A 106,297-nucleotide genomic window follows, 5' to 3' on the forward strand; every position below is an offset into this window, starting at 1 on the left:
GGGGTCTTGGCACCTTGTCTGTTGACTCTCTGAGTGGGAGGGGAGTGGCATGGACAGGCAGCAGCTGCATTCATGGTTGGAGATTGGTTCTGCCTTTAGCTGCTACACATGGAGCTATCAATGGCAGCTTTTTTGTGATTGGTAGATACTGCCGGAGTTCCTGAAAGCTCTTAGGGAGCAGACTAATCTATATGCCCCCACCTCTTAGGATGGCTCTGCCCCAAACTCAAAAAAAGTCTCCAGTGGCATAAGGTGAGAAATGGCCACTGTGTGGACAGGGGAAGGAAAAATGGCTGCTATGTTGGCAGGACTGGGAAAATCCATACATTCTCATCCACATGGCAGCCATCCTAACTGTGCTGCAATCTTTCCCAAAACATCACAACAAATTTTGTTTGAAAAAGATTGGAGAAAATGTGGTGGAAACCTGGAAGGTGCAGGAATACACCATGATGTTGTGGGGAAGTGGGGGGAAAACTACTTCCCAACAGCATCAATCCCAGGAAAAATAGCCCATGTGGAAAGCTTCTATAAAGCCTTAACACTTGGACCCAGGGAATCCTGGACCCTATCCTCCCATCCATTTAGATAATCAACTACTCTATTCCAGGTTCCCTCACCTTTGCAGTTGATGTGGGTGGTTACTAGAAATAGGGCCTTCTATGAAATGGTGCCACTTCTGTAGAATATCCACTCCAGAGAGATTGCTCAGAGCCCATTCTGCTTAAAAGAGTAGCTATATTTTTATATTATTTTGTTTGATCTTGTTTTCATAATATTTTGAAAGGTTTCCATTATTGATAAAAAGTAGCAAAGAAATAAAATATATAAATGAAATAAATTAGAAGAGCTGACAAAAACTGGAACCAACTCTAGCCTTTGCCATTATACTAAATGTTGGGGATTAAATTATATTGGATAAAAATTCCAAGAAAATGGAGAGCCCACGGGCACCCAAGAATGTAAAACACTGCTTCTGCACAACCACCCCGCTTCTTTCTAGAGTTATTCGTTGCACATTTTTGTTAATTCTAACTCAACAGAAACAGGCATGAATGGAGTTTCCACTCCATACTTACCTGGATTGCTGTCTGTAATTAACTCAAATTTCCTTCACAGAAAAACTGTCACACAATTTACACTCTGACAATTAAGTGTTACATTCACATCCATTATACAAAATAAAATTCTTATCCATTTTGTTGCCCTACTTCAGCTGAATTGCATTTTATAGTCAAAAACAAGAAAAGAACATCAGTTACTACTTATTTAAATAAATATACTCACTTTATCAGATGGCAGCTATAAATAGCCCACTCCACAGAAACAATTTCTCTCCAGCTGAGTACCACCTACAATTAAGCTTTAACTTGAGACGCAGCAGAATTGCTAAGATAAACAGGAAAATTTTCAGTCTTTAGCAGTGCCATCCTCAGCAGAGTTACATCCTTCGATACCCATTGAAATCACTGTGAATTTCCCCCCAGCCATTGGCTTCCCTGCATTTCTGTTTTTCCTTTGTGAAATGGTATTTGGGACCAGTAGGTTCTCCAGGTATAAATGCTTGAAGGACACCATTTAAAATATATATGGTTTCCAGTTGTCTGGGGAAAAGGTAGGCTTATAAATGGTTTAAATAAATATATAAATTTTTAAAATGCACTATGTACATCACAATCTTTACTTTGTTCTTTCTCACAACATTGACTTGAAGATAGATCACCACCATCATTCCCATTTTACCAGGCAGATTGATCTCTGCAAGACTTCTCAGCGAGACTGTGCATATAAGGTATTTCAACACAGCCCAACACTGAACTATGCTTTCTCAGCGCACTACAGTTCTTGTGTAAGTGGACATTCAAGAACAAGACCTCTGTAACTGCTCGGACTGAGTAAATTTATTGTAACCCACTTACATTTCCACTTGTGCAAGATCTTGAACAACTGATTTCCAGGCAGTATGATATATAGGAAAGAAAATATTAGGTGTTGCACTTCATACAAGTCTTTGCAGTTGACTGCAGTTCATTGGCTTTTCACTCTGGGAAAGGCAAAACAATCAATCTCCTTCATGCTGTTCACAGTGACTGGATATTTTCCAGTGTTTGCATAATCCTAATGATAAATTCCAGGTGGCTATCCATGTTAGTTTTTATAATAAAATTACAAAGAGTCTTGTGGAACCTTAAATGCTACCAAATTTATTGAGGCACAGGTTTTTGTTAATCACAGTCCACTTCTTCAGATAACATCTGACAAAGTGGCTGGCCACCCTGGATTTAAAATGCTTCAACAGATTTGTAAGTAAATTGCCACTTCTGTTGTGTCCCTAATAAATCCTATGAGACAGAACCTTTGTGGATTCTTAACTTACTACAGTAGTGTGTGAACATGGACTCTTATTAGGGAAGAATGTTTACCAATGTAAATAGCTTATAATACCTTTGGAAAAAACTGTGTAGAGGGGTTCATTTGTTTTCTTTTAATATACATTAAAAAGTCTACATGATGGTATCATCGTATTAAGTTGCTTTGCTGGTAAATAAAGTCGATTAAAGTTATGGTAAGATGACAATCCTGGAGGGAACTGAGCTAAGCTCCACCTTCAAAATGGTGAGGCTAAACTCTGCATTTCCCCCTTCAACCCATCAACACACTCCTCTACTACTCAATTGAGCGAGGGGGGATCACTCAGCTGTGAAGGCGCACAGGGGGTTGTCAGATGTGAGCACTCAGTTTTGGTCACCTTCACACACCTGCATCAGTTTGATGGATTCCAAAGAGAGGACTAGAGAAAGCTATCAAATGGCAGGGGACAGGACTGTGATGGGGCTGTCTTTGCCTGCCTCCACCCCTCTCACTGCTGCATCCATAGAGGGGATGCCTCTTCCCACCTCCATATGGAAGACTGAAGATGATAAAAAAGGGAAGGAGAAACACCTGCTTGGTGAGTCTGAATGGATGCACATAAACTTGGTGGGTGCATGCAGCTATTGACATGACTAAAGCTGGATAATTACTTATTTAGATCACTTTAGGAAACTCCCCCTCTCCCACAGCTATGAGCATGTCTGTTACTGTATGTAATTCTCCCATTAGCCAACTTAATAATGACTACACTCTACACAACTCTACAGATATGAGTAGATTAATATATTAATCTATTGATATTAATATTTCTTTCATTTGTCTTTCTTTTTGCAATTAGCTGCATGTTATGGAACCAGAGCTTCTGGTGTCTGTTTATGAAATATGCATTTAACAGACAATCTAAATAAATGAATTCAGTTTTTGTTCAAACAGTGGGCTGGGATCTTGTGCAGCATGACTTTCTCCCGTCCCCCTTCTTCTGTAGCCCCAAATGCCCCTGCAATCCTCCTGGAGTTGCATTTCAGTGGGCATTTGGGGCTACCATGGGAGAAGGGAGAGGAGAAAGGCACACTGCAGACAGACATCTTTCTATGCATGGAAAGCCTTTAGGAGAAATCATTTATAGCTATAGTATTGAATGTCATCAATATGCGGATGACACACAGCTCTATAGTACTCTATCCAAATCCCTGGGTGATGCAGTAAAGGTCTTGAGTTGTTGCCTTACAGCTGTGGTGAAATGGCTGAAAGTGAACAAATTGAAACTGAACCCAGACAAGATGGAAATGATGCTGCTTGGGAAGGTGAAGAACCCGAAGGACATTGTGCGCCCCTCATTGAATGACCCTGGCAGACTCAGTTAAGGGCCTAGGGTTAAAGTGGATCCAGCATTGCTGCTAGAGAAGCAAGTAAATGCAGTTGCAAAATAGGCCTTCTTCCAGACTAGCCTGGAAGATGGCCCCCCTACTTTGACATGGCCAATCTAGCCATCTGGATCCATCCCACAGTAACATCAAGGCTAGACGACTGTTATGCATTCTACATAGGTCCCCCCTCAGTCACCTGCAATTGGTACAGAATGCTGCAATTCAGTCATTCTCAGGAGCTAGGCAGAGCATGCATATTACTTGCATTCTGCAATCGCTCTATTGGCTTCTCATCATTTATTGGTCTCAATTCAAGGTTTTGCTATAACCTACAAAGCCCTCATATCTATGGGGCTGCCTCTCTCCCTATACTCCACCATAGCTTCCCTCATCTGAAGGGGGCCTTCTGCAGGTACTACTCTGTCAATGGGTAGAATCAACAACTGCCCATACACGTGCATGTGGCCCCCACTTTATGGAATGGCCTGCCTGATGAGGTTAGGAGGGCTCCTGCTCCCCTGTTCTCCAGAAACAACGCAAAGCTAAATTATTCAGGAGAGCTTATTTGCACAAGTTGAAAGGTTTTGCTTTAAAAAAATGGTTCAAAGAGATGGTTTGATAAAGTAATAGGGACTATGGACTATACTACTGTGTAGCTTCTGTCTTGTTTAATATGCCAAGCTTAATTGCTTATGCTTTGTTTCTGCCGTGCTTCAGCTCTGTATTGGATTTCTGCTGTATTCAAATTTCTGTAATCCATACCTTATTGCATGGTTCATTGAATGTCATATTAACTTACTCTATATAATTCATCATGAGAGAAAGGCAGACTATAATATCACAAACAAACAAAAATGGTCACAAACTGTACATTACATGAAAACATAGAAAGGACAGCAATGGTGAAGTATTGTGTATGTGATAACTAGCTACACATTTCTCTGGCTGTACGTTAAGCAATAGCATGAAACATCTCTGTTCTGGAAGTTATACACCAAACCCTAATGTGCGTGCATTCTCTAGAAATAAAATATTATGGGCTGTAGGGAATATTTCTGAATTACATTATTTGCATTGTGAAAAATACTAGTTTAATTAGAATAGCACATAAAATTGGTTTGTCTGTCAGTGGTGCTGCAAAACCTTTGTAAGTAGATAACAATTATTTCCCTCAACTTCTATGAGAAATCATGACTTTTTGTTTGCTGTTTAAAGCTTTCAAAGCTACAGAAGGTAGATTTTGTATCATAAAGCTATCATACTATTTGACACAAACTGTCACATCTGCCAGAGAAGCAGTTTCTGAAATAACTCATATTTAACTGAAAGAATGGATATTAAGCACATCCTAGAAATATAGCATGCAGTGGTTTTAGGCAGAGACTGGTACTTTTCATGTGGAACGAGGAGTCTGTACTGCATTCAGTGCTAAATAATAAATGAAACAGCTGCTGCTTGTCCTCTGAAAATACAGAGCAAGTGACAATAGGAAAATGTTTATTCTGGAACTGATTGTTTCTCTTAATTATTCTATTTGCTTTATAATTACATAAACACAGACAATTCTGCCAGAGCAACCCTTCAGCTCACCCTGCTGATATCTAGCAAATTCATTGTTGAATTAATCATAGGACTAAAGTACTAGCAGTAGCAAAAGGTCATATCTTCTGACCCTCTGATATTAGACACAGCCAAAAACCTACCACTATCTTCCTCAGATCAATCTACATAATACAAATGAGGGCGAAGCTACAAGTGACGAATGACACTTGAATGGCAAGTGTATTTCTCCCTGTTCACTTGCGCTCCACAAAATCCACTTGCCGTTCAAGTGTCATTTGTCACTTGTAGCTTGGCCCTTAGATCTCAGATTCAAGCCACATAATACCAGAGAATCCATACAACTATCTTCCCAGAATACCCAACCCTACCCAAGACTGACTCAAGGAGAAAGCTATTTCCATACCAAAATCTGACAGGTTTACACAATGCAACGCTTATACAATCATCTCAGAATAGCCTTCTGGCTTACAGTGGGCTAAACTCATATGGAAGTATCATTTGCATGAGATACGGCCTCTACATGAGTGATGGATATGTAACCAACTCAAGTTCCTGCACTGGTAGCAGTAAACATGCTTCACCAAGTTCATGTCTACTTGGAGTCACATGAAAGTTACATTTCAACCAAATAGCACATCCATGTGGACATTGTGATGGCTCTACATGATCCTCAACTATTTCCATAGGAATCGGATTCTTATGTGAACTCTGAACACAGTGAAATGCACAAAGTTAAAGTCCATTTCCGTACCATTCACATACCATTTGGAAAAGAACACGTTCATTGTAGAAAGGTATGGTTTTGATGGTCCCAGCAAATAAGAAACGTGAAATTATATTTTTGCTGGATAAGATCATAGCCTCCTATGCCTGGGAGAGTTACAGTAGAGTCTTAAACACAGTTACACCTTTCAAGTCAAGGTAAGTGGGTGAGGGAAGTGAGGCAGGGCATGGCTGAGATTAGTTAGGAGCTTCCTGGGAGCTTCATTGTCCAAAGTTATGCATCTCTCCGGGGCAGGCAGGGGGTGTTTAGTCAGCCAGCTGCTCTGACTCTCCTTTTAAAATATTTTCGATACTCTTGCTCTGCTGGCATCCATTTTGTTTTATTTCAGGCATGGCAGTACCTTGCACTTATGTTATATGAGGAAGGGCGCTTATGAGTTCATATCTATAAACTGCCTCTCAGTGGGAGGAGGGGTCCGACTGCTAACAACACACTGTGCAAGATACAGTCTTGATCTGGGCAGGAAGAAGGTGATCTGAAGGTGGTGGATTGAAGGTGGTCCCATTATCATGGATTGTGCTATGAAGTTCCTATAGCAAGTCCCACTACAATCTCAAGGCAAAAAAATGCAGTGATACAGAGAAGAAACTTCTCAGTATCATTTGCATTATACCCTGAAGCTACATTGAGACTTGCTGCAAAGGGAGTTTCTGACATCCTGTGTGGTCTTATGGTTGGACTTGGATTGATAATACTGGGCTTGGCTTGATAATACTAGACTTTGAATTCCTGCTTGGATTATGAAACTCATTGGGCAACTTTGGTCCAGTCACTCTCTCTCAATCTAAACTATCTTACAGGATTATGAGAGAAGGAATAAAGAGCCCCTTATATCCATAGCTCTGTGCAGCTAGACTGCAATTAGCCCCAGATAAAGGTAACACTTCATGTGCATGTTTCACTCATAGCATACCTCCCATTTTTATTGCTGTTTCTTTTCTCCTAGTGCAGGTCTCCAATATTTTGTTTTAAGGATCCTGCATGAAAGATGAATCCAGCCTGAATAAAATGAATTAAAGTGCATTTTGAAATGTATTTTTTTGTCTTTATGAACACTCTATGAGAACTTGGTGGGAGTCTTCGTTTGCCATCATTTCCCCTGAGTAACAGCTGCCTCCTTTAATTAATAGTCTTTGGCTCTTGTAGCTGCTGGCTCTCGATATGCTCTCAGCAGAAGACCTGAAATGATGAACGCATGATTGATTTTATTATTGATTACCATCTCCCCTCCCCCACTGCTATTATTGCAAATGCAAATAGACATTAATGCCTCAACATTATGACTGCTTTATTTGAATGACATGGTGTAATTGTGACTTACTAGTGTCTGGTCTCCCCCAGCCACCCAAGTACCACAGACTACGGTGATAATAAATGCAGTACTGCCTCCCAGAAGACTATTAGAAAGATCACTTCCTCAGAGGATGGGGGATAACATTTTAATGTATTTGTGCAAATCGAAAAACAAACAATCCCCCACACACAAACAAAAACCAATTCTGGCAAATCTATACATAAGCTTCTATAAAAGGTCTCCAAATACCTAAAAATAAGTCCATATGCACTTGTCATCTCTATGTGATACGTTTAAAGGTTGTTAAGTGACTGGAAGGGCATAGAGGGCCCATTTCCAGTGACTATTGGTACGGTTCCATGAGACAGGCAAACTGTTTAGAAGTACATAAACATCCTCAATAATAAATGAGTATTCTAATGTAAAATTAATATGTGTAATGACTTCCTCTCAAAAGGACCAAATAATTGGGTATGTCCAAAGCAATATGCTTAAGGTACAATGGCAACCATTGGACATTATACTTAATTCTTTACTATTCAATTCATTTCAATTTCAATTTATTACAGTCAAAATTAGTATTCTTTACTAAAAATGCATTGTGGTGTCCAATATACCCTAAACATAATTTTTTCTGCATAAGTTGCAGCTTAAGAGCCATAGAAGCAACAGGTATAAGGCCTAAAGTCATGTTCCATTGCTTTGGCAGTACTGGACAATCTAGTTCACTTTTCCATTCATTTCTGAGACTCTGCATATCATAATTATTAACCAACATCAGATATTTTAAAACAAATATTGTTGGGTTTATTTTCTGTGTTTATTCAGTAAGAGTTTCCAAAAGTGAGGGAGATTTTGAAACACTCAAGTCTGCAGGGTCATATTTGAACTCTAAAAACTGCTGCAATTGTAAATGTCGCCATTCAGCAAAAGGTGGCAAATTGTATCTGGACCTCATTTAAGAAAATGACAAAAACTCATCATCCCAGCCAATCAATTGATCTGAAGCAAAAATCCCCCTATCTGTCCAAGGCTTCCACAAAAAAGATTTCCTCATAGTTTTTAAATCTGGATTGGCCAATAACATTAGTTTAGCATGTGAGAATGGGTCAAATTGATATTGTTGTAATATTATGTGCCATACTTCTCTAACTGCAGAAACTGCAGGAGAAACAAGATCCGTAAGTAGACCCTAATGCATTCCATTTAAAGAGTGGCTCCAAGCAAGGACATGGGGATAATGATAACTCCAATGTTAGCTATTATAACAAGCTGCCTAAGGGCATGTCTGCTTGGCAGTTTCCTATAGTATCAGTTTAGCACATTCCTTCTAAAACAGAAGACCCTTGGGAAAGAAGGTACATTTTCCCCACTTTGAAATCAGAAAGCATGTTTTGCATGTTCCTTATGTGATGTGGTATGCCAGGCACAGAACAAGGGATAAAGGAATACAAGTAAGCCTCCAAGGAGCAAGTTTGCTCATCTGTATTAACCAAATCAATAGAGTCCTCTTACACCTTCAAGACTAACAAGTGTGTTGCGGTACAAGCCCAATGTATAAAATAGTTTGGAAGATAGCAAGTGACAGGCATGGAAGGGAAATTATTGTTTATAGTACACACAGAACATGTAAACAATTACAGTACATAACACTATCGAGCCAAAGAGTGCAGTGAAAGGATAGTTTAATGCTAAAGGCTAATGAATTTTGTCAGTATCCTACTCTGACAGTCTCCAGAGGGCATAGATGCCCACGTCACATCAGTGGTGGTCCACCTGCACTGTTGAAAAAGTGGAACAAACTGGAGCTTGTTTATGACAAAAACAACCTGATTAATTTTGGGGCTCACACTTTCCCTCTGTTCTCTTGACACGAAGGGATTTTGCCTAGAGCCATCGGTCTCAGGTGGCATGTTGACACGCACAGCCCTCCCAGAGGTAAACCACATTTAAGTTGTAGGTTACTCATTGGAAACTCATTCTCAAGCTCCTTTGTTGATAAGCTTTAGAGCCTCCAAACCCCAGGCTTTACCCTTCTAGTGGCACAATGTCATGAGCAAGATTAGATCATGCTCCCAAGAGCACCCAGCATTTTGACAGCTTGGTTTTAGTTCCTCAATCCCATTGTTTCCAATCCTAATGTGTGGACATGAGACTCCAACGAAATCCAAGAGTCACAAGAACCTATATTAATGCTGCTATGTGAAAATAGGACATGTATATAAATTGGTAATGTTAAGATTGAAATTATTAAAATAGGGTGCTGTTATACGGTAGTTTTGTTGCCATTCACACCAGCAAATTCCTTGCAAAGATAGAAAAGTGAACACATACCAGAGAAGAAAAACAGCTTAAAACAACGGGTTAAGAAGGGGCCAATATACATGCCTTCATCTATTTCTTGATTACAGTAAATGATTCACAAATGTAAAATACATTGCCACAGGGCAACAGGGCAGGCCATCTCAAGATTGTGTACTACAGATAACAGAATCTGAGATCTAAAATCACAGTTTATAAAATTGCTATTAATGTATCTAATTCTCAACATGGTCAAATCTTTGGACACTTAAATCCAGAGACTGGAGACATGCATGAACAAGACAGATCTTTATACAAACCTCAAAAAAGCCCTGTTTGAAGAAAAACCTGAAATCTAAAAAAAAAAAAAACCCTTGGGTTAACCCCCCACATCCATAAAAGAAGCAGTGCCTGTAGCTTTAAGAAACAAATGCCTTCTATGTTGGCTGCTGTTGGGGCTGCTAGTCAACGACAATAGTATTGCCAGCCTTCAAGCCTTAGGTTCCTTTGGCCTTTGAGGGAGGACTCACCAAGTATAGGCCCAGCAATAACCACTGGGTAACTTGCTACCAACCAACTTGCATGACTCACCCAGGCCCGGCTGCTTGCTACTTTCAATAGCAGCAACTCCACAGAAAACAGTGTTCTGTAGTGGTTAAGTGTCTGACTAGGATCTGGGAGACCTAGGTTTGAATCACCACTCTGCTTTGGAAGTTCACTGGTTAACCTTAGGCCAGTTGCATAGTCTCAGCCTAACTTACCTCACAAGGTTGTTGTGAGGATAAGATGGAGGAGATGAGAATGATGTAGAGTACCTTGGGACCTCATTGTGGAGAAAGATGGGATATAAATGAAGTCAATAAATAATAAATATAGCTGAAAATGGGAGGAAGATAAAAGATGGGTGGGTGGTTGTGAAAGAGAGAAGCTGTGAAATGTTGCCAGGAGGGAAAGAAGAAATAGTGTGGCAGGAGGTTCTCTACCACGCAACTGGGCACCACACAACTGGGCCATAGCTTTCCTAGGTAGTGGCTACCAGAGAGAGAGAAGGGGGGGAAGCTGAAGAGAGGGGACAGGTAACGGAGGTTGGCAGGAAAAGGAAGAAGGAAAAGGGGAAAGGTTATGAAGGCTTACTGGGAAAGAGAAAATAGTGAGGGAAGGGGAAATGAGATGATCCTCACAAGTCCTTGTGTGCCCCTTATCTTTGTATAAAACACAAATGTTATATCATTGTAATGACCATCACAGGTGTTTGGGCCACATGGCACAAGCTGAGGTGCTGCTGGAATCCTCATGTAAGTAAGAAAATGAGTCTGGCAATAAGTCTCCTTTTATCTTATCTCCTATAAGAAACACTCTTGTATACAGGAACAGCTGGTCCCTTTCACAGGCTCTGTTCAAAATACTGGACTAGACACAAAGATTTGCCATAAGAAAAAAAGAACAGGTGCTTTCATGGCATGACTTTGTATACACTCCAAAGCATCCTAACTTCTTCTAGGCAATAATACCATTCCTGACTGTAGAGGAGGAGATGAAAAGGATTATACATTTATGAAAACGCATTATGCATTTATATATTTATGAAAATGCATGAAAAACTGCAGGAACTCTACATGAAAGAGATTTGGGAGGGGGAATCAATTTCTAATGCCTGTTATCTTCTAGGAGAACTTCACACTTGAATTCATCAAAGGTATAATATTTTTATTGCCCCATCTCACCTAGTGCACAATTATTATGGTGCACTAATTATTATAATCCATTTTCATAAAACCAGATAAGCTGTCCAGCTCCCCATTCTTTAGACACCCAATGCACTGCTGATGCTGGCATGGTGCTGCCATGGCTGGGCAGTAGCCTATATCTGTTCTGCAGAGGAAGTACAAATAAAAACAGGGTTGCACTTGCCTGTAGCTGTTGTTCATTAAGAGTCTTCTGTGCAGGCACACATGGGACACCAACCATGGATGTTCAATCTGATGAAATTTTCTAGAGCTTTCCTAAGCATGAGGAGTGCTTCCCCCTCCCCTCAATGCAAGCTGGTCCTTCCCACCCAAACTGACATGTGTCTGAGGGAGTGTGTGCTCCTCCTTCAGTCTCTCCTTTGCCACTGTGGAGAAGACAGGCTGACGCAACAGCACACAGTGGGGAAGGGGGGAGGGATGTGTGCCTGCACAGAAGAAACTCGATGAACAAGAGTTACAGGTAACTGCAACCCTGTTTTCATCTTTGTGGCAGGAAGCAAACAATCTACTATTGGATACCCCCATAACTGGAACACAGGGAGTAAATAATGGTCCCATAGGGTCCATTCATGTTTGGAGATATGTGCTCTACTGAGAACATCCACAGCTGTGTTGGATTTGCCTGTTATCAGGGAGATATTGTGATCTATTGCCCATTGCCATAATCAAACTGATCTGTTGTTGAGAGGCAAGTGATCGAGTTTGTTGATATAAAATTTCATCGTGCTATTGTCTGTAGCCACCAGCACTGTCTTTCCTTCCAAGAGTACTGCAAAAGAAATCAATGCAAATCTCACTACCCTTAGTTCTAAGAGACTTATGTGAAATTTCTTTCTGCATAAGACCACAAACCACTAGTCCTTGACAGTGGGCTCCCTATCCATACAAGGAAGCATCTGTAAAAAGCTCAATGTTGTGGGATAAAGGTCGCAGAAGAATTCCTGTAAATAGGTTTGAATCTTGCAACCACCAGGATAACGAGGTAAGTATAGGTATAGGAATAGAGAGCTGTTTCCAGGGAGAATCAGATTGGAATTTGAGTTTATGTATAAACTAGTTTTGAAAGGACCTAAAATACAGCCTTGCAAAGGGTGCTGCTGCTTTAGTAAACACTATTAAACCAAGGAGTTTTTGGATACTATGGGCTGTCTGTGATCTGCGCAGAGTACGTTGTGATGTTAAAGACTGTATAGCTCGAGTTCTTTGGACAGGCAAGAAAGCCCTGCCCCATGTGGAATCTAAAATAGCACCAATAAACTGAATTGATTGGACTGGTACCAACTGAGACTTTTTCCAATTAGCCAACAGACCCAATTCGGAAAGGGTAGCTAATACAATATCTCTTTGGGAACACAATGACTATTTGGAAGGGGCTGTGAGCAGCCAGTCATCTAAATAAGGAAAAATGTTACAGCTGTTTAGAGAGAGATGTTCACCATTACTGAAATGCACTTAGAAAAATGCCCTGGGTGCTATGGCAAGCCCGAAGAGTGGAAATGAGTGTCTACAAACTGGAACTGGAGGAATTTCCTACAATCAGCATGAATGGAGATGTGGCAGTTAGCTTCTCTCAAATCTAGAACAATGAACCATACATTTATTTTAACAAAACATCAACAATAAGGAGCTGAATGAACAGCAGAAAACAAACAGTCCCAAAGGGGAGGATAGAAACTCTAAGTAGTATCCTGTTTTCTATAACAGAAAAGACTCAAGAGTCCTGTGTAATTTTACACCATGCTGGAAGATAACTGGCCAGCCTGTTACAAAAAGAAGGGGTCTCTGCTAGTCATCGTAGACCCTTCCCCTTTTGCAGTGGGTCATTTGGTTGCTGTGCTGCCTGCTTGTTTCTCTTTCTTCCACTTGACTGTGCAGAATGCGGGTGAGTGGAGAAAAGAGGCCTGGAATTCAGAGGCCGAGAATGATGCATATAAGACCTCTGGTGTTGTGGTTGATAAGACTGTCTTGGAAAATACTTGCGCTTGAAAGGAACAGGTGGAGGGGCAGTGAGACTGACCAATTTTGCTCTTATTTTGTCTCATCCTACCCAAGGACTCATTGGTTTTGGAGCTAAACAATTCCTTTCCTTCAAAGGAAGGTCTTCCAGCTTGGCTCACGACAGGTGGATGGGCTGAGGAGCGTAATCAAGAGTGCCTTCTAAGCATGACAGTGGATGCCATAGAATGACTGATACAGTCCACAGTGGGTCTTCCTGCACTGAGTTGCTGTTTTGCTGATTTGACTCTTTCAGAATGAATAATCTTCATCAAAGTTTTTTTAATCTCTGTCAATGAGTCCACATGTTGCTGTATACGTTCTCAGAGGAACGTCTGGTAACAACTCGTTATAGCCATATAATTAGCTATTTTAAAGGCAATCAAACGTGAAGGATATCTTCTCCTCCCAAATTTGACTAGTTTTCGACCATCCTTATCCAGCAACGTAGTATGATTTCCAGCTCTGAATCTAGAGGGCAATACCTCTGCTACTAGGGAGTTTGCAGGAGGGTAGGTAAAAAGATAATCACACCCACCTTCCCTGACACGGGACATGTTTTCTATTTTATGTGCAGATGGTGCTGCAGATGCTGGTTTCAGCCAGATGTCAGATGCTATGTCTAATAGTCCTGCAGGCCAAGGTAAGTGTGGGGCTGGGGCTGGGGGCTGAGCAGTTTAAAGGGCCCTGCAGCTTGCAAGTGGCAGATCCCTTTAAACTATCAGCTGGCAGGCAGCCAGGGGGGATCCCCCCTGCCATCTGCCAGTTGATAGTTTAAAGGGATCTACCGCTTGCAAGCCGCAGGAAAAGTTTATATGGCCATTTCCCTGGTGAAATGGCCATTTAAACTGCCCCTTTATGACCCCAAAGAACCAGTAGACCAGTTCATGGAAGTTTGTGGAAACGAGCTTCCACAAACCACTGGTTCACGAACTAGCCTGGTTCATGCATTTTTTTGGGTCGTAATTCAATTTGTGCCCATCTCTAGTGTAGTCTACAGTCCCTAGCCCTTTACCAATGCATCTCTTTGAACATGCATCTCTTTGTGTAAAAAGGCCCTCTTGAATAATTCAGTTTTGTATAGTTTTCAGAAAGCCGGGGGAGTGGGAGCTTTCCTGACCTCTTCAGATAGGCCATTCCATAAAGTGGGGCCTGCACATGTATGGGCAGCTGCTGATTTTGCCCATTTGCAGGGTGTCAGCTACAGAAAGCCTTTTCAGATGAGCAGAACTGTCATGGTGCAATATAGGAAGAGAGACGTTCCCATAGATATGAGGGACCAAGGCCATGAAGGGCTTTTGTATGTGATAATCAAAACTTGAACTGAGCTGGTAACTGATGAGTAGCCAATGGTAGAATGGGAGTAATAGGCATGTTCCACCTAGATCCTGATAGCAACTGAGCTGCAGCATTCAGAGACTAGAGTCTCTGAGTTGAGTTTGAGGGGAAACCTATGTAGACTGCATTACAGTAGTCTAAATTTGATGTGGTCAGATCAGATGTATCAATGTAGGGGGCCATCTTCTGGACTAGAATGAGTTGGAAGAAGGCATCTTTTGCAGCTGCATTAACCAGCTTCTCTAGCAGTGATGCTGGGTTCAGTATAACACACCGAATGCATCTTAATGGTAATCTTTTTAAAATGAGGAAGTTGAATGATACTGTGGATTAATAATTAGTCAGTACATATTTACTATAGCCTTTTTGCCATGGATACATTGTTTTGCCAGATCCTTATAGATTCAGAATGACAAAAACAAGGCCATAGAACTCTGTATTGAGGATTCTGTTTGCAACATTAGCTATGCCTACTATGGACTTAGTTATCGGCTAATTCCTTTCTCATACTGTTTCTCCTTCCCATAGTTGTTTGATCAACAACCAATGCATATTGAAAACATCAATGTTAGGTTATTTTTTGGGAGGCTGGGGTATTTTGTATACCTGTAGCTTATGTTATTTTTGCCACAGTTGTATACAGTGTTCAGTCCTTCCCTGAGTATGTATACAATAGGGACTTTTCTTTTTTAAAAAAAATGCTAGTTCTCAGGATGTTCTCCCCTCTCAGCCCAAGGCCAGATTGCCTAAGAGGTGCCAGTACCCTGTACTGGTGCATACCCCTGAGTATACCTGAGTATACATACTCAGGCAAGCATTGAACAAAGCACAGTGTTTTAGTAGAGATCTTTCTGAATCTGATTTCATTAGAAGAACAAAAGATGAATGCAAATCAGACAATTTTATAGGAATTAACATTATGCTATGACACAAATAACTAACCGATAAATCCAAGCAAGTAAAGGAAGGCTGAGAATAGGTCACCAAACATACCCACATGGTGTAATTTCTTATGATGTAATTTCTTACGATGTAATTTTATAGCAAGATCAAAATGTATGACATTTGGCCATTGTTGCACTGAGTTATATATAATTTTTATATATACTTTTTCATGCATTAATGTGAATCGTGTATAACATTACAATCAGCCCTAGACAGTAAATCCAACCAATAAATATTTAGGGTGGCTTCTTTATAACTTCTAAACTTGTAAGCTATAGATTTTCTAGTTTTCAACATATTTTGAATATGGATACAATTAGGATGGTTTTCTGTCTCCTAGCATATGTAGACAGCGCGGCCTATTTTTAGGGACGGCTCAAGAGACCAAAAGCAGCAATATGCCCACTTTTCCTTCACATTCAGAGATGGAACTGGATCATGACAATGAACTGTTGTCTGGAGAGAGAGTGACAGTCTCTCACAACAGCTGTGAGGAGTCTGGCACCAGAGCCATTTCCGATGGATCTGCAGAGGCAAAATAATGAGCAATAACATTCATGTGCAGCCTGCTTACAGTGAAGAATGAGCATTGCCAACATGTGCACCTTATTGGAGAGAACAAACGCCAACAGACCTTGAGAAATAAGGCAAAGGAGGCTGATTATTTACTAAGAAAAGGTCAGGAGTAGGAAATTTATTTACTAAGTCCTGATAGTTCCCTCTTTGACCTTTAATGGGAGTAGAAGTCTACCTGAGAAGTAGCTCCTTGACACAAATGAGGATGTTAGGTTCAGTTTTGTTGGTCTACTAATAATGCAAAAGAAAAATCTATTTTCTAAGAAAGTTGGTTTTGAAAAGTATATACAATGGGTGAAATTTAACATTTAATATTATTATATATTCAAGATTATTGCTTTTTTAAGCCATCAACTGGACTCTTTCCTCTCTATTACTTATATAGTCTTTGAAAGAAAATCTCACTGTTAGGACCAGTCTGCACCATTGTGCTGCACATGTTCTTGATTTTAGGTAAAGTGAATGCCTTTGCACCTTGGTGTGTGGAGAAGGCACAGCTGGGAATTCATGTGACCCTTGAGTCAGAGCATTTCTTACAATTTAGGATTGAATATTAGTGCTTTAATTGCAGCAATATGCCGTACATTAAAAAATTATACTCTTACTCAGTAATAGTCAATGGCATGGGAGCCACATGTGGCTCTTTGACATACTATTTGCAACTCTTCTGAGCACTGCTCCCCAATGTGGCACCTGCCCCCATGTTTCCGGAAAGTGGGCAAGGCCCTTGTCCAGTGGAGTTTGTGGCTGGCAGATGGTTTCTACCTTGAGACAGCTGCCACCCAAAGAATGGCTAAGCTACAAGCTTCCCTTTAGTGCAGGCCTCATGCCAGGGATAGACATAAATTTGGCTCTTTTGGTTGATGGAAATTGCAAATGTGGGTTTCTGTGAGCTGCAGAGTGAGCACCACTTCTCCAACTCTAAAGTAGGTGACAGTTAACTATAAAGCACAGATGATTATGTCTTTGTCCCTCCGTTGCCTTGTCTGTAACGTTAAAATTTATTTTCTTAGATGATTTTTCAGCCAGTTGGTGCTCAGGTGACAAACAACTAGGGTTGCCAGGTCCTTATACTTGGCATGCTACATCTTTGTGCAAACTCCAGTGCTTATGCAATGAAGTCACTTCTGGAACAGACATCATTGTGCCTGCTGCAGGAGCACTCCCGTGCTCTGTGCAGTGCCAAAATCAGCTCCAAATAAGGCATGGAAGCACCCCTGCAGCTGGTGCAATGACATCACTTCTAGAAGTGGTCATCATGCCCACCCCCAGGAGCGCTCACACTTCACATGTTCCCAGGGTGCCTACCAGTAGCAGGTGACCTCTGGAGGGCTTGCTGGCTCCCACCAACCACTGGTGGATCAACGGGCAATGAGGAAAACTCCTGGGAGATTGTCCATCATTGGCGGGCACCTGGGAACCCTACAAACAATCTTTCTAAAACTATCATAGAAGTTAACACCACAAAGCTAACACAGAGAATTTAAAAATCAGTTTAATACACACAGCAGAATCCTACAAAAGCCTTCCCAAATGAAAATGATCATGACAGTCAAGGGCTTTTCACACTCTAGGCTAGTCTAGACAAACCCCCAGCCAGGCCCATAGATTTGTTAGCTCTGGATTGGGAAATGTCTGGAGATTTTGGGAGTCTGGAGAGAGCAGGGTGGGGAGGGGCCTTGGTGGAGCATAATGCCAGAGTCTAAAGCAGCCATTTTCTCCAAGGGAACTGATCTCTTTGGCCTGGTTATCAGTTGTAATCCCAGGAGATCTCCAGCTCATTTGCCTATAGATGCCAATCAATACAGCAGGAGAAAGTGGGGGCAGGGGTGGGGACTGCATCCAAACTTGGAAGCAATGTCATTTCCAGGCAATGCTGTAGGAACCCCCTAAATCTCTATGGTAAAAGCCATAGAGATTTGGAGGTTCCAAGAGTGTTGCCCATCATTGCCACGTTGAGATGCAATTCCTCCATTTCCTCCCCCAAGTTACTCAGCATCAGCAGCTAAGTGAACCCCAAGTTGCCTACCCAGCTGACCAGCCAGCCAGGGCATGCCCAAGCTGCTGGATGGCCTGACTATTCTGGTATGCCATGACCCAGGTGTGCCCTGAGCCATCAGCTGGCCTAGAGACCTTTGTGTGCCCTGACTTGATGACCTGGGGAATAGCACTGGGCTGGGGGATGCCCACTTTTGGGGCTCCTGGAACCCTAGGTCACCTAGGGTGCCCTGTGGGCAGACCACCCCTGATAACAGCAGAGCAGATTAGCTGATCTGAAAAATTCAAGACAAAGGAAAGGGGTTTGGAAGACAGAACAAGAGAGTGCTGCAATGGTCAGTCTGAAAAAAGACAAAAGCGTGAATAAGAACTGAAAGTGCATCAAGAGAGATGAAAGGGTGAATTTTATAGATGTTGCCAAGGATAAAGCAACAAGACAAAGGAAAGGGGTTTCTCCAGGCCAGTTTGGCTAGGTATCCTGATGGTGTTTTGCCATCTTTTAGGCATGGAGCAGGAGTCACTGGGTGTGTGCGTGTGGGGAGGGGGAGTAGTTGTGAATTTCCTGCATTGTGCAGGGCGTTGGACTAGATGACCCTGGAGGTCCCATTCAACCCTACGATTCTCTGATTCTAAGATTTACCAAACTTAGTAAATATGTGAGCATAAATAAAAATCACAGGTTTAAACACTTGCATTCATGAGCTGCAATGGAAGAGTAGAATTACAAATAGCCAAAACATGTAATAAGACACTTTTTCCAATTTATGACAAAAAGTAAGTTCATATTTTCAATAAGGATTGTACTTAAAATCATTAACTAGGTATATGCCATCAGAATAGTGGTAAATATGTGTATAATTTTATTTTTCTACCTAGCCTACATTTTTGTGCAGGTACAGCAATGACAGGCAGAAAACTTCACAATCTTCTTTTTGTCTTTATACTCCCAACACTATTTTTAGAATATTCCTTTGACTGAAGGATCTTACTAAAAAATAAACATCAATATGAAGAGACACTGCCAAGGGGAGGGAAGATCGGAAAGATGAGCTTTCTGTACCTTAAAGCAAAACTACATGTGACATGGGCTGTATGGGAGTCTTCTGCTTTTTTAACTAAAAAGCAAGCATATGTACATGCGTAGGCATGCGCGCTCAGCACTTGATTGGACCAGTGGAATTGGGAACAGGAGATTTAACCCTTGCTCATACACCTTTTTTCTGATTTAAAATCAGGACACAGCTGCATTTTATCTTTAGATCAGGAAAATAATGGCGATGGTTTCCTCCCTCCCTCAGTGCATCTGATCTAATTAAATTCGGATTAAAATGGTGTGAAGCCCCATTTACGCCACAATTGTGATTCTTATTTTGGCTATCTACAGTAAGTTTAATGGCTCATAGTAGAAGTACAGCAGAATGTGAAGCTGCAGGTTAAAATGAGGAAACCTTGAGTTAGAGAAAAAATTTAAAGAGAGAGTTCTGATCACAGATCTTCCACAACAGTATGTTGTTCTTTTCCTTAATGTGAAGAGAAAGCACAGAGCACTCTCTGCTTGAAGTAACCAGCTTACGTTTTTCTAACATCTACATATTGTAAAATATTATAAAAAACAGATCCATGTCCAAATGTATGATTTGGACAGGGACCTATCTAAAAGGATGCACATGAGGAAGGAGAGGGAGGATGAATCAGCCAACCAGACTCCCCCTCCCCCCAAAGAAAGAGTGCAACCTGACCCAACAGGAAAAACAAAGAGAACCGGTCCTTGTTTTCCCAGTCTGAAAAGCTGATCCTAGAAGCCAGGGCTGTACAAATGGAGTTCTAGTGACAGTTTCTATGGTCCATCTGTTCAGGAGGCAGAGAAGGGCAGGGCAGAGATCTGGATTCAGTCTCTTTCTGCCAGACACACCAATGTTGCTATTTCAGATAGGGGCTTGGGGCATGCAACTCTGGTTCTTGGACTGGGTTTTGTTTCAGTTTGGGTAAACATTAGGTGCACATTTTTTGCTGGATTGGCACAATGGTTGTCAAGGACCATTTGAATAATATAATTAAGGATAAGGAAGATTGGGAGATATGATGCTCATCCTATTGGAAGATAAGATGCTCAACAGATATGGAGGAACAAAAAGTACATCTCCACTTTATAGCAATTTGGCAAATCTGAGCTAGCACTGCACTACAGTTAGCAGCAGCAGCAGCAGCTGCTAGGATTTTTCCTGATAGATTTGATGGACTCTTGCAGATGAACTTTTCAGACTTGATAGAGGTCCCACAAAGAAATATTTCATTTTAACTGATACCTGTGTGCCTTATGTTATGATGTGAGGCCCCATTTACCCCGCAATTGTGATTCTTATTTTGGTTATCTACTACAGTAATGTCTCATAGTAGAAGTGTAGCAGAATGTGAAGCTACAGGTTTAAATTTGGTACCAAAAGCACAGATCTCTCAGTGATTCATATTCTTGGCTGGTATTCTCATAACTGTTGAAGGGAAAAAAACCTGTTGTAGATACTTATATCTATATGAAGTTCAACTGGTTGCTAGTTCTGAAGTTGGAGCTGTTAATTCTTGTTCTATTCTGAATTACCATTCAGTACTGGGGAGAGTGGTATAAAATGAGCAATTATTTCTCAAGGACCCCATCAGTTCTATGACATCCACACCAGGATGGATGGACTGATATAGTCGAATAGCACACAAAGTGTGTACATGTATACACACAGACCCACAAAATCAACCTTTGTTTGCTATTCTTTGACAGAATATCCATCCATCCAAACTTTGTATGCTATTCTTTGACAGGAAGACCTGATTGGTTAAATAGGTAAGAGAAAAACAGGGTTTCTCACCTGTAACTGTTGATCGTCGAGTCTCTTCTGTGCAGACACACATTGGGACTGCGCAGGCGCAGGCCAGCCGCGGAGAAGATTCTTTTAGCTTCTAGAAATGTGACGGGGACGTTCGGGCCCACCGCGCATGCGCGCCGGTGTTCCCGCCAATTTTGAAGTACAAGTACCCGAACGTCCCCGGCATTCCCTCAGTTCACCTGAGCCGCCTGAGAAACAATGGAGAAACCAAGCACTCACAGCGGGGCAGGTGGGAGGGAATGTGTGTCTGCACAGAAGAGACTCGACGATCAACAGTTACAGGTGAGAAACCCTGTTTATCGTCGTCGTCCTTCTGTGCAGCCCCACATTGGGAGAATAGCTAGCATCTCACCAATGGGGGCGGGCGTGAGTGTCTATGTGAACAGAGAGTGCAGAACAGCCGTGCCAACAGCGGATTCACGGCGTGCATTCACGTCTATGGAATAATGTTTAATGAAAGTGTCAGCGGTAGACCACGTTGCAGCTTGGCAGACGTCTTGGAGTGGCACTCCTCGCAGGAAGGCAGCAGAGGCAGCTTGTGCTCGAGTAGAATGAGCAGTAATCGACAACGGGCACCGAACTCCAGCTTGCTGATAACAAAGTTTAATTGCAGACACAATCCAGCGAGAAATGGACTGGGCAGAAGCTGGCGAGCCCTTGCGAGGGCCAGAGTAACATAAAAACAAGGCAGGAGACTTCCTGAAACACTTGGTGCGATGTAAATAAAACAATAAAGCACGTTTCACATCCAATGTGTGTAGAGTACGTTCCTCTGGGGAAGAGGGTGTAGGAAAAAAGGAAGGAAGGACCACCTTTTGACGCAGGTGAAATTTTGAAACCACCTTGGGCAGGAACTGCATACTAGTGTGGAGCATGACCGTACCGGGGAAAAATTGCAGGAAGGGGGGGTCACACCTCAGAGCAGACAACTCCCCAACCCGCCTGGAGGAAGTGACTGCAACCAAAAAGGCCACCTTCTGTGTGAGCAGAGGCAAGGGACAGGTAGACAGGGGCTCAAAAGGGGAGAGCATCAGACGGGAGAGCACCAGGGTCAGGCTCCACTGAGGAATAGGATGGGCCCTAGGAGGAAAGGACTTTAGTAGGCCCTTCAGGAACTGTTTGGACAGCCAATGTGCAAACACAGTCCTCCCATCAATCTGCTCATGGAAGGCAGAGATAGCAGCCATGTGCACCTTAACACTGGAGAACGCCAGGCCCTGGGAGCACAGGTCCAGGAGGTACTCCAGAATGACAGGCAGCGGACAAGTGAAAGGGGAAACCCCTTTGGGGGCTAACCACCTAGAGAAACGTGACCACTTCCTCTGGTAGGACAACCTGGTAGACGGTTTTCGGGCATTCAGAATCACATTAAGCACCCTAGCAGAGAGGCCTAGTCCGGGGCGCAGAGGAGCCAGGCAGTCAGATTTAGCACTGCCACATCGTGATGCCACACTCCGTCCCTGAGTAGCAGGTCCGGAGCGTGTGGCAGCGGGAGATACCGCCCCTGTGACAGGGAAAGCAAAAGGGGGAACCAATCCTGGCGAGGCCACCGAGGGGCAATCAGGATACAATGGGTTCGGAAGGCCCTGACCCTGGAGAGGACCTTGTGAAGGAGCGGGAAGGGCGGGAAGGCGTAAAAGAGCCCTGGAGACCAGGGTATCTGGAAGGCATCCCCCAGTGAACGATGGCCAATCCCGGCCCGGGAGCAAAACAGCGGGGCTTGTCTGTTGTGGGCTGTGGCAAAGAGGTCGACCAACGGCGTGCCCCATGTGCGGAAAACCTTGTGGAGATAAACCGTGTTGAGGGACCACTCGTGCTGGGGCAAAAACACCCTGCTCAGCGTGTCTGCTGCCGTGTTGTTCTCCCCCGCAATATGAATGGCCCTGGGCAGGACGTTGTTGGCAATGGCCCAAGTCCAGAGTGTAGTCGCCTCCTTGCAGAGCTTGAGCGAGACCGTTCCTCCCTGCTTGTTGAGATAGTAACAGGCCGTGGTATTGTCCGACAGGACCTGAACCCTCCTGTTCCGAAGGACATCTGCAAAAGAAGCAAGGGAGTAACGGATCGCTCTAAGCTCTAACAGGTTAATGTGCATGCCCATTTCAAGGGAGGACCAAACACCTTGAGCAGACAGGTGTCCACAACGCCCTCCCCAGCCTAGATTGGAAGCGTCCGTGAAGACGGTGACCTCCGGCAGGAAGGGACCAAAAGGACAACCCTTGGACAAATTCTCAGGGTCAGTCCACCACACCAATGTCCGCTGTATCACCCTCGGGACGGAAAACCCACGGTGTTGACTCATAGTGAGGGGGTTGAAAACCCGAACAAACCAATTTTGTAGAGGCCTCATGCGCAGGCGTGCAAAACACACCACCCCTGTGGAGGAGGCCATAAGGCCTAACAACGTTTGAATCAGGAGGGCAGTTTGGAACCGGTTATGCACGAAGTGGCGGGCTAGGGAGGACAGCCTGCTCAAGCGGTCCGGGGGCAGATAAGCCCGGCCCAGCAGAGAGTCAAAGTGGACCCCAATGAATCTAATGCTCGTACCAGGGGACAGGACCGACTTCCCTAAATTGACCACTAGCCCCAGACCTTCTAGGACGGACAAGGTGAGGGCGATAGAGGCCTGGAGGGAGTCAGAGGAGGGACCCACCAGGAGCCAATCATCCAAATAGGGATAAACAAAACAGCCACTAGACCGTAGATGTGCCACCACGGTGGCCATACATTTAGTGAACACCCTGGGCGCCGAGGCCAGGCCAAAGGGCAAGGCCGTGTACTCATAGACAGCGCCTCCACAGGTAAAACGGAGATATTTCCTGTGGCCCTCAAAGATGGAAATGTGGAAGTAGGCGTCTTTGAGATCCAAAATGGCCATCCAGACGCCTGACTCTAAGAGTTCCAACACCCGGGACAGGGTAAGCATCCTAAACTTCTCCACCTTCAAGTAGGTATTAAGGGCCCGAAGGTCCAAAATGGGACGAGACCCCCCATCTTTCTTATCCACAAGAAAGTATCTTGAGTAAAACCCCCAAGGGGAAGTAGAGACATTGACCACCCGGACAGCACCTTTGGCAACCAACTCCAAAACATTATTTTGTAACACAACATTACAACAAGAAGCACAACGGGGTGGGTGCGAAAGAGGGGGTGCAGTGGTAAACGACAACTTATAACCACGGGCCACAACAGAGAGGACCCAGGTATCTGTAGTAATGAGTCGCCAACGGGGCAAGAAAGGCCGTAGCCTGTCTAAGAACAGGACATTAACAGCGTCCTTGGAGACCAACTGGGAAGCGTCCTGGTCTAGTCAGAAGACCGTGGGCTTCTGCGCGGAAGTCGAGGGCTTGGGCGAAGGAGGCTGCTGTCGTCCCTTGGACCGGCCGGAGCGTCTCGAAGAGTGGCGCTGCTGGCCAGAGTAGGAACGGTGGCCATAGGATTGACCGGAGGGGAACCGTCCTTGGCGCTGGTGGAACTGCTGGTAGGGGGACTGATAGGACCGGAACCTGCCGTACCGATATCTCGGACCCGTCTGCGGAACCGAAGGCGCAACCCCGAGCGACTTGGCCGTCTGCTGGTTCTTCTTCATAAGAGAAAGGGACTCATCCGTTTTCTCTGAGAAGAGCTGAGGACCTTCAAACGGAAAATCCTCGACCTTGGCCTTCTTCTCGGGGGGCAGGGCAGTAGATCGAAGCCAGGCGTGCCGACGCAGGAGCACCGAGGATGCCATCGCACGCGCCGCGGAGTCGGCAGCGTCCTTGCCAGCCGTCATCTGTTGCTTCGACAAACGGAAAGCCTCAGCCTGGAGAGCCTTGACCAAGTGACGGCGATCGTCGGGGAGGTCAGAGAGGTAGGACGACAGACGTTTCCACAAGAAAAGATTGTAAGAGCCCATTATTACTTGGAAATGGGCGATCCGGAACCCTAGGGAAGCCGAAGAATACACCTTCCGACCAATTCCATCCAGCTTTCTCCCCTCCCGATCCGATGGAGCCGAAGAGGAGCCCCGTCGGAACCGAGCCTGACCCTCCTCGGCCACGATGGAAGAGGGCTTCGGATGGGCAAAGAGGTAAGGGCAATCTTCCTGTTTGAGGCGATAATATTTCTCAACCTTCTTGGCCGTAGGCGGTACAGAAGCAGGGGTCTGCCAGAGTGCCAGGGCATTGTCGACGAGATCCTCGACAGGAGGAAACGCCACCGAGGCAGGAGAGCCCGAATACAACGGCTCCAACAGCTTACTCTTGGGTTTGGAGGTCGTGGAGGCGACGTCGAGCTCCAGTGCTGCGGCCATTCGGACCATCTGCTCTGCAAACACCCTGTAATCGTCATTAGGGGACGATGAGCGGAGCTCCCCCACAGCATCATCAGGGGAAGGGTCAGAGGCCGCGTCCGACGAGTACTCAGATGGAGACGCCAAGCCCTCATCATCCTCGGAGTCGGAGAAAGCCGCTGGGGTCTGCGTCGGAACCGACGGGCGGTCAGCCGGAACCGAGGTAGAAGGCTGGGGTGCCGAAAGATGGCGACGCGGCTGAGTGGCAGGCGGAGCTGGAGGCAGAGTGGAGGGCGCCGGAACCGTGGCCAGGGGCACCGAAGGACCAGGCAGAAAGGGAGCGGACTGCTGAATCCAAGCCACAAAATCCTGCCAGGAGGCCACGTTCCCTAGGCCCGGGACAGGCTGCCAAGGAGGCAGAGCAGCAGGCAACGGAACGGACCGGTGAAACGGAGCTGGAACCGAGAAGACTGGCTGCGATGGAATGGAGACCTCCGCCGGAACCGGAGCACACGGCAGAGAGCGCTCAAACTCCTGGAACGCGTCCGAAAATCCACGGATCGACTCACAGTCGTCGGGAATCACCGGAGGAGGTGTGTGAGGAGGCGACGGGGTATGGAGGAGACTCCGGACGTCCTCAGGAGGAGGGGCCGGTCCAGGAGAGGAACCAGCCAACGAGGCCGGGGCCGGCGACAGAGCACGGCGCTTGGCCTTTGACTTGGCCTTTGCCTTCTTCGGCGGGGGCTCCGAAGAAGCCTCGGTGGCCACAGGTTTCGAAGAAGGCTTCGAAGAAGCGCGTTTCTTCGCCTTTCGACTGGACGGAGCACTCACGGAACCGGAGGCGATCGAACCGTCCGGAGCGGACGCCTCCGTCGGAGCCGAGACGAGCGGTTCCGACGGGTGATGAGGAGCCGGCGAGGGGGCGACAGAGCTGGGCTTGCTCCCGGACGACCCCGAGGCTTTGGGCGGTAGAAGGTTGGCGTCCCAAAGAAAGGCCCGGAGCCTGGCCTTGCGGTCGTTCCGCGCTTTCGGAGTGAAGGCCATGCAAAACTTACAGCGCTCCACGACGTGCCCCTCGCCCAAACAGATGAGGCAGAGGTCATGACCGTCAGAGTGGGTCATTTTAGTGCCACACTGTTGGCATTTTTTAAATAAAGCCGAATGGGACATAGTGGAGGCGTTTCCCAGTCAGAAGGAAACGGCAACTCACAGGTTGAAGAAAGTCCGAAGACACAAGTGACAGCTGAAGAACCTTTTCGAACGGCGGCGAAAAAGGAACTGAGGGAATGCCGGGGACGTTCGGGTACTTGTACTTCAAAATTGGCGGGAACACCGGCGCGCATGCGCGGTGGGCCCGAACGTCCCCGTCACATTTCTAGAAGCTAAAAGAATCTTCTCCGCGGCTGGCCTGCGCCTGCGCAGTCCCAATGTGGGGCTGCACAGAAGGACGACGACGATTGAATGTTGTCATGTAAAAGGCAAAAATATTAAGCTCTTAACTATGGAAGGGAATTAGAGTGCCAACATCCAGGAGAAAAAATGTCATGTCCTTTTAATAGAGGTTTAATGGGGTGTTATTTACCATGTAATATTATTATTTTTTAGAAATTTTATATGATGCTTCTCCAGATTACTTGAGTTGGCTTACTGCTAAGATAATAAAGAACCATTATAACAGGCTAGACAACTGGCAGGCTAGACAATATGGATAGAAGTTATTTAGACATTTTAGGCAAGAACAAGCACTCTGAATTATCTTTCAGCACATGGGTAATACAATCTCTTTATTCAGCACCTGACAATATCCTGGATGCTACATTTTGGACTACTGGAAGTTTGTATACAGTTTTCAAAGGTACCCCCCCCCCCAAGTAAAGCACATTACATTCAAGGAAGGGCTGTAACCGGCACACAAGTCAAATCTTGTAAAAGGCTATGTTCTGCAGAAGAAACCCGATTCTCCATCTGTAGGCTGTGGAACCTGCTTCTGCAGGGGGAGTCTTTGAACAGCTTTGTCATTGACAAACAATTCTTCAGTCTTGATTGATCTTTAATTTAAATGGCCCTCATCCATTCATTAACCTTATTTGGGCATCTGTTAGGACTTCCACAGACCCACCTGACTCAACTGATAAGAAGCAGAGCTGGCACCACAGTCCAGATTCCAGGACTCTCCCACTGGTTTCATGTAGAAATTAAACAGCATGGGGGACAAGATGAAACCTTGAGGGACCCCATAGCAAATGTCAGAGGGGCAAGTACCATTCCCCCATACTACATTCTGGAATAATTGTCAATTCAGAGCAAAATGCAGTCTCCCCCCACCCTCCACTCTACCAGCTTCTCTAGGATATTATAGTTAATGGTATCAAACACTACAGAGGTCTAGGAAAATCAAGAGAGATGCCCTTCTCCATCCCACTCACAAGAAAGGTAACCAAGGCAGTTTCTGTCTCAGATCCAGGCTTGAAACAGATTAATGATCTGTCTCTTCCAAGACTGTTTGAAACTGGGTAGTCACCACCTGCTCAAGCACCTTGCCCAAGAATGGAATGTAGGCCGGGTGATAGTTGTTTAGGTCTGTAGGGTGCAGGGACACCTTTTCAGGAAGACCCTCTATTAAGGAGTCAGGACATTTTTCCCTACCTCTCTTGGTACTAGCTCAGCCAAAGGCAATATCCATGATCAGTCTTTCAAAATATTACTATGCAATTTCTAGTAATAGAAAATTACTAGGAAAAAAGTTTTTTTAAAAAAAAAAATTGCTCGTCTTAAGGAAATAAAATACAAAAGTGACATCTAGTGACCACATTTAGTAATGCAATGAAGAAAGGCCTTTTGACTTCAAGGGATCAAAGTGATCTGATGGTTTAAATAGCATATTTATGTTATATAATTTGGGTTTTTATTTAAAAACAGAAAGATCTCATTTTAGGCTTTTTCCGCTGTGCTACCTTTCCATTGCCCTTTCAGTTGAATTTGTAGATTTCATGTTCTATAGAACTGAAAGGGATGAATTGTAACTTGTTGTGGTACCTCATTCTGAAATTTAAATTCTACATTTTAAGACACAGATCCAATTGCTTGCAGCAAAAACTTCAGTTCCTGATGCCATCTGATTATAGGTGTTACTATACAGATAGATAATCTGCTTTAGCGCCAATCACTTTAGTGGTGCAGGGATATACTTAATCCAGCTTCAAAACCTTAGAGAAACAGTTTGGTTGCTGATGATCTGACTGTGTCAACATGATAACTATGAGCTGTTGCTGGATGGTGTCAGGAACTGTGCCTACTCATTTCCACTTATCAGTTACAGATATGTGCACAGCAATCTGCATAAAAGTTTGAGCCTGCTTGGATCAGGGTGATCGTTTCCAGTACATTCAAAATGGGAACAAAAATATCTTGCAAAAAGCTAATGTTTACTTAATTTTTTAAAAATGATTATATGCAGCCATTTCAGAAAAAAAAGGATTTAAAAAACAGGAATACCAGCAGTAAGGAAGTGGTCTCAACAGAGCCATTAGAAAAGGGATAGGAAACCAATCAGTAAAGGGATAAGGAAGGAACCAAAGACGTCACTACTATTGCTGTAAGTATGGCCCTGTTGGGTAGTTCCTGTTATTTAATATGTCAGGCATAGAATCGCTTATGGTCGGTTTCAACATTACTTCAGCTCTGTATTTAGTTCTGCTGGTTTTTAATCTTTGCAAATTTATGTGTGTGTGTGTGTGTGTATAATTTCCATTACATGTTTATTGAAATAATTTTGATATTGACTGTACTGACTCACTGTGTAACCCACCTTGAGTCTCAGTGAGAAAGGAAGAAAACAAATAATGTAAATTTTAAAAAATGGTAATAAAGTAACCTTAATCACAATTTAAAAAAAATATTTAGTTTTGCTAACTTGCAAACAGAAATAAAAAATTAATCAAAACCACGAGTCATTTATATTAAATGAGCCATTTATATTAAAATTATTAAAAACAAACAAAAATTTAAAGAACACACAATTATATGCAGAAAAACACTATTTAAAACAAGTTTTTACTAGAAGAACATTCAGCAGGCAGGTCAGTTCTTTGTATCTACCCATCCTCATCCATTCTTTCCACTTGAGTTATCTAGATCATGTCTTGGCTTTCTCTTCTTCCTGACCTAGTCTATACCATTTAAACAAAAACTATAGCAACTAAAAGAGTAAATGGTCTCAGGATCTCCATGTTGACCGAGTTCTGTGCTAACATGCATATACTTGCATAGATGAGCAGGGTTTACACCTAGCATAGCCTGCCAAGAACCAGCAGGTGAAATCGTTATTGTTACAGGGCTTTCCTGTTGGCTAGGCCTCTTGACAATATGATTTTTCCACAAGCTTCTGTCATTCCAGTATGGGCAAGCCAAAATTGTTCCACCTATCCAAGTGGATATTTGGTAAATCCTTATGTATGTAATGCAACTCCTGGTTATATGTGTGTGCATAAATTTGTAATTTGGTTAGCTGAATTGCTTCCCAGTCCATTTATTCCTCTATTTTTACCTCATGATAAAGGACATACCCAGTCCTTGGCATTCAGTCTGCCCGTTGGTGTGTTGGTATGTATTCCGTCCTTGTTCCTGCTACTTGTATTGGCAGAAAGATTACACATTAACTTCTTAGTCCTACTGATATAATTCCAAGTAAAATTCTCTAGGATCAAGTTATTTGTCTAGCATCCTCTATTGCTTCCATCCTATTGATATGCTTTAATGCATGATTTACAAGGTTCTCTTACAGATTAAGAGCCTTAAGTATTAAGAAAGCCTTTGGGATTGCTTGTTTTAAGATATTTCCTCTCTCTTCTAGAGTCGATGGAAATATAACTCCTTTAAAACTTCCATTCCAGCCTGAATTTGATTGGGATGCCAGAATACTGAAGCCACATTTATGCCCAAGTGGCAAGTTTTTCTGGAACTATCAGTGAATAGATTTGTTTTTTCAAATGCTGTTTTTGCCAAGGTTTCTGAAAAAGAATGTATCTAGAAGTTCTACCTTGAACAAGAACAAACCATTCCCATACATAGAAGCAACACCTGGTGATCTTTGTAGTTAAGCCTTCATACTTAGCTGATTTACTGTAAAGACAGAATTTAATTTCCTTCTCATTTAAGACATCTGTCAAATTAGTTATGAAACATGAATATAAAGCAATGCCACTAATGAACAAATGTTCCTCAGAATATTAGGCATTTTTGCTTGGTTTGTAAAACTGAGTCTGAAATTGTATCTATGTAATCAGAGGCATTTGCTTCTTATGTCCCATCTTTTGAGTCTTTGAATAGATGTCATCATGTTGAGAGACTCTAACAGTACTTAATACTATTGGAAATTTCCACTTTTCCAGGCAGTTTTGTGACAGAAGTAGAGCAGAAAATGTGTAAAGTTCCCTGCCCCTCCACGGAATACCTTCTACATAAATATAACTTTCACGTGGTATTTAGGCAATGCCTCCCCCCGTTGTTCTCCCTCTCCCCCCTGCACATTCCTGAAGCACAGTGATGAAGATGGAAAAGGTCCTTACACCGATCCTGTTTGAGGAAGACAATAGAAGAGGTTTTAATTACAGTATATACTTTAGGAAATCTTCCCTTGCATTATACACCCAGCTGTCACACTTTGCAATGTGGTTGCCACTCCCTGCCCTTATCACAAATAGAAGTAAGGTTTTTGAACATTTTGTGTACATTTTTGAACAAGTATTTTGAAAGAAGCCTAGATTCTAACATGGTATCTCTTCCAGTAAGTATTTCCAGTACTATGGAATTTCAGTATTTGGGAAGAGCTTCAAAAGTACAAGACTGCAAATTAGCACTTTGCTGGTTCAAATCCCGCTACTGCCAGGAGCTCAGTAGGTAGTGTTGGGTAAGCCATTCCTCTGTCTCAGCTCCCCAGATGTATTGTGGGGATAATATTAATACTGTCTTTATCCACTGCTCTGAGTGGGGTGCTAATTTGTCTAGAAGAGTGATATATTATTCTCTGTAAAGTTAACAGACCAAGTAGCAGGGATGTTCAAACAAATCAACTCATATACTGTTCCAAAAGTTACAAAGGTAACTAACTATAATGTTAAAAAAAATTAATGAAAATTGAAATATTTCATTTTCAGAAACACATTTGCAAAAGAAGCAAATGTGTGGCTATTTAAAAGGATAAACCATTATTCTGAAAGTTAAATAGTTAAAACCACCAATCAGGCAAAAACTTACTGATAGTACTTCTAGTTTAGTTTGGGAGAGTCTTTTCTGTAAGGTTTTTAATATTACAGTTATCACAAAACCAGATCAGAAAGGATGGTTTTTGGATCCCCAGAACCTTAGAGGATATATGTCTCATCCTCATTGCATATCAGAATTATTACCTTGATTAGAAATAGAAACGAGTCGTTGCTGGCCTCCAGTTAATATCATTAGCAAAATTTATGGAAAAGTCTTACTTTACAAGTTTGATGACAGGGCCAAGGTAATATTTTTGGTAAGAAACAAGAGAGGCTCAGGGAAGATGGTTTAGCCAGTGGTGCGGAGGGCAATCTAAACTCCCCTCTGTCTGGAGATAAATTAATCCTCCTTTAATTCTTTGGTACAAAATATATGTATGTTACAAAGGAAAGGAGCCAATATGAATCTCTTTCACCAGTCCAGAAGGTAAGATTTCTAGTAGTTTGACTCTTTTGTGAGTTATGATTTATAAAGCTAATTAAGGCTCAGTACAGATAAGATGCTATAGATGGGATGTATTCCTCTAACAGTCAGTAATTGGGGGGCGGGTGCTTTTAGATTCAACTTTGCACATGCTTGGTTGCAGGGGTTTTTTCCTGGGAAAAGAGATGGTAGAACTCCATGGTGGAACTCAGGACCGCACAATGACGTCATTTTGGGTCAGCTGGAACAAGGGAATTTTTTAAAGTTTAAATTGCCCTTGGTGAAAATAGTCACATGGCCGGTGGCCCCGCCCCCTGTTCCTCCATATACAGTTGGTGTTAGAAAATAGTCACTATTCCTTTATATGAGCAGTATGCTCTGTTAACCACTGGGCAAGTACACAGGGGACATTTACTGGCTTCCTTGAAAAATTACTGTGTAAAGAACCACCAGTTTGCATATTACAACAAGTCTAAGATTATTGTTTTAGGAGAAAACTGAATAAATATTCTATCAGCTTAATAGAGATGGCCTAAACACTGAAGCCAAAAAACCCCCTTCAAAATACTTCTCACGGGCTGATTCCGCACATGTTGGATAATGCACTTGCAATGCACTTTATCAATCGTTTGAGGTGAATTTTTTGTTCTGCACACAAAAAAAACCATTCCAAATGATCTATAAAGAGGATTGGAAGTGCATTATCCAGTGTGTGTGGAATCACTCATGGTTAAGTTTGCAGAATGAAGGCTGTATATGCCATTTTGTTTAAGTTCAGCTAAGACTTAAAATTAAAATATTTCTAAAAAATGAGAATGGACACTTTTGTGGTTCCAGTGGATGTCTGTCTTGAATGGCAGTTTAAGTTACTTTCAATCTGAGATGTTAAGTTCGAAGAATTAGCAGTGGAGCATTTAATCATTCTTTAATCCAATGTTCTATTTAAAAGGAAATAACTATATGGAATCACCCTTTCGTGGAAAGTACCATTGACTTAATCAGCAAACAAAACAAAACAAACCATTTTTGGTAGTAATAAGAGTAATAATAAAAGTCAAATCCTTTGCTGTAGAAAGTGCTTTTCAAATTTTTAAATCTGTACAAGTTGATTTTTTTTATTTTATTGTTTCTAGTTTCTTGTTATAACTAAAATTCAGAAACTTAAATCATGATATGAGAATAATAAAAACCAGAATCATATCACTGGAATGACTGCTCAACAGGCACTGTTAGAACTCACATTATGAACTATGCAGTAGCTGTTTTTAATTCATGCAGCTTCTGAAACTAGTCATGTTACAGTGAACCCATAGAATTTACATCTTCCACTGTCTGTACAAAAGACACAGGCGACCTTGTACTTCATGGTCCAAGTTTTACTTCCTCTGTCTGCTGCCCCTTGACAGTAGGAGTAGCTCTACAGAAACTTTAACAGAAGTGTTCCACCCACCCATGTCAGTCAAATGGCAAAAAGGATGGCAATAAAAGGGCAGTCTCTCTGATGGAACGAGCCTTTACAGCACCAGGGCGTGTGAAGCACAGCAACTCAAGGCGTTTCCCACTGCATATCAAAAACAGACTCTAGGACTGAAACAAGATCCAGGCTCCAGTAAAATGGACTACATCCAAGCATTTGAGACGCTTCAGACAGCTGCGGCTAGAATGAGAAGTCTCATAGTATAGGGCTAAACCAAAAAATTGTGTCTAAAATCTAAGCCAGCTCTCACCTAGAACTAAGCTGAATGAGCCTCCAGGACATGAACAACATTACCGAGATCTCTCAGAAGATCTGCCCAGATGACCCAATGCTTGAAGAAAATCCAGTTTCAAGGCTTTGTATCAGGCCTAACTGCACAGAAAAGTTTGAAGAAACTAAGAAGGCCACCTCAAATATTGTGGGGGTTCATATCAGTTTGGAGCAAAGCCAGATGAGTACCTGCAGTGAAGCTCCTCTCTCCAGCAACAATTCAACAAACCAAAGTTCCCTGCAGTGCCACTTTGTTAGTCTAAAGCAGCAGATGGCTGGGCAGAAGGCGGAGTATGAAGCTAAGATTACAAGGTAAAAGTTCAGTCTATGAAAGTGCTCTCTCTTTCTTGTTTGGATTTCTCTGATGCTACTGTAATGAAAACAAAAGTAAGACATATTGCCTCATAAATACCAAGTACAACTACAGTTTGGTTTTTAAAACTCTAGTAAAAATTAAAAAGATTTTCTCTTTTGTACTTTGAATATGAGCTACATATTAAATTGCCTAAGACTTTTTAGAAGTACCAATTTGCATGATTGAATTTTGCCACCTGAAGCCAAGTATATGTACAATTAAGCTACTACAATATAGACTCCATATGTACTAGGTGATAATATTTACATTCAAATGAAACAAACCATCTGAGTAAATGCTTCTTGGAGTTGGATGGGGGTATAAGAGGTGGAACATAGTGTTTTGTATTTCACAATGTATGTCCTTATTTACCACAATCTCTTAATTTCTACTGCTTAACTTGGCCTAGTGGCAATAGAGCCCTGTAGCCCACATGACTATAGAGAATGTGCAATAATGGAAATTTATTCATTTTATAGACAATTTGCCATTATAAATGATCACTCAAATGTCTTTGGAACATATGAAAGCATGGCACCCATTCTTCTTTGAAGATGAGTTGCCTCTCTTCTTTATATTACTTAAAGCTCAAAAAAGCATTTGAAAAGCACTATGCTCTAAAAATTTTATTTTCAAGATACAGCGAGGAAAAGAAGCTTGCAAAGCTACCATATCTGTTTTTTACCAACAGCCTGGAGCTGCGTAACAAAGAACTGCAGTTAGAGATTAAAGATTTGCATTCAAAATTGGGGCAGCAACGGAAGTGGTATCATTTGGTAGAAATTAAAATGCGCAATGCAGAAAGGGCACGGGAAGATGCAGAGAGAAGAAATGCAACTCTTCAGAAAGAAATGGAACAGTTTTTTGATACTTTTGGAGAATTAACAAATGAACTAAAGGCACCAGAGCAAAATGCTCAGAGCTTTTAGAAACAAACTGGCCTCCGTCTCAAGTAAAGAAAATCTGTTTTATGATTATTTCAATCTATATACAAAGGTGAACATTCTTTTCCCCCCAGAGCAATGAAATCACAGCATTAGAGAATTCTCTCTCTTGTTTATATTTATAAATACATTAAATACTTAAATAGTATACTGAAGAGTACAATATGCAATTACTTAATATGCATTCTTATTTTAGAATTCAGGCTGTATAGAAGTAGATTTTTAACACTGAGATTAACATGGAAAAAGGAAAAGTAAGGTTTGGGTATTAAGGAGGAATTGGAATGATGAGGTGTATTTTAGGAAAGCATAAGAATATGGTATATACTTCGAAGGAATACTTGGAAGGATAGAGAGAGAATGCTAAGGAAGAAATGAAGTAACTCCTGAGATTTCCACAATCATTTAGCAGAGCTCCCTACAGGATCTCTCTTGTTTGAAAGACCAACTCTTCCTTTGCTACAAATGGGATATATTAATGAATGCTTTTTGTGCAGCAAAATGTCAGAGACTTGTGTAACAACAACACATACAACCTCTGCAGCCTTCTCAGGATACCATACCATCACTTCACACTGCAGATTTCAAAGCTACAAACCAGAATGACTTACGATCATGTTGCATAAAGATGGAGATCTGTTTTCTGTGTCTGTACTGAAGTTATGGAAATTGTGCTGCGTGACACACAATACAGCTATTATAACAGAAAGCACTGTTTGCTGCACTTTGAGAGATGGGGAGGGGAAGAGGTCCAGATGTACTGACTTATTTGTTGTGGATTTTACTAATTGTAAGCTGTTTTGAACAATTAAAACAGAAAGGAAGTAAGATTTGTTATCTAAATGAACTCACATTTCCCAATTAGACAAATCAATGGAAACACAGATAAGACATAGAGACCTAAACAACAAATTGAAGAAGGGAGCTGCCTCTCGAAAGCTTATACCCTGAAAATCTTGTTTGTCTCTAAGGTGCCGCTTCACTCAAATCCTGCTAAACGACCCAGGGGCCTAAAGGAAGCATTACAAGGACACAGTGCAAGAAAGGACACCCAATCTCACTTACTAAATTGATTTGGAAACGCAGTTGTCCACTATCTCAATAAGGCTATCTTACATGGGGAACTCTAGAACTAAGAACTCTGATCTTCCATAATCAAGCTCACCTTCATAATATGAAATCTGAAAAATAGAAGAGAATAAATTACCAAAGAATTTGTGTGTACAGTGCAAGTATAAAATTTAACTGGGTAATCAAATGTCCAGCCTGAAAATATACTAATATTAAAACTCTAGATGAAAAGGCTCATCATTGGATCTCTGCGAAGTTTTGTAATGCCTATTAAGTTGGAAGTGAAAATTTTATTGTTTTATTTTCTCAAATGTATGTTTTCTGTTTATAATCAAATTTGCCAGATTTCCATTTTGCATGCTGTAGACCTGCCACAGCTACATAAACTGGAGAAATAAAAACATTAACCTGCCTCCTACTCTCCTGTTTTGTACTTCTTTATTTTTGGGACAGTCGAGAAAAAGGCCTTTGAAAATATTTTTGAAATATACACAAAATATCAATGTGCTTAATCTATTCCAAATACCAAATGTTACCATTTTGCTTAGATAAGAGCCCGTGAAAATAGTATGTCTATAGATCATGCAACCTGTGCCCACTCAGTGACACTACTGTGGCATTTGTACTCTTGTTTTGCATGATTTGGAAGCTCACACCATGTCTGAGTGAGTGTTCTGATATTTTCTGATCACAAGCCATTAACATAAAAGTTTATGAGAATGTCTACCAACAACCTCTCTAATGCACTTATGAAAGCATGAGAAGTTATGACTACAAGACACAGAGACCAACAAACAAGAATTCTTACATACACTTTCAAGTCCACATTTATTTGATTTTTACAGTGGTTTTATTATTGATGTAAGACAAGACTACTGGGAAAAATGACAAACCAAATTAAGTAAGGCTAGAAATGTTCACTTAAGAGTTTACTAACATCAAACTTCTTTTCAAAAGCTGAGTTCTGTTGGAAGAGGCCTCTAAACTTTTTGAAGTTACCATGATACATGTCCATTTTCCACAGAGCATTTCCTTATTGCACAAGCATCAAGAATGAAATGTCAGAGCCTCATTTAGCAGGCAGAACAGACCATTTTATGTATCTAAACATTGAGACTTCAAATGATTTGTTTGAAAACACATATCAAACTGACCAAAATAAACAGCCAAAGACTCAAAACAGGATATAGATATTAGGGCTTGATGCTATTTTTCTGTGATAATTTGTATATTTAATTATCTGTATACAGGCACATTCATTGCAATACACATTTACAGGAAATAAACAATATTGTAAAGATGAAAGCTTATGAAAAAAATCAGAAAAAGATTATAAAACATAGATTTGAGGAAAAACTAAGGCCATTTTGGAAAAAAAAACATTTTTATACAGAGCACTGAACATGTCACCCACTTCAGGTGATAGGCATTATGTACTGGGACCTTCTATGTCAGTTCCCCTGTAATGAATGAGAGTTACTCAAGTTAATTTGTTTTAACAGAACTTACACAGCACAAGTTGTACTGATTATTTCCCAACACAGTAAGTCAAATTATTTCTGGCACATTTAGTGTCATTTGGAAGCTACGGGGGTGGGGGTGGGGAATACCCAGGAAATGCAAGAAGGCTGAGGCTTCTATCTTTAACTCATATGGCTGTCTTTATTTCTATAATAACAATCTTTGGGCTGATTCATATAATCACTTTTGGTGTTCCTTTCAAATCCAGTCAAGTTTGGGGGCTTACAGACTGAAATTACCCAGTGAAGCAATTGCCTGGGTGTGCAGCCCACTAGGGACATAGCCCCTAGACTTCACATACCATAGCAGAAGCTCTACAAAGCCATGCCAGTACCAACTATTAAGACTATGTGCTGAAAGCCCGAGAGACATTTCAGAACAGTCAAACAAACCACAAGCATTTGCTACTATCAAATATTTTAGTTTCTGAGAAGAAAAATATTTGACCAAATGTTCAAAAGATCCTCTAAAAAAATTCAGAATAGTTCTGCTGCACTGAATGGCATTGCATATTGCCTTTAAGTATTTACTGATTTTTTTAAAAAAAGAGTATACCACTTAAGTTGACTTGTAATGTCTGGCCCTTGAAAATATGCTTCATACATTACTCAGCAAAATTCTCCAAAGAGGCTACAGTCTTCTTTAGAAAGCTACACATTCTGTAATAGTCTTTTTTTTTTTGAAAAGCAACCCCCCCCCCCACACACACAAATGCTGGAAAAGCTCAATAGCCAAATGCAAATGACCAGCCATTTAAAAATACATGTATATAAAATGTCAACCATATTGCTATGCCAACTGTTGTTGAAAAATTCATCTAGGCATCAAAAATTCATTAAAAATTGTGCACATTTGTTTTTCTTTTAGTCACCACTTGTTTCCCCTAGAAGATGATAGCACCTCATTGTAATATCTGCTATAAGAAAGCTGAAAGTAAACAGCTCCAACAATCAATTAAATATGGTCATCATTAACACACAATTCACCTTCATTATGAATGATGGATGATTCATCTGTTCTCTGTATTTCAACCTAAGGCACACAGTACAGCACTGAAGTCCTAATTTTGCAAACGTGTACGTGCACTTGTAACAGTAATACCACTGGCAGGACCACGGCTTCTCAGGGAGATGAGATCCTCTCTTTAGACAGCAAATGTAAAGTCTATCTATAGTGCATATACAATAAGGGGCTTGAATCTCTACAAAGTTATCTGGATATTTCTATACTATAATACCAAAACCTAACTTGTTGATGAATTGTAAGAGACTATTATTGTTTTGTTTGTTTTTAAACTACGAAGAACCTGTACTGCTACCAGTGAGTTGGAGTAAATCTCTGCAGATAGAAAGGATTTTCATAAGTAGAATGGAACTTCCTTGCCTCTTCCCTCCTGTTGCAAGACAAAATAGTTCCCAAAATGCTGCTCCTGGGGAACAGGGGACATCCAGACATAATATAAAGGGGGGGGGGGTCAGTGGTTTGCATTGGAAGAAAGTAATTAGCAAAAATCAACCCCAGCTTGTTCCCCAAAATATACCACGATTCAAACTAATGATATCCCCAACTATCTTGAAATGCACTTAAGTCCCACTGAATTCAACAGAATAACTTCACAGCTAAGTGCTTAAACTAGGTATGCATTGATTTTAGTAAGATTTATAAGCACTCAACTCTATGGATTTTGAAATGTAACTTTGTATTGGAGAAGGCAAATACAATACAACTAATTTTTAACCCATTAAAATGTATGTCTTAAAACTTTTGAGAATAGTTTTCATTTTTAAAAGTGATATGCTGGGTGGCTCTGTCTCAAAGCCTCAGTCCCACCCCTCCCTCAAACCCTACAAAGGTTCACTCTGTGTTTAATGTCCGCAGGCACAGGCCTCCTTCTCCACAAGGCATAAGACAGTCTACTTCCCCCCTCCTTCACTCCATGGCATGTATGCACATTCAGCACATCAGGTTTTCACAGGTAATGGGAAGTTTGAGAATACCTTCCACATCCCCATTCAGTTCAATTCCTCTGTTTGGGGAAGGAATGAGAGCTCCTTGATAAAGCAGAAGGAACTAGATAATGCATAAAAGGATCACAAGTCTCCTGCTTCCATAATAACTTAGTGAGGTGCTTATGTGCATATCCATGCACAAATATTAAGGGTGGCTGGAAAAATATGGATCTCATCCCCTATGTGGATTTCGCCATTCAGAGGCATTGCATCTGTAATCTGGATCAAGTATATACACTTTTAATATGAAAAAATAGTGTAATTATAGAAAGGAGGCATGATTGTGTTTTAGAAGAATCCTAAAGTGCTTGGAAAATAAGTAATGAAACTAATCATAGTGCAAAAATGCAGGCACTCTCAGAAAAATTAAGCAGCAGCATGACAAAGTAAAAAGTTTTATCTTAAATTCATAAAATGTAAAATCTTAAATACATTTTCAGTATTTCTTTTTAAAACTCAGTTTTGATTATGGAAACAAATATACTTTGAGAATCAGTTAGTTTACTACTTTCAATCAGCATTTCTTATTTTATTTTTAAAATATCATATATGTATTGAAATGGATGACACAGGCTTATCTATAAAACCCACAATCAGAATTGAAATTATAAAAATAAAATGTAATTGCTTTATAGCTCACAATGAGAATGTGGGATCCCCTCTCGTAATGTAAAGATATTAAGAGAAGATGGCTTATAATTCTTTAGCATAAGAGATTCTCAACATGCACAGAAGCAAAAATACAGCATTTATTACATAAATGTTCTTTATAAAGAGAACTTAACAAATTATCTTAAATTGTGGTTCACTGTTTGTCAGACCCAACATATAAAAAATGATGTCAGTAACATTCATGGTGAAGTAATGAATTTAAAGATCAGGAAAGTGAGCTATGGGAATTTAACCTGAGTCTAAGTTCTGTACCTGGAAACAGATGTGAACATCACATTAATTTCAAGTAAGATATTTAAGTGTGCACATCACCAGAAAAGAACTCGGCTCTAACAGTATCATTAAGTGTAGCATCAAGCCCTGATCAATTCCTTAATACATACACTGACTTCATCTATTACAGACACCATCAATATTGGATTTACAAAGTTTCTGCCCCTCTATGTTTTATGATCCAATTACTCTATATATTGCTGCAATACCGAACCAATATTCCATGTTGTAGGGTCAAGAAAGGCTGAAACTGTACTTGAAAGAAAATTTTTAGACATTTATAAGAAGTGCTATGTGGTATCATTAATTCTGTTTTGGAAAAAAAGAGTCTCAGGCTAGAGAAGCTATGAGTTTGGTCAGCTTAACACAACCCAGCACAAGTTTACAAAATGCATACATATTTTTTTTCAACTCAGAGTGCTGAATTGTGGTCCATATTAAATACATCTTCTATACCAGGGAACTAGATCCAAAGAAGTACCCGGCTAGTTCTACATGCCCAAGGAAATGTCAGAATTGAATGTCGGAAACAACGGCAACACCCACCCTGCACAAAACAAAGCAGGTATTTTTCAAAATTGAAGGAAGTTTTAAATAGTTGATGATATGGCAAAGGAGAACTAAATCCTTTTTTTAAAGGGAAAGCACAAGAAAGTTATCTGGGCACACCTGATGCCTAAGTTAGTCCTTTGGATCATGCTCCTTCCCTCCAAATTCATATAAAACCACCACAACTCAAACTTGGTTTAACATTAAACAGCCTATGCTGCAGTGAGGGACTTGAAAGGATGGGGGCAGGGACAGTATTAGGATTTTTTTTAAAAATCCAGTGCCAAAATACACATGGGTACTTTGTCAAGCTAAAATCAAATAAACAGGTTCATATACAAATCCTTTTATTAAGAAGATTTAACCAGCCTGTGCTCTTTATGAAATCTATCTTTCTCCAAAGTAAGACAGCACTATTCCAAAGGCTGTGTGTAAAACCTAAAGACTTGGGGATTTCCCACACATTACAGGAGGCGGCAACAATAAGCACAAGTGACTTGCACATTCTTTTCACATTTCTGCTGTAACATAAACCTTGCATCTCCCTACAGAAAGTCCGCCTATGTGTGCCCTTTTCCGCAGCTTCCTGCAACTTACAAGGAAAAGCTCTATTACCTATTTGATATGAACTGTGCAGACACATGCCTCTTTTATTATAAATATATGCATGTTCACACTGAATCATTTCCTCATTCTGCAAATGGTTCACACCAAGAATGGATTGTTCCTAATTTCTGTAATGTTTCTGAGGAAATGACAAAGGCACATGCAAAACAAAAGAGCTTTTAAGTTTACTCCATTTCTGCAATGCCATTCAGCTATGAATATCTTTATATATTATTTTAGAGTACACAATCTGAATATTTAATAGCTAATTATTTTTAGTCCCTTTTCAGGTGAGCAGTTAAGCATAGGAAGTGTAACTATTGACAAATTATGACTATTCAAACATTTCACAGTAATGGCAGAGCATGCTATAGTAGTTAGGCTTCGTGATGGCATTTTAGTACTAGAAGGCCATACACAAATCAATTATCTTTAGAAATGTGAATATTCAAATCTCACATGTACTAAAAAGACATAAGAGGGAAAATACTTGTAATTAATATACTTGAGCTAAAAATTAAGAAATGATCTATCTGAAAGGTATTACAGGCCTCATAGCTAGACTTAAAAATAACATGGCTAAGTAAAAATCCATTTTATACTAGTGCTTGCTTACATTCTTCTGTGGCAACAAGATCAGTTGTGCAAATGTATGCTTCAGGCTTAGATCTTAGTCTTAATTCTTACTCATCAGTAGTCCATTCAATTATTAATCCAAAATCCAAACTATTGGATAAATTAGTTCTAGAATTGAACCATTATCGATTAGACATGGGCATGAATCGAAACATAAATAAAATTTTGTGATGAATCAGGCTGATTCAGATATCATGAAAATGCTTTTCGTGGGGCAACGTTTTTCATGACTTTGGGGGATAATTTGTTCAATTCGTGAACGCTTCATGATGCCAGACAGGCTGGTGCCGATCCATTGATTTCCAAAGCAACATAGGCCTGGGATGTCTGTAGACCTTTTGTTGCCATGGAAACTCCAATCTTAACCCACATAACCTTGATAGGCAGCTCTCCCTGCCAACCTGAGAGCTCCCATTCTGTTCTATGAGAGCAATGAGCAGGGGGGAGAGACGCCTTCTGTAGCCATGGGAATACCAATCCCATCCCTCCAAACCCTGTTAGGCAGGTCTGTCTGCCAACCAGAGAGCTCCTGTTCTGCTCTATGTGAGCGTTTCTTATATAAGGCACAGCTCTGTGCCTCCTGCTTTCAGTTCCAGTAGACAGAGGGAGAGGGAGGAGCTGTTGCTCGGATTTGGGAGTGAGAGAGAGTAGATTTGGGAGCTTTGGGTTGGATTTGCTGCTGCTTCAAGAGAATGAAAACCCTTTTTTTTCTGCTCTTGTCCTTGCTAGGAAGGTTGTTGGGTGAGGGTGCCTTTTTTCCTCCACCCCACCCTACCCCAGTCTCAGGGAATTGCCTGGCTCTGGGGCCTAGCTTGACTGAGGCCTCCCCCTTTTTTCCTTTAATTTTCTTTGTTTATATTCTTATTTAGAGCATTTGTACTTGCAGGCTTGTTGGGTGAGGGTGTCTCCCTGCAAGTTTGGCATCTCTGAGTATGAAGGGGGCCATTGTAGGGCCCCGGGATCTGACGAATCACAAACTTAACAAATCATTTCATGAAACAGGGCAATTTTGTGAAAGTTCATGGTTCATGGAACGCGACAAACCACGAAACTCAGGGTTCTTTTTTCCTGTTTCATGCCCATCTCTATTATCTATTCTTAGGGACAGTGCAGATGCAATGCTACTCAAACTATATTGAAAAAACGAAGAGTGGACCATGGTATCAAACATTCTCACATCCCTGCCAACCCTGTTTTAACTTTGATTCTCTCCCTTCCTCATCCTTCTTAACCACTGTTCAGCCTTCAGATATATATAAAAAAAGAACAATCATTTGCTTTATGTGTTGTAGAACATTACCTAAACTGGGAGATAATAGCTGGCAAATTTGAACTGCATGTTCATTGACTGACTTGTGTCCTGACCAAGATGCTGTTCTTTAAAATTGAGAGAACAAGATTACAATTAACTTTTAAATAAGATTATGTAACCAGAGCAGGGAAGGATACAGGGGACTAGGTAACTCTGAGCTTCAGCTGAGACTTCTACAAAGCAAAAGTGAAAGAAAAAAAATTACCAGCAGAATCCCTGAAATCAAAAGCATGCTATGAGAACATCTATTAGCACATGATAAGGATTTTTCCTCTATCAGAACGAACTTTTGGACAATTACCAAGAAGGGTCCTTCTCCTCTGCGGACAGGAGGACATCTTAGGTGATTCCCTTTACCCAACCAGGGAGACAGGAAGTTGATTTTTCTTCCTCTTCCTGATGGAGCCTGGAACACCCCCTTCCTCAGTTCGGATGACTCCAAACAGCAGTATTCTCATTGGTGACTGTATTAAGACTATTCTGGTTACTTTCTGTAATTGACTAATCTGCAACAGGAAAAAATCTAGGCTCAAGGTAGAAGGAGAGTTATTATTAGAAGAAAAAACGTGATAAAAACAGAACAGGAAGGTAAAGGGACAAGGAACTCGGGAGGGCAAGATGTCCTCCTGTCCTCAGAGGAGAAGGACCCTTCTCGGTAAGTGTCCAAAGGTCCGTTCTCCCTCTGAGGCGGAGGACATCTTGGGTGCTCCCAAAGCAGTTACTCTTCACCGGGTGGGTGATGTTCTTCGTCCTGCATCACATGCTGAAGTACTCTCCTTCAAAAGGCCACATACGCTGAGTCATACAAGTTCAATCTGTAATGCGTCTCAAAGGTAAGAGATTGAGGACCATGTGGTGGCCTTGCAGATATCTTCCGCTGACGCATTGTTATGAAGCGCCACATTGGTTGCCGTGCTTCTGATTGAGTGAGACGTGATCCCTTCTGGAACTTCTTTGGCAGGCTCTGTAAACCTCGATGCAGGATCTGATATTCTTACCTATCGTTGATGCCGCCATCTTCTTGCACACGTTAAGGGGGGGGGCGTGTTTATTAAAATAGAATCTGACTTCCTTATTGATTCCGTCCTAGTGAGGTATGTTTTGAGGGCCCTCCTCACATCAAGCATGTGCCATTCCTTCTCTTTAGAGTGAGCTGGATTAGGACAGAAATAAGGTAGGTAGATCTCCTGCATCCTGTGAAGCACTGAGCTGGTCTTAGTTAAAAAGGTAGGTTCCGTGCAAAGACTTTGTCCTTGTGAAAAATCGTAAGTTGGGTTTTATGACTAATGCCCCAAGTTCGGAGATTCTCCTGGCCGAGGTGATTGCCATGAGAAAAATTATTTTTAATTTCAGCCATTTTAATGGGACTTCCCTCAGTGGCTCGAAAGGTGGTTTAGTTAGTGCAGACAACACAATGTGAAGTCTCCAGATAGGAAAGCAGTGGACTGTCGGTGGGCTTAACAAGGCGTGCTCCTCAGGAATTGGTGTACATGTGGATGTTTAGAAAGGCTGATGCCTTCCAGCCGAGGCAGTACCGAAGACAAAGCTGCCACCTGTTTGCGAAGAGTGGCTGGCTTGAGGTCCAAATTTAGACCATCTTGCAGGAAGGCTAGGATTGAACTCAGTGGGGGATGGAGACAGTCCACTTTCTTCCTTTCTGTCCATCTGATGAAGGCCTTCCAGGCCATGTTGTAAATCCTGATTGTCAACTTTTTTCTTGAGGCTAGGAGCGTGTGTACTACTGGAGAGGGGTATCCTAGGAGAGATAGGGAGTTCCTCTCAATCTCCATGCGGTCAAGCACATCCAGTCTGGGTTATCGTGGTGTATTGGACCCTGATGGAGTAGGTCTGGGATGGAAGGAAGACGTAGAGGCGGGAAAGAGGACATCGCCTGCAGAGTCGAGAACCAAGGTCTCCTTGGCCACCAAGGGACTATAAGGATCATTTCCACGCCCAGGTCGGCTATTCTTCTCAGTTGTTTCAGCAGGACCAGGATGAGAGGGAAAGCATAAAGCAGTCCCTCCAACCAAGGTGAGGATAGCGTGTTGATCCCCTCTGCCTGTGGATGGAAGTACCTGGTGAAGAACCGTGGGACTTGGTGGTTCAGGTGAGTCACAAACTGGTCCAGGATCGGTACTTCCTGCTTGAGGGTCCATTCTCCTGGTTGAATGGATTGTCTGCTCAACCAGTTGGCCTGCTGTTTGGCAGTTACTTTGATGTGTTTGGCCTGAATGGAGGGCAGATGAGTTTCTGCCCATGTAAGGACTTGGGACGTCTCTTTGTGGAGTCTGGATGACTTGGACCCCCTGTGCTTGTTGATGTATGCCTTGGCAGAGGTGTTATCCATGCATACTAGAATGTGTTTGTCTGAGATCAGGTTGGAGAAGTGGGAGAGAGCCAGTCATATCGCCCTCATCTCTAGAAGGTTGATGGGCAGCCATGATTCCTCCTCTATCCAGAGATCCTGGATTGGGCACCCCTCCAAAGTCGCTCCCCAATGAGTTAGACTAGCGTCAGTGAAGATCTGTATCCTCTGGGGATTCAGGAAGGATTTGCTTTGTTTTAGGTTGATGTCTTGAGACCACCATCAGAGACTTTCTTTGACTTTCCGAGGTAAGCTGATCTGACTATTAGACTTGGCCATAATCTGGAACTGAAAAGGCTGAAGGAAGTTGAGGAGTTCTCTGGTGTGGTATTGTCCCCAATAGATGGCTTCCCAATTCGCCACCAAGGTTTCCAGTAGCTTGGGTAAGGTCTTAAGAGATGTGGTATGGTTCTGAATCACTGACTTGACCAATTTTTTGGTTTTCTGAATCTTCTCCTGGGGAAGGAAAAGATTGCCTTCCTTGGTGTCCACTACCATCCCCATATGCAAGAGTCTCTGTGAGGGGATAATGGAGCATTTGGTCATGTTCACTAGAAATCCATGTGCCTGGAGAAAGTGGATTGCCGTCCAAGTGTTCTGAAGAGCTTTTCCTTTGGACTCCGCCCTGATAAGGATGTCATCCAAATATAGATGAATATGTATCCCTTTCTCCCTGAGGTGGACAATGGGACTGACCAGTACTTTGGAGAACACCCTGGGTGCTGTAGCCAGGCCGAATGGTAGCGCCTTGAACAGGAAATGTTGGTTGTTTACACAAAATCTCAGAAAATGTCAGTGAGATGGATGAATAGGAATGTGAAGATATGTCTCTGTAAGATCTATCGAGGTAAGGAATTCCCTGGAGAGTAGGGCTTCTGAGATGGAGCGTAACGTTTCCATGCAGAAATGCTTCAACTTGATAAATTGATTTACAAATTTCAAGTCCAGTATTGCTCTCCAGTCCCTGTTTTCCTTTGGGACAGTAAAGAAAATGGAGTAAATCCCCCGTCTCACCTCATGTCAGGGAACCGGCTGTATGGCCTTTATGTCTAAAAGATGCTGTACTGCTTTTCGGGTGATAAGTTTCTGTTGAAGAGTCTTGCGTGGGGGGGGGGACTTCAGGAAATGATCCAGTGGGTATAAGCTGAACTCAATGGAATAACCTTTGGAGACCACTTCAAAGGTACAAGCATCCGCCTTTGATCCTTCCCAAACTTGCTGAAACAGTTGCAGTCTCCCTCCCACTGGGGCCTGAAGCGAGTCAGGACTTTGGGGCCTTGGCCTCGAAATCCAGTCTGTCTCCTCTGGGGTGAAAAAACTTGTTGGACCTGGATCCAAAGGAACATCTCTTGGTGTTTTGTCTCAAGAGATTCTAGGATGAGCGCTTGGATTCCTGATAGTATCTCAGCAGGGTGTGGGGGAGTCGAAAGGACTGAGATGTAAAGGTACATCTGTCTGCCCTTTTGAGTGTTTTAGGCCTTTTTCTTGTCCTGAGTCTCAACCAGGACCTTCTCTAATGCTTCCTCAAAGAGTTTTTCTCCTTGAAGAGGGTAGGCCACAAGAATAAATTTGGAGTGCAGGTCAGCTGGCCAAGCCCTAAGCCAGAGGAGCCTCCTAGCTGTTGCTGCTGCTGCTGAAGCTATGGCTCTGGAAGAAAAGGTCAAGGCATCAAGGGCGGCATCTGCTAAGAAGGTGTTGGCGTTTCAAATCCTATTAGCTCCCTCCAGAAGACGTCTGTGGTTCCCTGGAAGCAGTTGAATGAGCTTTCGGACCCAGACCACTGAAGCTCTTGAAACGATAGATGCGGTGGAAGCAGCTCTTATTGCCATGGCCGACACTTCATGGGCCCGTCTGAGAGTGGTTTCTGCTTTCCTGTCTAAGTTATCCTTTACGGATACCTGTCCATCCTTCGACAGCAGAGCTGTGGTCTGAAGAACTGCCACAGGAGCATTAATTCTTGGAACCTGTAATAACTCATTAGCATAGACAGGTAAAGCATATAATTTTCTGACTGGAGTACTGCTTGTTGGCTGCTGGGGTAGCCCATTCTGCCTTTAACTGCCTTTCAAAGTACTCTGGAAAAGGGAAAACCCTTTCAGGGGTGTTGGCTGTGGGGGGAAATTCTATACACCCTTTGGGCATGGAAGGAGTTTTGCCTAACTTAGGATCTTCTTCCTCCCCTTTTATGGGCTCTTGAAGATCTAAGGCTGCTAAGGCTTTGGACAGCAGCAATTATTAATAATGTATCTTGAACATTCTGTCGGACTGCTCTGGGATGGATACCTCTTCCTCTTCCTCGGAAAGGAACTCTCCCTCCTCTCTCTCGGAGGATGTCTCCCCATCCCATATTCAATCCCTGCCCTTGGATCTGACTGAGGCAGACTTTTGAGCCGCCTTGGTGGGCCACTGACTTTCCAAGCAGTGCTACTTAGTGGGGGGGGGGAGGGGGGAAAGAGGACTCCTCACCATCTAATATGTTAGGGAGCTGGCAGATTTTAACAATCTCCTCCCTCATTGTTTGTCTTAGAATAGACATAAAATCATCCTGTTGGGTGTGCCCAGGGTTGCCAGGTACGTTACCTGCCCTTGGGACACTTTCATCGATAAGAGGCAGGGTCCAGTTTGAGTAGGAATTGCCTGTTGTGCTTTCTCCCAGAGGGAGAATGACAAGCTTGTCTTTGGCAGCCGCGTGGGTCTTGGCGCAAACGCTGCTGCCATTTCCCGCCTCTTCTACCGCTTTCTTTTTGGAGCCTGATGGTCCCAGTTCCCAATGCTTCTTTTTGTTCTTCTTGCAAAGAGTACTCGGCTCCAAAACAGAAAAGGTGCCGGGATCCCATTCCAGCTCTGAAGGCAGAATGGTACTGGATATATCGGAGCCCTCCACTGCCAGCATGATTGAAGCTGGTGCTTCCTCTTCTGTGTCCATGAAACTCCCCTCAGAATCTCTGAGTTCCATGCCATCTTCGGTCGTGCCGACCGTTAAAGGAGGGGAGGTAGAAAAGGATAAAGAGAGGAAGTCGCAGAGAGGAAAAGGTAATAGAAGTAGAAGAAGGAAGAAGAAAAAGAGACACAAGAAAGGAGAAAGTAGAAGAGATTTCCTAGGTGCTAGCAAGCAAGATAGGCAAAGCAATCTGCTGAAGCTATTGCTCTCCCTGGAGGCAGGAAAGAACTGAGGAAGGGGGTACTCCAAGCTCAAACAGGAAGAAAAATCAACTTCCTGCCTCCCTGATTGGGCAAAGGGAATCACCCAAGATGTCCTCTGCCTCGAGGGAGAATACCTAGGAAAGGTATTACTGAAGATCTGAGGTGTCTTTTGAGGTCACCCCATGGTTGCTTCTGATAAGTTACCTGCCAACATTTTGTAGATGAAAATAGGATACTCATCTGTATCAGTGCTTGGAATTAAGAGCAGAGTTGGTTTCTGGACTGTAAAATGTTACTCTTCAGATGGGGGCTCACATGATTTGCATATAAATCTATAAAATATTCCCTGTACACAGCAAAGCTACTTAGAGGGGAAGGGTTCTGAGCTAGCCGTTTTTCTGATGTATCTGGTTTTCTATGTAAAGTCTGTTTTAGCAGAAAATGGTGAGGCTAACAAACGTCAGACATAAACATGTTCCAAGCAGAAAGCAGAAACCAAAAATGAATGCCAGCAGCTGGCTTCAGATGACAAAATTAATGAAGACGTCAAAGACCAATGTTACTTGTACTACTTTTATACCATTTAGAGGACACTGGTCCCATTTATAGCAAAGGAATATCAAGACAGAGAAGTGATAAAACAAATCCCATTCAGTGAATCCATGCCAGATAATTCTAAGCATATGGGATGGGAAAGGCTATAGTCACTGAGTGATGAGGGGAATGTGCTAATATATGCTTAAAAGTACTATTATATTACTGCTGAAAAATTAAGCAGAATTTACAAAATAATTGCATATGTTCCACACATTAAAGTCCCAGCGCATCACTATCTGATACTAGCAAGCTACAACCAGATAATACAGAGTTCCCCTCCACACAACTATCTATTCTTAGTAGACCCCCCTCCTTGCATCAGCAAAACTAAAACCAGGTTCTTGTTTCACAATTTCCCCCTTCTCATTATAAGCATTGTATTTCCCTTCCATTGATTTGTCTCACGATTCATTAAGATGCAGAACATGAGACTCTTTTCAGTATCAGCCAAGTCCTGGAATATGGGGAAATGAGTATCTTAGCATGTGCACATTGACTTTCCCCTCACTGCTGAGTAACTGCAGTCACTCATGTCCTCAGATACTTAGGCTACATCTATACAGAAAAGATATTCCATTTTCCTGTCATCACTGCCAAGAAAGCAGAGGCATTTGCACTGGCAGCTGAACATGTTCATGGGATTTTTGTACACACTTTCTCCACTAGCCACTATTTCCTACACATTTTACCCCTGCCATATGACCAGAGGGCTTTTGAAAAATTGGTAACTGCTACTGTGCAATATACAGTGATTATAATAATCTGCTACTTGCTCTGAATTATCAGCTTTCATTTTTAAAAAGGTCTCTAGGTTTTTTTGTTGCAGAGATATAACACAAGAGCAATTAATAAGAGCTGACAACCGACTAATAGTGACTCCTCATGGGGTTTTCAAGGCAAGAGATGTGTAGAAGTAGCTTGCTATTGCCTTCCTCTGTATAGCAACCCTGGTCTTCCTTCATGATCTTCCATCCAAGTATTAGCTTAGCATCCAAGTTCCAATGACCTTGGTCTATCCTGGGGTATTCAGGCCGCTACAAGAACAATTAGTGACTTTAAAAAACCCTCTAAAAGCCCATCATTGGCACAGTAGGGAAAATAGCAACTGTGATGGGCTGACAGAAGAAAAATGGCGACCTTCAAAACTATGCACCTTCCTGTCTATACAGCTTGCTAATAGGCTTTGTTTAATTTCTTTCCACAAAGATCATGCCAAACCACTTTTGAGAAAGCATGAATGGAAGACGGGAAAACCAATAAAGTGTAAGATCAGTCGAAAATGTCATGTGCATGTTTCAAAGCCAAGTGTAGTTTGGAAGCCAAGGTGCAGAAAAGTATCTATGCAGATGTAGCCTTAGAATTCAAAATCATGTTGCCTCTACTCAGATACTTAGCATAGGGCTTTCAGTATAAAGGCTAATATACATTCTTCTTCCACTTCAAAAATGTCCACTGCTGGTTTCCTCTGCTATCCCACTTATCTCAACTTCCCTTATTTCAGCAACTGAATTTACAAAATAGTATGTATTAACTTCACTACCCTTTGATTTAGTTTATCAATAAATGTAGGAAGCAGGTTTAGAACTAAACATTTTTATTTCCAAATTACTCCTGCCTTCCATTTTCTGATTCTCAGTGGGTGGCTGAGAACTAGCCAGTAAAAGCATCTAATTTTAGTTTAGCACTGAGGCTTCAGTAAGAAAAAATTAGAAGAAAAATTAGCATTTCCATTTAGAACAAAACAAAAATGATGGCAGTTTCTTTGCTTATGGCAGGGAGTTGCAAATCACACAATACAGCATCACACGTTACGGACTCATGTCCTAAACCTTCCTCCTCATACATTTTACTATTCTAATAAAATCAAAAAGAGTCCAGTAGCACCTTTAAGACTAACCAATTTTATTATAGCATAAGCTTTCGAGAATCAAGTTCTCTTCGTCAGATGCCTGATCAAAACTGGGCAGATACAGAAGAGGAGGGGGAAAGAGAGAGAAAAAAGGGAGGGGGCATAAATCACAAGAAGGCAGAATGCAATTAGCATGGAGGCTATCAAAACATTCCTTTGCTTGGAAATGTAAACATTTCCTTTTGGTGTGCAGTCAGTTTGTAGCAGTGAAGGTATCCAATTCCTATGTAGTATAAGCCTTCGATGACCACAGCTCTCCCTGCCAGCTGCATCTGACAAAGAGAACTGTGGTCCCCGAAAGCCCACACCAGGCGTCACTGGGCTCCCCCAGATCACGCCTCTGTAAAGAGAATCTGTTACCTGTGGTAATGTGATAACCATTCATAGTCTCTATTCAGTCCCCGCTTGACAGAGTCAAATTTGCATATGAATTCCAATTCAGCAGCCTCCCGTTGGATTTTGTTTTTGAAAGGTTTCTGTTGAACCACAGCGACCTTTAAGTCTTTGGTGGAATGTCCTGGTAGATTGAAGTGTTCTCCCACTGGTTTCTGGACGTTTCCATTTCTAATGTCAGATTTGTGTCCATTTATTCTTTTGCGTAGAGGTTGGCTGGTTTGTCCAATGTACAGAGCAGAGGGACATTGTTGGCACATGAGGGCATATATCAGGTTGGAGGATGAGCAGCTGTAAGAGCCAGAGACAGTGTAGTTGATGCCATTGGGTCCTGTAATTGTATTCCCTGGGTAGATATAGGGGCAGAGCTGGCATCTGGGTCTGTTGCAGGGCTTGGTACCTGTGCTGGTGACTCTGCTGGCCGATTCATGATTGTAAGTGAGAAGTCGTTTAAGATTGGGGGGCTGTCTGTAGGCAAGGAAAGGTCTTCCACCCAGGGCTTCTGAGAGAGAGGTATCATTTTCCAGGATGGGTTGTAGCTCACTGATGATACGTTGGATGGGTTTGAGCTGGGAGCTATAGGTGACAACCAGTGGTGTTCTGTTGTTAGTTCCTTTAGGTTTGTCCTGGAGCAGACTGTTTCTGGGTACTAGTCTGGCCCTGTTAATTTGTTTCTTCACTTCATTTGGTGGGTACTGTAGTCCCAAAAATGCTTGTTGTAGATCTCTTAAGTGTGAGTCTCGGTCGAGAGCATTGGAGCAGATACGGTTGTAACGTAAGGCTTGGCTGTAGACAATAGACCGAGTGGTATGTTTAGGGTGGAAGCTGGAGGCATGTAGATATGAGTATCGGTCTGTTGGTTTCCGGTATAAGGTGGTATTTATTCGTCCATTATGTAGTTGTACAGTGGTGTCCAGGAAGTGTACCTGTTGTGTAGAGTGGTCCAGGCTTAAGTTGATAGTAGGGTGAAAGTTATTGAAGTCCTGATGAAATCTCTCAAGGGCTTCCTTCCCATGGGTCCAAATGATGAAGATGTCATCCAGGAATCTTAAGTATAGTAGTGGTTCCAGTGGATGGGAGCTGAGGAAGCGTTGCTCTAAGTCCGCCATGAATATGTTAGCATATTGTGGTGCCATGCGTGTGCCCATGGCTGTGCCATTAACCTGTAGATATAAGTTGTCACCAAATTCGAAGTAATTGTGAGTGAGCACGAAGTGACAAAGTTCAGTGGCGAGGTTTGCTGTGGTTTTGTCCGGGATAATATTCCGTATGGCTTGCAATCCATCTGCATGTGGGATATTGGTGTACAAGGCCTCCACATCCATGGTTGCTAGGATGGTGTCATCTGGTAGGTTGTCAATGCTATAATAAAATTGGTTAGTCTTAAAGGTGCTACTGGACTCTTTTTGATTTTGCTACTACAGACTAACACGGCTAACTCCTCTGGTACTATTCTAATAGGCTTGTAAAATCTGGCACCTATACTAAAGGGACAGAGCTGTATGCCTCACCATTCATGGTATCTCAGTCAATACTAGAAATAATCCTTCCCTCAAACTTTCTCTCCCCAACTTAACCCAAACTCTTGTATGGTTCTCCTCTATCACTGCTATAGAAATAAGAAGCTTTCATTTTGTATTAGGACCCTGCGCAAACTTTTGTGTGCAAACTATATTCTAATCACATTGGGTTGGATAGAACCAGCTTTTCCACTGGTAAAAAAGTGACGGAGGGGTCCACTGTGTCCACTCAAAAGGCCATGCTGGGGATCTTGTAGCAAGAAAGGGAAGTGAGCAGGATTGAAATAAAAAATTGGCTGGACTTAACCCATTTTAAACAAATTTAGCATTATGTTGACTATAACAGATTTTCTAATGAAAAATAATTTCCTAAACATTTTGAATGAAAACTTGCAAAAATAATTCAAACACACTGTCATAATAGTTCTGGAAGTGCAACTGAAAATTGGGTTGATGTATACCCAATAAGCTCACATACTTTAACATATATACACCATCTATTTCACTTATTTAATTGTGTTAATTAGGTAATATGAATGGTTAATATCTGAATTATTTATTATGGTCAAAGGCCAGCACACATGGTTAATATATTTTCTTAAAAGTTTGTTTTTAAAGCATACAGTGCCATGTAGAGGACACTCATTTATTTCTATACTGTCTTCAACACGTTCAAAAGTTGGATTCATAGCCAATACACATGCTACTTCAAGAAGAATCAAGCAACAAACTTTTCACTAGAATTTTGAAAATGAGGAAGTCAAACAAATCAGTGGAAGGTGGCATCTTTCATTCAGCATACTCTAGGTTTCACTGAAAAGACTGCAGTCAAATAACCTCAATACAATGGAAAAAATAAGTACTTTTCTCTCTGGTTGGTTTTTGCTCGGAAACTTTGGTAGTTATAAGCAACCGTTGGCATTTTTTTAAAAAAAGGGACAGGAAAGTTTCTCTACTCTCCTCATTCAGTTACGAACATTTTATTATATATAGTACAGCCAATTTTATGACGCAACTTTTAGGCGCCAAATTGTCATGCAAATTGCTCTTCTCAGCAGATTTTCTTATCTACCTCATCTACATTATCTTTTCCCCCCTCTTTTCCTTCTGTTCTCTCACTGCTAAATGCTGCTATGCAAATAATAGGTAACAAACAAGGCTGGGATAAAAGAAGTGAGACTTCCACAAAGATACAGAAGTTCTTTAGCCCTTCTTTATATCACAACTTTTCATGCCCCTAGAAAACTGACTCCTAAAAGGTAGGAGATACTCAATATAGCACTGGATATGATATGAGAGGCCACAACCAGAAACCAATAAAAAGCATTTTCAGCATGTACAGGGGGCCATATGGATCCCAGCTCATAAACTCACAAAGAATATTTGAAACATTCATCCGCTATTTTCATTAAGCACATTCACCGGGTATCGAGTTCTACAGCAAGTAAAGATGTGCCAATATAAATATGTCTGAGAACAGGATACTCCCATTTCTTTGGAATCACAATAATATAAGAACAAATTTATGGATGAACATACTGCTTAATGACAGCCAACAAATGGTGAGCTGCATGTATCCTCACAGACCACATTATTTTCAAGAGGGGCAATTCACATGTTCAGCTGTGCACCAAGCAACATCAATCAGTTTACATATGCATCTAAAACATCTCTAAGATTCATGAGAATATTCTAGAGAAGAAATTTTGTCAGCTCTGCAGAGGCAAAAACAGGAAAAGAATGCAGCAGCATATTAGAAGTGATCTGGAGAAGTATTTGTTGAAATCTCTATTGGCCATGAAAAGTTGTATCACAAAGAACTAGTTAGTTTGTAAAGTGCTGGTGCCAGAGAAGAAAGGTGGCATATGCAATCTGTCTTTGGTTGTTAAGAATAACAAAGAGATGCCAGCCTTTTAACTAAGAGATACTCCTTTCCCTTTCCTCTCTCTCTCTATCTCACACACACACAAATTAATTTTTAATCCTTCAGGAATATCTGGTTAAGTCTCAGAACTACTATGTGGGATTGTTCCCCATTTTATTACACCTACCACACCATCTCTAATACATAGTTTGGCAATTCACACATGCACAAATTCTTTGTAAAGAAATACTTGCTGGTGGGTTTTACTCTTGTTTGAGATATAACTGGCTATAATTTTGGAGTCAAAAAATGTCTCTCTCCTAAACCTCCCCCAATAAACTGGCTAAAGAGTTGAGTATTTTCCCTTGAAAATTGATGGGGGGGAGGGGGACACAATTATGTTTTATGAATTTTCCTCTAGAATTAATATTTTTTATGTGGTGCAGTACTTAAAATAGTCTCTCACCTTTTGCAATAATAGTGTGGCCCTTCAATTTATTCTGGATGTATATTTGAGAGTATTTATATACTGGGTAATGGTCCCTTTAACACACAACAGAAGTACTTGCATGTTTACTCTAAGGGATAAGCAAACTCCAAAACCTCTTCATCACATTCATAGTTGTTGAGCTTTTGCACTGCAACATCAGAGTAGGAATAAGAGGGGCCATCACAATAAGACATAAAACAAACAAATGGCAAGGATTTCTACATGTGAGAATGAATTGCTTATAAAAAGGCAAGCAACCTTTAAAAAACATATAAACTAAATTAACAGACGCATGCAAGAGTTAAGAAAAAATTCTCCATGACATACTTTTACTTATTCTATCTACCCCCAAAATAAAAGCACTAAAATACACAGAGAAAAGGGTCACATTCAGATGTAAAGATGAAGCAAAATTTCACAAGCTTGCTTCTTCTATGAAAAAGCATACAAAATTATTGAGAGACAAAGAGCAAAAGGCCTCAAGAAAAGAGTGCTATGAAGAAAAAACAATCGCTTCTATATTTTACAGTACTGAGAATTCCAGTAAGCTACACCGATATGGCAAATGTCTGTTACCACACATTTAAGAAAGAGCATATACATTCAACAACACCTACAAATGGCTTTTTTAAAAATCTGCATTAGTAATATGTGTATTTCAGAAGTCTGACAGAGTATCCATGAACTCATCTCTTCATAAGTTATTTAACTGCTCACCTGATATAGGTCAAAACAGAAACTGATTACAGTAATGTGCGTATCATGTTTTGCCTCTGAAATACAAAGTTGCTTTCATTCTATAATATTAAGCGGACAGTCTTATTGCAACTGAGTAAAATCACAGGCATTACTTTAGAGGAACATGCAGAACATGGAGTTTTTCTACTTGGTTCCATTCACTTACAAGCATCTCAGGACCAACAGAAGCAAAAATTTATTTGCCAATGTTGTATCTGTAAAACTGATCACCGGCATCCTTCAAGCGTTCCTGTCAGGGCATCAAGGCTGCTGTCTGTATCTGAAGCCAAAGTCTGCTCTGTTGACATGGATGAAATGTCATTGATAGATGATGATTGGGAAGGGCTGGTGTTGCTATTCACTGCTGCATCTGTGCTAAGTAAACCAAGCATAAGAAAATCTGAGGCAAGACATGGTTAAACACATAGGTGACATTTTAAAGATCCATAATAAATTCCACCTCTGCATGCAACAGTGTATTATTTATTTATAAAGGGAACATAGAGGAAGACACAATGCAGTATTAGAAGATTATTCCTCCAGAACGAATACTTGTATGGCTTCCAGTATCTACAGGAAACAAAAGCTCTATGCCTTGAACAAAACTAGAAAACTTAGGCTGTTTAGGATGATACTAGAGGCTGATCTGGAATCTTTTGGCCTATTTTCAAGATTCCTCTCTTGGGACTTCATGCCAATGCTGCAATATTATGCCTAGAATTCTTCTGGCTTCAAGAAGTATGGCTATAGGCCATATGGTATGGATAAACAAAATACTTTGAGCTGAGGAAATATTAGAACTTCAAAACATATCAGTTCTAACCAGTTAAACATGGAAAGTAAGACTGACAAAATGGATTTCATAGATGGCTGCTGTGGAATTGCCAGCTCTGACCAAAGTGTTCCATGCCACAGCACACAAAATGGGGGACATCTTTAGAGACCTCCCCAATGCAGAACACCCTAAATACAGAATGCATGTATTTATACACAAAGAATGTCCAACTATAATTATATTGTTTCACAGACATAATCTCCAAGAACATTTTTTCTCTGAATCTGCATAAAATGATAAAAATACTATTCTGGTACTTGTGAGCAAGGTCAGGTGTACAAAATAAGTTTTTAGGATTCCATTGCTGTGGTTCTTTTGTTGCTTTATGTATGATAATGCAATATGGGAAAATGGTAGGGTAGTTTTGAAAACTACTGTCTCCCCCTGCAGGTTTTTCCAGTTCCAAGCAGAATGCTGAGTTAATGACTCTTTACCACTAACCCCCTCCTTCCACAATGTCTCTGGATCCAAATCCCTTAACATAGTGATATCTCTGATATGCCACATGTGGCTCTTCTAGACACTGTTCCCCATGTTTCAGAAAAGTAGGCAAGGCTCTTGCCTGGTGAGAAGTATACTTGACAGTTGATGCCCACCTTGAAACAGCTGTCATCAGAAAAACAGAAACGTTTCTAGTCTCCCTGAGGAGCAGGCCTCATGCCAAATGGAAATCAATGTGGCTCTTTTGGTTGATGATATCTGTGAATGTAGCTCTCTACACTGCTTTAAAGGAAAGCTTATGTACCACCTTCTCAGTGGGTTTTGTAAACTGATGAACCAGAAAGCAGACTGGGTGGTCAATTTCCTGACTACTCATGGCATTTTAATGAAGTTATGATGAACTGCTCAATTGTCAAATAAAGAACAAAGTTAATCCCAGGGCCAACAATAAATATTAACACAAAGAAATCTAAACCAGACAAATCACACTGATGAAAGCAATGAAAGCAATCTAGCCCCTCAAAACAAAAGTCAGCAGCTCCTCACTCCACAATGGCCAACAATGAAAAATTCTGAGTGAATAATGCTTTGTCTCCATGTCTTGATTGAAGTACTTTGCACTAAAAACATTAGATGAGGACAATACTTCACGCTAGATGTTCTGTAAGGACCTACAAGTAGATCTACTAATGGTAAAGTCCATTTGTGGGACTACACAGAGGCCATGAAGGGGGGAACACATATCAGCTACTTCCATTCTGTTCCATCATGTTGCATTACTACAATGAAAACATCTCTGATTTTATTTTTCAAGCCCACATATGTGTACGAGAACAGAGCCTTATCCATTACACTCAGCATAGTCTGGAAGAGCAATGCCAGAGGAAAAAGGGCTGTGTTCCAATCAGCATTGTTATGGAAATGCCAAATTCTGGGGAAACAATATCTTCCTCCATAACAATAAGAAATGCAACCAATCTATTTTTTTCTGTCACTATTATGTCACTCTAATCCCTATGGACAGTATGTACCTCTGTCTACAGTCATTCTTAGCAATGAGGGAAAGCTTTCTGTTTTCTCCCATATTCTCTTCCTGATACTTCAAAGCAACGAAGAACAGCACTGGTTCGCTAATGTTAGAACAATACCTGAATGCATAGAGGGGGCACATCTTTTACTACTACTCAGGATCCCCACCCTCATGAAGCTATTTCAATCAACACTATGCTTTTAGCACAATCATCTCCCAGCCCCATACATCTTAACTCCTCCCATCCTCTTTCCGTAAATATTGTTAAGATTTCTACATCACTACAGTGCATTTTATGCACTCAAGATTAGAGATGGGCACGATCCACATTACGATCGAAAAAACCCCACGATAATGGCGATCATGACCCGGCAGATCGTGATCGTCCACAGCCAACGATCTAGCGATCGGGAGAGGCCTGGATCGTTGCGTTCGGGCTCGGATCGGGGATCCAGACACTCAGGCGCCAGCAATCTATTCCCCTGGCAACGGAGCCAGGGGAAAGCCTGAGCTCGGTTTGCCCTCCTTCTGTCGCTCTGGAAACTCGAATGGAAGCCCAGCTTTCCTTGATCAGCAGGGCTTCCTTCCAACCACAGAGCAGAAAAGCAGTCACAAGTTGGGAGAAGAAACCCAGGGGAGGGAGGGGGAAGGGGGTGTTCTGTAGCCTAGGCACTCCAATCTCATCCCTGCAAACCCTGATAGGCAGCTCTGACGGCCAAACACAGACGAGTGGCCAGACCCCCCGCTCCCTGAGGGGAGACGGCTTGTCGCTGCCTCCCCGTGCCCGCCAGGCCCGGCGGCCGCCGGCACCACCCACCTTCCCACATAATACCAGCGCGCCCCGCTTTGGCCTCCACGATCCACGGCTCGGGAACAGATGATCGGTGTGGATCGTTAATTTGGGATCGTCGCTGGCGCCAATCCACGATCAGCTGGATCGTTAATTTTTTTGGGATCGTGCCCATCTCTACTCAAAATACTTGTGCACACTGAAATTAAGACAACTTCATGGAAACAACAATTTGAATGGTATCATTTGGTACATTTCCATTATTAGCTAATCCCATAAACAACTGCTGGGGGGGAGGGGGGAGAGAGACTATTATATCAATGACTAACCTGAAGGCTGTTCTTTTACCAAACCATTCTTACTTCTTTCTTCCCAGTCCATTACTTCTTTATATATTAATTCTTTATTTTAAAAGAGAAGGAAAAAGGAACATTGTAAAAGTGGTTTCAGTACTAATCTTGAGTTAAAACAGTTTAAGACATGGCTGTATCTTCATTGTCTACAATGGTTAACAAGTGTTTACAATGGTTAACAGAGCTTATTAAATATAATTAAATAATTAGTAACATAGTATAATTAATTTTGTTTTACAGGCAGTTAAGAATATCTTTTCAGTGTTAATAAAGGAAGAATAAGATAAACTTGGAACATTACTTCTATCTGTAACACTAATTATCTTATTAAGATGTTTGTTAGATCACTGTTCTCCAGCAACAATGTATAAACATTAATCTGGAACAGTCCAGCTTTCAAAATCAGGGCCTGAATGCTTCAGAAAGGATATCAGCCTGCTAGAGGTTTTCCATAGCTGCTTTGACTAGGCCCATCCTCTCAACTAGCCAATAAAACTTCCATCTGAACTGTGCAAATTTGATAGGTAAAATGAAAACTGGGAAGTATGTTGGAAACCAAGCCACACATCTTTAGAGCTTGCTTTGTTGACCCAGAATAATCTTCTATTCATAGACCAAGCCTAACATGAGAACACTAGAACAAATATGTTGTTAATCTCTAACTGGTGTTCTTCCAAGTGGTCATCTATGGAGTCACACTACTGAGAACTTGAACATGCAAAGAGAAACTTTCAGAAACTTCTAGTACCAAGCCCAAAAAGATTTCAATGCTTGCTCCACCAATTATGGGAGAAGGGCTCCACTGTGCATATCCCAAGTAAGCACCTTCCCATGCTCATGTTCTTAATGGTGTGAATGCAGAGATCATGACAAAAACACTATACTGCAAGAAATAAAATATGCAAACACTTTATCAAATACAAACAAGATATCTATAGTATAGCCATAACTTCAACTAGCCTCCTACGTGTCAATCCAGTTTTCATGTGACTGGGTATTTACAGTATTCCTGGTTAGTGCAATACTACTCTTATCGTTATACCTTCCTGATTTCCTGAGAATTATATAACATAGATTTCAATAATGTATCAAGCAGATTAAGCTACTGTGTTTTGTTTTTTCTCAACCATGCATTAATATACCAGTCATGTTTCTAGGCCTGAGAAGACACTTCCGCCATCAAGAGCAGAACTGTTATTCTGTCTGTTGACGACAGTTCTGTTCTTAAATTATCTGGGCTAGAATATTCCTGGTATTTATATACTTTGTTTTATTTCCTTCATTAATATCTCACCTTTTCCCCCAATGGGAACCCAAACATACATCATTCTCCTCTCCTCCATTTTATCCTCACAACCTTGTGCGGAAGATTAGGCTATAACCAGTCCAAGGTCATCCTGTGACCTTCCATGGTAGTGTGAGAATTCAAACCTGAGTTTCCCAAATCTTAATCAACACTCTAACCACTACTCTGCACTGTCTTTTCTTGATAGTTTGGTGTTGTTTTTGACATAGTAAACAGCTTTGAGTCCACATGGGGTGGAGAAACGCTGGCTAAAGGTATCCTCATAAAGAGTATCATACAGTTTTATTACCTTTCCATTCTTCAATGGCATGCTCCCTTTCTTCCAACTGTGCATCGTAGATCTGAGGTGGTGGCTATAGAAAAAATGTTTGAGAATATAGTTTTTCTACTTCAACATGAATAAGATAAAATTCAACATAAACAGAAGTGTTAAGGGATACTGAGTAAACTAGAGGAACATTGCTTTTGGAAATATGCTTTTGCAAATTCCACTAAAAAGAAGGGGAGCTTCTGTTCTTCACAACTTTCCCTCTTACTACATTTCTAGAGTCATCATGTAACATTTCTTTTTATTTCATTATTAGTTTTTAAAGAAACCTGAACTGAGAATGGCTTGGATCCAGCAGTGTACAAGTGGAAACATAAACTTAGTGAAGTTCTGCTCACACAAGATCTTCTGTCATACCCAGCACCTTCCTCCATACACAATGCCCTGCAGAAGGTCTTACACAAGCAGAAACACAAGTGAGGATACAAGTAAGTCCAACTCAGTGCAAGTGGCTGCAGGTGGAATTTCTGCATGTTATTTTAAAGTTTCATGTTTATGCTCTCTCTAAATCAGCTTTCAAAGAACCATTCAAATTGTTTCATAGATTGTAATTATTCTAGCATATATGCATAACTGGACATAACTGTATATGAGGAAAAATTCCAAGTAGCTATGTTAATCTCTGCTACGGTTATCTCTAGGGCTGAATTACTGCAATACTCTTTATATGGGGTGGCCCTTAAAGACAATTTAGAAACTTCAATTAGTGTAAAATACATCTGTCCATCTTTCATCAAAGACAAACTGATTTTAGATTATGATGCCTGTTCTCAAAAGAATTGACTGACAATTGCTTTCTGGGCTAAAACCAAGACACTGGTTCTTATGTGTAAAGCCCTTCATGAACTATGACCTACACAGCTGAAGGACTGCCTTTCTATATGAACCCATGCACCAGTAGTACTACTTGTGGAGGATCCTAGCAGGTCCATGGGTCAGGGGGAGCTTATCCAGGGTCCACCTGCCAAAACAAATGGTAGTTTGCCACCAGGTTTCCTTCTAAGTCCTGGTACTGATGTGGAAACTAGACCTCAGGCCTGACTGGACTGTATACTTGGGAGACAGCAAGCTGAGTCCCAACCCAAAGTTACAAAAGATAGCACAGGCCAAATGGCCCTAGACACTGAATTCAAATTGAAGCTACTGAACCAAAAATACATCACAAAGAAGTAAAATATAATTGATTTAGTAAGAGGTGAAAAAAAATGATTAAGGTAGAAAGTGTACATAAAAGGAAGGGTAAAACAGGGAGGCAGACTAATTTGAACTTCCTGTTTTCCAGTAGGTGTCACTCTTCCCTTCAGTTTGGTGACTGAAAGCCATAAAGAGCTTAGAACTATAAGTAAAATCAAAAAGAGTCCAGTAGCACCTTTAAGACTAACCAATTTTATTTTAGCATAAGCTTTCGAGAATCAAGTTCTCTTTGTCAGATGCCTGATATAAGTAAAGAACATTTACATGCAAGATCATAACAAGAACAGATTAACCTGGAAGAACAGGAAGTATTGTGAACAGGTAAGAGGTAATGTTGAAGTTGAAGATGACTCTGAGAGGGGCAATATGTCCCCCTGTCCTCAGAGGAGAAGGACCTTTCACAGTAAATATCCAATGATCCGTTCTCCCTCTGAGGCAGAGGACATCTTGAGATGGGACCTCCCATAGCAGTGTCCTATTCTTTGGATGGGTCATTGTTGTCTGGTTGTAAGATGTGCGTAATACTCTTCTGTCAAACACTGCATTAGCTGAATCCTAAGTGTTCAGCTTATCATGTTTAGCAAAAGTAGATACAGATGACCAAGTAGCTGCTTTGCAAACCACTTTGACTGTAGCATGTCTGGCAATGCTGCTCTGGTTGCAGCACTTCGTATTGAGTGAGCAGTAATCCCAGCTGGTATGTCTAGGGTTTTGTTTTTTTTAAAAAAAAAACTGTGTGCTTCTATGACGGTTTTAGAGTATGTCTTACGTCTAGAGTATGTCATGTTTCTCTTTTAGGATGAAAAGTAGTTGGGTAACTGATAGTAGACATAATTCCTGTGATCTGTGGAAGGGACAGATCACTTTCGGTATGAAGGTATGATCTGTTTGCAGGACCACTTTGACCTTATGTAAGATACATAGCTCAGGCTAATGGGCAAGGCATCTGGTTCCAATACCCTTCCTGCAGACATAACTGCGGTAAGGAACAAAGTTTTCATCCTCAGCCTCTTAAGAGGAATTTCCATGATAGGCTCGAAGGGATATCTGATAAGAGCAGACAGAGCTGTATGCAATTTCCAAGTTGGAAATCAGTAAACCTGTGGCAGATCCTTCAGAGTATCGCACTCGAAGGAGCTACATATATGGGGTGTCTGGATGGATGTAGCCCCCAGTAGTGTGGCAGCACTGCTATTAAGACTGTGGCCTGGCATCTTAATGTTGACGCTCTGAGACTGCTTGCATGTCTGACCTGCAGGAAGGATAGAATGGATTTGGTCTTGGGTTTCAGGACCATAACCTTTTTATTTATTTATTTATTGCACCTCCTGTTTGTCGACTGTCTCCTAGAAGCCAGATGCGTGTCGATTACTTCTTGAGAATAGCCTGGTTGGGAGAAGAAGTCCCACTTACTCACCATGCAGTTTGTTGAACTGGGCCTTGCTGGAGCATATCCATTGATATTGAAGGGTGAGTGGTGGAAGTATTGACAGCTGTTGAAGAATGGAAAACCACAGGTGCCAGGACCAGTAGGATCCTACCACTATGATTTCTACTTTTTGTTTTCTAATCTTCCCGATTGGAATGGGTGGAAGGCAAATAGCAGAACATGTGGTCCTTGACACGTCGACATGTTGATTACTTTGGCTTCTGGATGAAAGCATCTAGCGAAATATGTGTCCACTTAATTGGTAAAAGCATTGTCTGTTCTTATTAGAACATGTTAAGTCTTTGTAGTAGGGTTATATAAATTGCCCAGAGCTCCAGTAGGTTGACAGGTGATCTCGTCTTGCTGCTGGACCATTGACTTTGCACCAGTGAATCTTCTATTGCTGGTCCCCATACGGCCAGACTTGTGTCTGTGGTCACCTGTTGCTTGTTTCAATACTGGACTGCAGTATTGCTTTCCTTGCAGAAGGCTGGCCATTCTTGCCTGCTATACGAGACTGAGGGGTGTTTTGTTTTTTTTTACGGGGACCCAAATAGAAAGATCTTTTTTTTTGTTAACATGCTTTATTAGTTTTAATTCCAAATCAACCTACAAACAGATCAAACCAAGACTTACAGGATTAATGCATATTTATACAATATATTACACTCCATCTCTACAGTTCAATTGTATTTGTGTAGTCTTTTCCTTACTGTTAGCCTATGATTTCTATAAGTCTACTTTGTTTAGTTTTGATAATCATTTTCTTTTCTTGCTATTTTGGGTCCTATCTTCCCAAACTATAATTAAATTCTTATTTTGTATTTTAATTCAATCCACCTATAAAAGGGGATCCATCTTTGTTTCCCATCGTGTCTGTTTTTTTCTTTTATTAATTCTGTTAGTGTATCCAATTCTGCAGTCTCCAAATTTTTTTCTATCAGTTCTTCTTTTGTTGGTGTATCTGTGTTCTTCCAGTGCCTGGCATATACTATTCTTGCTGCTGTTATTATATGAAGTATCAAATATCTAGTTTCCCTATGCATCCCTTCTGGTATAATATTCAGTAGAAGCATTTCAGGTTTAAAGGGTATAGTGCCTCTTGCAATAGTGCCTCTTGCCTAGTGCCTCTTGCAATAGTTCATGTATCATTTCCCAATATTTCATTGCCTTTTTACACAACCACCAAGTATGAAAGAATGTACCTGTTTTACCTTTACATTCCCAACACTTGTTGGACGTTTCTGGATACATTTTTGCTAATTTTTTCCTGTGTCACATACCACCTGTAGAACATTTTGTATAAGTTTTCTTTAAATGTGGCTGATTTTGTTATTTTAATATTTGTCTTCTATATCTGTAGCCATTGTTCTAGATCTATACTATACCCCAAGTTTTACTCCCACTTTACCATGTAGTCTTTTACTATTTCATCTTCTATTTTCAATTGTTTTATATAAGAGTAAGGAGAGCCCTGTGGTGCAGAGTGGTAAGCTGCAGTAGTCCAAGCTCTGCTCACGACCTGAGTTCGATCCCAGCGGAAGCTGAGTTCAGGTAGCTGGCTCAAGTTTGACTCAGCCTTCCATCCTTCTGAGGTCGGTAAAATGAGTACCCAGTTTCCTGGGGGTTAAGTGTAGATGACTGGGGAAGACAATGGCAAACCACCCCGTAAAAAGTCTGCCAAGAAAACGTCGTGGTGTGACGTCCCCCCATGGGTCAGTAATGACTCGGTGCTTGCACAGGGGACTACCTTTACCTTTACATAAGAGTCAAGTTTTTAAATTAAATTTTCATTTGTTTCCAATAACAATTTGTCAAAGGGACAGTGTTCCATGTCGAATCCTTGTGATTTGTCTTTGGCAAGTCTGGATTCAATTTGCACTCTTAACCACCAGCCTATATTCATATCCTGTTCTTTTAATTCTTCTGTTGATTTTAGCTTTCCATCAACGCCTAAAAGTTGTTCATAGGTATTCCTATTTTAATAGGTTTGGCTGAGTAAATGCTTCCACTGGCGATACCCATTTTGGATTTTTTGTATATATTTGAGATTTTATTTTTTCCCAGACTGCCATCAAGGATTTCTTATTACATAGTCCTTAAAGTATTTGTGTATATCCGTTTTTGATATCAAAGGAAAGCGTGCCATCCCAACTTAAGATCATGCCCTTCTTACTTTAAAAGTCTTGTGTTTTGTATTAGAATCCATTCTCATATCCATACCAGCACGAAAGCATTATAATACATTTCCCAGTCTGGCAAGGCACAACCTGCTTTCTCCTTAAGATTCTGTAGTGCTTTAAAAATAGAAAGATCTTTCTTGTTCGTAATTTGTAGTTGTAAGGGACTCAGTAGTCACTGTAAGTGTCTTGTATGTAGTTAACCCTACTGAATGGCGTCGATACTTGGAATCCGTAGACCTATCAACGAGTACCTGGCTTTGATGATTACTTGTGGAGTGACTGAAAAGTAATTATCTGAACTGTAGATGGGGGGCCCCTGCATAGAAAAGGGAGGACTATTCTCTGCTCAGAAAGAATTGGATTGTGAAGTAAGGTAGTCCCCTGGTGTAGTTTGGCTCTTGAGATCCAGGAACAACAGAAGCCTTGAGCCAAACTTGGGACCCTCTGAATGCAAGGCAAGTGGTCCACCACTGAGCCTCCGGTCCTCCATAGCAGGGATTCTGTGATGGATCTCATTGTCTCCAATCTGAGTTTATCAGTTTGATAAACTTGTTGATATATTTTAAGTCTAGTATCGCCCTCCAATCTCTGCTCTTTTTTGGCACTGAAGAATATGGAGTATACTCCTTTTCCCCTGTCTCAGGGGAGTGAAGGCATGAGAAAAGCAGGGTTGCACTTGCCTGTGACAAGAGTGTTGTCTACCTGGACTGAAGGATTCAGAATGAAGTCACAGCAACAGTCACTATGAAACACACAGATAACCGAAGAAATAAACTGAACTCACAACTTACAGAAAATAAATGTTAGTTCTTAAGAAGCCAGTGGGCTTTTATCTTTTCCTACAAAGATGCAATCTGCTATTAGAAATGTTCAATGGCCTCAATTCGTAACACTTTGGCCCATGCTCTTATGTCCCAGGATAGTGTCAAACGCGTTTCATGCTCCCTTCAAGGGGATGGTAGAAAGGTCATAATAATCTGTTGACCTGTCTCTTCCTTCAGTGCACAGACAATGAATTTGGCAATCTCTTCTCATAGTTAACTAATCAAGTTTAGGAGATCCAGGGATAGTATCACAGTGACTGACCCGGTTGGATTACTCATGAGTAGACCTTCATCATTCGTGCTGGACCCTGGGGCTGTTGTTATTATCGGTTCACCAGATCATTTGGCTGGCTCTCATTGGGTCCTGCACCCATTTACTGGCTTTTCGGATGTGGGAAACCACTCTGGAGCCACCTCCCATTAGTAAGGTTGCCAGCTTTGGCGAAGCCAGAAATGGCTGCTGTGTAAAACTGTCATCTTCCTCTGCCCTGCATTAAAGGCTAGCCATTTCCTCTCTCACGAAAGAGGATAATCAAGAGGAAGCCCTGTAGTCCTCCACTGCTCTGTGTTGGATCCAGCTATTTCTTCCCTCACCATCTACCTGTCTCAAAGCACCTATGAAGTCAGTGGACACAGCCAAAGAAGCCAGACTCATGGTCTGTTGACTGGCAGAGATTGGTGGTGAAGATGACTGTTGCACCTCCGAGTGAGCCATTTTGGCCTTGAATGTTCTGTGCCACTTGGATTGATCGACAAATGCAGCTGGAGGCACTTTGTGATCTTCTCTCTTCTGTGTATAAACTGGAGCTGCACCATCTAGGCTCTGTGTAGCTACTGCGCTATCTGAGGCCATCCATGCACCAGCTAGGCCATGAGTGGCTGAGGCACTACCTCTGGGGAAAAGCGTTGGCTAGGCCATAAGGAGCTGCCGTGCTATCAGAGGCCACCCGTGTAGCTAGGCCATGAGTGGCTGCTATGCTGCCTCTGAGTGCCTGTAGTGCTATGATGCCTCTTTTAGACATGCTTCAGAATCTTCATGGCATCTGGCTTTGAAGTAGGACGGAAGTGGGTAGGCCTAGCCACCTTGAGATCTGGTCCGCTTTCCGTCCCCAGATCAACAGGTGTGGCTCACCCTCTGACAAGAAGATGTCTGTCATTGTGGTCTCCATGCGGGCGTGAGGTGATCTGGATGCTGGAGTTCTAAAATGGCCACCGCTACGGCTGAAGAGAGAGGGAAAGGACAAGGAGATGAATGCAGAAAGGTTTTTCCCACGGCTTAACCTCACTGCATGGAGGAGTGTAGGAGGAGGAAAAATTAGGAGCCAGCCGCAGCCGAGAAAGAGGCAAGAAGAATAAGAGGCTTCCCTGAGGAAGGTCAGAAAGGAAGGATGGGAGGGTAATGGCCACAACTGAAAAGAGCAGGAAATTTTTTAAGGAGAACTTCCTGCGGCTACCTGCACTGCTGGGGGTGAGGGGTGGGGAGAGAAGGCAGGTATGGGACTGCTGGAGAAGAAAGTTGTTAGTGTTGAAAGGCAGAAAGAAGGAAACGTATACAGTAGTTTGAGGCAGAAGCCTAAGACACTGCTCTCCCTGTCAAGGCAGAAACAAAACTGAAGGGAAGAGTGATACCTACTGGAAGACAGGAAATCCAAATTAGTCCTGCCTCCCTGAACAGAGAGTGGGGAATCACCCATCTCAAGATGTTCTCTGCTTCAGAGGGAGAACAGGCCTGTTCACCACTCTACTCTCATCAGTTCCCACCATTAGAACTGTAAGATCAGTCAAGGCTCATCACAGGTTTCTTCTGCCACTGCCTCACTTTATGGAATGGTTTACCAGATGTAATGAAGAAGGCACCATCATTACCATGTCCCTCACACAAATCCACTCCTCATACTAGGCCTCTCTTTGTCCACTCTTCTGTAATTTTCTGGATAAATATGAGGAAAATGATATTTCCCCCCACTGCATCTAAGTGAGCTCAGCCTAACGAGCTCATGCTGTAAAAATGTTGTTCGTCTTAAAGTTAACACTGGACTTTCATTTTGCATTGCTATAACAGGCTAACACAGCAACCTTTTGGAACCATAATTATCAGCCATTGGGAGACTACTTAAGGAAGTACTCAAAGGGATTTTTTTTAAGGAGGAAGGCAGAATTTATACTTTAGTATGCTCAAAGTTTGATGAGGTTTTTTGAAAATTTATGGAGCTTGTTACTTTATATGAAGGTTAGCCGTAATTTTTTTTAAGTTGTCTGTTTTTACTATATACTTATACACATCTAGTTTCACAAGTTACTTTGAGATTGTTAAAGTAAGGCAAGATAGAAATATTTAAAATAAAATATTATATTAGTTTCCCATCAAGACAAGTAATAATTCTCAACAAACTTACTGCTTCGGCTTCAGCAGGATCATACCAAACTGTGATATAGGGATGTCGCAAAGCTTCATCTACTGAAATTCGTTTATCTGGATCTACCACTAGCATTTTTGATAGCAAATCTCTAGCTTGACTTGCTAAAAAACAAAGTGGAGAAAGATGCAACGACAGCTAAAGTCTTGAAACACAGAGACAAGGTACAAAACATGGATTAATTAGGAAGATCTAGTATAATTAAGAAATCTAAGCTAATACAAGTGAGAATATCTTGGAAATATCACTATACCAAATAATCACAAATCTAATACCAACAACAAGCATAATATAATAATACAGGATCTTCTTACTATATGTTCACACAATAAAATGGCATACAAAGATGTAATATCAAACCAGAAAGATGTGATTTTCAGTATCACAGGGTTTCCACAGAAGTATGGTGACTGGTTTGTTTTAACCTTAACAACTCATAATTAACCAGCTTTTGAAGTCTAAGACCTTCAGATACATATTATTCTACTAGTATAAACCACTATTTATGTCACTGGAGTGTCTTCCATATCAATAGCTTTATTCAATCACTACTACCACCATCACTATCCATTAAAGCTAAGGCATAAATACTACCACTCAGATGCTATCACACTCTTTCCACACAGGTTATTTGCCCTGAGTTCACTGCTGTTGGAAGCCAGTATTTTTTTTTCCTGCTCACCACTCAGCATTGTGAGGCATGTACACCTTCTGGGGTTTCCTTGTCCCTGCAGTAGCCATTTTCTTCCTCAGATACCAGGGGTTTTGAGGTTTTTTAAAAATCAGCAATTGATTATCAATTCAATATGACTATCAATTCAATAAGGTGAAAGGCATATCTCCCACCACTGTCAGAGGACCGGGGCAAAGAAGCTGTGGGGAAACCTGCATGTGGAAGCCCCACTTCTATGCTGGATCAGCAGTCACAGCTGCAATCAGGAAACCACAAAAGCTCATCCTCCTGTGGGAAACACCTAAAACAAGAGTGAGCATTTTCAATATATACAGGTTACTTGTATGGTAACCTCCACTCTTGTAACTTGAAGCAGAAAAGGCCTTTACAACGTAAGCAACATCTGCCTAACAACTATAAGAAGCTGGCAAATATATTTTCATACTACACACACTTTAAGAGAACAGATATTTAAAACAATGACTTACAAATTAAATCTTACTTTTTAGTTTGTCACGATCAGATTCTGAAGGAAATATCCAGTCTGGGAAGAGTTCTTCAAATTTGATACCTGGATATTTTGGCCTGTTTTCTACATAGTTGCGCACAGTAGGCTGTAGTTTTTTCATGAAGTCTGCTGAAGGTGTACCTAATTGTTCAATAACCTTATTCCACTGGTCAATGTCTGTAAAATCTTGTTTAGGAAAATAAACTTTCTTCCAAATCTGTGTAGTACAAAGATTTGGAATTCTGCACTGCAGAGGGCAGTCTTAACATACAGAAGGTCTTTAAAATGGTTTCAGAAAGATTAAGGAAAGTTCTCAGATTAATTGCCTTTATTTCATTAAAACATACTAAAGCACATACTGGGAACTCAATTCTTCCTTGAGCAAGAAAATTTGGAATTGAGCTTCATGTATGGTAAAGTTAGACACAGCACTTTGTGGCATACTTAAAAGCACCCAAAAGTTAAACATTTACAGAGTTCATTGATAAAAATTAATTAAGAATGAGAATATCTCAAGAGTTATTTATAAGATATGGACAAGATGAAGGTTCAAACCAACACACACACACACGGAATATAGCACATTATCATTAATGATGAAACAAGGAGGCAGCATTTGTCACCTGTGATTATGTTCCATTTGGTGGCTATGTAGACCAACATCCCGGAACGTATTTGCACAGTCCACAGCAGTAGGATGCACTGTGTTGGACTGAAGTGTGAGGTCTCATCACAAAGCTGCATAGATTTACTTCTAATGCCACTTACTGGAAAGCAGAGTTTAATGCCCTTCATGCTTGGTTACCTTTTGCTGTTTGATCACAATCAAAAAGGACTTTCCTATGAAGGAGAAGGGCCATATGAAAAATGACAAAGAGCTAACTGAAAAAACATTTACGTGGAAGTTGCTTGTTTCTCCTCTGAGCAGTTCTGTATTTTCTAAGTCTGGCAATGCAAACAATTACTGCTGGAAAGCCTTAGAATGCCTTCACTAAAACTGCCAGAGCACAGTCTAAAGTTGAAGAGGCCATCAAAATGACAGAAAAAAGTAAAAAGATATGACCACCAGCCTGAACAAGGAACTTGGAAATGTCAGTTATCCTGCCTATCCTTTTTATTTACCATCTTAAAATTGTGGTAAGTTTAGAATTAGAGTTGATGATGTTTTACCTCAATTTTATTTTCTGTTGCTCAGATGTTGCTTGCTAGTCTTTTGTGGCTCAATTCTATGTTGTTTTCTTTTTGTAACCAATAACTCCTTATATAATTAAGGATTTTTTCTTTTCTTTGTAATTGGCATTTCGTGCACAAATATAAAGCCACAACTTGGTTCATACTTACAAAGATACCCAGGGAAAGCAAGGAGCTGCTTCTCAAAGTTTAATTTCCAAGGTTCCCTACTTCCAGATTGGTACAGAAATGATTTCCGCTTTGGAAAAAAGTATCCTAAGAGACTGCAATAAGGGATCTGAGGTCCTGATGATCAGACAAATGCCCTGCTAACTAATAACCTCGTGATGGCAACAGAGAGTACTCTTAGATATGCTGTGAAAAAAACTTAAGAGGAGAATGCTTCACCATGGTCTAGCAGCCAGAGACCTGGGCCAGCTGAACAAATTTCAAATTCCCCGTAGCAGAACAGGTACCTGTGAGAATTGTTTTATCACAGGATGTACTTGAAGTGAACCCTTAACATTAATAGTGTATACAGAGAGAGTAAACTTAATTATAAATTGTGTTCCGTTAAAGTACAAAGTGCCAAATCTAAATACCTGGGGACTGGTTTTCACTGGTGTGGTAGTTCTTGAAACTTATTCTTGGGTCTGCTAATATTTAACTTCTAACTAACTTTCCCAGAACTGAACAAGTTGTCAGAGTCATCCCCCCTCCATGGCCAGATAAAGCACTTGCAATCTCTTCAAGGTAGCTTTTCAAGAAACTGAAGACAGATTTCTTTCTGAATCAGTTAAGGATCATTTCATAGCAGGAACAGGGACAGCTGAAGCAATCAACAGTAGTCTTTTCCCCTTAGATCAAGCTTACTAAGCAATTAAGTGGACAATGTCAATTCAGAGAAGTACATGCTTTGCTACCATTACCCTGGGGCAACCCCTACACTTTCCTTATCTAGTAGGACAAATGTGACATGATTAAGGCAGAGACTACTTAAAATTGGAAATTCCACCCCACACAAACAGCAATTTTAAAATATAAATTGTTGAGCCATCTGTAGAATGTGAATTCTTCTGTCACAACAGCAAGTTAAACAGTCTGCAATATTGTTCTTCCTACGTATTAGCCCAATCAACAAGTTTTTAAAAAAATATCTACTCCATTTATACCCTGCTTTTCCCCCCCAAAGGGGACTCACAGCAGCTTACATTTTTCTCCTTTCCTCCATTTTATCCTTACAATACTGTGAGGTAGGTTAGGCTGAATGTGTGTGACTGGACCAAGGTCACTCAGTGAGCTTTGATTGCACAATGAAGATTCGAACCTGGGTCTCCCAGATTCTAGTCTAACACATTAACCACTACACCATGCTGCTGTAAAATTGTGTCAAACTCAGTAAAATGAGATGCTTTTAACTGTGCATGCAGGAAACTTGAAAAGGAAGGCCACTTATGACAAGGTTATTTAGTGCTGCTTGCATAAGCACCAGCACCATCCAACTGGCTGCATCTACTGTACTGCTAGAGGACCTGCAGATCTAGGACTACACAAGAGTCCACAATCAAGTATATACACTTAAAATTTCCTATTTAAGAATTCTGAAATTAGGTTCAACTCTGCCACTGATAACTTCTTAAGGATTGCTGTGATCAACTGTTCTATATAACTAGGAATTAGAGATTGCTTAGTTATTACTTGCATAATCAAAAGCATTCAGACTGGAACGATAATTGTTATAACAAAATGTGCAAATGCTAAATAGTACACGTGAAGACAACTTCAGACACCCTAACCCCCCCCCCCCCAATAATGGAGGGAAAGCAGCTTGGTATAGCCTGATCTTGGAAGCTAAGCAGAGTTGGTGGTTGGATGGGCAACCACCAAGGAAGACTCTGCAGAGGAAAGCAATGGCAAGCCACCTCTGCTTCCCAGCTGCTTAAAAGGCCCTTGCTGGGGTTGCCAATGCCATGAGTCGGCTGTGACTTGATGGTACATACATGCACACATGTAAGAACTTTATATTTGCACAGAAACATATTATACTGAAGAATCCTTTCAATTTATATTCAAAAGAAATCTTATTAGACGAGGAATCTGGCTGATGCAATTTAAGAATTTTTGGTGCAAGCCTTATATTGCACCACTGCATTGCTGTAACTTAAAAATAAAACTTTCAGCTTCTGCTGTCAGGTGTCACAATGATCCCCTACATACAGAATGATCCTTTCAGAAAAAGGATAATTGCTTGTGAATACAAGCTTCTGTATGTTTAGAAATCCCTGGACTGAACCTAATGAAATTTAAGACAAAAGAAAAACTGTTGTTGCCCCACAACCTGCTTGCATGGCACCCACTAACTGATGCCCTGGATAACTGTCTAGCCATCTTGAATAGTAAATGGAACAAATTCCAAAATATTTAGGAGAAACTTCTATTCATATGCCCTCTCTAATCTGTTTGACATTATATGCAAATAAAAAAACTGGAACCAGTTCTTACACCTAACATCCTCCTAAACCTATAAAGCTCTCTGCCACTTCTTGCTTTTAAAACCAAGTAATAAACAGAGAGTAAAATGATTGCTCAGTAAGGGAAGAATATGGTTTTCAGGTAAAGCCACAGATAAGCCAGGGGAAATACAAAGGTCTGGATCCCACCTTAAATTTCTTCCTGTGCAAGGGAGAGGAGTGGGTTTTGCTGCCTCCCCAGGAACATTTCCCCAACAGGCAGGTTCCAAACCAACGTATGAACAAGAGACATCTCACACATGTTTCACCTTCTCTGGTCATTTATGAAGGATAATGATATATGTGGAAATCTATAAGTTGTTTCCTCATAAGAGAGATGTGCGACCAACCCTGGAGTACCATAGATCTGTTATTCAATAATACAAGTGAATGAGCAAAGAAAGAAATAGCCATTAGACTGGTGGAACTCAAGCAAAAATCAAATACTGCACAAAGATTTAAAAGCATGGGGGGAAATCCCTTGATTTTTATGTGAGAAACACTGCATGCATGAGAACAGCAATAATGGAAAACTAGTGTTAGCATGCAACTAAGTGGAGACATACATACATGAAGAATTGTGTTAGGTTGGTCATAAGGCATTTGAGGGTAAAATAATACATGTGGGAGAAAATTGAAAAATGAAAATCAAGCTTATTTTACTACTTGTGTTATTAAGTTAACACATGATCAACCATTATTTCATGAAATCAACCACTACGAATTATATTTTTCTAACCTGCATGCCTCCACTATCCACTTGAAGATAAACAGGGTAAGAACTGACAAACCATTGTTTTGAGCCTATTTCCATTATGCAGAGAAATGCAACAACAACAACAACAAAAGTCAAACATTATAAAGTTTGATCATTAATTTTCTGTTAAATTTTCATTTTAAACTGTAAGCTAATAATTGCAACTAAGTTAAGGAAATTTGCAGCATCATTTTAAGACTGCAAACTGATGGTTCCTAAAAATAATTCTTTATGTTCAAAAAGTGATGTTAAAGGAAGAGAATAAAAGTTGAAGTGCTTGCTTAATATCACAAATTTAAAACACGACTGGTAGGTCCATTCAAGAAAGAGCAGTATTATGTAGCGGGCACGGGATTAGCATCTTTTAAACCCACAAGTAAAATAGCTCTTTGGTGACTGTGAATTAGGATTCAAAGATTATTAGGGAAGGATACGATCAGTGCCTTGGAATATCACACAACCTTTCACCAATTCTCCCATGATGCAACCAACTGACCAGATATCAACTGAAAGTAAAAGTGATATGATAAAATTATGAAGTGTCATGAAGAAAAGTGAAAAACAAAAAAGATACTTACATTCAGACACAGCAATGAGGAAAATGAAACTGCTAATATGTGTTTTTAAAACAATATTAACAGCTTTTAACCTGCATCTAATAACAAAAGACTAGTGCTGAAAATACTGCAGCATCCTCTAATAGGCCCTCCAGTTCTTCAATATTTTCTTTAATCCTATTCTTAACCATTTGTACATTGTGCTCTTTGAAAGCACTGTGAAGGATACAATCTCTTCCCGGGAACAGGACCTTATGGAGGACCATTTCAGCCATTATGCACCCAACAGACCAGATATCCACTTTCAAATGTTAAGTGTGATAGGGACAAAAATTAAAGATTTGCAATTGCATTTTAATATTGTAAACACACACAGAACATTTAATGCTTAACAGGATAAACTAGTCATTTAGAATAATCTAGGTGAAAAATTTAGCACAGATTTCATTATAAAGACTTCTATAATCTATGGGCCCAATCCTAACAAAACTACGTTAAATTAAAATTAACGAGATTAAGGCTGCAATTCTAAGTACACTTCCCTGAGAATAAGTCCCACTGAATAAAATGGGATTTACTTAGGATTGCCTGTTAATTAGGCAGGATTAATTTCTCCCACTGATTTCAATGGGAGTTAACTGCAATAACTTCCTCTGCATTGCATCTGACGAAGAGAACTGTGGTTCTTGAAAGCTTATGCTACAATAAAGTTGGTTAGTCTTAAAGGAGCTACTGGACTCTTTACTATTTTGTGACTACAGACTAACATGGCTAACTCCTCTGGATCTACTTCTCTGCATTAGGCCTGTATTGATAGAATAGTTGTTTTGTGTTCTACAAGAATTCTTATTCCAAGCCTCATTCTTTGGGTAACTGTACAATGTTAAAAAAAATCTGTCATCATGAAAGACAACTTGGAGAACTGGTTTTTACTGTATCTACAAATTTGATGGGGGCAGTATTTTATTTATTAATTTAAACTATTTATCTGCTGCCTTTCCACCCAAAATACGGACTCCAAGGCACTGAACAACAGATAATTAAAGCACTGAAATAACATTTATTTACAGAGTAGTACTTTGCTGCATTCACTGAGGGTGCTGTTCAATGACTACCAGCATTCCTGCCTCCCATAACACCTCTCAACGATTACTGCTAGAGCATGTGGGCTTCCTACATCTTTGTTGATGATTGTCATCAGCGACTGAGTACTACCTGCAGTCGTATTCATTGGTTGCACCTCCCACTATAAGAAGAGATTCAAAAATAAACCAATTCTCCAAATTGCCATTCAGCAACATTACCTCAGACAATTACTCCACAGTGGCAGTCATGCTCCAATATGGTAAGCCTACCAAAATGAGCATTATAATACACACAGTAAGACAATCATGTAACCCACAAACAAGTGTGACAGAATTTCCAGACTGTAACTTACCATTCTCTTTGTATCCCATGCCAAGAATAACCTCTGGTGCTCTGTAATACCGTGTTACTACATATGGAGTCATCATGAAATTAGTACAAGCTGTCCTTGCAAGTCCAAAGTCAAGAATTTTGAGGGTACAATCAGATTTAACTACTATATTGCTGGGTTTTAAATCCTAAAAAATAAAGTGTAGCAATTAATGCAAATACAAAAATCATCACAGGTTATTATTCTATAAACTTCTTTGAGATATACTTAAGTGAAAAGACTATAATGTAATTAATATACCCAAGATTGTATTTAAAAATAAATATCTAATTAGATGTACTATTAACACCCTTGAAAGCAAATTGATGGTTTGTAGTTTAAATATACAGTTTAAATATATCAGCACCCCCTTTCTTGGGAACATGAAGTTGTATACTGCATATTAGGGGTGTGAGCTTCGGGGATCCAATTCAGGTCAAATACCCAAATCGGGCCCGATCAGGAAAGCTTCAGGATTTCCAAATACTGAAGCAAAGCTTTCTGAAGCATTTGTAATGCTTCGGGAAGTTTCAGGGCTTCTGTGGATTAAGTTTAAAGGGCCCTTTCTCAAGCGGCAGGGCCCTTTAAACTTACCCATTTCCCACCCTTACCTCACCACTCCCCACCCCCACTTACTGCTGGAGGAGGCAGCCTCCCTCCTGCCCGCTGGCCCTCCAGCGGCAGCCCTCTCTGCCGGCAAGCTACGCCGGCCACAGCAACAATGGCAGGGAAGGCCCTCTTTGCCAGCCAGTTGGCCAGCATGGCGTTGGGCTGCTCCAGCCTTCCGCCTGACCAGGTAAGTGGGGTGAGGGGTGGGGTTTAAAGGTGGGGGTGGGAGTTTAAGGGTAGTGGTGGGCTTCCCCCCTTCCCCGTCACTTCAGTATGCTCCAAATCTTTCTGGAGCATACCAAAGCGACGTGGAAACCCGAATCTGAAGCAGCATGCTGCTTCAGATTTCGAGGCTTTTTCTGAAGCTTTTCTGAAACCCGAATATTTTTTGGGTGCACACCCCTACCGCATATAGTGGGAGAAAAAATCCTTAAAGCTAGAAACTGACAAATGCATACTTTCTGGATATGTGTGGACACATGCACTCAGCATTCTTTACCTCCCCTCCCACAAGTGATGGCACTGGCACTGGCACTGAGTACATCCATATGCTTTTAGATGGGAATAGCAAGATCACTAAAATTTGTAATTCCTGGTTTGCAAATGAACCTCAGCAATTTCTTGTTGATTCTGATTTGGATACTAGTTGTGACCACTTTGCTTGATTTCTTTGCTGATAAAGTCTTTCTCGGTCTTATAAAATTTCATTTAGATGCCTGTTTGAAGCAGATCCTGTGTTGGGGTTATCAGCTTCAACCTCTTGCCAGGATCTTATGGTTGGTTCCTCTGATCGATGTTGACACAAGCTTGTTCATCCTAGGTATTAAAAAGCATACTAAAAGAAAGTTGTAATTCCTTTGGTGAGATCATTGATAGGTTTCTCTGAAAAAAGGGTGTTTCTTTCACAGCTAAAAGAAGTTGTAATTAGTCCTCTTCCTTAAAATAAAATCATCTTTGGAAAAAACTTGTTTGGGTAAGGTGGTTCAGGAGGTAGTGGCACAGCAACTGCAGGCATTTCTGGATGAATCATTTGCCCTTGGACCTATTTCAATCTGGCCTCACACTTGGATCCAGGACTGAAACAGCACTATTGGCCTTAGTTGATAATCTCCAGCTACAACTAGATAAGAGTAATCTATCACTGTTAATACCATATCTATCAGAAGCACCCGATATGATCAATTGCAGTATTTTGATGGACTAAATGTAATCAATGTTTGGGATAAAGGCATTCCCCATCGGTTTTATTGTTTCCTGTCAGAAAATAGTTTCCACAGAGAAGGCAGAGTCAGCTAGTTGGAATCTGACACAAGACTCCATTTTATTCCCAGTGCTCTTTGATTATTACATTAAACCTTTTGCCAAGACCATCAAGAGCTTTGGATTGGACAGTCATCACCAAGTGGATGACACCCAGCTTTACATGTTAATTAAGCTCAGAGCTGTGATGATAGTCCACAGCCAGTGTCATGAGCCTGTGGTCAAATGGCAGAGGGCAAACAAGCTGAAATTTAATACAGGTAAGACACAGGTGATGCTGGCTGGGATGGTAGAGTGTTTGGCTGGTACAGATTTACCAGCCGTAGATGGGGTTAACCTTTCTTTAGTACAAGTAAGGAGCTTGGGAGTGCTTTTGGACCTGGCTGTGTTGATGGATAAACAGGTTGGTAACGCTGCTAAGAGTACCTTCTTTTGATTACATCTAACTCATATGCCACCCCCTTTATTTAGACACTATTGATAGCCTAGCGTTCTCATACTTACCGAGCCACATCTGCCACCACACTCCCAGACACCAGCTGCACTCTTTAGACAGCCTTCTCATTCTGGTGCCTTCTCTCAGGACAGCCAGGTTGCAGACTTTCTCTGTGACAGGGCCAGTCCTTTGCAGTGGCTTTCCAGAGTGAATGCAGAGGGCATTTTTATCCAGGAAGGCATACAGAATGCGCTTGTTTTAAAGGGCAGATGGTAAAGAGTTACTTGTTTTGGCAGACCTGGTTGCATTATTTCTATCCTGAGTGTGATTGTTATATTGTGTTTTGAGCGTTTTCATCTTGTTGTTCTATTACGTTCCTTGTGTTTTAGGAGATAAGGTAGCATAAATATTTTAAATAAATAAATACATGAAGCAAGCACTGAATTCTATCCCTCTTGCATTTTTATCTTGCCCTTACTACAGAGAGCTCAGGGCAGCATACATGGCTACCCCCTACTCTATCTTCATAACAACAGTATGGGATAACAGTTTGCACCCTCATCTTAGTCCAGGATGCAAGTTCCCATACTAAACTGATTCTTATTCTCTGGCATGCAATTTAATGAGAACTGGAGAACAACTTTTCCCACCTAGCTACTTTCTACTTACATTGGTGCTGCCTGGCAAGAAATGTTTGTAAGGAAAAGAGAGGTCTCTCAGACAGAACTGGCACAGTAGGGTTTGGAGTTTATTTACTTACTTTATTTATACCCCATTTTTCTCCCCAACGTGAACCCAAAGAAGCTTACATAATTCTCTTCTACTTCATTTTATCCCCATAACCATTCTTTCAGGTAGGTTAGGCGGAGAGTGTATGACTAGCCCAAGGTCACCTAGCAAGGTTTGATGGAAAAGTGGGGCTCTGAACCTGGTTCTCCCAGATTCTAGTCTCACACACTAGCTACTACACCATGCTGGAGTGGAAGAAATGAAACTTCCCTTCCTCCAGTACCAGGGCACAGTTTCCATCAAGGTAAGGGGATCTGAGGGGAGGTTTCAGATTCCTTTGCACTTGTGAAATTATCTAAAACATGGCAAGATTTTTAACAGGCTTGGAGCAAAGTGAACTATTTTACAGATTTTGTTTTGGAGAATAGTTCAATTTTTCCAAGCCCAATTATGAAATGGGGGGTGCACAGGAAGATTGCCCATTTGTGAGTAGAAGGGAGGAATGGCTGAACTTAGTTCAGGAGGCCCCTCTCCTCAACTCCTGCTGATCAAGAAGCTGTAAAAAGTTTCTTTTCTCTAGCCCTGGCCACAACGTGATATGGTGAGACGCACTGAAATTTCTGAAACACTGGCAGCATGCACTATGTCAATAGTATATTTTTTCTTAGCTAATTTCTCCAAGGGGGGAAATCATGAAGAAAACAGAGCAACTCTGGAAACAGTCCACAGTTCATATCTGTCCTTTTCTTACTCCCCTCAAATTCCCCATTATTCTCTACCCCATTGTCTAGCTCTATCCCATTGTCTAGCTCAAAGAACTTTTCTCATGTCTCAAAGCTTATCTTAACAGCGCCGCAGTGTTTTCCTGGCTTAGTGACATCTACGCACAGTATTGAGCCCCGTGCTGCAAATAGATCCATGGCTGTCATGTTGCTTATCACATCCTTAAAAGACCAGGAGCAGCAGAATACTATCTTAGTAACAAGTTTTCTGTAACTCACCTGCAGACTACTGCCACACACCCTTGTAGGCGCAGGCAAGTGACTAAAACTAAGCATCAGACTGAGATCTCAAAACAACAACATTCGATTTATATACCGCCCTTCAGGATGACTTAACACCCGCTCAGAGTGGTTTAGAAAGTATGTTATTATCCCCACAACAAAACACCCTGTGTGATGGGGGGGGGGGGGCGCTGAGAGAGCTCCTAAAAGCTGTGACTGACCCAAGGTCACCCAGCTGGCTTCAAGTGGAGGAGTGAGGAATCAAACCTGGTTCTCCAGATAAGAGTCCTGCACTCTTAACCACTACACCAAACTGGCTCTACTTAAGACTGTTCTTTCTGAACAGTAATTCTGTATAGTGATAAGTATGGGAGGGTTGCACTTAAAATAATGGTATTTATTGTTATAACTTGTACATTTCATTTCTTCTTCACCCACCATTAACAAGACAAAAGATTCCCCAGTAACAATAGGAAGAACCAATATTTATTAATGGTTATTAAAAGTGGTGACAAAGATGGTATGAAATTTATGCTGCTTGCAAGATTATGCAGATTATCTACTAGGTCAATGTTAGAGACAGAGCCTTATGCCTTAACTGTTACTATTCTTAACTTGCAGTACAATACTAAGCAGAGTTACTCCAGTCCAAGCCCACTGATTTCAATGGCTTAGACCAGAGAAACTCTGTTTAGGATTGCACTGTAAGTTTCATGTACAGTTGGTTATGAATGAAGTAAATAGTAAAAGGCAAAAATTCTTAACTATGAAAGAGGGAAATGATTAAATGTGATTTTTATAACACTACCTACTCTGTGGATGATACCAGCTGAATGAAGATGTTTGATTCCACATAACATCTGGTACAAAAGGTAGGACATTCGTTCATGATCCAGCTCCATATGAATAACTTGGCACAAATTAGCATCCATTAGTTCCATAACCAAGTACCTGAAACATTTTTTAAAAAAAATATATTGTTGTTTTGCTGTGATTTGCATAAACATTTGCAGTCCAATATGCTAGGAACATTTTCTTCTGTACAATGAATGGAGGTGAAGAAGATCACAACTATACTTATATACAACTATCTTGCAAAGCAGGTAATTCCAATGTATTAGGTCCATGGACAGGAACTATATGTTATTCTGTTGGGTACTGTTCTTATGTAGAAATGTGCCTATTATGGAGTTTCCACATTGCTAAACATGCCATGTAAATTAGCTATGTTTTGTTTCAGAAAGATTTCATCTCTATGCTTGGCTTTAAGCTAGTTTTTTCAAATTTTTTGCTAACATACCCTACTGTATCTCTTTCACTGAACGTCCTGTTGTTCAGTATTATACTTGGCTCAGTGACAGTCTTCGCTGTTGATTATATTGTGTTTTCACTTGCACTGTGTAACCCACCTTCGATCTCAGTGAGAAAGGCAGACTATTATTAATAACAATAATAAGGCAAAATTTTGTGAAATAACGTAAGAAAAAAACCTTTTCAGAATTTGAATTAAAATTACAACATACATTTGAATACAAGTTGATTATATAGTCTTCCACTATTCACAGACACACATTATAGAAAAGTAGGTTAATTTGGTTCTGTACAACAGGCAAGCTTGAGAGTCTGTTTCACTGACAATGTATTTCATTTTAAGTAAAAGTTCCATTAAGACAATTAATTTACAGCTCTTTAATAGTAGTCTACTCACAGTTTAAAGATCAGCAAGTTCAATATCTGAACAATGTATAGGAAGCCTATAGAGGAGACCTATATTCAACAATCAGAGGTCCCCAATCTTTCTGAGCTTGCAGGAACATTTGGAATTCTGACAGTGTGGTGGGTACAGATATAAAATGGCTGCCACAAAATGGCTGCTACAGCTTTACCATCAGTCACACAGTGATGGTCCTTGTGCTGTGGAAGCAGCTTCTGCCAAAGCAATGTTTTTAAAAATCTACACAGTCAATCAAATCACCAATGACCAATCAGAAGCCATGCTTGGCAAAATCACCCCTGTCCCCACCCACTTTCTACACATTTGGCAGACACCAGGAAAGGTGTTGGTGGGTGCAACGGTGCCCATGGTCTCCACACTGCAGACCCCTATAATACATAATCTTGTCAGCAAGGATCTCCCACTTAAGTCAACAGACAAAACGTTCACTGACTTTAAAAGGTTGGTTTGCATGAAATCTAAAAGGTTATCTGTTTTTACTTATTGGTTTAACTGCTCTTTTTGAAAAGGGAAACCTACCAATAAAAAAACCAGTTGAGTGGTCAGTAAGCCGACATTTAACAAATTTAAAAGAAAGGAGTCTTGTTTTTCACATTTTTCATATGATCTTGACTCAAGTGGATTTCTCCAGAAAATGCTATACTGTATATCTAACTCCAAATCAGGCTGTAATGAAATGGTTACCAGGGGTAAAATGAGTGCCAGTTGCTGTTAATCTGTCTTTAAAGAAAGGGGAGGAAATGTTCCCCCTAAGGTCTGATGGGCTGTAGAGCCAGGGAGAGGCCTGCAGGAGTCTTGGTGTGGGACGCCCTTCCTGGACTACAACTCCCAGCTGCCCCAGGCCAAGAAAGTGCGGGGAAAAATAAGGGGTGGAGCCTGAAGAGAGACTCAGCCTGGGAGGAAGCAGAAAGGAAATAAAAGGGAGTCACCTTCTTGGTTGAAGAAGGAGAGGCTTCTGCTGCTGGGTGAAACCCGGGTGCCTGGGCCCTAAATGTGCAGGGCCTGGGAGGCAGCAGAAAGGAAATAAAGGTGAACCTTCCCTCAGACCACCACCCCCTTAAGGTAGAGTAGGGAACAGTGTGGTAGGGAAAGCAGACAGCGGTTCTCTTCAGTTTGATTTTCTGCCCTATGAGTTCTGAACAGGGGGGTCTACCCCTATGTGTTGTGCCTTTACCTGCTTTGTATATAGTGCTCTGTATATAGTTAATAAATTATACTTTTTTGAATATAAAGAACCTTGTGGTGCTCTGACTACATAAGCTCCCCCACTTGGCACGCTACAGGAAGGGAGGGAGCCCAGGAGAAACTGATCAGGCCAGACCTTGGTGGGTTGCCAATTCTCCACGGCCCACCCAAAGATTGGGGAATTCACTTCCCAGTAGGGAAATTCAGCCGGAGGCGTCTCACTGCCCCTCAGTCAGGCAGTGTACAAATCAGTGAGTGGTGGCAGCGACGAAGAGAGTGAGCCACGCCCACCAGGGACGGTGGGAGGTGGATAGCGGGGCTAGCAGGCCATTGACGGCGGCTCAGTTGCCCGGACTGAGAGCCAGCGCCCGTTCCGCCACACAGGCCACAGACTGTGAATTACTAGATCTGCAAAATGGATGAGATTTCTCTACAAATCTTAAATAAGTTCCAAGTTTGCAGAAAAATCTGAAATCTTAAAAAAAAATACACTGGGGAATTAAAGCTGCTTAAAATAATAGAGACAATGCCTGTAGCTTTAAGAAAAGCATGCCCACTGAACTGTTGTGATTTTGGCAGTTCCTAAGCAGCCATAGCCGTATTCCTGAACCATCCAAGCCTTGGTCAGTGTAAAGCAAAGCTATGGGTAGGGAATGCAGGGTTGAATTTGGAAGTACAAAACAGCCCTGGAAAGGGTCCCACCTTCCTCTCCTGTCATGTCCCTGATGCAGGAGGAATCACCGGAAACGGGCCCAATAGTCTCCTTGGAACTGGGCCCAGCCTAGCGGCCACTGTTCAACCCAATCTAACTTTTCCCAGAGAGAGGTTTCCATGAGGAGGGAAAGCTAAACACGGGAGCAGATAAACACAGGTTGCTAGGTGGGTAGGAAGAAAAGAAGAAAGCAGGGAAAAGGGAGACACTATGAGAGTTGCCAGAGTAGAAAAAAAGGAACTAGTGTAGGAGGGGACACAGGGAAAAATGCAATGGCTCAGCCCTTGTGGGTCACCCGCTTAAATTTAAGTCTAAGTTTCATTTTCCGGACACAGCATATACAGTGTTCAATCCTAAAATCTTGTGTGTGTTATGTGCCGTTAAGTCGCCTCTGACCTATGGTGACCCTATTAATGAAAGACCTCCAAAATGTCCTATGATTAACAGACTTGTTCAAATGGGTATTTATCAAGAAAACTCAATAAACAAAAACTTACACATCTTGAAATTCTTCTAATGACTTCTGTGGTGTGAATACATTTAACAGACTAATTATCTGTAAAATCAGAAGAAAAACAAATCATGATATTCACCACAAATACTTGCAGAAACATCCCTAGAATGCAGGGATGCAGAAACATCCCTAGAATGTACACAAGATTTTTTTCACAGACCTTATATCTTAAGTACACTAGCAATTTCAACAAATAATGACTTTAACATCATAATCCTTCCTTAACTATTTTGGGACAAATGTACTCTCCCAAACCTCCAGTGTTTGCATGGTTTTACTTATTTCTCAATAACTGGAGATTAACAGTGCAAAGCTATGCAGCTTGAGCCCACTGAAATCAATAGGCTGAGAATAAAGTGATGTTGTACAGGGATTGTGCTTAGGAACTCAGAGAGACAGATAAATCAGAATGATTTATCAAAAAGCCAGAACTTCACTAATGATCAGTGAAAGGAAGCACAAGTTTTGGTATACAGCTGATTCTTTCATAAGGAAGTAATGCCGTGCTGTTCCAGTAATCTAACAAAGAGATCATGTTGTTGCACCAATATAGATAAAAGCACATGACAATAATCAATACTGAGCAATACTAGGCCAAGCACTTGTATTCTAAATGGACGTTCAGAGTTTGCATGAACTGTCTGTGTGTTTTTTTCTATGTGTTAGGTAATTCTAACAGGTGTGCTTTAATCTTTTGACAGTTAATTAAAATACTGGACTCTATCGAGATTAATGTTCCTCTATCAGAGATTCAACCAATAGTGATCTCTCAACTTAACTTTTTCTGACACCTCTCAGAGATTTATAGTTTTGTTTTGCAAGTTTGAGTATAACAATTTTTTACTAATTGGAAGGTTGTACAATAGAAATTATGAATATTCAGTGAAGCATCAGACCAATTATCGTTTGTTTGTGCTATCAGGTGAATAGACCTTAAATATTTGCATTTGATGACTTATAAAATTGCAAACTCAGATAGAATGGCAGAGCTCTGACGGAAGAAATCTCTTGAGAGAATTTAGGTGAGAACTTATTTTTACCTATGCATTTCATAGAAACTTTGATTATATTAAACTTGGAATTTATTAGGAAATGTTAGCAAACTTATTTCTTATTGCCCTTCTGTGTTCTGTTTTTATAGGATTTATATTAATAACCATTTATATTTTGATTACTTGCTTCATTAAAAAACTACAGTGTATTTTCAATAAGTGAAATAAACTCTAGACAGGTGTCTGTGTGTTTGATGAAGAGTTGCAAAGCAATGTTGAACCCTATATAAATAATGTACTGATAAACAGGTAGTTCAAAGAACTTATCTGTTTGACAAGTCTGAGAACTAATTGCTGAAAGCTTTCCAAGAGAAAAGATCTTTCTTTTGGCTCGTAGAAGCGAGCAAAATGTCATTACAATGTCAAGTCCAAACCTACATGTTAAGAAACCATGTTGATTCTTACCTTTTCTCAAAGTTCTGAAACCAATGAGAACACTGAATGTTCATAAGAACATTTTGTGTGTGTTTTAAATTTACAAACTTTTTTGTATTCCTAGGAGTCCTCTGGGTATGCAAAACACACAGACACATAAGCTGCCCACATGAATATCATTCATCTGATCAAGTCGTTTCTAGTCCACAAAGACTTACACCACAACAATGATGTTGGTCTTTAAAGATGCCATAAGACTAATTTTTTTCTTTTTCAGCAACAAATTAACACAACTTTCTTTTTAGAATTTGAGAATATATTTTAGTAATGTTAAATTCAGTTAACTAGAAACTAGACAACCCTCATCATTCAGCCACCTGAAGTAGAACTAGATAAGAGGGCATCATTCTTAGAGGCTCTCATAATGCAACAGTAATGAAAGGACTATACTTAAGACAGGAACCAACTAAAATATCTCATACTACAGGGGTGGCCAAAGTGCGGCTTGCGAGCTGCATGCGGCTCTTCTAGCCATATCGTGCGGCTCCTGGAGGCCTCTGAGTGTCACCATGGCTGCAGTTTATTTTAGCAGGGAAGGTGGGAGTAATAGGCAAGTTTGCAAGAGGTTGCTGGGAGAAAAGAGACAGCGGGAAAGGAGAGCGCACAGCCACACAGATCAGCAAGGCTCCACCTGCCCAGCTGCAGCAGCAGTAGCAAGAGGTGAGCCAGAACACCAGACAGCCGGCTGAGGCACACACGCACACCTCTTCCCCTTCCCTTGCCCAGGCTGAGCAGCTGGACTGGAGATGTGGCTGTAGCACAGGCCAGGAGGCAGCAAACAGGTGGGCAAGGCAAGCAGTGTGCCTGTGAATGAGTGTGGGGGGAGAGTTCAATCTGTTTTCAGAAAGAACTGGGGGGGGGGGGAGATGAGTATGGAGGGGAATGATATGTTTTCAGAGTGTGTGTGTTGGGGGGGTTTGTTGGTGTGTGTTCCTTTCCCTTCTCTTGGGGAAATGCTGTGAGATTGAGTTGGTGGCTCGGCTGCTTTTGCAGGAACCCATTTGAGTCTTTTCTATTTATTTTCTCCTCCTCCCACCACATCTTTCTTTCTTTCTTTTCCACTATCTATTTCCTTCTTTCTTTCCATGTCTTTCCCTCCCTTTTTTTCCTTCCTTCCTTCTTTATTTCCATGTCTCTCATATTTTCAATAAAAAGTTGTGGTTGCCAGGCCCAACTCGGAAAATACCTGGGGGACTTTGGGGGTGGAGCCAGGAGTCTTTGGGTAGTAGTGCCTAGCAAGGATGTGACATCACTTTTGTGATGTCACTTCCAGGTCAAAGGTCAGGTATGGCACCTCCTGAGCTCCAACCCCTTCTGATGATGTCACTTCCAGCATACTGCACCCAAACCCAGTCCTTCCTGTGATGTCACTTTCAGGGCATTCCCCCAAACCCACCTCTTCCTCTGAAGTCACTTCAGTGCATCATGTCTTGAGGCTCTCAAACATTTGACATATATTCTATGTAGCTCTTACATTAAGCAAGTCTGGTTACTCTGTTATATTATATAGAAGTACATAACAAGGTTAGAAATAGATGTAGTTTTTTCAGATAGTGATGTGCACCCTAAAAAAATCTGGGAAATCGGGATTTCAGGGATCACAAAAAAATCCAGTTTCCTGGAAATCTGGGGAAGATTCTGTGATCCAGTTCAGCAAATCCCAGATTTATCCAGCCATTATACCCTACGAGGAAAACTATCTGAGGCTAGGGGTGTATTTTTCCAGCAAACTCCACCAAGTATGTAGGGAACCTACTCTGGCCTGTCCACCAAAGCACCACCCCACCCCCGCAGTTTCAGGAAAATTGGACCCTGGGGTCTAATTCTATCAGCCTCTGAAGAAGGTAACCCCAGCCACTCTCCATTGTTTCCTATGGGGGAAACATTTCCAAACAGGCTTTCAAGCAGAAACACACAGGCGGCAAGGCAGCCATGGCCAGAGGCAACTTCCAAATGCAAGCTCAGCCCAGAGAAAGCCCAACAGAAACAAACTGAAGCAAGGGAATGGAATCCCCCCTGAACCAAAGTGAAGCAGTAGGACCAACATCACAACAGAGAATCATGTTAAAACAATGAATTCCACCCAAACGAAACTGAAGCAAGGGAAACTGTTGCAAGTTAGCCTAACTGAACAAGTATCACTCACAGAAGCCAGGGAGACAATGAGAGCTCCTACACAGATTGGCTGCTCCCTCCCTTTTCCTCACTCCCCCCTTCCTCCTCCCCTCCTGGAAAAAAATTCAGGCCATGCCAGGGAAATAGCCAGTCAAGAGGCTGAAGCCATGTTTCCTAGATTTGCCCAAATTAATCTGGTGGTCTTGATCCGGGACCCAGATCCTGGGATTCTCTAATTTGATCCGGGAAAGCCAGATTTAGCCTGATCGGCAAAATACAGCTTTCTTATCTGGTTCCCATACCCGGATTGCACATCCCTATTTTCAAATATTTATGTTGATATATTAACAAACCAGTTATGGAGATGCTTTGATTATAGCTGAGTAGGCATCCATCAAATTGTTATTTTACATTTATTTGGTTCTAATATATGTTCAATTAAAACTACTCACATTTTTGTGATTGACGCATTTTAGAAGCACAAGTTCTCTATAAGCTCGTTTTGCATGTGTTTGGTTCTGAAAGGGACGACTCAACTTCTTTACAGCAACGTTAATTCCAAGAACTGTATCAAACGCAGCACTGAAAGGAAAGAACAGAAGTACACTAATTCTAGCATTTTAAAATGAGGGCCGTGCCCTGAAGGCTTGCAAATGTACATGATGCTGTAGCTCTCCCTGTTCCTGTGTGTGGAGGCTGAACAATATAAAAAAGCCTAACAAACATTTATGGAACAATCTTCCCTCCCCCCACCCCAACTTTATATGGATTCTTTCTCTTTTGTTGTCTGCCACCAACGCTTCAACATACAAATATCCCATCCCTTGCTAATTACCTCAATTGCCTGTATCAGTTCTTTAAAGTCAAATGCAGAATAGCATTGCAGTTTCTGGCTTAGAAAATACACTGTTGTACTATGATTGCTGTACACATGCACTGTCTCTTTTCTTCTGGCCTTACAAAGAACAAATATGCACAGCCATCATTATACTGTGTTTCCCTGACTGGAAAAAAAACTGTAGTTATCTAGGCAACCCCCTTGGGTTTTAAGGAGCTGGAAAAGTATCTTGTTGGAGATGATGTCATTAAGGGGAAAAGACAGAGAAAGGGCCAAAACAGACCACTAATCTGGGGGGAAATTGTTTCTGGTGACGTCATCCTACACAGATGAGTCAACACACCTATGAGTAGTCTCAACAGAAGAACACTTTGTAAAGAATATTTCTAAAAAACTTTAGCTTATTCAGCCAAGTACAAAGTAGAAAATCATTTTTATTAAGAACGTTTCTATACGCTGTTTTAGCAAATTCCTCAACAGACAAATTATTTTAAGCGGAACTCTGCTAGTATTTGTCTTAATTTTTGAGGCAGGTGCCCTTATTCCATAAACAAAACTAAACATTCTGCTCTGGAATTTCACTAACTATAATATTTAATCATTCATATTTACAGTGACTTTTATATTCTGGCAATATACAGTTCACCTTTTTATTGTACCAAGGCTGCTTACATCCATTTTGGATCAACAGTACTCACCATACAATACCTTGAGCCCCAGAGCCAATTGGCTTCAACTGCTGATATCTTTTAAGTACAGTGAATGTGGAGTCTGCAACCTGAACGCTGTAAAACTGACTGTCACATTTACTCTCACTCATGATGCAGTGTCATGTAGGTTGCCTCCCAAGATTAGCACGCTTTTCAAGATCTATAGAAAAAAGAGTACCCAAAAGAGAAAGGTTTTAACAAATCCTTAACCTTTCCATTTCTTTTGCTACACATTCATTTATAAATATGTACATTTATTGGTCAGTGAGCTTTCTCTTTATAAATTAGATAACTGGGGAAGAGATGGAGTGGGAGTGGGTGGGGTGGACTGTACATTTATATGCCTATCTGAAAGCTTGACCAACATAATGGGTCATCCAAAATGGACTCAGTATAATGACTGATCATTGTAATATAAGATACATGATTATCCAGACTCCACAGTTTTTCTTGGACACATTAACCTACCCATTAAGCATTGGGCTACCGTGTGCTTGAGCAGTCAAATGATACATTCCCAACATCAACAGCCACTTCAAATGGTCTCTTAGGATAATTAACAGTGACATGTTAGTAGACTGGCTACATACTTCTGCTATTTCCGGATTTTAGGGGTCTCTAATTCAAGCCTCATGAGCAGCTTACAGAGCAATGGAAAAATCTTTCAAATTGATAAACCAGATAATGAATACCTAGTTGCTCAGAAAGTCAGGTAGGTGCTCTGAATTTTCCAGGCCTACCTGTGTATGTATTAGTCACTATTGAAAGTCTCTAATACGGCAGAAGGAATTTTGGGTTGCACAAATAAGAAGGCTTAAAACACACCTCTCTCCAAACACCAAACCCACCTACCCACTTCTCTCTTTGTACATATGTGAACAGAGGTCAGAATGAAAGGCCTTGATGAAAAAGTTTTTTGGAAGCCTAAGAAACTTTAGAGAAGTGATACTCATTCTGAAGCTCACAGAAAGATGCATACACAACCACCATTAACCAAACAAGACACCTGACTACTGCATGGCCTACACAACTTTCCACCTCCAAATAATATTAAATATATAACTTTTTTAAAAAAATGTAATGCAAAGAAAATCAAATTCTGCTAACACATTTATTGCATGCATTATTATTTTCATCTCACTCCATGGCAAAGACAAGTCCTCTCCCACTTTCTCTCTTTCTCCCAGATATTCTCTCTTTATCTCCTATTTATTCTTTGACCCTCTGAATGTTTTCCTCTAACTTATCACTGGTCCCACACCACTTCCAGTGTGTCTGTGTTTACTTTCTGGGTGTGCTATTAAGGCTGTGACCCAAACTCAAAATGGAAAGAGCTGCCACAGAGGGCATGCAGAAGAGGCTTATATGCCACAAAATGAGTACCACTGCTTTAGAGAGGTAACTGTGCCATAGGTGGTGGAAAATAAGCCCATTAATTTTGCCTTCTTCTACCAGCCAGTTTGTTTCCAATGAATGAAAGCTATACCGTAAAGTGAAAAGAAATGCATCATATCTGAGAGACTGTACCTAGAATGCCTGAGTTCTTTTGAGGAAGAATGGGATAAAAGTGTAACAAATGGACAAAAATGACTCGTGTTTTGACAAGACAACAAACACAACAATGACAAATTGCTGTGTTAGCAAACTCAGCCACAGCCAAGGGTCAGATGCATTAGATGTGTGTTCAGATTTTGGTAGTTAATAGGAAATAAACATAGCAACAGTGCAGAGAACGATTCTGAGCATCATGTTCTCCCATTACACACTCACACACACATACCCATAAGTAACATACCCATAAGTAACTGAATCAATCAAAACATGTTATACACATGAAAGATCAAGTGCCTGATTTCCACCCTGCTGTGCAATGTCAAACAACACCTATTTGTTACCCAATCCGGAGCTGCAAGTAAATCAAATACCAATGTTTACTTCACAAATACTGTTCAATTTGGGAGGTTTCATTTACAATAATTTTTTGCTACTGTGCCCCTCTGTACAAAACTGATTCCACACTTATTCATCAAGTTGCTAATATTTCACAGAGAATAATATTTTGGACATTTTTATAGTAACATTAACCATGGAGAAATATTCTTTTTAGCATAAGCACAGGAAGTAAGTGGAGACAAAGAAAATATTTTGATAAAAAGCCAACAGGCATAAATAATATAATCTGAAAGCAAACAAAATAAGACTAATATTTTCTGAAGGATAAAAAGACTTTTAACCAGACAATTACAAACCAGCCTTTTGAAATAGATTCAACATCCTGAATATTTCACTGAACAATGTAATGGAGACTTTTCTGTGTAGCTTCATTATTGCTGTGAACGCAGAAGCATTTGTAGTGACAACAGTTCATATAGCGGTCTTCAGCCATCTTTGCTGCAGAGTTGTAAGGGGAAATGTGCAGCCTCTTGTCATTCCACAACAAAAAGGGCTAGACTTAACTTTTAAAAAATAAAAGCTGGGAACTAGTCAATTGTGGCAACAGATCGTTATCATGCTATGGCAATGTAGCAATATCCAATTTTTTTTAAAGCCCAAAGAAAACGCCTGGTGAGTGCAGAGGAAGGGAATGGTAGTCATCATGAGGGCTTAGGCAAGAAAAATAGTACTGAATTGGGTAGAAGCTGCAAAATGTACAGCTTCCCATCTACAACAGCATCCCATGATGCTTTGACTATGATCTTTTTAAAAAGACTGTATACAATCAGATGTGGGAAAGATCACAACCAAGTGAAGGGGAAAAAACAGAAGCATGATATCAAGTAGTTGCTCCTGCAAACCATGATGCTACTGTAACCAAGTCAAAGCAGAGAAAGATATCTGCATGGAAACAGCCTCACTGTGCAAGTCACTGGTCTAGCAATTTTATGAGGTTCTTTAAGGGCTTACTAATAGCATTCTTAAAGAAATAGTATTATTTCTTCCTCTATATTTCATTTGTAAAACATGGTTAATACATTCCGATCTGCCAAGAAAGAATAGGAGATTACAGGTACAAAATTCAAAGGGCGAGAGGAAGCCTGGAAAGGTACTGCTTGGGGGAGAACATACCTGTTCTAACCAAGCATCTTCAGTGCAATTTTAAGGATAGTTACTCCAGTCTAAGTCCATTGACTTCAATGGGCTTAGACTGGAGTAACTCACCATAGGATTGCACTGGTAGACTATGTTCTTCTGAATGTGAGGTGGACGGACAAGATCCTCTTGGTTGAGAGGGAGGCCTGTACTAGACCGCATCAACCCTGGATACATTCAGAAGGCAATTTTGTTTGATATTATTTAGACCTTCCGATAACATTTACTGCCTCTGGCTTACAAATAATGCTTGAAAAGTTCTATCCCTCTAGAGCATTAAGCCATATTAATTTCACAGAATTCTTTGGAGAAGTATCTCAATGTTTAATTATTCCCGTCATGTGTATGAGAGTAAATACTACAAATGATTGTAGATTTACAGTGAAATCCTAAGCAAAGTAACAGAATGGAGTAACTCTGCTTAGGATTTCACTGTTAAAAATTTAACAAGCTAGACATCTTTCTCATTATGTGCAAGACCAATAAAACTAAATGTACTGTCCATACAACTAACACATCACATTAAATTATCAACCCTTTTTTCTCTTTTAAATACTAAGATATCCAAGTACAGTCTTCTACACATGTTGAGAACATCTGAATGTAATGAATATTCCTCTCCGCTGACCACAGGAAAAGTTCAGAAAAATGCATATTTGAAATACACATGGATTCCATGAGGAATAAATAGCAAACAGGCATACTGAGGTCCACTCCCAGAGAAAAGTGCCCAAAGGGTTGTGAACCTCTTCCTCTGTCACTTTTGGTTATACTCTTGGCATATATTACCTAAGAATTACTCCATCTGGCTCCTCTGCAGGCAAAATATCTGACAGAACAATAGAAGAAAAATCTAAGGCAATTTGAGTGTGCTGATGAATATGAACAATGGGTCTCAGAATCTGTTTAGTATCACAAGTAGCCATAAATAGAGATAAGTAAAGTAACTGCATATTGTAACTGAACAATGGCAAAAATACCCCATGGGATCTGAAGAACATAGGGCCATTTCCTGCAACTATATTAGAATGAAAATCAGTTTCCCTAAAATTACGTTCCTGTTTAATTGCCACACTATAAATACACATATACATTTGAACTTAGTTATTAAAGAAAGTGATTATATATCATAGTATAATTACCAACAAAAATGCAGAGAATATTACATGTGGATCAGCACTAGCAATATCCACATCATGGCAAGACCAAGTAAAGGCTAATTACTCCATTTAACAGCAGCCTTGATGGTCCTGTGCCAGTAAGTCTTCTAATCGTAATTAAAGACTAAGATTCTAATGACAGTCTCCAAAAGTTTCTAACATCCTGGATGGTTTGTAAAGGGTCAGGAGATGGGGATAAAATTACCCCACCCGCCCTCCATACAGTACTGTTCAGGTTCAGGTGTAGATAAATAGCACTACAGAACTATACCGCAGAACTTCCAAAGGTTGAAGAGTAAATGACCCAAAGCAACTTTCTTATCCCCAAAGTGCCCAGCTTGTTCTCAATAATTTGTAAGATTAATAACAAATGGAGTTCCAGGAGAAACTTGGGTGGGGGGCAGAACAGAGATAACCTCCTCCTCTTTTCTCTTTCCCCCTGCCAACCTTCTCTCTCTGGCAGGTGAAAGAAGAAAACAAAAAGCAGCAGCAGCAACTCCTCCTCCTCCTCCTCCTCATTTCTCTAACTATTATCACTCGCCTACTTTTTCTCCTCTGAGGGACAGGAGACTGGGCATGGGGAAAGCAGCAGCAGCACCTCTGCCTAGCTAGCTTGCTCTCCTTTTTTAGGCAGTGCCTAAAAATGAAAGGAAGTAAAAGTACTGCCATCATCTTGTTGCCGCCCATCCAGCTTGTCTTCTAGCTTGTGGTGGCTCCTGCTGCCCTCCACCTTCTTCCTCTGAGGCTGGCTCCATTTCCCCATCCTGCTTCTTCTCTGTTCTCACCTAGAGATGTCATATGTTTAAGCCACAGGGAAAACACAAATTTTCAAGAAAAAATGGAAATTTAGAGGGAAATTGAAATATGCAATAGTTACTTTCCTATCAAACCTAAACTTCTTTTACTGATTGAACAATATAAAATTCATCAATAACTTAGTTTATAAAATTGTACTATTTGGTGTATTTATGGAATTTTAAAAATGCTGCACCCTATGCTACCATAGCACATGTACCTTTAATTTTTGCCATCTGAGAGGCGGGGGGGAAGGGGAGTTGAATGTAGAAAGCAAATTCTATAATAAACAAAAGAAAAGACATTATTTGGACAGAAACTCTCCCATAAAGTCACAGTGAGTTAGATTGCCAGCACATTTGGATACTAAGCTAAACCTTGCAACATTATAAACACTCAACTCTTTTAAAATAGATTATTAAACACATTAAAAACTATGAATTGTTGCCAAAATTCTTTACATTTAAAAAACATATTCCTGAAAATGCTGTATATGTCACCAGTATGAGACTTTTTCCCCAGTGCTCCCCATCAGAAAAACTTTTAAAAATTCACTGGGGGAGGGGAGAAGACAGAAAATGGCTCTTTTTCCAAATTATTTTTTCTGCCCCTTCATTTTCTACCCTTCCCTCACTGCCACTGGGGTTTACACTGGCCACTGTCTGCGCTTTAACAGACAGTGCTTCTCCAGTTCTTGTAATCTCCCCCCACCCCAATTTTAATAACGCTTGTGATTTTTCTACAGGCTAGGATGTTCTTCAGAGTTTGGAGAAAACTGGCACAAGGAAAATGACCCATTTCTGTACCTGGCCCCATTATGTGGGTTTTTTCCAATTCTCAGCACACTGTCCAGGTTCAGAATCAGATAAATAATTTATTTTATAGGGTTTTCGTATTTTTAAAGATAATGGGTACTAGAACCTCTCTCTCAGATTAATACTATTTAGCGATCTAAATGCAGGATATGAACCTGCAATACAGTACCATACCTAAGAACTGGAAGAAACCATTTGATGCAAATCTGCTTTCCATTTCTCACAAAAAAAAATTCTCAATCCCCTATTCTTTGCATATTACATTTTATAACGATCAAAAACTAGGCATTCAAGACACAGTTTTGTCCTTGGTAATATTTTGCTGTGCCTGTTAAAGGGCTGAAAGGAATGCTGAATCTGGAAATACAATTATTTCCATTTAAAGGTAAAGGTAGTCCCCCTGTGCAAGCACCGAGTCATTACTGACCCACAGGGGGACATCATTACGGGGTGGTTTGCCATTGCCTTCCCCAGTCATCCACACTTTACCTCCAGGAAATTGGGTACTCATTTTACTGACCTTGGAGGAATGGAAGGCTGAGTCATCCTTGAGCTGGCTACCTCAAATTCAAATACCTTTAATGGCATACAAAGATCTAGAGCTGGCTACCTGAACCTGGCTTCCGCCAGGATCGAACTCAAGTCATGAGCAGAGCTTGGGCTGCAGTACTGCAGCTTACCACTCTGAGCCACAGGGCTCCTTGTTATTTCCATTTATCAGAAAGAAATCATTAATGCCTGGTCTACTGAAGTTTCAAATTCCAAGATCCTAAAACAGCTTTACACATCAGTATTTCCAGGAATATTTTCCCACATGAATGATTTGGGATTTTTTTTAAAAAGTGTATTCTTTCACAATTCTTCTGATTTTGAGAGTAACATACAAAAATTGCAGGTGATTATGTAGGTCTATTCAAAATGTATTTTTATTGTGTTTTTTAAAAATCTCACCTTTCCTCTAAGGAGTACATTATTCTTCTCTCCACCATTTTATCCTCACAACAACTCTATGAGACAAGTAGGCTAGTGGGGATTTGAACCTCAGTCAGTCAGATCTAGTCCCAAATCTTGAAAGAAATTCAAAAGCAGAAGTAATGCTTTGCATACTTAGTGCTTTATCCACCTTTACAAGTTGATTTACAGTGCAATCCTAAGAAGAATAGTCTAAGCCCATTGAAATAAATGGGCTTAGACTGGAGTAACTCTGCTTAGGATTGCACTGCCTATGTACGTAGGTTAGTTATTTCTTAAATTCACATTCTCAGAGTGGATATTTAAGAGGCTGAGTAACTTAAAAGTTTTACAAGACTGCACATGACTGTTTAATTCATGTAGAATGCAAGACCAATTTCCCTGTAAAATGCATTCTAACAAACTAGCAAATGCATTATAACATTCTAACAATCCCTAAAACATCATGTGTATTTTTTGTTTTTGTAACTGAAGAAACTAAGCATGTTTACTTGCTCTAAATTAGCAATTTCTCAGGCTGTGGTTTAGATTTATAAAGGGCCCCCTTCGAGTAGTTCTTATTTATATCATATAAAAACATTTCTGTTTAATGAGCATGTAACCCAGGGGTAAGGAACCCCAGACTATGTGCCAACAGCAGCACACCAGACCATTCCACTTGATACTCTCAGATGGATCTCTACCTCCTGTGAGAGGTTAAAGAGGCTGCTACCTACAGATCCTCTTATGAAGCTTTACACAAAATGTGTTAGTATCTATAATTGTCAGTAAAACTATTCTCTTACAGCATTTTTTCTTTTTCTCCTTTTATACTATAACACATACATGTGGTGTCATCACAAATGACACGCTACACTCAGATTTCATGTTATTCCCTTCGTAAGTAACCTCCATAACATATAAAGCCACTCTAATACTACTTAAACTTGAGAGCAATTACCACCAAACTTACTTCTGAACAAATATGTATAGGGCTGGGCTTATTATCCCACGACTCAATGAGCTCTGTCTTTTAAAAATGTAAAAATACAGCTCTAGAATGGATCTCAGCTGTAGACTATGCCATGGATTTATCCCATGGATAGCACATGAAATTTGGATTTCTGCATTCAGTCATGCATTTACTGGCTGGTCTGGAGCATAGCATTTCCTAGCATAACTTCTCATTCTGTAAAAACTGCAGTAATAGTGACCAGCCTCAACAATGACTGTGCATACAATAAAGATTATAAAGCACTTTTCAAATACTAAAAGAGCTGTATAAATGTCAGCAGTAATAAAAGTGTTTAAAGTGAAACATATCCCTTTGGGACACCTAAACATAACAAACACACCAAAAATCCCTCAAATATGCACCTTCCCTGCTGCCAAAATAAATTCTACCAACAGCCATCCTCACTTTTTTTTAGCTAGCATTCTTAATCATTTCAATTCTGCTTGGGCAGAATGAAATGAAAAATTATATAACTGTATGGCATCTCCTAGTATAATCCCATGCACAAGTTACAATGCTCAGACAGCCTTCTCCTGGTGCTGCCCTTTATTGGGCTCATACCTGTGGCAACAGTCACATCATGGGCTTTCTCTGCAGTAGGTTCATTCCTCTTCAACAGCTATTGAGCAGGCATGGAGGCCACCTTCATTTGCTATATTTAGAGGGCATGTGATTGAGGGTGGATGGTTTTGGAAGATCTGGCTGCATTTCTCTATATTGCTTTTAATGAAGTATTTTAATTGTATATACTTTTTCATTATGGATTGTTTTTCGCTTGTTACTGGATACTTATGGTGTGATGTTTGTGTCCTTGCAGTGGTTGCTGCTTCCTTTATACCCCACCTTGAATCTTGAATATACTGAGTAATAAGTACAGTTTGGAATAACAAGTTTCCACTGTCATCCATATGCAGACAACACCCAACTCTATATCTCCTTATCCACATCTCCTGGTGACGCAGCAGAGGTCCTGAACCACTTCCTATCTGCTGTGATTAAATGGTTGAGTAAAAACATTGAAACATCTTGACAAGACAGAGGTAATGCTGGTTGAGAAGACAGAAGTCTTGAAGGACATTGTGCTTCCCACTTTTGATGGAGTTCAGCTGATCCTTGGAGACTCAGTTAAGAGCTTAGGGGTTATATCGGAACTATATGTTACTGCTGGAAAAGTAAGATAATGCAGTTGCAAAAAATGCTTTCTTCCAAGTTAGTTTAGCCCAAAAGATGGCCCTCTGACTTGGCCTATTCACTCATCTGAACAGGGCCTTCTGCAGGTGCCACCCTGTAAATGAGCTATATCAATAACTGCTCGTACATCTGCATATTCTGTTGCAGCCCCCACCTTAGAGGATGGTCTGCCTGATGAGGTTAAGAAGGCTCCGACTCTCCTGGCATTTTGCAAACCATGCAAAACTGAACTATCCTGGGCATTTTTACAAAGGGAATACAGCAATATTATAACATAGATTCAGGAAGATGCTTTAATAAAGAGAAAGGGACAATAGATTACACTACCATGTATGCACATACGGTTTGTTGCTGTATTATCCTACTACGAAATTTCTGCACTGTTCAATATGTAATGTTAATACTTGTGCTTGGTTTCAGATTTCTGCAATCCTAATCTTATTACTTTGCTTACTGAATGTCCCATCGTGTTGATTATATTGATTTATATTGTGTAATCTATTTTAAAGTTTGTGAGAATGGCAGACTATAAATAACAAAATTAAATAAACAAAGGACTGGAGGCTAACAATGCAACCCTAAACACAGTTACACCCTTCTAAATCCGTTTAAGTCAATAGGTTTAGAAGGTTGTAACGGTTTAGAATTGGGTTGTTAATCTCCCTCACCGTTCTGTCCGTGAAATAATCTTTTCCTACGCATCAGCCTGCCCAGAGATGCTCATCTGATAGATGAAGGGAACGATAAGAAACCAGAACGACAGTAGCCTGTATGTACGTAGCTGCCCTTTCTACGATAATATATTCCCTAGGGTATGAATGAGACCTAAGAGTTATGCATTTCTACCCCTGGGCAGGTGCACAAACTGTCTGGTCGAAAGCCGGCGCCGCATGAATGAACTACACCCCAGCTTCTTTTCCTTCTCACGATCCGCAAAGAAAGGGGCGTTTGGAACAGCAAGCAGCACCGGAGGAGGAGGAAACTGGGAGGCAGACCAGCACGGAGCTGCCTTTTACGGGGCTTCGAGCCCAGTATTGGCCTACTCTCACTTGCAGCAGCTCTACAAGTTTTCACGAAGGGACATTTCCAGCCCTACTACATGAAAGGTGCCAGGGGGTCTTCGGCACAGATGGCATGCGCTCTGCCGCCCTGTGACCATCCCCTCTCCTCTCCTTCAGGGCTGAAGCGCTCTCTCCCCCTTCTGCCCGCGCCTCAGCCTACACCCCCACGGGCCGAGAACCAGGCAGAGAAAGTTTCCAGCCTCAGCTACGGGTGGGGGGAAGGTGACTGCAGCCACCCGAGACCGTCATCGGCCGCCGCCGCTCCGTCTCCCAAGTCTGCGACCCCGCATGCTACCCTCAACCACACCCACGGCCAGTTTCTCGGAGACGCGCCAACCGTAGTCCCCGTCTCACCTCTTCCCCGAGCCCTCAGGCGAGCCACTCTGCCGCCTCGACTCCTTATGGGCTCAGTCAGGGACGCTCCAGCCGCAATGGCCTCCGTCAACCGCTCACAGGCCGCACCAGGCCCAACTCTGCAGACGAGCATGCGCGGAAACCAACCGGCGCTTCGATTCTTCAAGGCTCGGCCAACCGGCCTCCGGAGGAGGGTCGTCAGGGCCGCCGTGCGATGCAGGGGGATAGTATCAAAAGCCGCCTTCTTGGGAGTAGAAGGGGCGGGAGGGGGCTGGTCGAGGTAACGTCACCTGCCTGCGAGGAAGAAAGCTGCGAGGTTCAAAATGTCATGTAATACGAGGCCGCCTTAGTCAGCCGCCATCCAATACAACCTTGCCAAAAAGTGGCATCACTTTGGACGTCAGAGCTTCACATAGTTATGATGCTGCTTCCCCCACCCCCTCCTCTCTCGACGCGAACTGTGGTGACGTGAATGAGGAACTCCAATACGGCTACATTTCGCTGCACAGCGAGAGAAAACGCCATTGACAAAGACCAAAATATTAAAAGTCATGGGCGACGCGCAAGTCAAATGTCAGTCGTCATGAAATGTATTTATAGGCATATGTGCTCCCTGCTGAATGGTCGCTTACAAGGTGATCTCTAGAGACTGACTCCAAATGGTTTAATTTATTTAGTTTCTTCTTTATAAAAACAAAGTTTCCTCCAAACCTAATAGATATGTACATGTTACATATCCAGAGCAAGTAATTTTTTCTGAGGTAGAGTTGTGGAAAATAGGAGGATATTGGAAGTACCAAGGAGTACTGGACAATTTCCATCTTCCATTGTGATGTTTCTAATGAGATGTGTTTTGGTGTGATCTGGAGTACAAAGAGGGTAGCAGAAAAATTAGGAGCCATGTCCCGAACCACCCCTATTCATCCTTCCTATGTGGTGTGAACAGATAAGCCCCTGAAAAGCCAAAGTTTTTCACAAGAGAACTATGAGAGGGTGAGGGGACTGGTTTTTTGTTCACAGATCATGGCCATATCCAGATTTGCTTTTGCTTCCACAAACCCTTCTCAAAAAGAGTCCAGTAGCACCTTTAACACTAACCAATTTTATTGTAGCATAGGCTTTCGAGAATCACGTTCTCTTCGTCAGATGCATGGAGGGCAAGAAGAAACTGGTCAAATATAGAGGAGGAGAGGGGGGGAAGGGGGGAAGGAGGAGAGGGGGGATGTAAACAACTCCTTTGATATGGAGATGCAGACAGCTCCTTTTGGTGTGGGGATCAGTTTGCTTGTGTAAAGATTCAAAGGAGTTTGCCGTGTTAGTCTGTAGTAGCAAAATCAAAAAGAGTTTATCAGCACTGCAGCACAAGCCCTCGATAACCACAGTCCTCCCCGCCAGATGCAGCTGACAAAGAGAACCGTGGTCCTCGAAAGCCCACACCAGGTGCCACTGGACTCCCCCTGACCCCACCTCTGTAAAGGAAATCAGTCACCTGTGATAATGAGATAACCATTCATAGTCCCTATTCAGTCCCAGCTTGACCGAGTCAAATTTGCATATGAATTCCAATTCAGCAGCTTCCCGTTGGATTTTGGTTTTGAAAGGTTTCTGTTGAACTACAGCGACCTTTAAGTCTTTGATGGAATGTCCTGGTAGATTGAAGTGTTCTCCCACTGGTTTCTGGGCGTTGCCATTTCTAATGTCAGATTTGTGTCCATTTATTCTTTTGCGTAGAGGTTGGCTGGTTTGTCCAATGTACAGAGCAGAAGGACATTGTTGGCACATGAGGGCATATATCAGATTGGAGGATGAGCAGCTGTAAGAGCCAGAGACAGTGTAGTTGATGCCATTGGGTCCTGTAATTGTATTCCCTGGGTAGATACAGGGGTAGAGCTGGCATCTGGGTCTGTTGCAGGGCCTGGTACCTGTGCTGGTGACTCTGCTAGCTGATTCATTATTGTAAGTGAGAAGTTGTTTAAGGTTGGGGGGCTGTCTGTAGGCAAGGAAAGGTCTTCCACCCAGGGCTTCTGAGAGAGAGGTATCATTTTCCAGGATGGGTTGTAGCTCAGTGATGATACGGTGGATGGGTTTGAGCTGGGAGCTATAGGTGACAACCAGCGGTGTTCTGTTGTTAGTTCCTTTCGGTTTGTCCTGGAGCAGGCTGTTTCTGGGTACTAGTCTGGCCCTGTTGATCTGTTTCCTCACTTCATTTGGTGGGTACTGTAGTCCCCAAAATGCTTGTTGTAAATTAAGTGGGAGTCTCGATCAAGAGCATTGGAGCAGATACGGTTGTAACGTAAGGCTTGGCTGTAGACAATAGACCGAGTAGTATGTTTAGGGTGGTAGCTGGAGGCATGTGGATATGAGTATCGGTCTGTTGGTTTCCGGTATAAGGTGGTATTTATCCATCCATTATGTAGTTGTACAGTGGTGTCCAGGAAGTGTACCTGTTGTGTAGAGTGGTCCAGGCTTAGGTTGATAGTAGGGTGAAAGTTGTTGAAGTCCTGATGAAATCTCTCAAGGGCTTCCTTCCCATGGGTCCATATGATGAAGATGTCATCCAGGAATCTTAAGTATAGTAGTGGTTCCAGTGGATGGGAGCTGAGGAAGCGTTGCTCCAAGTCCGCCATGAATATGTTAGCATATTGTGGTGCCATGTGTGTGCCCATGGCTGTGCCATTAACCTGTAGATATACGCTGTCACCAAATTTGAAGTAATTGTGAGTGAGTACAAAGTGGCCAAGTTCAGTGGCGAGGTGTGCTGTGGTTTTGTCCGGGATAATATTCCTTATGGCTTGCAGTCCATCTGCATGTGGGATATTGGTGTATAAAGCCTCCACATCCATGGTTGCTAGGATGGTGTCATCTGGTAGGTTGTCAATGGACTGTATTTTCCTGAGGAAGTCAGTGGTGTCCCGTAAATAGCTGGGTGTGCTGGTGGCATAGGGCCTGAGGATAGAGTCCATGTATCCTGAGACTCCTTCTGTGATAGTGCCTATTCCTGAAACAATGGGGCATCCTGGGTTACCTGGTTTGTGGATTTGAATAGTAGGTAGAATCTTCCTGGTCGTGGTTCCTGGGGTGTGTCCGTATGGATGCATTCTTGTATGTCCATGGGGAGTGTTTTTAATATTTTATTGAGTTCCCTTTTGTATTGTATTGCTCCGTGGGGTCAGAAGGTAGTATTTTATAGAATGTTAAAATACTACCTCCTGGAAAATGATACCTCTCTCTCAGAAGCCCTGGGTGGAAGACCTTTCCTTGCCTACAGACAGCCCCCCAACCTTAAACAACTTCTCACTTACAATCATGAATCGGCTAGCAGAGTCACCAGCACAGGTACCAGGCCCTGCAACAGACCCAGATGCCAGCTCTGCCCCTATATCTACCCAGGGAATACAATTACAAGACCCAATGGCATCAACTACACTGTCTCTGGCTCTTACAGCTGCTCATCCTCCAATCTGATATATGCCCTCATGTGCCAACAATGTCCTGCTCTGTACATTGGACAAACCAGCCAACCTCTACGCAAATCTGACATTAGAAATGGCAATGCCCAGAAACCAGTGGGAGAACACTTCAATCTACCAGGACATTCCATCAAAGACTTAAAGGTCGCTGTAGTTCAACAGAAACCTTTCAAAACCAAAATCCAACGGGAAGCTGCTGAATTGGAATTCATATGCAAATTTGACTCGGTCAAGCTGGGACTGAATAGGGACTATGAATGGTTATCTCATTATCACAGTGACTGATTTCCTTTACAGAGGCGGGGTCAGGGGGAGTCCAGTGGCACCTGGCGTGGGCTTTCAAGGACCACGGTTCTCTTTGTCAGATGCATCTGGTGGGGAGGACTGTGGTTATCGAGGGCTTGTGCTGCAGTGCTGATAAACTCTTTTTGATTTTGCTACTACAGACTAACACGGCAAACTCCTTTGAATCTTTACACAAGCATACTGATCCCCACACCAAAAGGAGCTGTCTGCATCTCCATATCAAAGGAGTTGTTTACATCCCCCCTCTCCTCCTTCCCCCCTCTCCTCCTCTATATTTGGTCAGTTTCCTTCTGCCCTCCATGCATCTGATGAAGAGAACGTGATTCTCGAAAGCTTATGCTACAATAAAATTGGTTAGTCTTAAAGGTGCTACTGGACTCTTTTTGATTTTGCTACTACAGACTAACACGGCTAACTCCTCTGGATCCTTCCTTCTCAGGCAGCAGAAGTCTTTGCCAGCTCAGAAACCTGGTAAGGGGCATTATAGGTTGCTTTCCTGAGAACACTTTCCTAGCATTAAGCCCCATTCAGTAAAATAGAACTTACTTCTCAGTAGACCTGTTTAAGATTGCTCCCATAGTCAGCCAAGACATTTTGGCCTGCCATTTGGAGGCATGTCCCTAAAGTCCCCCTTAACCTAGGTTTTAATGGTTTCCAATAGCCATTTAGTCAAAAGAACCCTATAGTAATTCAGAACAAACCAATGGATCTGAAAACCATTCTCTTTAATTTGATATAGTATATCCTTTTCAAGGTTGTACCCTGCTCCTGCAATTTTACCTCTGCAGAAGATGACAAGCCCCCCCCCCCTGCCCATTCACCTAGTTTCATAAGATTTTACTTAATATTTATTAGCTATCTTGGGTTTTTCTTGTGAAAAACAAAGGTTGGATATAAATATAACAAATAGTAACATTAAGCCCAAATAAAAATGTCTTGCAGCAGTTCTGCAAAAATATACCTGGAACTTTTGGAAGCTTTCACAGTAAAAGAATTCCACAACTGTGTTGTGATATGAACAAATGGAAGACATAATGAAATTTTAAGCAGTCTCACCTTTCTAAGCCTATTAACTTCAATAGATTTAAAAGGATGTTGCTCTAGGATTGTGCTGATAGCTGCCCAGATTTTGGTGAAGACTAAGGGATGTGTTTTAAATTCCAGTTA

At 41.3% G+C, this 106,297-nt stretch overlaps 2 protein-coding genes across 2 annotated transcripts; one reads left to right on the forward strand and one right to left on the reverse strand.

Moving 5' to 3' along the window:
* Nucleotides 1-33,869: 33,869 nt before the first annotated feature.
* Nucleotides 33,870-35,820, forward strand: LOC129327603 (rho GTPase-activating protein 24-like). The gene is made up of 2 exons (XM_054976359.1): nt 33,870-34,171; nt 34,906-35,820. Exons 1-2 carry the CDS (start codon nt 33,870-33,872, stop codon nt 35,141-35,143), a joined length of 540 nt encoding a protein of 179 aa, XP_054832334.1. The 3' UTR covers nt 35,144-35,820.
* On the reverse strand, nt 34,146-101,507 carry MAPK9 (mitogen-activated protein kinase 9). The gene is made up of 14 exons (XM_054976931.1): nt 101,355-101,507; nt 90,911-91,082; nt 89,827-89,956; nt 85,756-85,814; nt 82,439-82,577; nt 77,571-77,736; nt 76,010-76,081; nt 71,133-71,315; nt 69,937-70,061; nt 61,872-61,935; nt 60,253-60,324; nt 56,994-57,197; nt 36,224-36,339; nt 34,146-34,229 (listed from the first exon to the last, which is right to left on the reverse strand). Exons 2-12 carry the CDS (start codon nt 91,030-91,032, stop codon nt 57,055-57,057), a joined length of 1,275 nt encoding a protein of 424 aa, XP_054832906.1. The 5' UTR covers nt 91,033-91,082; nt 101,355-101,507; the 3' UTR covers nt 34,146-34,229; nt 36,224-36,339; nt 56,994-57,054.
* Between the last annotated feature and the right edge of the window lie 4,790 nt (nt 101,508-106,297).

This window comes from Eublepharis macularius, chromosome 4 (genome assembly GCF_028583425.1).
Source record: "Eublepharis macularius isolate TG4126 chromosome 4, MPM_Emac_v1.0, whole genome shotgun sequence".
Classification (NCBI taxonomy): domain Eukaryota; kingdom Metazoa; phylum Chordata; class Lepidosauria; order Squamata; family Eublepharidae; genus Eublepharis; species Eublepharis macularius.

Coding starts and splice junctions, on each gene's coding strand:
- LOC129327603 (XM_054976359.1), top strand. CDS start 33,870: ATGAACAACATTACCGAGATCTCTCAGAAGATCTGCCCAGATGACCCA. Junction 34,172..34,905: donor TATGAAGCTAAGATTACAAG/GTAAAAGTTCAG, acceptor TTTTACCAACAG/CCTGGAGCTGCGTAACAAAG.
- MAPK9 (XM_054976931.1), bottom strand. CDS start 91,032: ATGAGTGAGAGTAAATGTGACAGTCAGTTTTACAGCGTTCAGGTTGCA. Junction 76,082..77,570: donor CATGGGATACAAAGAGAATG/GTAAGTTACAGT, acceptor TTTTACTTTCAG/TTGATATCTGGTCAGTTGGT. Junction 57,198..60,252: donor GGTAAAAGAACAGCCTTCAG/GTTAGTCATTGA, acceptor TACTTAGCACAG/ATGCAGCAGTGAATAGCAAC.